The sequence below is a fragment of the Elephas maximus genome, chromosome 6 (assembly GCF_024166365.1).
Source record: "Elephas maximus indicus isolate mEleMax1 chromosome 6, mEleMax1 primary haplotype, whole genome shotgun sequence".
Lineage (NCBI taxonomy): Eukaryota > Metazoa > Chordata > Mammalia > Proboscidea > Elephantidae > Elephas > Elephas maximus.
This window is the reverse complement of record NC_064824.1, coordinates 123,352,568-123,496,746: the sequence shown is the minus strand read 5'-3', so window position 1 is coordinate 123,496,746 and position 144,179 is coordinate 123,352,568. Positions and strand designations below refer to the sequence as shown.

At 38.4% G+C, this 144,179-nt stretch overlaps 1 protein-coding gene, 1 non-coding gene and 1 pseudogene across 2 annotated transcripts; 2 read left to right on the top strand and 1 right to left on the bottom strand.

The window, feature by feature from the left end:
- Window positions 1-46,720: 46,720 nt before the first annotated feature.
- On the top strand, window positions 46,721-46,847 carry LOC126078596 (small nucleolar RNA SNORA11). The gene has a single exon (XR_007518086.1). It is a non-coding gene; the product is annotated as a small nucleolar RNA SNORA11 (small nucleolar RNA).
- Window positions 46,848-66,632: 19,785 nt separating this feature from the next.
- Window positions 66,633-122,107, top strand: LOC126078358 (putative serine protease K12H4.7). The gene is made up of 11 exons (XM_049888845.1): window positions 66,633-66,818; window positions 67,344-67,409; window positions 76,674-76,767; window positions 77,126-77,243; window positions 87,609-87,841; window positions 91,240-91,375; window positions 100,130-100,205; window positions 114,452-114,650; window positions 115,905-115,995; window positions 116,324-116,532; window positions 121,998-122,107. The coding sequence occupies exons 1-11, from the start codon at window positions 66,633-66,635 to the stop codon at window positions 122,105-122,107; spliced, it is 1,518 nt and encodes a 505-aa protein (XP_049744802.1).
- Window positions 122,108-124,246: 2,139 nt separating this feature from the next.
- LOC126078357 (geranylgeranyl transferase type-1 subunit beta-like) lies at window positions 124,247-130,061 on the bottom strand (annotated as a pseudogene).
- Between the last annotated feature and the right edge of the window lie 14,118 nt (window positions 130,062-144,179).

Below are 144,179 nucleotides of genomic sequence, written 5' to 3'. Positions count from 1 at the left end.
ATCAGGGTGAATTATTTTTTTTGATGTGTTGTTGGATTCTATTGGCTAGAATTTTGTTGAGGATTTTTGCATCTATGTTCATGAGGGATATAGGTCTATAATTTTCTTTTTTTGTATTGTCTTTACCTGGTTTTGGTATCAGGGATATGGTGGCTTCATAGAATGAGTTGGGTAGTATTCCGTCATTTTCTATGCTTTGAAATACCTTTAGTAGTAGTGGTGTTAACTCTTCTCTGAAAGTTTGGTAGAACTCTGCAGTGAAGCCGTCCGGGCCAGGGCTTTTTTTTTGTTGGGAGTTTTTTGATTACTGTTTCAATCTCTTTTTTTGTTATGGGTCTATTTAGTTGTTCTACTTCTGATTGTGTTAGTTTAGGTAGGTAGTGTTTTTCCAGGAATTCATCCATTTCTTCTAGGTTTGCAAATTTGGTAGACTACAATTTTTCATAATAATCTGAAATGATTCTTTTAATTTCATTTGGCTCTGTTGTGATGTGGTCCTTCTCATTTCTTATTCGGGTTATTTGTTTCCTTTCCTGTTTTTCTTTAGTCAGTCTAGCCAATGGTTTATCAATTTTGTTAATTTTTTCAAAGAACCAGCTTTTGGCTTTGTTAATTCTTTGAGTTGTTTATTTAGTTCAGCTCTAATTTTTATTATTTGTTTTCTTCTGGTGCCTGATGGGTTCTTTTGGTGCTCACTTTCTATTTGTTCAAGTTGTCGGGAGAGTTCTCTGATTTTGGCTCTTTCTTCTTTTTGTATGTGTGCATTTATCAATATAAATTGGCCTCTGAGCACTGCTTTTGCTGTGTCCCAGAGGTTTTGATAGGAAGTATTTTCATTCTCGTTGCTTTCTATGAATTTCCTTATTCCCTCCTTGATGTCTTCTATAACCCAGTCTTTTTTCAGGAGTGTATTGTTCATTTTCCAAGTATTTGAGTTCTTTTCCCTAGTTTTTCTGTTATTGATCTCTAGTTTTATTGCCTTGTGGTCTGAGAAGATGCTTTGTAATATTTCGATGTTTTGGACTCTGCAAAGGTTTGTTTTATGACCTAATATGTGGTCTATTCTAGAGAATGTTCCATGTGCGCTAGAAAAAAAAGTATATTTTGCAGCAGTTGGGTGGAGAGTTCTGTATAAGTCAATGAGGTCAAGTTGGTTGATTGTTGTAATTAGGTCTTCTGTGTCTCTATTGAGCTTCTTACTGGATGTCCTGTCCTTCTCCGAAAGTGGTGTGTTGAAGTCGCCTACTATAAATGTGGAGGTATCTATCTCACTTTTCAATTCTGTTAAAATTTGATTTATGTATCTTGCAGCCCTGTCATTGAGTGCATAAATATTTAATATGGTTATGTCTTCCTGATCAATTGTCCCTTTTATCATTATATAGTGTCCTTCTTTATCCTTTGTGGTGGATTTAAGTCTAAAGTCTATTTTGTCAGAAATTAATATTGCTACTCCTCTTCTTTTTTGCTTATTGTTTGCTTGATATATTTTTTTCCATCCTTTGAGTTTTAGTTTGTTTGTGTCTCTAAGTCTAAGGTGTGTCTCTTGTAGGCAGCATATAGATGGATCATGTTTCTTTTTCCAGTCTGTGACTCTCTGTCTCTTTATTGGTGCATTTAGTCCATTTACATTCAGGGTAATTATAGATAAATAAGTTTTTAGTGCTGTCATTTTGATGCCTTTTTATGTGTGTTGTTGACCATTTCATTTTTCCACATACTTTTTTGTGCTGAGGCGTTTTTCTTGGTAAATTGTGAGATCCTCATTTTCATAGTGTTTGACTTTATGTTAGTTGAGTCTTTATGTTTTTCTTGGCTTTTACCTTGAGTTATAGAGTTGTTATACCTTTTTGTGGTTACCTTATTATTTACCCCTATTTTTCTAAGTAAAAACCTAACTCGTATTGTTCTATATCGCCTTGTATCACTCTCCATATGGCAGTTCAATGCCTCCTGTATTTAGTCCCTCTTTTTGATTATTGTGATCTTTTACCTATTGACTTCCATGATTCCCTGTTATGTGTATTTTTTTTTTAATTAATCTTAATTTGTTTGTTTTTGTGATTTCCCTATTTGAGTTGATATCAGGACGTTCTGTTTTGTGACCTTGTATTGTGCTGATATCTGATATTATTGGTTCTCTGACCAAACAATATCCTTTAGTATTTCTTGTAGCTTTGGTTTGGTTTTTGCAAATTCTCTAAACTTGTGTTTATCTGTAAATATCTTAATTTTGCCTTCATATTTCAGAGAGAGTTTTGCTGGATATATGATCCTTGGCTGGCAGTTTTTCTCCTTCAGTGTTCTGTATATGTCGTCCCATTCCCTTCTTGCCTGCATGGTTTCTGCTGAGTAGTCTGAACTTATTCTTATTGATTCTCCCTTGAAGGAGACCTTTCTTTTCTCCCTGGCTGCTTTTAAAATTTTCTCTTTATCTTTGGTTTTGGCAAGCTTGATGATAATATGTCTTGGTGTTTTTCTTTTTGGATCCATCTTAAATGGGGTTCGATGAGCATCTTGGATAGATATCCTTTCGTCTTTCATGATGTCAGGGAAGTTTTCTGTCAGGAGTTCTTCAACTATTTTCTCTGTGTTTTCTGTCCCCCCTCCCTGTTCTGGGACTCCAATCACCTGCAGTTTATCCTTCTTGATAGAGTCCTACATGATTCTTAGGGTTTCTTCATTTTTTTTAATTCTTTTATCTGATTTTTTTTCAGCTATGTTGGTGTTGATTCCCTGGTCCTCCAGATGTCCCAGTCTGCATTCTAATTGCTCGAGTCTGCTCCTCTGACTTCCTAGTGCGTTGTCTAGTTCTGTAATTTTATTGTTAATCTTTTAGATTTCTGAATGCTGTCTCTCTATGGATTCTTGCAACTTATTAATTTTTCCACTATGTTCCTGAATAATCTTTTTGAGTTCTTCAACAGTTTTATCAGTGTGTTCCTTGGCTTTTTCTGCAGTTTGCCTTATTTCGTTTCTGATGTCTTGAAGCATTCTGCAAATTAGTTTTTATTTGATAATTCCAGGATTGTATCTTCATTTGGGAAAGATTTTGCTTCTTTTGTTTGGGGGGTTGTAGAAGCTGTCATGTTCTGCTTCTTTATGTGGTTTGATATCGACTGCTGTCTCTGAGCCATCACTAAGATATATAAAAAAAAAGATAAAAGATATATAGTAGTGGTTTAATCTATAATTGCTCACTGAGTCTTATCTTGTTTTGTTTTCTTTCAATATATGTGGATGGGCTACTAGATTGTGCTGTCTTGTTTGTTGTAGCCCTTGACTTACTTATGACCTATTACCAGCTGGTTAGGGCTGTTGCCAGATATATATGCCTGAGTCTATTCACTATTCTTGAGTAGAATCTGATTTTGGGTCATCAAGTGTGTGCTGCACCCTAAAATCTATCCACCTCGAGAAGTAGTGGTGATAGTTGTGTGCACCAGATTCTATTAGCAGCTGTGGTTCACCCTCCATGGGGGGCAGGATGCTGACAGGCTTCCGCCAAGTGTCAGTGAGGTATATGTGTCTCTATTCCTATAGCACCTTGGTGGGAGGGCACTGCAGCTGTACCTTAGGCCCCCAATGCAAGTACCTCTACTGATTGGTAGATGTCACCCTCCTTAGACCCCTAAGGCAAGAGGCTAGGTGGTCTGGGGGCAGGTTCAGCCCTCAGTTCCCTGTTGTGAGTCAGTTAGAGCTCTGTTGAATAAGCAGAGATATCAGACCTGGGAAACTTGTTTTTCCAGAAAATCTGCTAAAAAAAAAATGCAGTCAGATCCCTATCAGAACTGCCTTTGGATTATAACCGCCACCTTGTTCTCTGTAAGGATGAAAGTCCGTGATTTGGATCATATATGCTTGGCTGGAGCTGGTTCTGTGTTTTTAGTCCAATTAGGGATGGATTTTTGGTCCCTGGGTTTTTTGTGGTTCCTTCTTTCAGGCCAGGAGAATGGGTTAGGAAAAGACCAAAAAAAAAAAAAAAGGGGGGGGGGAAGCAAAGCCACCGCAGAGCCGGAGCCGTTCTTCCTCTGACTCAGGAAATTCCAATGTTAATGAAGCCGCCTGGTAAGGGTGGGGGAGGGTTCAGAGAAATAGGAGAGTAGCACCTCGGAATATAGCCAAAGTTGCTTGTCTTGCTTGGAATGACTATTTTATCTGAGATTCCCGAGAGGTATGTCGCCTATGTGTGCTGGCTGTGTGGAGATTGCCCCCGGGGGTCTGGCCCACTGAAGCCACAGTCAGATCCTCCGCTGCCAGTCCAAATCCCAGCGTCAAGGTTCCCCTGCTGGGACGGTGCACTCCCGGCTCCAAAATCAGTCGCTGCCTCCCGGAGACTTCTCGTCCCGCCGGCCGCGTCGCTGCGCGGCCCCGCGGACCAGCTGGGCCCCCTCCCGGGGTTAGTTCAGGGGAGTAGAGCTGCGCCCTGTGCTTACGCCGTGACAGCGCCCAGTCAGAAGCCTGGAGCCAAGGTTCCCCAGCTGGGACGCTGCACTCCCAGCTCCAAAACCAGTCACTGCCTCCCAGGGACTTCTTCCACCAGCCGCATCGCCACGCCGCCCATGCGGACCAGCTGGGCCCCCTCCTGGGGTCAGTTCAGGGGGGTAGGGCTGTGCCCCTTGTTTGCACCATCACAAGATTTTTGAGTTGAGTTCCCCTGGGCCCAGACCTAAGCCCGGCGCCAAGGTTACCTGACTGGGACGCTGGCTCCAGGCTCCAAAAACAGTCGCTGCTTCCCCGTATTTGTTCGTTCTCCGTCTCTAATTCTGTGTTTGTTGTTCAGGGTTCGTAGATTGTTATGTATGTGATCGATTCACTTGTTTTTCCGAGTCTTTGTTGCAAGAGGGATCTGAGGTAGCATCTACCTAGTCCGCCATCTTGGCCCCGCCTCTCCCCTGGTCTTTCTTTTTAAGTTAGAATTTTGTTCTACGTTTTCTCCAGCTCTGCCCAGGACCCTCTATTGTGACCTTTGTCAGAGCAGTGAGTGGTGGTAACCAGGCACCATCTAGTTGTCCTGGACTCCTCTGCTGGAGACTGTGGTAAATGTGGTCCATTAGTCCTTTGGACTAATCTTTCCCTTGTATCTTTAGTTTTCATCATTCTTCCTTGCTCCCAAGGGGTGAGACCAGTGCAGTATCCTAGATGGCCACTCACAGGTTTTTAAGACCCCAGACACTACTCACCAATGTAGAATGTAAAATATTTTCTTTATAAACTGTTTTGCCAATTGAGCTAGACTTTCCCCGAGACCATGGTCCCCATAGCCCTCAACCCAGCAACTCAGTACCTCAGGGAGTTTGGATGTGTCTATGGAGCTACCATGACCTTGCCTTGTACAGGTTGTACTCTCTTACCCTTCACCAAAGTTACCACTTCCCTTTTGGTTTTTTATCTCTAGGTCTTTGTACATGTCATTATAATACTTTGTCGTCTAGAGCCGCCCTTTGAAATCATCAGTTCAACTCTTTTATTTCATCATTTCTTTCTTTATGCAATGAATATATACTATGCAGTAGTGGTCTCACACAATATTTGTCCTTTTGTAATTGACTTATTTCACTCAGCATAATGCCCTCCAGATTCATCCATGTTATGAGATGCTTCACAGATTCATCATTGTTCTTTATTGTAGCATAATACTCCATTTTGTGTATGTATCACTGTTTGTTTATCCATTCATCTGTTGATGGGCATCTAGGTTGTTTCCATCTTTTTGTTATTGCGAACAATGCTGCAATGAACATATACTTTCTCTATATCTTTTACCCCCTTTCTTTCTTCATTATGCAGATGACACAGCCTTGCTTTAAATGATAAAGGAATGGCTATGTTGTCGGAGATTAATATTGTCACTCCTGCTCTTTTTTGGTTGTTGTTTGCTTGCTATATATTTTTCCATCCTTTGAATTTTAGTGTGTTTGTGTCTTTGAGTCTAGAGTGTGTCTCTTGTAGGCAGCATGTAGACAGATCATTTTTTTTATCCATTCTGTCATTTTCTGCCTCTTTATTGGTGTATTTAGTCCATTTACATTCAGTGTAATTATTGATAGATATGAGTTTACTGCTGTTTTTTTTTTAATTTATTTATTTTTGTGGTGTTGACAGTTTCTTTGTTCAACTTAATTTCTGTGCTGAGTCATTTTTCTTATGTATTTTCTTTTAATCTTTCTCATTATAGTTGATTTTGTGTTTGCTGAGTCTTTGTGTTTTTCTTCTTTTTTATTTTGATGGATAATTTTGTTAGCTTTCTTTGTAGTTACCCTAAAATTTACCTTTATTTTCCTAAGTTTAAACTGATCTTTCATTTCTTGATATTGCCTTAACTTCCTCTCCATAGGAAGTTCTATGACTATACTGTTCATTCCTTGTTTTTTGTTTTGATGTCATCATTTACATATTGACATCTCTGCTTCTCTAATTTCAGTCTTTTAGCTTTGACTTGTTTTTGCAACTTACCTATCTGGGTTGATAACTGGATTTTCTGTCCTGTGTCCTAGTCTTGGATTGTGGTCTGATATTGTTGGTTCTCTAACTGGAGAACTCCTTTTTGTATTTCTTGTAATTTTGGTTTGGGTTTTACAAATTCCCCTCTGTTTATCTGGAAATGCCCTAATTTGGCCATCGTATATGAGAGACAGTTTTGCTGGATATATAATTCTTGGCTGGCATGTTTTCTTTTTTTCTTCAAGGCTTTATATATGTTATCCCATTGCTTTCTTGCCTGCATTGGTTTCTGCTAAGTAGTAAGATCTTAGTCTTATTGGTTCTTCTTTGTAGGTGACTTTCCATTTAGCCTTAGCCACTCTCAAGTTTATATCTTTGTCTTTGGTTTTGGCAAGTTTGATTATGTCTTGGTGACTTTCTTTTGGGTTCTAACCTGTGTGGGGTTTGTTGCACTTCTTGAATAGAGATCTTCTTGTCTTTCATATCAGGGAAGTTTTCTATCAGGAAATCTTTAACAATTCTTTCTGTATTTTCTGTTATCCCCCTTGTTCTGGCACTGCTATCACTTGTAGGTTTTTCCTCTTGATAGTGTCCCACATAATTCTTAGCCTTTCTTCATTTTTTTAAAGTCTTTTTTTCTGATTTTTCCTCAAATAGTTTGGTGTTAAGGTATTTATCTTCAATCTCACTAATTCTGGCTTCTGTTGCCTCAATTGTGCTCCTATAACCTTCTATTGAGTTGTCTAATTCTGAAATTTTATTGTTGATCTTTTGGGTTTCTACTTGCTGTCTCTCTATTGTTTCTAGCAGCCTGTTAAATTTGTCATTCTGTTCTTGTATTGTTTCCCTGAATTCCTCTATTGCTTTGTCTATGTGTTTCTTGGCTTGATCTGAGTTTTTTCTGATCTCCTTCCTAATCTCTTGGAGAGCTCTGTATATTAATCTTTTGAACTCTGTCTCCAGTAATTCCATGACCTTTTCTTCCTTCAGAAGGTTTCTGATTCTTTATATTTGTGCCTTACTGGAGTCATATTGACCTCCTTTATGAGATTTATTGTTGACTGTTGTCTCTGAGCCTTCAATAATTTATTATATTTATTTATTGTGTGTTTGGCCACTGTGTCCTGTTGTTGTTATTGTCAGGTGCCATGAAGTTAGTTCCAACTCATTGCAACCCTATGCACAAAAGAATTAAACACTGCCCGGTTCTGCAACATCCTCACAATCATTGTTAGGCTTGACCTCATTGTTGCAGCCACTGTGTCAGTCCACCTCATTGAGGGTCTTCCTCTTTTCTGCTGACCCTGTACTTTGCCAAGCATGATGTCCTCCTCCAGGGACTGATCCCTCCTGACAACATGTCCAAAGTATATAAGATGCAATCTCACCATCCTTGCTTCTAAGGAGCATTCTGGTTATACTTCTTCCAAGACAAATTTGTTCATTCTTCTAGCAGTCCATGGTATATTCAATATTCTTTGCCAACACCACAATTCAAGGGTGTCAATTATTCTTCAGCCTTCCTTATTCAATATCCAGCTTTCACATGCATATGAACACAATTGAAAATATCATGGGTTGGGTCAGGCGCACCTTAGTCTTCAAGGTGACATCTTTGCCTTTCAACACTTTAAAGAGGTCCTTTGCAGCAGATTTGCCCAATGCAATGCGTTGTTTGATATATTGACTGCTGCTCCCATGGCTGTTGATTGTGGATCCAAGTGAAATGAAATCCTTGACAACTTCAATCTTTTCTCCGTTTATCATGATGTTGCTCCTTGGTCCAGTTGTAAGGATTTTTGTTTTCTTTTGTTTTGTTTCCCCCATGTGTCTGTCACTTTATCATACTGTGGGGACTTGTGTGTTGCTGTGATGGTGGAAGCTATGCCACCAGTATTCAGATACCAGCAGTGTCCCCGTGGAGGACAGGTTTCAGCTGAGCTTCCAGACTAAGACAGACTAGGAAGAAGGACCCGGCAGTCTACTTCTGAAAAGAATTAGCCAGTGAAAACCTTATGAATAGCAGTGGAACATACCATGTCCTAGCTTCTTGTTTTGTTTTGTTTTGATATGCCCAAGCACTGGGTCTGGGAAGCAGGCTGGATATGTGAGCTACTTTGGTTACTGTCTTCTTTGAAGCTCTCACGTCCTGTCTCCAGGTGGCTAGGGCAGCTACTAGGTGTGTCAGCCCAGGATTATTTTCACTTTTCTTGTGAAGGTGCAGCACAGGTGTCCAGGCTGTCAGTCATCTATGGTGCAGACTCTCACCTACAGTTCTACGCAGCCAGGGATGCATAGGTGTGTTCGAAGCAGGCACAGATATCTGGCTGCAGTAGGGGGCTATGTGTTGAGGAAGGCAGGGGGCTGACAGCCACCCCTGGGTGTCTGGGTTGAGAGCATATCCCTGTCCCCCAGAGCATGTAGGGGGGTGGGTATTGCAGCTGGTCCTTGGGCACCCAATGTTGTTGGCTGGAGGGCCTGGGAGGCACCACTTGTTTTCAGACATCTGTCATTGGTGGCTAGACAGAGTGGGTGGTACCAGCAGCCCTCAGGTCCCAGATGTGTGTGGGTGAGGTTTCTGCTTAATGGGCAGGGTGGTGTCAAATATCATGAATCTGCAATTCCCCCTTGGCTGTTGCAGTTGAAAATGGACTTCAGGTGTATACCCTGTTGTTTTATGCTAATGAGGGCATGTGGTGTTGACTCAGCTCACAGAGGTCTAGGCAGGGGTGAAGGGCACTGCAATTCTATGAACCCCTTATGCCAGTGCCTAGGCAAAGGGACAGGACCTCCTGACCTACCCTGAGTTCCTGGCTTAGGGGGCGTGGCATTTTTTAAAGCAGTGAGACTGGCTTTGTGGAGATAGCCCTGAGTTCAGCTTTAGGGGGCATAACCAAAAAAAAAAAACCAAAAAAAAAACAAAAAAAACCCCACTGCCGTCGAGTTGATTAGCAGTTGTTGAATGCTGCTAGATGGGTGTTGGGGCAGAGCAGGGTTGGGGGGTGGGTGAGGAGAAAGAGGCACTTCACTATGAAACTCATAGTAGATTAGACACTTGCACTTAACTTTCCCAGGGCCAACACCACTTCTACCTGGCTGTGGAGGCTTGTGCAGACTCGTCTGTGCCCTGCCTTACCCGACACGGTGAGATATGTCCCAAATACTACTGCTTGTCTCAGCCTGCGTGCACCAGATGACCCAGCAAGCAGGGTACTGGCAACCTGGTGACTGGCCCTCCTTTGCTGCCTTTGAATTGTCTCTCCTTCCCCTTGCCACTCAGTTCTATTCATCAGCTTTGTCTTTGATGACCAGGGCTCCTAGATGGTCATTTGTAATCAATTCACTTGTTTTTCAGGTCTTTGTTGTAAGAGGGACAACAGAAAGCTTCTGGCTATTCCACCACCTTAGCCCCACCTTCTAGAGTGGCTTTTTAAAAAATCATTAAGATCATTGATAAATTTGCATTAAGGAAAAGGCCAAGGATAGATGAACAACTATAGGTAGTGCAAGCACTTCTACATTTTCAGGGTATAAAAATTATGTGTGTTGTGAAGATTCCTTATAAGATGACTCAATTTAAAAATAACTAAATGAAAGACAAAGAAATAAAGCAAATAAGATTGTTAATTATTTTATTACTCACATTAATAACGAATCTTTCAAATTACCAATAGCTAGCATATATGATAATTTCATAATCAAATCAGGCATAATTAAGTTTATTCTTCAATAATACAGTTTTGATAGCCTTATTTGTGTTAGTCACTAAGTGGAAATAATATTACTCATTAAAACATTAAGAATATTGAAACAATTTGTAATTCCTTAAGTGGGGTCCATGTTGTGTAAAATGCAGATTACTACAATGTCTGCATAATGAAATCATTGGTGTGAGACTATCTTGGAGGAGGGACCCCATTGCCATTTTTGTTTTTATTCAAATTTGTATTATGGAGGGGCAGGATGTTGGAGAGTTTTACTCCATTATAACTGAATAGATAATGTTTGTTTGCTGGTTTTTACATGAATTTATTTTTGAGATCTTTGAAATTGTAGATACACACATCAATGAAATGTTTTAATATAATCCTTCACCTCACATCAAAATATGTGGCATTATTTACTTTAATTTGATGGTGTGAGGGGATATTAATAACAAACACACCCATGGAGCTGTATTCATCTGCATGTGTGTCCTTCAAATTCTGGCTTTGGCCTTTAGAAGCTGTGTGAGCTTGTGCAAGACATTTAATCTCTCTGAGCCTAAGTTCCACATCTCTACAAAAAAGAGTCATAACAGTACTTACCTGAACATCATATGTCATCGTTGTTGTTATGTGCCTTTGAGTGAGTTCCGACTCATGGCGATCCTATGCATAAAATAAAATGTTTCCAGGTCCTGTGCCATCTTCACAAATGGGTACTATGTTTGACCCCATTGTTGAAGCCACCGTGTCAATCCATCTCATTGAGGGTCTTCCTTTTTACTGCTGACCCTCTACTTTTCCAAACATGATGTCCTTCTCCAGGGATAACATATGCAAGTATGTGAGAGGTAGTCTTGTCAGGCTTGCTTCTAAGGAACATTCTGCTTGCACTTCTTCCAAGATAGGTTTGTTTGTTCTTCTGGCAGTCCATGGTATAGTCAATATTCTTCTCCAACACCACAATTCAAAGGCATCAATTCTTTTTCAGTCTTCTTTATTCATCATTCAGCTTTCACATGCATAAGAGGTGATTGAAAACGTCATGATTTGGGCCAGACACACCTTAGTCTTCAAGGTGACATCTTTGCTTTTCAAGACTTTAAAGAGGTCTTTTGCAGTGGATTTGCCCAGTGCAACGTGTCTTTTGATTTCTTGACTTCTGCTTCCATAGGTGGTGTTGTCGATTCAAGTAAAAGGAAATCCTTGGGTGACCTCAAGTCAGTTCCAATTCATAGCTACCCTATATACAACAGAATAAAATACTGCTCTGTCCTGTACCATCCTCAAAATTGTTGCTACATTTGAGCCCATTGTTGCAGTCACTGTGTCGATATATCTTGTTGAGAGTCTTCCTCTTTTTCACTGACCCTCTACATTACCCTGCATGATGTCCTTCTCCAAGGACTGATCTCTGCTGATAACACGTCCAAAGTACATGAGACTAAGTCTTGCCATCCTGGCATCTAAGGAGCATTCTTGCTGTACTTTTTCCGAGACAAATTTGTTCATTCTCCTGGCAGTCTATAGTATGTTCAATATTCTTTGCCAACACCATAATTCAAAGACATCAATTTTTCTTCAGCTTATTTATTGTCCAGCTTTCACAAGTATATGAGGTAATTGAAAATACCATGGCTTGGGTCAGTTGCACATTAGTTCTCAAAGTGAAATCTTTGTTTTTTAACCTGACCTTGACTAAGGCAGCCAAAGCACCATACCCCTGAGCTATGGTGATGGACTCATGGTGGACTCAAGCCAACCAATGAAAACTCTGGTTGGAGTATTTGCTGAAATAATCTCTTTCTAAGACTGAAGGTACCAAGGACCAGACAAGCCTAGAGAAATCAGTAACATTTTGGCCACCACATGAGCAGAACACATCTAAAAGTAAAAGCAACAGAAGGAGAAATCATCCTAAGGACATAGTTTGAGTCCAGAGGCCCAATATGGTGAAACCACTCATCTGTATCTCTGAACTTTCTAGTTTTATCAGTCAATTATTCCATTTTCTTACATATGGTGGGGTGAGGTGTATCTCTGTTGCTTCCAATCCAGAGTTCTGGCCATGTGCACACCGTGTATTAGAGAGATACTGGTGTCTAAGACAGATGGATTCCATACCCTCGTGGAGCACAGATTTATGGAAAAAAATTGGCATTAACAATCAATTACAAGTGTGTTAAGAGTAATAAGGGAGGGGCTTATGCTTCCACTGGCAAGATTTACCAATAGGTACATCTGTCCTGGTCTGAGAGATCTGGGAAGACTTCCCTAAGGAAGTGACACTTATTCTGAGACATAAAGAATGAAAAGGAGTTAATCCAAGTTAAACAGATGACACTGAAAAGAAAAATGCATGCACACATGTAAAATTCTTACACAAATTCCTTACTGCACATAGTATATAAGAGGCAACTTGCACTTGTCTTTTAGAACAGGTAATACCAGAAATGCAAAGTCAAGGATACTCATTACAAAGAATGGAATGATCCTATAGATTAAAGAGATCTGAGATCCATTCATTTCTATAAACAAAGAGGAATTATGTATAAGGAGATGGCTAATGTAAATGCAGAAGTAAATGAACACACAATGGAGAAAATATTCCAGTGATGGGTATTCTGAGTATACTGAGAGTATTGGGGCGATTTAGATGGAAAGACTATTCTGATGAAGGGTTGAGGCATGAGTTCTGAGGACTGCAAAGTACTTTGTGATATTAGAAAAACCACGTGAGCTTCTTGGTATCAATTTTTTAAATGTATAAAATGACAGAGTTATAATTAGATGATAACTAAGAGCCCTTCCATGAATTAAATTCTAGAGAAGTGTCTTCAGTCTAGTTTGTCAAAGTTTAATTTTGACATGTTAAAGTATCATTCACACACTTATCAAGTGCTACTTTGCCATGTTCGTATTTCACTAGGGCCTTTGTATTATTTTCTTGATTTTTTGTGTTGATATTTTCTTTTGCTGCTATGTATTCTGTAGTTAGACATGCAAACCATCTTGTGCATTTTTGCAATTATGTGTCTTCTCCATGTCTAATCAACTGACAAATAGTGGTTGAGTTTACTGTGTGAGCCTACAGGAAATGGTCCCTGCCTTTGCTAGGTTTGAGGACTGACTAGGAAAGTATATAAATAAAAGCTCATTGGGGATTTCAGACTGTATCTTCTGGGGGATTGAGAGAAGAGGAAAATGCTTAGAACTAGGCAATGAAGAACAAGGGTATACTGCATTGTTTAAAGTCAGAAAAGTTGTGCATCAGGGCTGTAACCTTTCACCATATCTATTCAATCTGCATGCTGAACAAATAATCTGAGAAGCTGGACTAGATGAAGAAGAATGGGGCATCAGGATTGGAGGAAGACTCATTAACAACCTGCTTTATGCAGATGACACAACCTTGCTTACTGAAAGTGAAAAGGAGTTGAAACATTCACTGATGAAGATCAAAGACCCTAGCCTTCAGTATGGGTTATACCTCAACATAAAGAAAACAAAAATCCTCGTGACTGGATCAATAAAGAAAACACAAATCCTCATGACTGGATCAATAAGCAACATCATGTTAAGTGAGAAAAAGTTGAAGTTGTCAAGGATTTCATTTTACTTGGATCGACAATCAATGCCTGTGGAAGCAACAGACAAGAAATGAAAAGATGCATTACATTGGGCAAATCTGCTGCAAAAGACCTTTTCGAAGTGTTGAAAACCAAAGATGTCACCATGAAGACAAAGGTGTGGCTGACCCAAGCCATGGTGCTTTCAATCACCTCTTATGCATGTGAAAGCTGGATGATTAATAAGGAAGACCAAAAAAAATTGATGCCTTTGAATTGTTGTGTTGGTGAAGAATATTGAATATACCATGGACTGCCAAAAAATGAACAAATCTGTCTTGGATGAAGTACAACCAGAATATTCCTTAGAAGCAAGGACCCCGAGACTACCTCTTACATACTTTGGACATGTTATCAAGAGTGATCAGTCCCTTGAGAAGTACATCATTCTCGGTAAAGCAGAAGGTTAGCAAAGAAGAGGAAGACCCTCAAGGAGATGGACTGGCACAGTGGCTACAACAATGGGCTCAAGCATAACAACGATTGTGAATATGTCATGGGACCAGGCAGTGTTTCATTCTGTTGTACATAGGGTCATTATGAGTGGGAACCAACTTGACAGCACCTAAAAACAACACCAAGACAGTACAGTGAGGAAGCCAGGTGGTCCATGCAGAACAAGACACAAATCCTTGGTCAGACAAAGTGTGTTCAGACCCCACATCTATCACTTACTTGCAAAATGGTGTTTAGGCTAGCTTACTCAGTCATTGAGAGACATCGCTGGTTCAACAGGCTCAAACTTAGCAAGGATTGTGAGGCTGACACAGGATCGGGTAATGTTCTGTTATATGTAGGCTTGCAATGAGATGGAACTGATTCAACCATACCTAAAAACAACAGAGAGATTCAGAAATCTTTATATTAAAAAAATCACATGCCTTTGGGTCTTGTGGGTATACTATGCAACTATTCATAGCACTCTAGCTATGAATAGCGTAGTAGTAGTGGTAGACTTCTTGCCTTCCATGCAGGAGACCTGGGTTCAATTCCTGGCCAGTACCCCTCATGTGCAGCCACCACCCATCTGTCAGTGGAGGCTTACATGTTGCTATGATGCTTAACAGGGTTCAGCATCATAGCAAGACAGACTAGGAAGAAAGTCCTCGTGACCTACTTCTGAAAATCAGTCAATAAATATCCTATGGATCACAATGGTACGATCAGCAAGCAACTGGGGGATGGCACAGGAGCAGGCAACATGTCATTCCGTTGTACGTGGAGTTCCCATGAGTCGGGGCCTACTAACAGCAGCTAACAACAACGACTTCATTTCTCTGAGTCTCTGTGTCCTTGGCTTTATAACAGGGATGATAGCAGTCTCTCCTTTGCAAAGGTATATTGAGAATTGCTTGTGGTGGTGCAATAGATCGCTCTTGTGTGGACTTCTTCACCATAGTCTTGTAAGTTCCACTCAAATGATTGAGCAGGACCATGCAAATATGTTCTATGGAACCCTAACAAAGGGATTGGCCAGTTTTGCCACCCCACTAGGCGTAAAATGAACCATCCCAGAAGAGAGGAGAAGATCTCATCATCACCAAGGAAGAAAATGCAAGAGTAGAGCACATCTTTGGACCTGGTATTCCTGCTGTGAGAAGCTCCTGGAACCAGGAGACTGAGAGAGAGGGCTGAAGCAGAGAAACAGTGTGGGAGAGACAATCAGAAAACAGCAGCAGGAAATGGCTTAGTGAGCTTCCTGGCCCTCAAAGGGAGAAAGCTAAGTGCTTTCAGGCAGGGTACTTGATGGCCCAGTAGGGTGCCTCCAGGTACTTGGTGGAGCTAGAGCTGAGTGCCTTAGGGCTGAGGCTTACTGGCAGAGTGGAGTGCCTAAGGGTACTTATTAGTAGAGGTAAAAGAGCATTGTGACACTAGCCCAAGCAAGACAGTGTCCAAAGGGCTAGAGGGAGGTGTGTCTGTGGGCAAGGCTGAGAAGAGGCTGTCCTGATGCAAGACTGGTATCCTGAGCTTTCCTGAACCTAAATTGTAACCTGTTACTTCTCTAGTAAACCCCATAATTGTGAGTATTGTCTGTGAGTTCTGTGTGGCCATTGCAATGAATTATCGAACCAAACAGAGAAGTAGAGAGTGCCGTGGAAGGGGCAGTTGGTATCAGAATTGGTAAAGACAGCAAAAGAAGGCGTATCTGATCTCTGCCTTATAGCAATCAGCCTTGAGCTGTTTGTTGATCATGGTTCGTCTTCCCCCTCGTGAAGTTAGGGGAGGCCAGACGGCATTCCTTCACCGTTTTTATACCTGCAGTGATGTTGGGCACATAGTTTTCAGCTATTACATGAGTTAGGTGGTAGAACTTGATCAAGGCTTTAACTGATGGGAAGGATTTGAGTAGGATGAAAGGAGAGAAGATTTCAGAATGTGGAGCTACATGTGAACAAATCCAGAAGCAGAAATGAGATGCAGTGTAGAGATAAGCTCTACTGAAATTTTCAAGCTTTATACCACCTTGCGCTAAGAAGACACACAAACTCATGTAGTAAATATTTTATGTATTTAACCAGAGGAAGAATATAAATCCCCAATCATGTTACCCTGGAGATTCTGATTCAGTAGGTCTAGGGAGAGAAATACAGCTAGAATTCTCCTTAAAAGCAAGGATGATAAGACTTCCTCTTGCTTGGTTTGGACATGTCATCAGAAGGGACCAAGCTCTGGAGAAAAACGCATTATTCTTGGTAAAATAGAACATCACAAAAAAAAAAAAAAAAAAAAGGAAGACCCTCAATGAGATGGACTGACACAGTGGCTGCAACAACACGCTCAAACTTAGCAAGGATTGTGAGGATGACACAGGATTGGGTAACATGTTGTTCTGTTAATTGTAGGCTCGCAATGAGAAGGAACTGATTCAACCACACCCAAAAACAACAGGGAGAGATTCAGAAATCTTTATATTAAAAAACACCACATGTCTTTGGGTCTTATGGTCCACTATGCAACTATTCATAGCACTCTAGCTATTCTATGAGTCTATCAAAACTATTTTAACATAATTTTTAGACGCTTTTTTTTAAACATAAATAACTAAGAAAGAACTTCCACTTCTACCATGGAACTCTTTAGTCCAGATCTTAAACAACAAAGACTTCCTTATTCAATACAAAAAGAATCTAAACAAACAAAAAAAAAAAAACTGACTTTTTCTCAGTTCCTGAAGCATTCCAATACCACACTGTGCTTTAGTAGTTCAAATCCTGTAGAAAACATCACCATTCTTTGGTTCATGGAAATGCCAAGGTTCGTCCTCCAGGCCACCCCTCATCTTTTGTTTCCCTGCTCTTCTACAGAGGAAGTGTTTCAAGGTGGCCCTTGATTGCCCAAGAATCAGAAGGCTGGCACCTACTCTTTCCTGCTCTCTGAACTTTACTCCCAACATACTTAAAACATCCCCTCATGTCTCAGCCACCCCTTTTATGTTCTAGAAATTGCTAATATAAACAGTATAAAAAAGGTACCTAACTGTTCAAAATCACCCTTTCTTCTTATAAAGGTTTAACCCAACCACAGGAGGCCATGAGTACAGAAGCCAACTCGTTTGTCAGGGTCTACAGAACTTCAAACAATAAAAGATAGCAACAGCATCAAAGGGCAGAAAAGAGTGCTCAAATGGTTCAACGGACTTGGATATGTGTACTGAAAACTAAATAACAATTTACCCCAGGAAGGGAGCTAAAGATCTACCCAAAACCACACATAGCTCACGTAACAACAACAACAACAAAATATCATCATACGACAGACCCAGGACCCCTGAACCAAGAGACCAAGTCTACGAAAAACACAAACAGTGTCTTTAAACAATCATAGCATGTAAATAACTTACAAATATGTGTTCCAATGATTGTAAAGGTCATGTTGAAAGATCCTTACTTACAATGAATTAGCACCTGTCAAAATTGTATGAAAAGAATCTGAATGTTGTACTTCTTTGGATTTTGGTCAGCTTATAACCTGAATGCGTGCAGCCAATTTCCCATTTTTTGTTTTCTCACGTGTCACAATAAAGACCTCTTTACTGCAGAAGACCTCGGTGAAAGTTGTTACCCTACAATAGATTGGCGCAGCTTGCAGCGTCTTCACCAGTAAATTGCTCATCAGATCTCCAGGAGACCTGTACTGCTTGTTGGTGCCACAGCAGATCCACTGCAGTCCTGCTTCTTTCACTTCGCATCTTTCAGAGATCTTCCAACTGAGATAAACTCTATCTAAGTATGAAGTTTGTTGCCTTTCTGCAAAATAGATATTACGGTGACATAGTCTACGGACTGTGCTTCATATATTGTTTGAAGCGTCATTTTGTGGTTTCTTGTTTTAGAGCTCCATCTGGAGGCCTTTTAGTAAAACTGCAATTCTTGATTTTATGGTTCTGTTTTTCTTTTTTTTTTCTCTCCTGCTCTTTTATGTATTAGCTAATGAAAGAAACTAGGAAACAATAATAAAAAGAGTGACAAAATTTCCCCACCTGGGACCCCTGCTGCCTACATGGTTCTAAACTTCGGTGCCACTGCTGGCCAGTAATTAGAAAAAAAAAAAAAAAAGACGGCACAATTGCACCAAGAACCATGAGGCTGAACAATGGCCCCAACGCGGAAGTTACTAGAAAGTCGAGGGTCTTGTGTAAAGCAACCACAGCTGGAAATTAATTATAATTGGTATTTTGAGGCATCTCATTGGCAACATTATGACAAATTTGTCTCCCTACTGGAAGTAGCGTCTAAGCAAGCCAAACAAATTCAAACATTGCAAAAAGAGTTGGTAGGCAATACAAATTGGATTTAGTCAAAGCGTCGCCTTCCAGTCCCTATCCAGACTTAGAGAATCTGACTTTTTCTGAAATGTCATTTGCTAGGTCAGAAGATACTGAGCCCACCATGCCCTTGGTAGTTAAATAAAGGGCTGATGGTGGAAACCCCGAGGTCTTCTTACACTTTGGTCTAAGACTGGACTTAGGGCCATTGTAAGAGTGTTCCCTGATCCAAGGGATAACTCCCAAAAACTTATCCATGAATTTAGGTATTAGCTGAAATACATGAGCCTGGTTCTGCTGATATCTATAATTTAATACACATGCTGTTAAGTCCTGGTGATGGCCATCAATGGGTAGAAGCAGCAAAATGGGTGACTACTGAAAACACTTTAAGTCCCTGTACTTGCCTAGGTGCAACTCTTAGGAAAAAAAAAAAACAAAACTAAGAAATTAATGGGAGACATTATAGACTTTCTTTGAAATTTTCCCACCACTTGGATAATGCAAAAGCTAAGAAGTTTCCTGAATACAACCAAACACTGCGAGGGACAGAGTGGCAGGGACGGGGGTCTAGGGGCCATGGTTTCAAGGGACATCTAGGTCAATTGGTATAACAAAATGTATTAAGAAAACATTCTGCATCCCACTTTGGTGAGTGGCGTCTGGGGTCTTAAAAGCTAGCAAGCGGCCATCTGGGATGCATCAATTGGTCTCAATTCACCTGGAGCAAAGGAGAATGAAGAACACCAAAGACATGAGGAAAATATGAGCCCAAAAGAAAGAAAGGGCCGCATAAACCAGAGACTCCATCAGCCTGAGACCGGAAGAACTAGATGGTGCTTTGTTACCACCAATGACTACCCTGACAGGGAACACAACAGAGAATGCCTGATGGATCAGGAGAAACGTGGGATGCAAAACTCGAATTTTAGTAAAAAGACCGGACTTAATGGTCTCACTGAGACTGCAGGGACGCCAGAGGTCATGGCCCCCGGACTCTCTTTAGCCCTAAACTGAAACTATTCCTGAAACCAACTCTTCAGACAAAGATTAGACTGGACTGTAAGACATAAAATGATACTGGTGAAGAGTGTGCTTCTTAGCTCAAGTAGACACATGAGACTATGTGGGGAGCTCCCGTCTGGAGGTGAGACAAGAAGGCAGAGGGGAACAGGAGCTAGTTGAATGGACATGGGAAATACAGGGTGGAGAGAAGGAGTGTGCTGTCACATTGTGGAAAGAGCAGCTAGGATCACATAACAACGTCTGTATGTTTTTGATGAGAAAGTGACCTGAATAGTAAACTTTCGCTTAAAGCACAACAAAAAGATTAAAAAAAAAAAATTTCCCTCCAAAAATCAATTGGGCAACAGTGCAACCTTGCAATCAAGGGAAGAATGAATCTATCTATAATCACACAGATTGGTTAAATAAAATGTTTTAGAATGTTTAAGATTAAAAATTACTGATGAAGGGGCTAAGGCCACTTTAATTCACTATTTGTAGGAGAATTGAATACTGTATTAGCCCAAACGGTAAAAAGGCATCAGTTAAATTGGGAAAGTATTGATACTTCTGAATTAGACACTTTAGTTTATACATTAAACCAAACTATGGAGCAGCAAAAGAAAGAGGCTGAGCAAAAAACAAAGAAAAGAAAAAAATTAATAGCTCTCCAAATGAGCAATGACAGACACCTGTGGGAGCAATAGGGCAGCTATGAGTTGGAATCGACTTGACGGCCCTGGGTTTGGTTTGGGTTTTGGGATGGGAGCAAAGCCAAAGTAAGGGAATTCTCCCACCAATAATACTGCTCCCAAAGTCTATAACTTGCAAGAAACCTGGTCACTTTAAAACGGATTGTTTGAAGCTTAAGAATAATAATAATAAAAAAAGGTGACTCCTTCAGCAGCGCTACCTTTAGAAAAATTAGTGTGACAATGCTCCAGGGAGCTTATAGAGGCTTTGACCTTCTCCCAGTGAGGAGAAACAACACTCCAAGTAAGTGGGGAGACTTATACCTTCCTTGTGGGCATGTGTTCCACACTGTCAACAGTCAGTCCTAAAAGTTTGCAAAGGCCTCTTCCCAGAGCACTCGGACTTTTTGTGTCATAGCAATTTTCAATGAGGAACAAATTTTAACCCCTTCGTTACCCATACCAGTTTCCTTAGGTCCAATAGAAAATGTCCATCCCTTTTTATTAAGTGATGGTATGCCCGTAAATTTGTAAGAATATGACTTTCTTTCCAAATGGAAATGTGATATTCAGCTTATAGATTAAAAAAAAAATGTATATATTACTCAATTTCCCTAATGTTGAAAATGAAGAAAAGACTCAGATGCCTGAGATAGAACAAACTCTTTATTACAAGGTCTTTTGATATCAGAGGATGAGGATATCCTGTCCTTGGAAAAAGAGACTTCAATTCTTAATCAAATACCATCACAATCAACAACTTCATCTACCAATGTCACCTGCATGCTGTCAGTTGAACCTATTAAATTCCAAATAGACCTCACTAACTCTTACCAAAAGTAGCTCAATATTCTTTAAAATGTGAAGCAAAGGAAGGACTGAAATGTGTCATCTAGTATTTTTTAGAAAAGGTATTAATCATTCCATGCACTTGCCGTTTTTGCTGTTAGGTGCCACCGAGTCTGTTCCAACACATAAGCGACCCTATGCACAATAGAACGAAACACTGCCCGGTCCTGTGCCATCCTCACAATTCTTGTTATGGTTGAATGTGTTCTTGCAGCCACTGTGTCAGTCCATCTCCTTGAGGGTCTTCCTCTTTTTTGCTAACCCTCTGCTTTACCAAGCATGATGTCCTTCTCCAGGGACTGATCCCTCCTGATAATATGTCCAAAGTATGTAAGATGCAGCCTCACCATCCTTGCTTTTCAGGAGGATTCTGGTTGTACTTCTTCCACGACAGATTTGTTTATTCTTTTGGCAGTCCATGGCACATTCAATATTCTTCACCAACACCACAACTCAAAGACATCAGTTCTTCGGTCTTCCTTACTTATTGTCCAGCTTTCGCATGTTTATGAGGCGATTGAAAACAACTTGGCTTAGATCACGTGCACCTTAGTCCTCAAGGTGACATCTTTGCTTTTCAACACTTTAAAGAGGTCTTTTACAGCTGATTTACCCAATGCAATGTGTCTTTGAGTTCTTGACTGCTGCTTCCATGAGCGTTGATTGTGGACCCTAGCAAAATAAAATCCTTGATAACCTCAGTCTCCCCTCTGTGTATCATAATATTGCTTATTGGCCCAGTTGTGAGGACTTTTGTTTTCTTTATGTTGAGCTGTAATCCATACTGAAGGCTGTGGTCTTTGATCTTCATGAGTAAGTGCTTCAAGGCCTCTTCACTTTCAGCAAGCAAAGTTGTGTCATCTGTATAACGCAGGTTGTTAATGAGTCTTCCTCCATACCTGATGCCCTGTTCTTCTTCATACAGTCCAGCTTCTTGAATTATTTGCTAAGCATACAGATTGAATAGGTATGGTGGAAGGATACAACCCTGATGCACGCCTTTCTTCACTTTAAACCATGCAGTATCCCATTGTTCTGTTCAAATGACTGCCTTTTATCCATGTACAGATTCCTCATGAGCACAGTTAAGTGTTCTGGAATTCCCATTCTCTGCAATGTTATCCATAATTTGGTGTGATCCACACAGTCAAGTGTCTTAGCATAGTCAATAAAATGCAGATGAAGGTCTTTCTGGTATTCTCTGCTTTGAGCCAGGATCCATCTGACACCAGCAATGATATCCTTGGTTCCACGCCCTCTTGTGAATCCAACATGAATTTCTGGCAGTTCTCTGTTGATGTACTTCTGCAAATGCTTTTGAATTATCTTCAGCAAGATTTTACTGGTGTGAGATATTAACGCTATTTTTCAATAATTTTTGCATTCTGCCAGATCACCATTCTTTGGAACGGCTACAAATATGAATGTCTTCTTTTCTTGGCTTAGACAAGTGAGCACATCCAGCTCTGCAACCATATGTTGAAACATCTTAATTCGTACTCCATCAATTCCTGGGTCCTTGCTTTTTTTGCCCAGGCCTTCAGTGTAGGTTGGACTTCTTATTTCAGCACCATCTGTTCCTGATCATATGCTACCCCCTGAAATGTTTGAATGTCAACCAGTTTTTTGGTACAGTGACTCCGTGTATTCCTCCCATCTTCTTTTGATGCTTCCTGTGTCATTCGATATTTCACCCAGCAAATTCTTCAATAGTGTAACTTGAGGCTTGAATTTTTTCTTCAGTTCTTTCAGCTTTAGAAATGCCACAAGTGTTCTTCATTTTGTTTTTCCTCTCTCCAGGTCTTGCACATGTCATTACAATACTTTACTGTGTTTTCTCAAGCTGCCCTTTGAAATCTTCTGTTCAGATCTTTTACTTCACCATTTCTTCCATTTACTTTAGCTACTGGACTTTCAAGTGCAAGCTTCTGAATCTCTTCTGACGTATTTTGGTCTTTTCTTTCTTTTTAATGACCTCTTGTTTTCTTCATGTATGATGTCCTTGATATCATTCTGCAACTCATCAGGTCTTCAGTCATTAGTGTTCCGTGCTTCAAATTTATTCTTGAGATGGTCTCTTAATTTGGGTGGAATGTACTGAAGGCCATACTTTGGCTTTCACGTACTTGTTCTAATTTTCTTCGGCTTCAGTTCCACAGTCGGCCCTCTGACCTTATTCTGACTGATGACATTGAGCTTTTCCATCATCTCTTTCCAAAGATGTAGTCCATTTGGTTCCTGTGTATTCCACCTGGTGAGGTCCGTATGTATAGTTGCTGCTTACATTGTTGAAAGAAGATATTTCTAATGAAGAAGTCATTGGTCTTGCAAAATTTTATAATTCGATCTCCAACGTCGTTTTTATCACCAAGACCATATTTTCCAACTACCAATCCTTCTTCTTTGGTTCCAACTTTTGCATTTCAGTTGCCAGCAATTATAAATGCATCTTGATTGTATGTTTGATCAACTCATACTGCAGAAATTGGTAAAAATCTCCAATTTCTTCATTTTTTCCTTATTGGTTTGTTCATAAATTTGAATAATAGTCACATTAACTGGTCTTCCTTGTAGGCCTATGGATATTATCACTGACAGCATTGTATTTCAGGATAGATTTTAAAATATTCCTTTTGATGATAAATGCAATGCCATCCTTCTTCAATTTGCCCATTAAGATTGTCTGATTCCAAATGGCCAATACCAGTCCATTTCAGCTCACTAATGCCTAGGATACCAATGTTTACATGTTCCATTTCATTTTTGACAACTTCCGGTATTTCTAGAGTCATACTTCGTACATTCCATGTTCCAATTATTAATTGATGTTTGCAGCTGTTTCTTCTCATTTAATATAATTGTCTAATATTTTACAGGAAATATTCTTTCCTAAGATGAATTTAGTAAGGCAGATACTGCATCATTCTTTTTTAAAAATTTGTATTGTTCTTTACATGAAAGTTTTTATTGTGAATTAGTTTCTCATTCAAAAATTTATACACAGATTGTTTTGTGACATGAGATGTCATTGCCACAATGTGTCAGCACTGCCTCCCTTTCCACCCTGTTTTCCCTGTGTCCATTTTTCCAAATTTCCTGTTCCTTCTTGCCTTCATGGCTTTGCTTTTCAGAAGGTGTTGCCCATTTGGTATCATGTACTTGATTGAACCAAGAAGCGCATTCCTCATATTTGTTATTTTTTTTTTTCACAGGCCCATCTAATCTTTGGCTGAAAGGTGGACTTCAGAAGTGGCCCCAGTTCTGAGTTAGCAAGGTGTCTGGGGGTCATAGTCTCGAGGTTTCTTCCAGTTTCTTTCAGACCAGTAAGTCTGGTCTTTTCTTGTGAATTTAAATTTTGTTCTACATTTTTTCCGCACTGTAGCCAAGACCCTCTGGTGATTATTGTCAGAGCAATCAGAGATGGTAGCTGGGGCACAATCTAGTTCTCCTGGGTTCATGCTCAGGCTGGTGGAGGCTGTGATTCACGTGGTCCATTAGTCCTTTGGATTAATATTTATTTGTGTCTTTAATTTTCTTCACTCTCATTTGCTTTGGATGGGATAGGAACAGTGGATGTATCTTAGATGGCTACTCAAAAGCTTTTAAGACCCTAGACACTACTCACCATGTTGTGAGAAGTTTCACTGGTTCGTCATTGTTCTTTATTGTTGCAAAGTATTCCATTTTCTGTGCATATCATAATTTGTTCATCTGTTCACTATTTACCTATTAATGGGCACTTAGGTTGTTTCCATCTCTTTGCTGTTGTCAATAATGCTGCAATGAACATGGGCGTGCGTATGTCTATTCCTGTGATGACTCGTATTTCTCTAGGCTATATTCTTAGGATTGGGATTGCTGTATCATATAGTATTTCTATTTCTAGCTTTTCAAAAATGGTATATCATTTTCCATAGTGACCAGAAGTGTGTAAGAGTTCCAACGTCTCCAACATTTGTTATTTTCTGTTTTTTTAATTAGTGCCAGTAATGTCAGGGTGAGAAATATCTCACTGCAGTTTTGATTTGCATATCTTTAATGGCTAATGATCATGAGAATTTCCTCATGTCTTTTAGCCACTTGGATGTCTTCTTTGGAGAAGTGTTCATTTCCTCTGTCCATTTTTTAATTGGATTTTTTTTTTTTTTATTGTTGAGGTGTTGACTTATTTTATAGATTTTAGAAATCGTGCCCCTGTTGGATATGTTGTACAGAAAAAAAAAAAAAATTCCCCCCAGTCTAAGTTCTCTTTTACTCTTCTGGTGAAGACTTTGATGAGCACAGATGTTTGGTTTTTATGAATTTCCAGTTATCTAGTTTATCTTCTGGTGTTTGCACATTTTTAGTTATGGTTTGTATTGTATTTCTGCCACATATTATGGCCCCTGGTGTTGTTCCTATTTTTTCTCCCATTATCTTCATGGCTTTAGGTTTTATATTTAGGTCTTGGATCCATTTTGAGTTAGTTTTATTGTCTGGTGTGAGGTACAGGTCTTGTTTCCTTTTTTTACACATGGACATCAGTTATGCCAGCACCATTTGTTAAAGAGTCTGTCTTTTTCCCACTTAATGGACTTTGACCCTCTGTAAAATATAAGCTGCCCTTAGGTGGGTAGATTTACATCTGGATTTTCAGTTCTTTTTCTTTGGTCTGTGTGTCTGTTGTACTATTACCAGGCTGTTTTGTATTGCTGTGGCTGTGAGGTAGGTTCCGAGGTCAGGTAGTGTAAGGCCTCCTATTTTGATCTTTTTCTTGGATAATGCTTTACTTCTCTGGGGCCTCTTTCCGTATAAAGGTGGTGATTAGTTTATCCATCACCTTAAAGAATGCTGCTGGAATTTGGATTTGCATTAAATCACATCTGTAAAACCCTTTGAGTAGTAATGCCATTTTCACAATATTGAGTCTTCCTATCTGTGAGCACATTATGTTTTTCCGTTTATGTAGGTCTTTTTTGGTTTCTTGCAGTAGTGTTTTGTAGTTTTCTTTGTATAGTTCTTTTGTGTCCATCGGAAACCCTGGTGGTGTAGTGGTTAGGTGCCTTGGCTGCTAACCAAAGGGTCAGTTCAAATCTACCGGGCGCTCCTTGGAAACTCTATGGGGTAGTTCTACTCTGTCCTATAGGGTCGCTATGAGTTGGAATCAACTCGACGGCACTGGGATTTTTTTTTTTGTGTGTGTGTGTGTGTCCATGGTTAGACTTATTCCTAAGTATATTATCTGTTGGGGGCCTATGGTAAATCTTACTAATTCCCTGATTTCTTTTTCGAAGTTCTCTTTATTGATGTATAGGAGTTCAAGTGATTTTTTTATGTTAGTCACATATCCCATTACTTTGCTGAGAACTTCTATTAGTTACAGTGCTTTTCTGTGGATTCTTTGGGGGGTTTCTAAGTATAAGATCATATCATCTGCAATTAGGGATAGTTTTACCCCTTCCTCACCAATTTGGATGCCCTTTATTTCTTTTTCTTTCCTTATTGCTCTAGCTAGTACTTCCAGCACAATGTTGAATACAATGTTGAATAAATATGATGAAAAAAGGCATCCTTGTCTGGTTCCCATTCTCAGAGGGAATGTTTTTAGTCTCTCTCTCTTTGAGTAATTTTGGCAGTCAGTTTTGTGTAAATCTCTTTTATTATGTCTAGGAATTTCCCTTCCTTTCCTATTTTGCTGAGAGTTTTACTCAGGAATGAGTGTTGGACTTTGTCAAATGTGTTTTCTGCATCAGTTGAGATGATCATATGATTCTTTTGTTTTACTTATGCAATGGATTATGTTGGTTGATTTTTCTAATATTGTGCTGTCCTTGCATTAATTGTATGAATCCCACATGGACTTTTTTTTTTTTTTTTAATACTGTTGAATTCTATTGGCTAAAATTTTGTTGAAAATTTTTGCATGTAAGCATTTGGTTGCTAACCAAAAGGCCAGCAGTATGAATCCACTAGCCAATGCTTGGAAACCCTATAGGGAAGTTCTACTGTGTCCTATAGGGTTGTTATGCATTGGAATCTACTTGACGGCTACGTGTTTTCTTTTTTTATTCATGCGAGGTATTGGTATGTAAATTTATTTATTTATTTTTTTGTAGCGTCTTTGCCTGGCTTGGTATCAGGATTACACTGGATTCATAGAATGAATTTGGGAGCATCACTTCCTTTTCTGTGTTCTGAAATAGTTTGGCTAGTATTGATGTGAGCTGTTCTCTTACTGATGTGAGCTGTTCTCTGAATATTTGGTGGAATTCTCCAGGGGGAAGCAACCTGGCACAGGGCTTTTTTTTTTTTTTTTTTTTAATTACCTCTTCAATCTCAAGTTACGGTACGTTTATTTATTTTTTCTACCTCAGTTTGTGTGTTTTTAGGTAGGTAGTGTGTTTCTAATAATTTGTCCATTTCCTCTAGGTTTTCAAATTTGTTGAAGTACAATTTTTCATAATAATATATCAAGATCCTTTTTAGTTCAGTTGATTCTGTTGTGACATCATCCATTTCATTTCTTATTGGTGTTATTTGCTTCTTCTCCTGCTTTCTTTTTTCAATTTGGCCGATTGTCAATTTTGTTGATCCTTTCAAAGAAACAGCTGCTGGTCTTGTTGATTCTTTCTATTGTTTTTCTGTTCTCTATTTCATTTCTTACTGCTCTAATCTTTATAATTTCCTTTCTTCTGGTGAGTATGGGCTTCTTTTGGTTCTATCTTCCTACTTGCTCAATTTTTAGGGTTAAAATTTTTATTTTGGCTCTTTATTCTTGCTGTTGTACTTGTTTATTGGCATGAATTGACCTCAAAGCACTTATTTTGCTGTGTCCCAAAGTTTTTTGAAAGATGTGTTTTCATTCTCATTTGATTCTATGTTTTTTTTTTTTTAATTCCATCATTTATTTCTTCTATTACCGAGTAGCTTTTAAGGAAGGTTTTGTTCAGCTTCCATGTGTTTGATTTTTTTTGCCTTGCTATTCCTGTTATTGATTTCTACTTTATGTTGTTGTGATTAGAGAAAATGCTTTGTATTACTTTGATGTTTCAGATTTTGTTGAGGCTTTCTTTGTGGGCTGAAATATGATCTATTCTGGAGAAGGTTTCCTGTGCTGCTATTGAGTAGAGTATTCTCTATATGTCTATTACATCAAGTTGGTTGATAGTGGCATTTAGGTTTTCTCTGTCTTTATTGAGTTTCTTTCTAAATAATCTGTCCTTCACTGAAAGTGATGTGTTGAAGCCTCTTACTATTGTTATGAAACTGTGTATTTCTCTTTTCAATGCTGTTAGAGTTTGTTTTATATATTTGGAGCCCTGTCTTTGGGTATGTATGTATTTAATATGGTTATGTCTTCCTGGGGTATTGGCCCTTTAATCATTATATAATGCTCTTCCTCATCTTTTATGGTGGATTTTGTTTAAAGTCTACTTTATCAGAGGCTAATATTGCCACTTTTGCTCTTTTTGGTTATTATTTGCTTTATATATATATATATATATGTATATCCTTTGAGATTTTGTTTTTGTATTTGTGTCTAAGGAGTGTCTTTTCTAGATGGCATAGAGATGGATAGTGTTTTTTTTTTTTTAATCCATTCTGCCACTCTATGTCTCTTTACAGGTGAATTTAAGCCATTTACATTCAGTGTAATTATCAATTGGTATGAGTTTACTGCTGTCATTTTGTTGTACTATTTTTGTAATGTTGACAGTCTCTTTGTTCTGCTTAATTTTCTGTGCCGAGTTCTTTTAGTTTATGGATTTTCTTTTCATTGCACTTGTTATTGTTAGCTTTGTATTTACTGTGTCTTTGTACTTTCTTCTTCTTTTTTTTGTTGGGTAGGTTTTGTTGGTTTCTTTTGTGGTTACCTTAAATTTATTTTTATTTTCCTAAGTTTAAACCAGTTTTTTATTTCTTGATATCCTTAACTTTCTTTCCATATGGAAGTTAATAATGTTGTGGATTGAATTGTGTCCCCCACAAAATAATGTGTGTCAACTTGGCTAGTCCATGGTTCCCAGTATTGTGTGATTGCCCACCATTTTCTCATCTGATGTGATTTTCCTATGTGTTGTAAATCTTGTCTCTATGATGTTAGCTAATTGGAATTAGCAGCAGTTTTGTTGATGAGGCAAGACTCAATCTACAAGATTAGGTTGTGTCTTAAGCCAATCTCTTTTAAGACATAAAAGAGAGAAGCAAGCAGAGACACAGGGGGACCTCTTACCACCAAGAAACAGCACCAGGAGCAGAGGGTGTCCTTTGGACCTGAGGTTCCTCCTCAGAGAAGCTCCTAGACCAGGAGAAGATTGATGACAAAAACATTTTTTTCAGAGCCAACAGAGAGAGAAAGCCTTCCCTTGGGGTTGATGCCCTGAGTTCAGATTTACAGCCTACTAGGCTGTGAGAGAATAAATTCCTCTTTGTTAAAGCCATCCACTCGTGGTATTTCTGTTAGAACAACACTAGATGACTAAGACATAACTACACCTATTATTCCAGTTGTTTTGATGTTGTTGTCATTGAAGTGCTTTTGTCTCTGGTTTTCTATTTTCAGTGTTTTAGCTTTATTTTATTTTTGATAATTCTTTATCTGGGTTACTGTCTGTTTGATCTGTCTTGTGACTTAATCTTGGATTGTTTTCTGATGCTTTTGGTTCTCCAACTGGTGACCCCTTTAATATTTCTTGTAACCTTGGTCTGGTTTTTACAAATTACCTTAACTTTTATTTATCTTGAAATATCATAATTTCCCCATTGTATCTGAGAGACAATTTTGCTGAACATATAGTTCTTGGATGGTGATTTTTTTTCTTTCAAGGCTTTATATATGTTATCCAACTGCCTTCTTGACTGCGCAGTTTCTGCTGAGTAATCAGAGCTTAGCCTTACTGGTTCTCCTTTGTAGGTGACTTTTCGTTTTCTCTAGCTACTCTCAGAATTTTTTCTTTGTCTTTGGTTTTGGTATGTTTGATTATAATACGTCTTGGTGACTTTCTTTTGGGCTGTATTCTGTATGAGGTCTGTTGAACTTCTTAATGGATAGCTTCTCGTCTTCCATGATATTAAGGAAATTTTCTGCCTGCAAATCTTCAACAATTCTCTCTGAGTTTTCCATTGACCTCTCTCCCCTGTTCCGGAACTCTACTCACACGTAAGTTTTTCCTTTAGATAGTTTCCCACATGATTCTTAGACTTTCTTAATTTTTCTTCTAATTTTTTCCTCTAAGAAATTGGTATGAAGGGATTTTTTTTTTTTCAATTTTATTAGTTCTGTCTCCCATTGTCTCAATTCTGCTCCTTTGTCCCTCTATTGAGTTGTCTATTTCTGAAATTTTATGGTTAATCTTTTGGATTTCTAGTTGCTGTTTTTGTATGATTTCTAATTGTCTATTTATTCTATCCTTTTGATTTTGTATTGTTTTCCTGAATTCTTCTATTGTTTTATCAGTGTTTTCCTTGTTTTGTCTGTGTTTTCCATGATCTCTTTCTTGATCTCTTGGAGAGCTCTGATATTAGTGTTTTGAATTATTTATCAGGTAGTTTCATTGCCTTATCTTCCTCCGGCAGGTTTCCTGGTTCTTCATTTTGATTGCTTGCTGGGGCCATCTTATCCTACTTCTTTATGTGATTTGATATTATCTGTTGCCTCCAAGGCATCAAGAAGTTATATTTATTTTTTATGTATTTGTTTTCTGTGTCCTGATTTTTGTTTTGTTTTGTTTTGATGTATGTGAGTAGCTGGGTATTTGTGCTACTCTGGTGGCTAACTTGGCCTCATTGAAACTCTTACCTACTGTCTCCATGTGGATGGAGTAACAACTGGGTGTATGGTAGTGGGTTCTTGTTCATTGGTCTTGCAGAGCTGCTCAGGATGTAGGTAGCATGTTAGGTGAGATGATGTATCTGTCCTGCTGGTTACCTGGCTGTGAGTACAGGAGATGTTCTGTGTTTGGTGTTCTCTGTGTGCTCTACTGCTTGCCTATTGGTAGGCAGGAGGGTACTCAGGTCATTGGTCACTGGGTTGGTGGTGTAGAGGCTATCACTGACACACCAGGTGGGTATGACTGTGTTGGGGTTTTTGGAACAGGCACAAGCCTCCGGTTGCTGGGGAGGGTGATGTGGGATGTGAGGCAAGGTGCATGTCACCTTCCCACAGGTGCTGATTGGATGGCATGCCTCTGTCAACTAAAACACATTGAGAGTGAGGTTGTACAGCCAGTCCTTGGGAGCCCAGTGTTGTTTGTTGGAGACAGTGGGTGGCACCACTGGTCCTCAGGTCCCTGGCAAGGTGGCTGGATAGTGTAGGTGGCACCACTGGCTCTCAAGATCCTTGGCATGGGTGGCTTAGGGGGTGGGATAGTGGTGTATGTCACTGGGCATGGTAAGTGGGGAGGCTGCAGTTAACATTTTCAGATCAAGAAGCCCTCCTACATGCCTCTGGCATGAGTGCATATTTGCTTCTGCTTAGCTGAACCTTGTGCAGTGGGTTTCAGCTGGGAATGCTGCTTGCTTTTTTTCAATATGGCCATGCTGTGCAGGCTCAGTCCACAGGCCCCTGGCATGGGTAACGGGATGTGGCAGAAGACACTGCAATACTGTTGATTCCCTACACCAATGGTGCGTAAAGGGGCAGATGCTCTGGCCCATGAGCTCCTAGCTTAGGGGGCGAGGCAGCATCAAATGCCACAGGACTACAGCTTTAAGCAGGTAGATGGGATGGGTGAGGAGGGAGGGAGCGTTCCCCAGGCCCATGGAACTTCCATGTGCAGTAGGTGGGATATGTTCACTTAACTTTTGCAAAATTGGAAGCACTCCTGACCGTCTCTGGATGTGTGTGCAAAGTCACTTTTACATAGCTGCACCAGGTGGAGTGAGTTTTGGCTGGGAATGCAGCTTGCTTTCTCTGAATAGGTCCATGCTGTACAGGTTCAGCTAGCAGAATGCCAGTGATCTATAATTCTCCATTTTCCCAGTTTTTAAGTTGTCTCTTCTTCCCCCCATTGCTCAGCCCAACTCTTTAGCCTTCTCTTTGATGCTTAAGTTTCCTAAATTGTCATATATATCCAACTCAGGTCTTTGTTTTTTCAGGTGTTTGTTGTAAGAGAAATGACATTAAGCATCTGACTACTCTCTCTTAGATGGCCTGAGTCATTATATTTTTAACAGTTAAAAAAACAAATAGGCCTCATTTAGATATTTTTAGCAGTATTGCAGATCACTAAGTATCCTAACATTGTTATTTATTTTTTAATATTATTATTAAAAAAAAAAAACTCTTCAGTTTATGAAAGGAAGAATTAGCTTATCAAATGATTGAAAAAGTGAGAACTTTCAGTTTGAGGCCTATCTTTACAAAGTTATTCAAACTTGAAGTTCTAGGGGGAAAGAATGAAAAAAATGGGAGATTCTTAACTTTACTGCTACTCTGGCAGAAGAGCTGTGGTAACACTTCATCTCTCCAGGAGGCCTGCAGGGTTTGGGCATTTCAGAACATGTTTGTGATGGTGGTGGCATTGATAAAGTGGTGATGATGGTGGTGGTGATGAAGATTAGGATGAGAGGGCAATAGCAGTACCAGTTCTATAATGAGAGAATCAGAGGGACTAGGAGAGTGAAACCATGATCAGAGGTTCAAACAATTGGGTTTCTGCACTGAGAAGTCACACCAATTGGAATCTAGGTATCCATTTTATTTTTCTGTCATTCTATGTGTGAGGTCTTGGAGTCCTACCAGAAGACCCCACAAGAGGTGAAGAAGTAAAGACAAGAAACTTATCTAATATAAGATGCATTTCTCAGGATATTTCACTCTTACCCAGGCTCCCACGTTTGGTAGTTACAACAGATCATGATTCCAGTGTTTCCACCTTAGACTGTCGATGGAAAGCCACTAACAGTCATCTTTTCCCCTCCCCCATTTCACCTTTTAGCATATCCCCAGTCTTAGGAGGTGGAGCAGATGGTAAAATCCACACGTCTAGGTAGAGATAGCATCTTGAGCCCCAGGGGCTGAGATCCAGTTCTGATACCTGTCAGTGTTGCATCAGGGTGGGGGACAATTGCAGTAGAAATAGCCCAAACTGTGGAACTGCTTCCCACAAGATGACCTTGACCCAAACTCTTGGGAGGCTGCTACTTTCACCGATGCTGCTGCTCTTCTGTTCCTATGCCCAGAATTTCCTCCAGAGACAAACTCGAGGTGTCTCATCAAGCAAAGCGAAGTACCCTATTGATGGCTGGAAGCACCCTATCGCAGTTTGGTTCAAGCAAAATCTCAACCATTTTAGCAAAAAGAAGTCACCATTCTGGCATCAGGTAAAAACTAATGACCTGGAAAGGTGATGACAGGTGGAGAATGGCATGAGTCTGAGGCCTTGAGGAGGGGACCACAGAGGTCTGCTATGTAGAGAAGAGATGAGGAATGTTTTCAGTTCCTAGGTGGTGTAATCAGGTACGTGCTGAAAACCAGCTGGCAGGCTGACGGTTCAAACCCTGTGAGAGGCCTCTGAAAAGAAAGACTTGGAGATCTGCTTCTGAAAGGTCACAGCCTGGAAAATCCCATGAAGCACAATTCTACTCTGACCCTCGTGAGCTTACCATGTGTCAGAAAGAATGGAAGGCAGCTGCTTTTTTTTTTTTTTTTTTTAACAATGTGCTAGGCATTGTGCTAGGTGTTTTACACACCTTGAGCTTCGTAATATGTATTTTTTACATTTCTGTTTTTATTATAAATTATTTTAAACGTATTGACATATAGAGAGAATTATATGTGTGTGTCTTGAGGTTAACAGCTAGAACAATTTTGTTATAGTTATTCCTATCTCTTGTATGATTTTTCTAGTATGTGGGCCTTGAAGGGGTTGCTTGTGTGCAGTTGGCCAAAGCCCAAATGCTAAGAGATGAACAAAGAAGCCAAAAACCAGAGACAGCTGCTGCAAAGGCCAATTCTGATGTGTTTCTTGTTTTATTTTATTTTACTTTTGGTTTTGAAAACATAAATTTATGTTCTCAGAGCTCCGTAGGCTAAAAGTCCGATGAGACTCTTGGCCGTGTTGACTTCCTTTCACGAGCCTTTCTCTTAGTTTCTAGTGTCTGCCAACAATTCTTGGCATTCTTTGTCATTCTTTCTAGTGTATCTTTCCCTTGTGTCTGTCTCTATGTCTACTCTGCTGTTTTTATAACTCAGAAGTGATTAGGTGTAGAGCCCACTCTGTTCTTGTATGATTTCATTAGCATAACAGAAAAAAATCCCTCTTTCCAAGCACGTTCATATTTACAGGTGTCTTTTTTAGTCATCTAGTGCTGCCATAACAGAAATACCACAAGTAGATGGTTTTAACGAAGAAAAAATTACTCTCTCACAGTCTACTAGGCTAAAAGTCTGAATTCAGGGTGCCAGCTCCAGGGGAAGGCTTTCTATCTCTGTCAGCTCTGAACAAAGGTCCTTGTCATCAATCTTCCCCTGGTCTAGGAGCTTCTCTGTGCAGAAACCCTGAGTCCAAAGGATGCACTCTGCCCCTGGCACTGCTTTCTTGGTGGTATGAGGCCCTCCTGTCTCTGTGCTTCCTTCTTTCTTTTATATCTCAAAAGATATTGGCTTAAATTGTAGATTAATCTTATAGATTGAGTCTATAGAACTGCCGTTAATCTCACATCTCATTAACATCCTAGAGTTAGGATTTATATCATATAGGAATATCACATCAGGTGACAAAATGGTGGACAATCACACAATATTGGGAATCATGATATAGCCAAGTTGACAGATGTTTTTGGGGAGATACGATTCAATCCATGACAATGGGTTACTGGGGATAGTATTTCAATGCATATTTTGGGTGGGCACAATTCAATCCATCATAATTCCTAAGACAACACCATATGTAGGAAGAAAGAGTATTGCTACACCTGAGAGAAAACTGAGATTACAGAGATGCTAAAATGTTTGTCCAAGGTCTGTCTACAAGAAATAAGTGGAAGAATTGGGTTTAGAATCCCCATTATTGGACTGTAAACTCAATGTTCTTTTCATTGTGTTCAAAGAGAACGTTTCTTAAATGTTTACTCTATTTGGATATCAGGAACTAAACAGCTTTGAGTTCCTTGTTAAGGAATTTTGACCTTATCCAGGGTACAATGTGGAGCAACTGGAAAGTTTTGTTCAAGGGAATGACATATTTAAGTCAAAGACTGAAGGACACAAATAAGCAGGTGGAAGATGTATTATTGGCACAGACACCTCAGGGGTAAGCCACTTACCGTGGCTTCAAACCTGGACAAGATATATATAGTCTTGGTTTATTTTTAATTCATATTACTTGTTATTGTTCATTCTCATATTAGCATTAATATTTGTTTTTAGTTTTGTCATTAAAAGCGATTTTATTCATAATCTCAAAGACATAAATAAAGGTCATGAGTTTCAAATTTTTCTGTTTTTGTGGATTTTTATCTTTTGTTTAACATTTTATCCAACTGAATCATAAGTTTTTTGCAATTTTGTATTCTGCCTCCCGGACTAGTTCTTCATATATTAATTTACAACTTTGAACATCTGCTTCATAAGCTTACTAGTAATCTATAGGGACTCGAGGACCTTTCGAGGGTCCTGGTTGGAACAACGGTTAAGCACTTGACTACTAGCCAAAAAGTTGGTGGTTTGAACCTGTCCAATGGCACCTTGAAATAAATAAAAGCCTTGCAATCTGCTTCAGAAAGTTCACAGCCTTGAAAACCTGATGAAATATAGTTTTGCTCTGCACACATGGGATCACAATGAATCAGAATCAATGTAATGGCAACGGTTTTTTTTTTTTGTTTTTTGAGGGTGTTTTACTGAGCTAATATGACATCTTTTGCTGAACCATTTAGTTTTGGAGGAATACTTTCAGTTATTTTTTGTTTCGTTTGATTTCACAGTTCCATAAATTTTCTATAAATTGGTTGCTGAAACTAGTGGATTGATCAAACTCAGTTTTGAGGTTTTTTTGGAGTAAAGGAGCAAGACTAATCATAGAACATGGCAAATTCTTTCATGTAGAGATATTTAATGCTTGAAATGTCTTTTAAAAATTTTTATTATTGTTGTAGAAGCTGTTGATTCCTAATGCCTACATCTATTAATTCATTGAGGAATTGTCAAGTGACCATACTCAGATTTTATCATTCTTCAATTATTAGCTGGGATAAATCTATAAAAGAGACTTCCCATCATCTATTATTTGGTTACGTGGTGACACAATTTGTGCTGGAAAGACAGTATACATTCTTGACTCGTTTCCTTTATTTACCAGATTTTAAAAGTACGTTAAGGATAATAGATTTAGAATATTACAAAATTACTAATTTTCTTTACCTCATATTATGCAACAGTCTCAGAATAATAATACCAACACTGCCACCAGAAATAAAATTACCAATAGATTTTTAGAAATTTTCTTTGTAGTCTATTTGTCCATGAGATTGACTCTGTAAAGATGTACAGTCAAATTACTGGGTTTCTGGTCACTTAAAATTGTCCCTCTCTGCAAGGTTATTTGACCAATCAAATACCATCTGTGTCTACTTGTTTCATTTTCATTTTGTTAATTTAAAAGTTGGTTTTTTTAAATTCAATTTTGTCTTATAATTACGTAAAATATCTACATGATTCTAAAGTCATACCGACAAAACAAGATATTGCAATAAAGTTGACTTTGACTGGCTATATTATTGCTCTTAGTGCTTCTCTTTTGACTTTATAAAAGATGATGTCCTTCATCTTTTTGCACTATAACTTTCCTGGCTTTCTCCTTTACTTTCTTATTATTGTAGATTATATTATAGCCTTATCTTTCTTTTATTTCGTTTATAATTTATTTTATTTTGTTGTTGAGAATTTACACAGCCAAACATATACCAATTCAATAATTTCTATATGTACAATTCACTGACATTGATTCCATTCCTCGAGTTCTGCAATCATTTTTATCCTCCTTTTTTGAGTTATTCCTCCCTCATTATCATAAACTCACTGCCCCCTAATGTTCTTATCTAATCGTTTGTGTTGCTGTTGTCAATTCAATCCCACATACATAAATTTTAGAAGAGTTTAATGGTCAAAACATTTTTTACTAGTAAAGCTAAACAATTGTTTGGCTTTCAGAACGCTTCAGGGGATAGTTTTGATTTAAGGATTATCTCAGAGCATAGTTTCAGGCATTCATCCAGCCTCCATGACTCCAGAAATCCTGGGTTCTATAAGAATTTGAAATTCTTTACTGCATTTTCCTCCTTTTGATCAGCACGTGATTCAAAGTTTCATATTTTTTGACATTTCATTCTATTCAATAACCACAACCTCAAAGTTGTTTTAGGCTTAGTCTTATATATAAACAGACACATTTTCACTCCCAGTCCATTTGTCACAATAGCTTCTTGAAGGATTTATAAGAATCATATTCTGTGAATTTAAGTACTTGTCTGTGTGGCTAAGTATATACTTCCTGGCTGTCAGTTTTCTTCCCTGAGTGCAGATGCATTGCTAAACTCTCATCTAGCATTGCATGTAGCTATGTAGCAACTTGATTGCTGCCAAATATATACCTGCTTTTGTGGATATTTTTGCCTCATTGCCTGAAGGAGTCTTTCTGAAGTAAATAAAATTTTCTTTTTCTGAAGTAAATAAAATTTCCTGGGACACATCTTGGGGTCAGTGATTTCGTATCAGTTTTTCCTGAGATACAGTCTATTTATTCTATAACTTTTTTTGAGTTATATATTTTTCCTATCTATGTATTTATTTTTTCTTTAAAGTTGCCAATTACATATGCTTTGAATGTCTTTTGTCTATTTCACACAGTTGTAATTTTCTCTTTAATTCATTTGAAACGTTTTTTTCATTCATTTCTGCTAATTCTTCTCCAGTTTGTCCTCTAACATCTTCATTTCTGTACTAAGTTAATTTTTTTCTTCTACTTATCTTCTAAGCTTAGCCACTTTAGTTTTCATCTCCTTACATTATTTTATTTTTCATCAAGTTTTCTGATCTCTTGTTTATAGATGAAGCCCTGTTGGTGCAGTGGTTAAGAGGTATGGCTGCTAAGCAAAGGGTTAACAGTTTGAATCCACCAGCCTCTCCTTGGAAACCTTATGGGACAGTTGTACTCTGTCCTATAGTGTTGCTATGAGTGGGAATTGACTCGAAGGCAACTGGGTTTTGATTTGTTTATAGAAGTGATTTTTCATTAAGTTCTTGAATTCTTAGGAAAAACTTTTGGTTACAGTTATGAACTGCTTCCCAATATAATTTTTCTGTCTTGATAACTCTGCTGGCTAGACTATTGGTTAATAGGCATTCTCATGCATAGCAGGTAGAAATGAAAAAAAAAAAGTTCAGCCTTTTCAGAGGGGAATTTAGCAAAATTTAGTAAAATTATATCCACTTTCACTAATCTATCTCAAGGATATGCTACCAAAAATATGAAAAGATATATGCACAAGCTATATATTGTAGCCCCATCTAGAACAGAACCAGATGGAAAATTAGTCAAACTTTCATCAATAGGATACTGATTTAAATATTATGTTATATCCACACTAGAAAATATCAAGTAGTGAAGGAGAAAGAAAATTCAACATCTTTATATACTGCTATGTAATGATCCTCAAGATATGATGCTATTGTTATATGCTGTCAAGTCAGTTCCAACTCATAGCAGACCCTGCATACAACAGAAGAAAACACTGCCCAACCTATGCTACCCTCACAATTCTTGTAACGTTTGACCCCATTGTTGCAACCACTGCGTCAATCCATCTGTGACAACACACTCACCCTTTCCACCCTGAGTTTCCCATGTCTATCTAATCAGCTCCTGTCCCTTCCTAACTTCTCATCCTGCTTCAGAACAGGAGTTGCCCATTTGGTCTTGTGTATCTACTTGAACTAAGAAGCACATTCTTTACAAGTATTATTTTGTGTTTTATAGTCCAGTGTAATCTTTGTTTGAAGAGTGGGCTTCGGGAATGATTTTAGTTCTGGGTTAACCGAGCTTCCGTAGGCCATGGGTTTGGGGGTTCTTGCAGTTTCAGTCAGACCATTAACTCAGGCCTTTTTACATGAATTTGAGTTCTGCTCCACACTTTTCTCCTGCTCCATCAGGAACTCTCTGCTGTGTTCCCTGTTGGCGGTCATTGGTGGTAGCTGGACTCCATCTAGTTCTGCTGGTCTCAGCTTGATGAGTTTCTGGTTTATGTGGCTCTTTTGTCTCTTGGGCTAATATTTTCCTTGTGTCTTTTGTGTTCTTCATTCTCATTTGCTCCAAGTAGGTTGAGTTCAGTTGATGCATCTTAAGTGGCCACTCACCAAAGTGGGATGCAGAAAGTTTTCCTAATAAACTTTTTTATGCCAATTGACCTATATGCCTAGGTCAACGGTCTCTAGATCCCAGCCCCAGCTACTCTGACTTCAAAGTGTTTGGTTGGTTCAGGAAACTTCTTAGCTTTTGGTTTAGTCCAGTTGTGCTGACTTCCCCTGTATTGTGTGTTCTCCTTCTCTTCACTGAAGATGATACTTGTCTACTATCTCACCATGTGTCTGTCAGTTTGTTGTATGGTGGGAGCTTTCATGGTGCTGTGATGCTAGAAGCTATGTCACCAGTTTTCAGATACCAGCAGGGTCACCCATGGAGTATAGGTTTCAGCTGAGCTTCCAGACTAAGACAGATTAGGAAGAAGGACCTGACAGTCTACTTCAGAAAATAATTAGCCAGAGAAAACCTCATGAATAGTAGCAGAACATTGTCAGATATGGTGCCAGAAGATGAGCCCCCCAGATTGGAAGGCACTCAAAAGACAACTGCGGAAGAGCTGCCTCCTCAAAGCAGAGTTGACCTTAATGACATGGATGGAGTAAAGCTTTGAGGACCTTCATTTACTGATGTGGCATGACTCAAAATGTGAAGAAATAGCTGCAAACATCTATTAATAATTGGAACCTGGAATGTATGAAGATAAATCTAGGAAAATTAGATATCACCAAAAATGAAATGGAATGCACAAACATCAATATCCTAGGCACTAGTGAGCTGAAAGGGACTGGTATTGGCCATTTTGAATCAGAAAATCATATAGCCTACTATGGCAGGAATGACAACTTAAAGAGGAATGGTGTTTCATTCATTGTCAAAAAAGAACATTTCAAGATCTATCCTGAAGTACAAAGCTGTCAATGATAGTACTACGCATATGCCTACAAGGAAGACTAGTTAATACGAATATTATTCAAGTTTACCCACCAACCATTAAGGCCAGAGATGAAGAAACTGAAGATATTTATCAACTTCTGCAGTCTGAAACTGATCAAACATGCGATCAGGATGCATTCATAATTACTAGTGATTGGAATTCGAAAGTTGGAAACAAAGAAGAAGGGTCGGTAGTTGGAAAATACGGCCTTGGTGATAGAAACAATGCCAGAAATCAAATGATAGAATTTTGCTAGACCAATGACTTCTTCGTCGCGAATACCTTTTTACACCAACATAAACAATGACTATACACACGGACCTCGCCAGATGGAAAACACGGGAATCAAATCAACTACATCTGTGGAAAGAGACCATAGAAAAGCTCAATATCATTGGTCAGAACAAGGCCAGGGGCCGACTGTGGAACAGACCATCAATTGCTCATATGCAAGTTCAAGCTGAAACTGAAAAAAAATCAGAGCAAGTCCACAGAGCCAAAGTACAACCTTGAGTATATCCCATCTGAATTTAGAGACCATCTTAAGAATAGATTTGATGCGTTGAACACTAATGACCGAAGACCAGACGAGTTGTGGAATGACATCAAGGACATCATACACTAAGAAAGCAAGAGGTCATTGAAAAGATAGAAAAGAAAGAAAAGGCCAAGATGGATGTCAGAGGAGAATCTGAAATTTGCTTTTGAACATCCAGCAGCTAAAGCAAAAGGAAGAAATGATGAAGTAAAAGTACCGAACAGAAGATTTCAAAGAGTGGCTCGAGAAAATAAAGTATTACAATGACATGTGCAAAGAGCTGGAGATAGAAAATCAAGAGAGAAGAACACACTTGAATTTTCTCGAGCTGAAAGAACTGAAAAAAAAATTCAAGCCTCGAGTTGCAATAGTGAGGGATTCTATGGAGAAAATATTAAAGGATGTAGGAAGCATCAAAAGAAGATGGAAGGAATGCACAGAGTTATTATACCAAAAAGAGTTAATTGATGTTCAACCATTTCAAGAGGTAGTATACAATCAGGAGCTGGTGGTACTGAAGGAAGAAGTCCAAGTTGCACTGAAGGCAACTTGGTGAAAAACAAGGCTCCAGGAATTGACGGAATATCAATTGAGATGTTTCAACAAAGTGGTGTAGTTCAGGAAGTGCTCACTCGTCTACGCCAAGAAATTTGGAAGACAGCTGCCTGGCCAACCGGCTGGAAGAGATCCATATTTATGCCTATCCCCAAGAAAGGTGATCCAACCGAATGTGGAAATTACAGAACAATATCATTAATATTGCATGCAAGCAAAATTTTTCTGACAATGATTAAAAAATGACTGCAGCAGTATATTGACAGGGACCTGCCAGAAATTCAGGCCAGATTCAGAAGAGAATGTGGAACCAGGGATATCACTGGTAATGTCAGATGAACCCTAGCTGAAAACAGAAAATACCAGAAGGATGTTTACCTGTGTTTTATTGACTATGCAAAGGCATTCAACTCTGTGGATCATAACAAATTATGGATAACATTTGGAAGAATGGAAATTCCAGAACAGTTAATTGTGCTCAAGAGGAACTTGTACATAGATCAAGAGGCAGTTGTTCAGACAGAATAAGGGGATACTGAGTGGTTTAAAGTCAGGAAAGGTGTGCATCAGAGTTGTATCCTTTTCCCATACCTATTCAATCTGGATCCTGAGCAAATAATCTGAGAAGCCAGGCTATATGAACAGGGCATCAGGATAGGAGGAAGACTGATTAATAACCTGTGTTGTGCAGATGACACAACCTTGATTGCTGAAAGTGAAGAGTACTGGAAGTGCTTACTGATGAAGATCAAAGACTGCAGCCTTCAGTATGGATTATACCTCAACATAAAGAAAACAAAAATCCTCACAACTGGACCAATACACCACATCATCATAAACAGAGACAAGATTGAATTTGTCAAGGATTTCGTTTTACTTGGATCCACGATCAACACCCGTGGAAGCAGCAGGCAAAAAATCAAAAGACACATTGCACTGGGCAAATCTGCAAAAGACTAAAGTGTTGAAAAGCAGAGATGTCACCTTGAGGACTAAGGTGCCCCTGACTAAAGCTATGGTGTTTTCAGTTGCCTCATATGCATGTGAAAGTGGACATTGGATAAGGAAGACTGAAGAAGAATTGATGCCTTTGAACTGTGATGTCAGTGAGGAATACAGAGTATACCATGGACTGCCAAAAGAATGAATAAATCTGTCTTGGAAGAAGTGCAATCATAATGTTCCCTAGAAGCAAGGATGTTGAGACTATGTCTTACACACTTTGGACATGTTGGAGAAGGACATCATGCTTGGTAAAGTAGAAGGTCAATGAAAAAGAGGAAGACCCTCAAGGAGATGGTTTGACGCAGTGGCTGCAACAATGGGCTCAAGCATAGCAACAATTGTGAGGATGATGCAGGACTGGGAAGTATTTTGTTCTGTTGTGCATGGGGTTGCAATATGTCGGAACCAAGTAGAAGGCACTTAACAACAACATTCATCAGTTCTAGTAATTCTCTTTTATGTTTCCAGTTTATTGTATTTCTCATTGTGTTCTTCAGTTTGTTTCCTAATCTCTCTTAGTTTTCTGTGTGCTTTTTTTTTTTTAACATGTTTAGCTCCATTGCCTGAAAGTGTTCTATTTTTCCCATTATCCTGATCTCCATAGGACAAATTTTCTCTTCTTCATGTTTTTCTGTGTTTTACTGTTATTTGTTGAACTTGGGCCAATTTGGTATCTTTTTAAAAAATATTTTAAATTCTAAGTTTCTGGTGTGTTGTAGGTGAAAAAAAATTACAAGGTTTAGTAAAGCAAAAGGCAAGTTTTATTTGACACATATTCAAATGGGCAAAAGTGGGAAGTGGACAGGCACGTTGGCAGAGCCATAGCTGCCCGAGTCTAAGGACATTACAGAATAGACAGAAGTTGGAAAATGGACATGTCTACCTGAGTCCAAGTAAACTACAGAATAAGTAGGAATGGAAAAACATACAAGCAGGCTGACACAACCATGTCTGTCTGAGTCCAAGTAATATTACAGAATAAGCAAGAATAGGAAATTGGACAAGCACTCTGCCACAGTCGTGTCTGTCCGAGTCCAAGGGAGCTACAGAACAAGTAAGGCTGGGAAACGGACATGCATGCTGCCACAGCCATGTCTGCCTGAGTCCAAGGAATATTACAGAATAAACAAGAATGGGAAAATGGACAAGCATGCTGCCACAGCCGTGTCTTCCTAAGTCTGAGGAACGTTACAGAATCATCAGTATAAATTTACATTACAAAATGGGCAAAGCCACCGAAAGTTTCACCTTTTCACAGATTTGCTAGAAACTGCAATCCTACATTTTGAATCATCTTTCTTAACAATCATTGGTACAGGTTTCAGTGAGGGCAGTCAGGGAGGTCTTCATCGGTCCAACAAATTTCTATTCACTAAATGCTAATAGAAAAAGATAAGAGTAGAAAGTCTTTTGTGTTCTGTTTGATTGGTTTTATGTGAAAAGTTCCCTAAAAGATATTTTTCTTTCCTAAAAAATAATTTCCAAGACTTTCCCATCTATTGTCTTTCTCTCAGGGCCCAGTTGATGTGTCCTTGTGAGTCTTGTGGGCCCAGCTCCAGCTGGGTCACATTCTCTATGCTCAAGGACAGGAAATAATGATCCCAATATTATTTTCTAAAGCAGGTGTTCATAAGAACTGAGAGAGGGCACCCTTGTCTTTATGTTTTTTCAATTTGAGTGAGTTTTCCTGTGAGTGTTTCAAATTCTGTATTTATTCTGGCTGGTTCTGGTTTAGTGGCTGACATTGATGGTGTGACAGATCTCTCTATCTTCTGAGGTTTTGGCTGTGGCCCTTGGTGTACCTGTGAGGTTGATTACGTTTTCCAACCTGAGTTTGGAATGTGTATAACTCTACAGCTAAAAGTTCACGACCAGGGAATTTTCCACTTTCCTTTTTTTCAGAGGCTGAGTTAAGTGATTGGGCTAGGCTCTCTAGAGGCAAAGGTGGAAGACCCTTATGTCTTCCTTTCATGGTGCCCTAGTGGGGGCTTTCCCATGGCGTCCCTCTGCACGCAGGGAATCAGTTGTTTCTCTCTGTGTTGCCTGTCTGATATATTTTTATCACCTTGGCTAAAAGCCTGGTTGTGCATACCCCCAGTATTCTAGATCCTAGAGCCCATACAATTTGGGACTTGGTGACGTTCAACAGCACTCACTCACAGTGTCTCAGTCTCCCTTCACCCTTTGTCCGATTGCACAGGCCGTGAACACCTACAGCAATTTTGTACCACCTTAAAAATTGGTCTACAGCTTTGTAAGTTTAACTTCTGTCCTGTATTCTTTGTTCAAGGAGGTGCCCATCCCATGCCCAAATGGCCTCTGTAAGCCGCGTCTTCCAAGACCCAGAAGCTAATATCTTATAGCTTCTGTGCTTCCCTCATTTTCCCCCTCCCCAGTTTCTGGACTCATCTTGACTCTCCAGTACCCCAGCTGCTAATCAGAGTTCTGAGATCTCTGTCGGTGTTCGTATTTAGTTGTTGCTCAGTGGGTAGGCTGCTGGGGAATTTAAGTTACCTGTTGTTACTCAACCGTCCTGCCCTGACCTCCAGCCTTGTGTAACTGAAGGTTACAATCCTCCTTTCTTTCAAAAGTAGTCTTCATATTTTCTCCCAGGGTGTTTCTTGGATGGACTTAGTGCATATTGTATACTTTACATATTCTTCACATAATTTGCATGCTTTGCCTGTCTACCACTTTAAATAATGGAGGTGACTGAATATGCATTCTTATTTCTTTAGATATACATAAAATATTTTACCAGTAATGTCTTTCCCTGTAAATTATGCAGGTAAGGGCTCTTGGCTTCTTTTATGCATATATCACTAGCAGCAAAGCACTTAACCCTTGAGACACCATGCATTATTATTTGAGGGCTCCCTGGATAGCACAATGATTAAGAGCTATGACTGGTAATCAAAAAAAAGGTCAGCAGTTTGAATCCACCAGCTGCTCCTTGGAAACCCTATGGGACAGTTCTATTCTGTCCAATAGGGTTACTATGAGTCAGAATTGACCGGACAGCAGCAATGGATTTGGTTTTTGGTTTGGGCGGAGGAGAAAGTTAGGATCTCCAGTATCAGCTGAAAGTTTGGTGATTTGAACCCACCCAGAGGCACCTCAAAGCCTTGGTGTTGTATGATTATGAGCTATGGCTACTAACCAAAAGGTGGGAAGTTCAAATCTACCAGACGTACCTTGGAAACTCTGTGGGGGCAGTTCTAGTCTGTCCTATAGGGTCAGTTGGAACCTACCAGCCACTTCTTAGAAACCCTATGGGGAGGTTCTACTCTGTCCTACAGAGTCACTATGAGACAGAATCAACTCGATGGCAAAGGCTTTAGGGATACTTCAGGAGGCAGGCCTAGTGATCTGCTTTTGAAATATCATAGCCTTGAAAATCCTGTGGGGCGATTTTACTCTGCACACATGGGGTTGCTATGAGTCAAAATCGATGGATGGCAACAATAACATTTGTTATTTTATGTCCTGTTTTTCAACTAGACTGGCTTTCCCAGGGCCAGGCACATTGAATCTAATATAGCCCTGAGAATATAGTAAATATATAGCCCTGAGAATATAGTAGGTGTGCAAAATTTTATAACTTTAAAAACTCTTCAAAGTAGATTATTTACTCAAACACCAAAATGTCCAGAAATTCCGTGCCACTGTTTAAGCAAACTAGCAGTTGTGAGAACTGTGTTTCACAAAAGAGAATTTAAAAAAAAAATTTTTTTTTTAAATATACCCAGAAACTTACAAGATGAGTTGAGACTTTTTTGCTTTTCATCTTTTATGAAGAAAGTACCAGATGAGCAACAGCATTGTACAATCATCTTCAGGGAACGACTGTAGGAATGTGTGTGTTTTTTTAATCAAAATTTATTTTATTTCTATTTTACTTGAATAAAAGCAATCACTTGATGTTTACCATAAGTTTTAAATTTAAATTTAGACTTGAAATGCAGTTCCATGTATATATATATCTAAATTTCTTAAAATTGAGGTATAAGTTATGCACAGTAAATTTCACTCTTTTTAGTGTGTAGCTCTGAAGAACAGTGACAGTTCAGAACCACCACCACAATCAACTACAGACCACTTTAGTCACTCCCCTTTCCTGGAAATTAGCCCATCCCTGATAGTTAATCACTTCCCTTACCCCTAGCCAAAAACTGATCGTTTTTCTTTCCCTATAGTTTTGCCTTTTTTAGAAAGTTCTAATCTTGAGTCGGTGTTCTATAACTTTGCATAATGCATTTGAGATACATCCAAATTGTTGCATATATCAATAGTTTATTTCTTTTAAAAATAACTGGAAGTGGGTGTACTCAGAGCAGGGGGCCTCAAGAGTGGCTTCTCTGTTTATAACACACCCAAGAGGAATCTGGGCTCATTGTGACAAGGGGCACACAGCTCATGGCCTTCCTATGAACAACACCCACACAGGTCTTCCTGCACCTCCAGGTTGCTGCTGGGTAGGGCCAGTAGGAGACGACTCACTATTGGAGGAAAAACTGCAGCATTTAGTTGGAGAGGTTGCCAGTCCATGCATGAGCCATGGATGAACCTCTCTTTTCAAGGGAAAAAAAATGATTGAAATGAGGAAACAACCAGACAAAGCCAGAGTATGGGACGTTCTAAACATCACTGGCCTGGATGCTTCAAAAAAGTCAGTGTCAGGAACTGAAAAAGCGGAGGTGGTTTTAAGAGACTAAGGACACAACAACCAGAAGTACTGCGTGTACCTCGAGTTTATCCTGGATCTAAAAAAAATTTCCCAAAAACCATTTCTGGAGTAACTGGGGAAATTTGAATATTGATCATATACTAGATGATACAGAATCATCAACAGTTTTCTTCTGTGACAATGGTATTGTGGCTAGGTAGGAAAACGCTTACTGAAACACTGAGGAGTGATGTTATTTTCAAACATTTCGGCAAGAAGTGTGCACGTATGTATACATGGAGGCGGAGATAGAAAATAACGAACTGTTAATAATTGTAAAACAATTTGGCAGTTCCTCAAAAAGTTAAACAGAATTACTATATGACCCAGCAATTCCACTCCTAGGTATATGCCCAAAAGGCTTGAAAGCAGGGACGCCGGCAGACACTTGGGCACCAATGTTCACAGCAGCTTTATTCACAACAGCCCAAAGGTGGGAACACCCCAAGTGCCCATCAATAGCCGAGAGTGGATAAAGAAAATGTATATACATCCCATGGAATACCACTCAGTCATAAATAGACATGAAGTTCTCATACGTGCTATGACATGGACAAACCATGAAAATATGCTGAGTGAGATAAGCCAGACCCAAGAGGACAAGTATTGTGTGATCCCACTTATATGAAACGTCTAAAACAGCAGATACATAGACTAAAGTGTATTAGTGGTTTCCAGGGTCGGCGAGACTGGGAAATGGGGAAGTACTTGTTTCTGCTAAGGATGATGGGAAAATTTGGAAATGGATCGTGTTGACGGTTGTACAGCACAGTGAAGTAACAGATGCCACTGAAGTGGACACATAAAAATGACGGAAATGGCAGATGCTTTGCTATATGTATCCTATCACAATAAAATAAAAAATTTAAAAATACTGACTGATGAAACTACATGAAGGATATACAGATATTCATTCTGTGTTCACTATCTTATTCTTTCAATTTTTCTGTATTTGAAAATTTTAAAAATAGTAAGTTTGAGGCAGAAAAGCCACTAGTGGTCCATGGCCCTGGGGCTGATGGCTCACTTTCGCCATGTTACTCCTCAGCCCACTGCTTGGGCTGTTGAACCTGTTAACAAGAGGCTTCCCGGCTTTCTGGGAGCTGATTCCAGAATACCAGTGGTTGTGTGTTATTTCAGTATCCACTCCCGCTTAGTTCTTTTTTTCTTTCAAATTATTTTAGAATTAAAATAACTTCAGATTTATTTTCCCGTTCAATTACAAGAAGTTTGTACCGTACATACAAAAGGAATATGTTTTAGCTTTGAAATTGTACCACGTAACTCTTAAATAAAGCCAGGTTATGTATCTTCAAAAAAAAAAAAAAAATAACTGAAATCTTCTTTTATAGGGAATGGCAGTAACTGAGTCAACTACTATTGAAACCTATGTACCACGATGAATGATGGTTCCCTTGGTTCGTCCTGTGATAAATCTGCAGCCATTGTGCATCAAATATTTGAAATGTGTTGTGTTTCTTGCCGGGATCTGAGTTACAAGAAATATGTGGAGGGACTGACTGGCCTTTCTTGGGAAGGGCAAGGTGCAGGAGGATGTCCATTTTTGTCTGATGACATTTGAAATTTTTGCCTGATGACATTTGAAATTTTTGCTTGGAGGTTGAGAAATGTGAGCATAGACCATCAATACTGTGCATTAAAAACATTCCTTGTGCTCAAATTATGAGAACTGAATTAAGTGAGGTGAGGAATTACCAAAGAATCAGAAGCTAAGTGCCATGAACAGAAGGTAAGAGAGAAAGGGAGTGCAGGACATCAGAGTCACTCAAATGCCCAGTGTTTAAAGAAGCAGAGTCAAGAAAGATATCTCCTTAGTGCATTTCAGAAGTATGCTGTCATGTGTTAACCCCCTGAAACAAGAGCTATCTTGTTTTTCCATCTGATGCTCCTTGCAGAGATGCCCAGTCTTAGCTACTACACCACAGAATTGCCTGGGGAGCTTTTGAAAATTATATCATTGCCTGGGCTTTACCTCTATCAGAATTTAGAATCATCCTTGGAGAGTTAATTTATATTCTCTTCTGTGCTAACTTTTGCCCAGTGCCCCCAGGGTAGATTAAGGCCCAAGCTGACTAGAAGAGTCCCAAAACTTTCCTGAGAATGAAGGAACCACTGTAGCCAAAAACTTCTTGAGGGAAGATTTTGTATTTTTTAATTCACTTCTGGTGACTGTGTAGGACCATACTTCAGACTTTACAGCTTAGAGTAAGTTTGGATGTTATACTGTTTCCAATCAGCAGAACAACTTGACTTAAATGAAAGAAGTCTTCTTAGAGAGGGTGAAGGTTCAACTTTGAAGTCAGTTTTTTTTTGTCTTGTTAAACTGTTGGGATATGTGGCCAAACATTGGGGCTGGTTCATTTTTGTATCACCCAGTGCTTGGAAAAATGCATGGAACAAATAAGCCCTCAAAATGTTGGTGGAGTTATTGCAAGATGACCTTGAGGAAAGCAGATTTTCATATTGAAAATAAGGTTCAGTAGCCCTGGTGGCGTAGTGGTTAAGTGCTGTGGCTGCTAACCAAAAGACTGGCAGTTCAAATCCACCAGCCACTCTTTGAAAACCCTGTGGGGCAGTTCTATTCTGTCCTATAGGGCCGCTAAGAGTAAAGATCGACTAGACAGAAATGGGTTTAGTTTTTTAGAGTTTATCCGATTACTGAGACTTTGGTTTGTAGAGTTAGTTTTAGCTCTAGTCTCTCATAACCAGTTGCAGTTGAATTGATTTCAACTCATGGAAACCCATGTGTGTCAAAGTAGAACTGTTCTCCACTGGGCTCTTAACCACTGATTATTCAAAAGCAGATCTCTAGCCCTTTCTTCAGAGGCGCCTCTTGGTGGACTTGAACCTCCAACCTTTTGGTTAGTAGCCAATTGTGTTAACTGTTTGCACCACCAAGGGACTCCCTAATTTCTTATAACCAAAAAGGAAAAAAAAAAAAAAAAGAAAAACAGCTGCCATTGAGTTGATTCCAATTCACGGATCTTCATGCAATTTTCAAGGTTGTAATCTTCCAGAAGCAGATCACCAGGCCTCAGGGTAGGTTTGAACTGCTAACTTTTTGATTAGTAACCAGCACTTAACTGTGCCACCCAAGGAGTTAAGTTTCTCATAGTGAAGGGCAATTTGACAATTCAAATACTAGGAACTGTTAGCACACAACTCATTTAGATATACCTGCAGGTATATAATTATGTGTAGTAAATGCATGGTATATATATATATATGTATATCACAGACTGTTGGATGGGCAACAGTTTTAATGTGCATTATTATAAAGTAGTTTGATTGCACATACCTATGAAATGTTCTTCTTTCTTCCCTATCTTTTCAATGACCTCTTCCTTTCTTCATGTATGATGTCCTTGATGTCATTCCACAACTCATCTGGTCTTTGGTCACTAGTATTCAATGTGTCAAACCTATTCTTCAGGTGGTCTCTATATTCAGTTGGGATATACTCAAGGTCATATTTTGGCTCTTGTGGGCTTGCTCTGATTTTCTTCAGTTTCAGCTTGAACTTGCATATGAGCAACTGATGATCTGTTCCACAGTTGGCCCCTGGCCTTGTTCTGACTGATATTGAGCTTTTCCGTCGTCTCTTTCCACAGATGTATTCAATTTGATTTCTGTGTGTTCCATCTGGCAAGGTCCATGTGTATAGTCGCCGTATATGTTGGTGAAAGAAGGTATTTGCAATGAAGAAGTCATTGGTCTTACAAAATTCTATCATTCGATCTCTGGCATTGTTTCTATCACCAAGGCCATATTTTCCAACTACTGATCCTTCTTCTCTGTTTCCAACTTTACATTAAAGTCACCAGTAATTATCAATGCATCTTCATTGCATGTTTGATCAATTTCAGACTGTAGCAGCTGATAAAAATCTTCTATTTTTTCATCTTTGGCCCTAGTGGTTGGTGCATATATTTGAATAATAGTCGTATTAACTCGTCTTCCTTGTAGGCGTATGGATATTATCCTATCACTGACAGTGCTCTACTTCAGGATAGATCTTGAAACATCCTTTTTGACGATGAATGCAACACTATTCCTCTTCAAGTTGTCATTCCCAGCATAGTAGACTGTATGATTGTCTGATTCAAAATGGCCAATACCAGTCCATTTCAGCTCACTAATACCTAGGATATCAATGTTTATGCATTCCATTTCATCTTTGACGATTACCACATTCCAGGTTCCAATTATTAATGGATATTTGCAGCTATTTCTTCTTATTTTGAGTTGCACCACATCAGCAAATGAAGGTCCCGAAAGCTTTACTCCATCCACGTCATTAAGGTCGACTCTACTTCGAGGAGGCAGCTCTTCCCCAGCCATCTTTTGAGTGCCTTCCAACCTGGGGGGCTTATCTTCCAGGACTATATCAGACAATGTTCCACTGCTATTCATAAGGTTTTCACTGGCTAACACTTTCCAGAAGTAGACTGTCAGGTCCTTCTTCCTGGATGTCAGAGGAGACTCTGAAACTTGCTCTCAAGCGAGGAGCAGCTAAAGCAAAAGGAAGAATTGAGGAAGTAGAAGAACTGAACAGAGGATTTCAAAGGGCATCTTGAGAAGACAAAGTAAAGTCTTATAATGACATGTGCAAAGAGCTGGAGATGGAAAACCAAAAGGGAAGAACATGCTTGGCGTTTCTGAAGCTGAAACAACTGAAGAAAAAATTCAAGCCTCGAGTTGCAATAGTGAAGTACTCTATGGGGAAAATATTAAACGATGCAGGAAGCATCAAAAGAAGATGGAAGGAATACACAGAGACATTATACCAAAAAGAATTAGTCAATGTTCAACCTTTTCAAAAGGTGGCATATGATCAGGAACTGATGGTACTGAAGGAAGAAGTTCAAGCTGCTCTGAAGGCATTGGTGAAAAACAAGGCTCCAGGAATTGATGGAATATCAATTGAGATGTTTCAACAAACAGATGCAACGCTGGAGGTGCTCACTGGTCTATGCCAAGAAATATGGAAGACAGCTTTCTGGCCAACTGACTGAAAGAGATCCATATTTATGTGTATTCCGAAGAAAGGTGATCCAATCGAATGTGGAAATTATAGTACAATATCATTAAATCACACCCAAGCAAAATTCTGCTGAAGATCATTCAAAAAAGGCTGCAGCAGTATATTGACAGGGAACTGCCAGAAATTCAGGCTGTTTTCAGAAGAGAACATGGAACTAGAGATATCATTGCTTATGTCAGATGGATCCTGGCTGAAAACAGAGAATACCAGAAGGATGTTTACCTGTGTTTTATTGACTATGCAAAGGCATTCGACTCTGTGGATCATAGCAAATTATGGATAACGTTGAGAAGAATGGGAATTCCAGAACACTTAATCGTGCTCATGAGAAACCTTTACATGGATCAAAAGGCAGTTGTTTGGACAGAACAAGGGGATACTGATTGTTTTAAAGTCAGGAAAGGTGTGCGTCAGGGTTGTATTCTTTCACCACACCTATTCAATCTGTATGCTGTGCAAATAATCCAAGAAGCTGGTCTATATGAAGAAGAACTCAGCATCAAGGACTGGAGGAAGACTTATTAACAACCTGCGTTATGCAGATGACACAACCTTGCTTGCTGAAAGTGAAGAGGACTTGAAGCACTTACTAATGAAGATCAAAGACCATAGCCTTCAGTATGGATTGCACCACAACATAAAGAAAACAAAAATCCTCACAACTGGACAAATGAGCAACATCATGATAAATGGAGAAAAGACTGAAGTTGTCAAGGATTTCATTTTACTTGGATCCACAATCAACAGCCATGGAAGCAGAAGTCAAGAAATCCAAAGATGCATTGCATTGGGTAAATCTGGTGCAAAGGACCTCTTTAAAGTGTTGAAAAGCAAAGATGTCACCTTGAAGACTAAGGTGCACCTGACCCAAGTCATGGTATTTCAACCGCATCATATGAGTGTGAAAGGTGGACAATGAATAAGAAAGACCGACGAAGAACTGATGCCTTTGAGTTGTGGTGTTGGCGAAGAATATTGAATATACCAAAAGGCCGAACAAATTTGTCTTAGAAGAAGTACAGCCAGAATGCTCCTTAGAGGCAAGGATGGCGAGACTGTGTCTTACATACTTTGGACATGTTGTCAGCAGGGATCAGTCCCTGGAGAAGGACATCATGCTTGGCAGAGTACAGGGTCAGCAGAAAAGAGGAAGACCCTCAATGAGGTGGTTTGACACAGTGGCTGCAACAATGAGCTCAAGCATAACAATGATTGTAAGGATGGCTCAGGACCGGGCAGTGTTTCGTTCTGTTGTGCTTAGGGTTGGTATAAGTCGGAACCAACTCGATGGCACCTAACAACGACAACAACAACATGAAATATTCAATTGTAAATGTAAAAGAATTATTATGGAGAAAGAAGTTAAGACCTTTACTGGAAAACAAGAGATAATTTATTCTGAATATACTTGGCAATCATCAAAATTCTAAATATTTTATCTAGGTAATAGTCAGCAATTTTCTTAAGACCATGTCCCAAGAATGTGTGTACTTGAAAAATCCCAAATTTATTTCCAAGACTGTTGTCCTAAATTACATAAAAAAAAAACACAAATAACCACATGTACATGGCTTTGAAGAGTAGAAATTTATTTTTTCAGCTTTGGAAGCTAAAAATCTAAATCAGGGTCTCAGCCATGTCAGTTCCATTTTCAGTAGGCCTGTGAACTGCTTGGTTCCTTGGCATTCCCTGGCTTGTAGTTGATCCTCACTTAGCATCTGCCTTGTCCTTCTATGTCTCTCTATTTTTTTCTTTTTATAACTCAGAAGTAATTAGGTTTAGAATCCACGCTATATTGGTATGACCTCATTAACATAAACATAGAAAGACAGTTTTTCCAAGTAGGATCTCATCCACAAGTAAGAGGATTAGGATGTTAATACATATTTTGTGGCTCATAATTCAATCTGTAACAACTGTGTTTAATATTCCATAGTCATAATTTCCAGAATTCAACCTGTTTCCTTTTCCTTCCCTACAGAGAGAATGGAGTGTGTTCCCAGATATAGCTGGAAATAGAAGACAGATGGTGGGACAGACCCGAGGTGCTCATAGAGATGGTCCTCGGGGGAATAAGGGAGGGTTACTTCAAGAGCGCATGAGGTCCTTGAAAGCATCTCTTGCTCTTAGTACAGTGTTTCATTATCTCAGTGTTGTAATTTTGGACGTGCCAATGTTATATCTATGAAAAGAGACTAAATTGTGCCTCTAAAGATAAGAATCTTGTAAAACAGAATTTTTTTTGTATTCTTTTTCATATTACTAGCAAAAATACTGTTGTTCTTAAGGTAATTATGTTTTGCTTTATACATAGGCAATGATTTTATCTGATGTGGCCTGAATTTGGCTTCTTCCAGAACACAAATTCAAAAAACCAGCCTTTCTCTGGATTCTCTGTGAGGCAAAGGATGTCTTGAGTTCTGTTTGTGACTACTTACTGTGATTGCAAATTATTTCCATGTTTAAAAGTAGTGTTATATTGACCAGATAAGCTGTTTATAAACTGGTGAAAAATTAAAAGTCAAATCTCCAGATGGAAGTTTTTGAAGTCACACACACACAAAAAAGTTGCTGTTGTGTCAGTTATGACTCACAGTGACCCTATGGGACAGAGTAGAACTGCCCATAGAGTTTCCAAGAAGCACCTGGTGGATTTGAACTGCCGATCTTTTGGTTAGCAGCCGTAGCTCTTAACCACTATGCCACCAGGGTTTTCTGAAGTCACAGTAAGGTATATAAAATTAAAACAATTTCTTACGTGCTCTCTGTTTTAATATCAAACCTCCAAATGGTCAGATACATCAGTGGTCCTATATTATATATGTGCTAGTGTATACATCAACCTGCTCAGACTTAACCATTGGGATAACTGAGATACTTCAGTTGATACTTGTTTACTAAATATTTGGAAAACTCACACAAGAGACTGAGTCTTTCAGTTTTTGTAATAATTTTTTGAGGCTGATATTAAATTATTTTTCTTGGACATGCACCAATTCTCATCTCAGCTTAGATATTCTTACCTTATGAAACCTCAGCTAAAAGAATACTCCCTAGAAGTGAAGACGGAGAGATTTCAGCTTGCTTAATTTCAGCACATCTTCAGGAAATAGGAATCCCCAGGAAAGGGTCAGCCAAAATGAGGTAAACCCTCAATGAGATGGATTGACAAAATAACCACGACAATGGACTCAGACATCAACAATTGTGAAGATGGTGCAGGACCAGACAATGTTTCCTTCTGTTACTCATAAGGTCACCAGGAGTTGAAGATGGCTGGACGGTCACTAATAACAACCTCAGCTTCACTCCCAGGGCACAGATTTTGTCCCTCTGGTGACATTCATCACTTTCTTGACTGCAAGAACCTTTTCCCACTCCTAGATTAGAAAGAACCTGGAGACTTTATTCCGCAGCGTTTCTCAGATGCAGCCTTACAACACAAGAAGTGCTTAATCTTAAGCAGGATTTGTTGAATGACACACTTATTCTAAACGGTATTTCAGGGAAAGCTGTAGGTAACTTAGAGGCACTTTGTATCAACCCCTGGTACTAAGTGCAGGTCACGGCTGATGTTCAAAAGCCCATCAGTGATCTCCAACGGACAGGGTAAATGATAATATCCATTAGGGGCTGGTCAAGCCTGTGATTTGGTGGATTAAACAGTTCCCACTTTAAGGCCAGAAGAGAAGACAAATTTCTTCTCTTAAATAACAGAAGTCATGGTCATTAGTTTGTAAAATGATTTCTGTGCACAAATCACCATTAAAACACTGCTAGTCAAGCTTTTTTCCTTTTGAAGCTTTATCCTTTTTGTCCAGAACATTGCTCCCCTCCAGTTCGTTCATGCTGGCTTTTCTCATCATTTTGGTTCGGGTCAAACGTCACTTTTTAAGAGACACTGACACTCACCACTATGTTTAAAGCAACTTCTCAATCCAGGTCAGTGTGTGGCACTTTATAGTTTTAGCTTTGAAATATTTTGTTCTATTAATGCACAGTTATGAGCAAGACAAAGCAAAAGCTCACACATTCTGGATGCTCAAGGCAAACCTTGAACCTTTCTACTGCTGTCTGTGTTCTGGAGGGCGATCTGCTCTCTGGGGCCGCTCTTCTACCTGCTCCTTCTCTGTCCACCAGTTTTACTTTTCCTTTCTTTCCTACTAGCTCTATACAGGCTACATAATTTTCAAAGCTTAGTGCAAAATGAAAATATGGGGATCCTTGTTCAAAAAGAAGGGGAAAAGCTTCCTATTTTCTTCTATAGTCTCACTTTCCTACTGTCTATTTTATTAACTTAAAATTTAATTTTGTGCTCCCTTGCCATGGGGATACTTACAGGCGAGCACAGACCGGCACAGGAGCCCAGGGCATGTGCTTTGAGTGGTGTGAGGGAGAGGTATGGAAAACCTGTCCTGCTGTGGCAAGAAATAGTGGGAGTGGGGGATATGCCTAATTTGAGCCTCTGAGCACCTGCTGCATGCTCCCATCGGATTCCACACAAATTCAAAGAGAGATTTATTAAGAATTTGAACACAGTAACTGCAGAACATTAAACCCCAAGCATGAGGGCCCCCCTTCTGAGCTCAGTACCTTGAGCAGCTACAGTGTTTGCTTGCCCACAAAGCTGGGTCTGACTCTGGACTTAACACAGCTATCAGTGTTCCCCTCTATTCTTTTCTCTTCTGGAGCATAAACTTACATTTTATTCAATGTTAACAGTGACTTAGCATATTTGAAAATTACCTTTGAAGGTTTTTGGTTTCTCATTCATATAAGTCACATTCTTGACCCCAAGAAGCTTGCAGTCTGACAGAGAAAGCCTTTAGGCTTCAAGGTCTTCAGAAGGTGATGCTCGCAGAGAAGGCTGCCTGGGACAGCGGGCTGAGGATGGCCAGGTTTCCTTCAGCCAGGTGAAGAAGCCATATGCTATTGTCTCAAAAAGTGACTCTGTTTCTGTGCTGAAAGCAGCTGTTTGAATTCCTGTGTACATGTACTATGTTTGGTCCAAGTTTGCAGACCAATTGTAATTGTCCATTTTGTATTCCTATCCCAGATAATTTACATTTTATTTTCTCTTGCTTTATAAAAAAAAATGCAGTCGTCTAAATCCTCAAATCCCAAAAAATAAAAAACAAGATTCTCTCCAATAAGAATCTTTATTGTTTGTATAAATATCTGCATTAATTTCTCTTTATCATAAATCTATCACTAATGGTCACCTTGGCAGGTAGAGACAAGACAGCTTTTCCCCCAGGGCCCTCAACTAAAGAGGGTAAATAGGCGTCATTTACTCTGTTTTTCTGGATCTTGTGTTTTCTCCTTTCTCGAGCTCAGGAAATTTCTCCTACACAAGGGTGGCAGCTGATACAGAGCTTCCTTCCCATGGTAAAAGCTGAAAATGTGAGATGGCTGCTTCCCCTCCTCCTGTGGCATCTAAGGCTGGGGGGAACATAACCACAACTTGGCCAAACTGATCCTTCCTTTTGGAATTGTGAATCTGGAACTAATAATGAAAGACTCAGAGTCAGGGGCTGTTTCTGAAACTGGGAGTAGTGGTTTGGGCAACAATGCTCAGATGCCAGGGCAGCAGATATAGCACAAGGCCATGGGCAAGGTCCCGTGTGCACGTGCTGTGAGCACAGCAGTGAAGCCTCTCAGGGCTGGCTTTTTGCTTCTGGATTTCATCATTATGGTTTCTCTATCTTTTCCAAACCTCGTTTTCCAGCCTAATCAGTCATTCTGTGAGCTCCTCAATACATTTTTTGAATAATTAAAAGACATAATTTTTAGAGCAGTTTTAGGTTTACCAAAAAATTGAGCAGAAAAGACAGAGTTCCCATATATCTCCGCTCTCTCATGCACAAGTTTCCCCTATACTTAACATCCTGAGTTCCTGTGTACTACATATCTCACAGCTGATGAACCCATATCAATACATTATTTATAATTAAAATACATAATTAGCATTAGGGCTCATTCTTTGTGTTGTGCATCCTATGGGTTTTGACAAATGCATAATATCATGTATCTACTGTTATACACTCATATGGAATCTTTTTGGTGCCCTAAAATTCACCTGTGTGCCACTTATTCATCTCTCCCTCCCTCCCTTGATCCCCTAGCAACCACTGGTCTTTTTAATGACTCTGTAGTTTTTCCTTCCCCAGAATGCCATAAAATTGCAATCATAAATTATATAGTTTTTCAGACTCTTTTCTTTCACTTAGCCATACGTATCTAAGCTTCCTGCATGTCCTTTTATAGGTTGATAGCTCATTGATTTTTATTAATGAATAATAATTATATGGATATATCACATTTCTTAAAAATAGATTCACCTATTGAAGGACATCTTGGCTGATTGCAGTTGTTGACAATTATGAATAAAACAGTTGTAAACATTCATGTAAAGGTTTTTATGTAGGCATTAAATTTCCATTTATTTTTCTTTTTTTTAAACATTCGTCTAAAGGTTTTTATGTAGGCATTAAATTTCCACTTATTTGGGTGAATACTTAGGAGTGTGGTTGCTGGATCACATGGTGAAAGTCTATTTAGCTTTGTAAGAAACTGCCAGTTTGTCTTTCAAAATGGCGAGAGCATTTTTGCATTCCCACCAACAGTGAATGTGAGTTTCAGTTGCCTCACATCTCTGTCAGCAAATTTGTGTTGTTAGTGTATTAGATTTTTGCCATTCTAATAGGTGTGTGCACCACATGTCTGTCAGTTTGTCATACTGTGGTGGCTTGCATGTTGCTGTGATACTGGAAGCTTTGCCACCTGTATTTCAAATACTAGTAGGGTCACCCTTGGTGGAAAGATTTCAGCAGAGCTTCCAAACCAAGACAGCCTAGGATGAAGGACCTGGAAGTCTACCAACAACAGCAACAACAACTTGGTGTACTGTGGTATCTCATTGTTTTAATTTGCAATACCCTAGAGTCACTTTGAGGACTAAGGTTTGCCTCATGGAAGCCATGGTATAGCTAATTGCCTCATAAGTGTGTGAAAGCTGGACAATGAAGAAGGAAACCTGAAGAAGGATTGATGTATTTGAATTATGATGTCAACAAAGAATATTGAATATATCATGGACTGCCAGAAGAACAAACAAATGTGTCTTACAGGAACTACAGCCAGAATGCTCCTTAGAAACAAGGGCAGTAAGACTTTGTGTTGCTTACTTTGGACATATTTTCAGGAGGGACCAGTTCCTGGAAAAGGACATCATGCTTAGTAAAGGAGAGGGCCAGCAAAAAAGAGGAAGACACTCAACAAGGTGGATTGCACAGTGACTAAAACAAAGAGCTCAAACATACCAATGATGGAGAAGATGGTGCAGACCTGGCAACTTTTCATGCTCTTACACACAGGGTCGCTATGAGTTGGAGCCTAATCAAGGGCACTTAAAACAACAATGAGATATGATGTTGACTAAGTACTATTATGACTTCCTTTTTAGAAATGCCGAACTTAGGCCCAGAAAGATTAAATAGCTTGAACAAGATCACACAGCTGCAAAATGTCAAAGCCAGGATTTGAATGTAGGACACAGATGGCAGATGATATTGACATGAAGAACACAGATCCATTTGTATATTGGTTATTGATATCCCCCCACACCTCCAAATTAAATAGTGCCACATTTTTTGGAACAAGGTGAAGGAATACATCGAAACACTTCATTAGTGTGTGTATCCACAATTTCAGAGATCCCTCCGAAGTAAATTCATGTAAAAAAGAAATAAGCATTACCCATTCAATTAAAGTGGAGTAAAATCCGAAACATCCTGCCCCTCCATGGTGTAAATCTGATAAAAACAAAATTGGCAATGAACTTCCCTTCTCCAAGACAGGCTCACATCAGTGATTTCGTTATGCAGACATTACAATAACCTGCGTTTTATACAACAGTGACTCTGCTTATGTCATTACAGATTGCTTTAATATTCTTGGTATTTTAATGAGCAATTTTACCTCCTCTCAAAGGCAAATATTAATAAGCCTAAAACAACTGTATTATTGAAGAATAAACATAATATGCCTTATTTGATTATGAAATCATCATATATAGTATTGATAATTTAAAAGATATATTATTAATATGAATAACAAAATTATTAACAATCTTATTTACCATATATCTTTGCCTTTCATTTAGCTATTTTTAATTTGAGTCGTCTTATAAGGAATTTTCACAGCATACCTAGTTTTTGTACGATGAAAATGTAGACGTACATATACCATCTGTTGTTTGTTCATCTATCCTTGGCCTTATCCCTTAATGCCAATTTAAAAATGAATAGAATGAATTTTTAAAAAGCCGATATAACTGCAAAATCACATCTGGGCACACAAAGACTAGCATCTCCCTTTAAACATAATGACATTGTATTAAAGTGATGTCATAGGATGACTTTGAATCTGACTTAATAGGAACTATGAATTTTTCATGGGATTCTTTCCAGCGTTTTTAATTACAAACACATTATTTCTACAACTTATTTTTGTAATGACATTGTAAATCAAATCCTTTCAAAATTGTGTGTTGCAGGAATATGGAATACAATTGATATTTGTAAACTGATTTTTGTATCCAGCCAATCATTTCATGCTCTTATCAATAGCTTTGCATTTTTTATGCACGGAGTCATGTCATTTGTAAGTTATGACAGGATTCCTGTTTTGCAATTCATATACCCTACGAGCAGAAATAAAGTATCCCAGGTTCTTCCTCTGTTTCTGGAGATGCAGCAGGGGATAAGGCACTCAATGTCCCTGCATGTGTGGGAGGTTACATTTCAATAGGTGCTTACATCTGAGAAAACGTCAGGAGGGTGCTGTGATGCAGAGTGTTTACTTTAGATCGGGGCAGGAAAGGCCTCTCTTAGGAGTTGATCTTTAAGTTGCAATCTGACTATCAAAAAATAAAAATAAAAAAGGCCTTGCCAAGGTGAGCAGGAAGGGCATTCACAGCAGAGGGCACAGCCAGTGCAAAGGATCTGAACGGGAAATAAATTCTGAGATTTCCACAGACAGAAAGACAGAGTATAATTCAAGTGGAAAGTGGGTTGCGATGACATCAGATAAGCTGACAGAGGCCTCATAACTTCATGATTTGTACATCAGGGTGAGGAAATGATTTTTATTCATAGAATCTATGAGGGACTAATTGGATGGGTATTCTGCAAAGGAGTGGCACAGTCAGATTTGCAATAAACAATTGAACCAGTTAATAAAAACAAGATACTTTCAAACCATCACGAGTTCTTTAGTAAATAAACCATATAAGTGAGATACTTTCAAAGTATTATCCAAAGTCAGCCTGTTAATACAATATTCCCATACCATCTTGTGTTTCTGTTTCTCCCTTATTTTTACACTTCCACACTTAGCTTTCTTTCTCAGATCTCTGCTTTGTTTACAGATGTAAAGCTTCCATACACAGAGTTCCATCCTTCCTCTCTTTCTCTTCAATGACATTTTGCCTAAAGGTATACATTTTTAAATAAGTGTTCTAGCCATGGGTGTCACTGATCAAGTTTTTGTGACATCTATCAGATTTTAAATTGATTATTATATTGTGGGAAAAAAATTAATTCCCTTACACTATTAGTTACATTGTGTTCAGCTAATATAAGTAGATGTAGAAGGAAGGAAGATGGGCTGATTCATGGGGGGCTAAGGTAGATAATTGCAAGACAACAATAAGCATAGTTCAGAGACTTTTCTTCACGCATTTGGAGAAGAAGAAGCATTTGGAGAAGAAGAAATGCCAGGAGTATAATGGGCAAGGAAAGTGGCTTAAAAAGAGTTTGGATAGACAAGCCAGTTACAGAGTGTGGAGGACTGAGCAAGTCATGGAAAGGGTTTCAATTTCATTCCAGCATAAAATGGGTTTTTTGGAAGGATAGGTGTAGAAAAGTAGACATTATTTTTTTGTGAAGAAGAATATTAAACAGCCTAGTTAATTAAGGTAAAAATGTTTTTAGCTGTCACTGAGGTAGCCCCCTACTCATGGGTATCTCATGCATAACAGAAGGAAACTCTGCCTGGTCCACCACTATCCCATAATAGGTTGTGGCTCTGACTGTTGTGCTCCACAGTGGTTTCATTGGCTGATTTTTGGAAACAGATTTTTAGGCCTTTCTTTTTAGTCTCTCAGTCTGGAAGCTACGCTGAAACCTATTCAGTGTTACAGTAATGCCACAAGTCTTCACTGACAGACAGGTGAGGGCTATACATGAGGTGCACTGGCTGAGACTCAAACCTATGTCTCTTGTTTGGAAGACAAGAATTCTACCATTGAGTCATCGTGGCTCCCAAAGGAAAAATACATAGCACCAAACTTTCATCTAGACTAAAAAAAATGAAAAGAAAATAGATACTTTTTTCTATTCCGGTATTTATTCAACTAGACTTTAATTGATTAATTCACTTTAAATCCATTTTTAAAAGCGAAGAGTGTTAAGGCTTGGGCTCAGTGGAGGTTTACTACCTCAGCTATCCCAGTCAAAAGCATGCTGGGAGAAAGCAGTGAGCAAGCTCAGGAAGAAACTGCAGTATGCTAAGACACCTACATATGGAGCTGCAACCCAGAGCATTGGGGTGGGTGGAAAGGAGCTGGCAATCCCAAACCAAATCCCTAAAGGCACAGTCAACATAACCCAGATACAACCTCTTAAGTCCGAGGGGAGAGCCTTGGCCAAGTTTAGGTAGACAAGGCCAGCCTCTTAGGACAGCACTGTCCAATAGAAGTATAATGGAAGATACCTATGTAATATTAAGATATCCAATAGTCAAATGATAAAATAAAAAGAAACAGGTAAAGTGAATTTTAATACATTTCAATTAACTCACTATATCCAACATAGCATCATTTCATCACATAATCAATATAATATCTATTTATTTTTTATTAAGGCTTTGAAATTCAGTGTATATATTGCATATTTTAATTCAGCAAAATCACAGTTCAAGTGCTTAATAACCACATGTAGATAGTGACTGTCATATTGGACATCTCATCCTTGTAAATTAGGGGCATGGTATTGCTAGCTGGCTGTGGTGTGAGTCCAGACTTCTCCCAGGAGAATGTCATAGCACAGATTTTCCTTGCCACAGTGTGTTTTTCAATATGGGTAGGTATACAGGAGGAAGAAAAAATGATCACTTTAAAAAAAAAAAAAAATTTTTTTTTTTTTTTTTAGACCAGATTAATTAGAAAAACATATCAGGCCTATTATGGTGCTTCAAACCACTTTAGCTGGAAACCACTCCATGTGCTTTCTGCAGATTTGATCTTGTTCCAGAAGTCACAGTCCTGTGTTTGTCAGGTCGAGGGCAGGCCTAGAAGGACTGAAGCAAACCAAACATCACTGAGCCTCTGTTGTACTGCTAATCGATATTTATTCTAACAATCTGATTACATTGAAAAAAAAAAACTTCAATGAGAAAAAGATGTCATATATTTACGATATTCTATACCCACTCCCAAAAACCAAACCCAGTGCCGTCGAGTCTATTCCGACTCATAGAGACCCTATAGGACAAAGTAGAACTGCCCCACAGAGTTTCCAAAGAGCACCTGGTGGATTCGAACTGCCGACCCTTTAGTTAGTAGCTGTAGCACTTAACCACTATGCCACCAGGGTTTCCCTATACCAACCAGAATATTGTTATTGTTAGACTGTCTTGTTGGTTCTGACTCTTGCCAACTTTAGGTATAAAAGGATGAAAATGTGTGTAGTCCTGAGTCATCTTCATGATTGCTGACATGTTTGAGTCTATTATTGTGGCCATTGTGTAGTGCCTCCCAACCTAAGAGGTTCATCATCCAGCACATATTGGACAATATTCTCTTGTGATCCAAAAGGTTTTCATTGGCTAGTTTTTGGAAGTAGATTACTAAGCCTTTCTTTCTAGGCTGTCTTATTATGGAAGTTCTACTGAAATCTGCCCAGTATGGGTGACCCTCCTGGTGTTTGAAATACTGGTGGCATAGCTTCTAGCATCAAGGCAACACGGGAGCCAACACAGTACAACAAGCTGGCAGACAGGTTGTGGTCCATTGTAATAATAAAAAAAAAGTACTCTTAATTCAATTCTGCAGTATTTAACCTCCACAAATTATATGTCTTTATGCCATTGGCCTTTCACAGTAATGTACAACATTCTGTTTAAAGAACCGATTCAGATTTTTTGTTATGGATTATGCATATTGATATCCATTATTCGGATCCCATATGTCCCAGTGTATGACAGAATTTAGTAAATCCTACTGATATCAGCCAATGAATGCATGATATAAACAACTTACAGGTGTTTAAGTCTCTTGAGAAGTACCACTGTAATACATTATCCCTTATTGGAAGGGCATATTTATTTTTCAAAAGCTAGAGAAGAAGTAAGCCAGTAACACTTTGAAACAATGATTGGCATAAAGGAGAAAATGACCACTATGGCTGAATGAAGACTAACAATAGCTTATTCTCATGATAAGCATATTTTCATGAGAACATAACTGGGAAACATAGTGAGGAGGTTTATCTTACAGAAATAAAGGCAAATCTGTCAAAAATTTAGAAAATTGATATATCTGGGAAGGACCACCTAAGATAATGCTCATTTTACACAAAAAGTGAGGTTCCCACTCAGGGTTTTTGAGTTTCATGCATTTCCAAATACTCCCAACTTGAGGCTAAACACATTAAAATTGGATTATTTCCTTCCCAAAGAATTCCAGAGTCATACGAAGTGGTTGGGATACCATCTGTCCCACAAGTCTTCACAGGGTTGACCAAGCCCAAACTTTATTGCTGTCAAATAGATTCTGACTCATAGTAACCCTTAGGACAGAGAAGAACTAAAAAAAAAAAAAAAAATAGTGCTGCCTCGTAGGATTTCCAAGCCTGTGATCTTTATGGAACCAGACTGCTATATCTTTCTCCTGTGGAGCAGCTAGTGTTTGGACTACTGACTTTTCAATTTGCAACCAGGCACTTAACCACTGTGCCAGCAGGGGTTTCTACATAGTTGAGAGAGTGTTTATTACTCTTTTAATGTATACATTTCTCTGCAGGGGGGCCTGATGTCCAGTTAAATATTTTAGGAGATCAAGATTCAGAGCAGGTCTGAAACTTCTAATACAAGCACAACTCTTCCATATAATTAAAATAGCAGCCCAAAAACCAAAACCGTTGTCGTCAAATCAATTCCAAATCATAGAGTAAGACACAGCTAGAACTTTCCTTAAAAGTGAGGGAGGATGAAGAGTGTTTGTCATGTTTACTTGGAACAAGTGATTAACAAAGATCCACCACTAGAGGACACCATGTTTGGTAAAGTAGAAGGTCAGCAAAAATGAGAGGAACGGTCCATGAGATGGCGTGCCATGTGGCTGTAACAATGGAGTCAAATATACTAAAGATTGTGAGGATGGCACAGGGCCAGGCAATGTTTCATTCTGTAATACATAAGGTCACTATGAGTTAGAGTTTCAAGCCCAGGCAGTTTGGCACCCAGGCAAGTGGAGTTAATTACTCTTTTGGGTCTAGACATGAAAAAATGTCATTGAGCATTCAAGACACCACCCCAAAACTCCACCTCCATGGGAATTCTTGCACCATTTAACATACTCCAGTTCCACACTGACATAGACACATGTTGAGTTAAAGACCTCCCAGACTATTCCACCTATACCTTTCTCTTTCCTGTGTAGATGTTACATTCTTAACTTTACTGCAAGACATTCCAAGGCAGAAAATCTACTGCAGCTCTTTAACTCTCCATAAGACCAGCAGGGTTTGGGCATTTTAGAACACGTTTGTGGCAGTGGTAGCATTGATAAAGGGGTGATGACGATGGTGGTGATGAAGATCAGGATGAGAAAGCAATAGCAGAGCCAGGTCTACGCTGAGAGAATTAGGAAGACCAGGAAGGTAAAACTGCAATCAGAGTTTCAAAGGTTTGGATTTCTGCACAAAGACGTCACACGAACTGGAATGTGTGTATTCATTTTTTTCTGTCATTCTATGTGTGAGGCCTTGGAATCCTACCAGAAGACCCCACAAGAGGTGAGGAAGCAAAGACAAGGAAATCATTTAATAGAGGATGAGTTTCTCAGCACCTCCCACCCTTACCCTTGGCTCCTGCCTTTGGTGATTGCTGAAGCCCGGGGGACCACGAGCCCAGGGTTTCCACCCTATCAGATGGAATGGAAAGCCACTGGCAGCCATCTTTTCCCCTCCTCCATTTGACCTTTTCTACTAGAATGTTTCCATAGTCTCAGAAGGTGAGGCAGGTAGTGGCATGTAGGCTTCTAGGTAGAGATACCATCATGTAACCCCAGGGACCGAGATCAGTTACCAATGCCTGGTTGAGGACTACTGAAGTAGAAATCGCCCAAACTGTGGAAACTGCGTCCCTTTAGACAACTATGGCCCAAGTTGTTAGGTTGCTGCTGTTGTCGCTGCTGCTGCTGCTTTTCTGTTCCTGTGCTCAGAGTTTCACCCAGAGACGGAACCGGGGTGACTCATGGAGCACAGAAAAGCACCCTACCGATCGATGGTTCCAGCAAATGCTCAACCATTTTAGCAAAAATGGTTCGTCGTTCTGGTCACAGGTAAAAATGACCAGGTTAGGTGATGACAGGTGGGGGATGGCATGAGCTTGAGGCCTTGAGGAGGGTGTCTTGGAGGTTGGAGGTAAAGAGATGAGGAGTATTTCCAGTCCCTGAGTGGTGCAAATGTTTAAGCTCTGAACTACTAACTGGAAGCTTGTTTTTTCTAACTCAGCCAGAGTTACCTCTGAAAAAAGGCCTCACAGTCTGCTTCTGAAAGGCCACAGCCTCGAAAATCCTATAAAGCACCTTTCTATGCTGACAATCATGGATTTACTATGAGCCAGAATCTACGGGATGGCAACTGGTTTGGATTTTTTTTAAAACAGTGTGCTAGGCATTGAACTAGCTATTTTATACCGTCTTGAGCTTTGAGCTTTGTAATTTTTTTGTTTTTACATTTTTTGTTTTCATTATCAGTATTTTAATTATGTGAGACATATAGACATAACCATATGTGTGCTTCTTGAGGTTAACAGCTGGTATCATTTGTCATAGTTATTCCCTCCTCTTGTATGATTTTTCTAGGCAGTGGCCATTGAAGCAGTTACTTGGGGACAGCTGGCCAAAGACCAAATAGCATCAGAAGAGCAAGCAAGTCAAAACCCAAAGAGGGTTGTTAAGAAGACCAGTTTTGATATGTTTCTTGGTTTATTTTATTTAATTTTCTTTTTGCTTTAAAAAACAGAAGTTTATTATCTCAGAGTTCCGGAGGTTAACAGTTCAAATCAGTGTCTCAGTCATGTAGATTTCCTTCTGTGAGCCTCTCTTATTTTCTGGTGTCTGTTGGCAATCTTTGATATTTTTTTGGAGTTCTTTGTCATTCCTTGTCAGCTGTCTGTCCCCTGTGTGTGTGTCTTTGTGTCTATTCTGGCCCTTTTTATAACTCAAAAGTAATTAGGTGTAGGGCCCACGCCACTTTGGTAGGGCATAATTAGCATAAAAAAAGGTAATACCTATTTCCAAACAGGACTGAGGTTAGGATTTCAATGAATACTTTTTGGGGGGACACAATTCAATACATTTCATTTCCCAAGACAACTCTGTAATGTAGGAAGGGCAAGTATTGCTATGCCTCCAAGCAAACTGAGATTACAAGCATGCTAAAAGGCTTGTCTAAGTTCTGTCTATAGCAAATAAATGGAAGAACCGAATTTAGAATCCCTTATTTGACTCTAAACACGATGATCTTCTCATTGTGTCCAAGCAGAAAATTTCTTAAATATTTGTTATATTTGGATAACAAATAATGAAGAGTTTTGAGTTCTCCCTTAAGGAATTTTGACCTTGTCCAGGGAACGATGTGGAACAACTGGAAGGTCTTGTGCAAGAGAATGGCATGTTTAAGTCAATATCCTAAAGATGGACAGTCAAATGACTGGCTTTCAAGTTACTGAAAATGTTCTATTTTTTATCTATTTGCTTCATTTTCATTGTGGTTTTTTTTTTTTTAATTTGGTTTTATTCAATTTAATTTTGTCTTCCAGCTACCTAAAATATTTACATGGTTTTAAAGTCAAATCATGAAAACACAATATTACAATAAACTCTATTTTGACTGGTTATATTATTATTCTTTTTGCACCTCTTTGTGACATTATAAAAATGAAGAAGCCCTTTGTCACTTTGCGCTATAACTTTCCACCTTTTCTCCTTTACTTTCCTATTTTTGTTAGTAATATTATAGCCTTATGCTTCTTTTTGTTGTTGTTGTTTGTAATTTATTTTATGTATTTATTATTGTTCAAAATGTGTGCAGCCAACATACCAATTCAACAGTTTCTACAGGTACAGTTCAGTGACATTAATTCCATTCTTTGAGTTGTACAACCATTCTCACCTCCTTTTCTGAGTTGTTTCTCCCACATTAACATAAACTCACTGCCCTCTAAGGTTCCTGTCTAATCTTTTGAGTTGCTGATGTTAATTTGATCCCCTGTAACCCAAAACCCATTGCCATCCAGTCAATTCCAACTCATAGCAACCATATAGGTCAGAGTAGAACTGCCTCATAGGGTTTTCAAGGAGTGGTTGGTAGATTTGAACAGCTCACCTTTTGGTTAGCAGCCATAGCTCACTCACTGCACCACCAAAGCTCCATGATATGGTATAGATAGATTTTAAAGAGCTCAATGCTCAAAGCACTCGTTTTTTTACTAGTTAAGCTAAACTGTTTGGTTTTATGTAGAGTACAGGGGGATATTTTTGGTTTAAGGCTCAAGGATTATCTCGGGGCAATAGTTTCAGGGTTTAATCCAGCCTCCATGAATCCAGAATGTATGGACAGTATGAGAAGTTGAAATTCTTTTCTGCATTTTCCCTCTTTTGATCAACATGTGTTTCTAATTCTCATATTTTGTAACATTCCTTTCTATGCAATACCCACAACCTCAATGTTGTTTTAGGATCAGTGTTATGCATAAACATATACATTTTCACTCCCAGTCCCTTTGTCAAAATAGATTCTTAAAGAAAGATTTATAAGAATTATGTTCTGTGACTTGTAACACTTATCTGTTGTCTCTGCGGCTGGGTATATAATTCTTGGCTGTCAGTTTTCTTTCCTGAATTCATATGCATTGTTGAACTCTCATCTAACTTTGCATATTGCTGCATAGCAGGTTGAGTCCTGCCAAATATATACATCCTTATGTGGGACTTTTTGCCTCAGTGCCTGAAGGATCCTTTATTTATTTGTTTATTTGAAGTAAATAAAATTTCCTGGGGCATGTCCTGGTGTTGATGATTTGATAACATTTCTGAGACACAGATTATTTATTCTATAACATTTTTTGAATTATGTATTTTTGGTATTCTATGTTCATTTTTTTTCTTTAAAATCACCAATTACACATGTGTTGAATGGACTTCGTCTATTTCACACAGTTATAATTTTCTCTCTAATTCAATTAAACATCTTTGCATTCACTTCTGCTAATTCTTCCCCCAAAATGTCCTCTAGCTTCTTCATTTCTGTGAGGAAATTTTATTTCTATAGTGTTTATTTTTCTTTCTATTGATCTTTTCAGCGTGGCTGCTTGAGTTTTCATTTCTTTATTTCATTAAGGTTTCTTACCTCTTGTTTATAGAGGTGATTTTCATTAAGTTCTTGAATTTTTAAGAAAAACTTTTGGCCACAATTATGAACTGCTTTTCAATACCATTTTTCTAGCTTGATAACATACTGTTATCTGCTAGGGTATTAGTTAACAGGTATTCTAATACATAGCAAGTGGAAAAGAAAACAATAGTATAGCATATACAGAAAGGAATTTAGCAATACTTAGTAAAACTACATCCACTTTCATGCATCTATCAAGGATACTTTAGCAAAAATATGAAAAGACATTTACATAAACTATTCATTGCTACTCAATACAGAAGAGGAGGAGCTTTAAATGTAGTCAAATATTCAACAATAGAATACTAGGTTAATTATTATGGCATATACACACTGGAAAATTCCTTTAAACTTTTAGCTGTAAATGAGAGTGAGGAAAATTTCAGCATATTACTCTACTACTATGTAATGGAGGTCAAGTTGTGGCTTTATGTGAAAATTGCAGAATGGCACTTTATTTAAAAAAAAAAGGCAGACAAATAAAAAAAGCATAATTATATATACATATGATGTTTTTACAGATAAATGAAAGAATAAATTAAAATATAGTAAAAATCATTATATATAAAGAGAAAGAGGTAGATGGTTTTATTGATGTTAGATGCTTGTTCTCTCTGTAAAATTAAATGTTTTCCCCAGTCTGGACTGTTATAGATCCTACAATAAATCTTCTCGCTTTTCTTTAACAGAGTAAGAATTAATTGCTCCTATACAATTTGTCTATTCTAGATATCTCATATTAATGAAATCATACAGATACACTCAGGTTGTTGTTGTTAGGTGCCTTTGAGTCAGTTCTGACTCACAGCCATCATATATACAACAGAACAAAACACTGCCTGGTCCTGTGACATCCTCACAATTGTTGTCATCCCAGTCATGGTGGCAATCCACCTCGTTAAAAAGCTTCTTTTTTGCTGAGCCTCTATTTTACCAAGCAAAATGTCCTCCAGAGACTGGTCCCTCCTGACAACATGTCCAAAGTACATAAGACAAAGTCTTGCCATCCTTGCTTCTAAGGGTCATCCTGACTGTACTTCTTCTAATACAGACTTGTTTGTTCTTCTGACATCTATGGTATATTCAACATTATTCACTGCTGCCTTAACTCAAAGGCATACATCCTTCTTTGGTATTCTTTATTCATTGCATACCTTTAACATGCATATGAAAAGGTTGAAAACACTATGGTTTGGGTCAGACAAATCTTATTACGTAAAATGACATCTTTGCTTCTTAGCCCTTTAAAGAGGTCTTTTGCAGATTTCTGCAATTCAGTGTGTCATTTGATTTCTTGACTGCTGCTTCCATGGGTGTTGATTTTGGATTCAAGTAAGATGAAATCCTTCAATCTTTTCTCCCTTTATTATGATGTTGCTTACTGGTTCAGATGTGAGGATTTTTGTTTTTGTTTTTTTCTTTACTTTGATGTGTAATCCATACTGAAAGATGTAGACTTTAATATTCATCAGTAAGTGCTTCATGTTGTCTTCACTTCCAGCAAGAAGCAGGGTTGTGTCATGTGCATAATGTAGCTTGTTAATGAGCCTTTCTTCAATCCCGATGTCCTATTCCTCTTCATATAATCCAGTTTCTCGGATTATTTGCTCAGTTTACAGATTGAATATGTATGGTGAAAGAATATAACACTGAAGCACACCTTTCATGACTTTAAATCATGCAGGATCCTCTTGTTCTCTTCAAAAGACTGCCCCTTGGTCTATGGTGGAACGATTGCCTGTTGTTCTAACTCCAGGTTCCTCATAAGCACAATTAAGTGTTTTGGAATTCCCATTCTTCCCAAGATATCCATAATTTGTTATTATCCACACAGTTGAGTGCCTTTAAATAGCCAATAACACAAGTAAATATCTTTCTGGTAGTCTCTGCTTTCAGCTAGGATCATTGACATCAGCAATAATATTCCTTCTTCCATGTCCTCTTCTGAATGAGACTTGAATTTCTGGCAGTTCCCTGTCAGTGTAGTGTTGCTATCACTTTTGAAATATCTTCAGCAAAATTTTACTTATGTATGATATTATTTCGATAATTTCTGCATTTGGCTGGATCACCTTTCTTTGGAATAGGCATAAATATTGATCTCTTCCAGTCAGTTTGGCCAGGTAGCTGTTTTCCAAATTTCTTACATAAATGAGTGAGCACTTCCAGCACTACACCTTTTTGTAGAAACATCTCTGTTGGTCTTCACTTAATTCCTGGAACCTTGTTTTTCACCGACATCTTCAGTGCAGCTTGGGCTCATTCCTTCAATACCATCGGTTCTTGATTGTATGTTACCTCCTGAAATGATTGAATGTTGACCAATTATTTTTGGTATAATGACTCTGTGTCTTCCTTCCAACTTTTTTTTGTACTTTAGATGAAGTTTTGCAAAATAAACTAGATTCTCTTCAAACAGTTAGTACACATATTGTTTTACAACATGGGTTAACAACCTCACACATGTCAACACTCTCTCTTCTCGACCTTGGGGTCCCTATTACCAGTTTTCCTGTCCTCTCTTGCCTTCTAGTCCTTGCCCCTGGGCTGGTGTGCCCCTTTGTTCTCATTTTGTTTTCTGGGCCTGTCTAATCTTTGAGCAGGTGGTCTGTGCATTCTTTGTTGTTTGTTCTTCCGTGGGCATGATACTTTTCACCTCCTTGTCCAATGGGCAGGGCCATTCACTCTGCTATGGTGCAGTAGGTTCAGCTGAAGGATAAGGACTGGGATGGGTTGTTTGTATCAAATACTGGGGTCAACAGGGTGGCCAAGGGTCAGTGCAGGGTGGGTTCCTTTAGGCTGTGCCTGTGCCTGTGCTGTTTGGAGGTGTGATGATCAGTTCGCTGTGCAGGTAGGAAGGAAGAAGGAAGGAAGGAAGGGAGGGAGAAAGGGAGGGAGGGAGGGAGGAAGGAAAGAAGGGAGGAGGGGGGAAGTTGCAGTGTAGACCTCAGGTGGGTATGGGAAAGAAGACAGAGAGGAGAGAGAAACAGGAATAAAACAAACAAACTAAGTGCTGAGGGAGCTTGTTATTGAAGTGGAGAGATGAGAAATTGAGAAATGGAGACAAAGGTCAATCCTGGAACCCTAAGTGTGAAACAAGGAAGCAGTGTCCCAGCCTACTGGTGCTTCACAGCCTGTCAGGAAGAAGCAAAATGGCACATGGAGCCAGGTTTTTGAGAGAAAGGAGGAGGTGAAAGGCAGGGAAAAAAACAAAAGAAGCTGAAAAAAACAACAGCAGCAATAACCAAATGGCACTGAAGGAGCCAACAGGTGTGGGAGAGCAAATCCAAGCAGCACAGAGCTGGTGCTTCTCGGCTGATTGACTGGGGCCAGCTGGTAAGCAATAGAGGCAGAGCAAGGGGAAGAAGGCTGGGGGGTGTGGGAAAGAGTATATAGCTGGTTACGGGGTGCTCTGTCTCCTGCTGGGAGCTCCGTGAAGTTGCTTTCCCATACTCTCAGTCTCCCAATCTCCTACATAAATCCAAGATGGCAAATCCATGGTGAGTTAGCAGATAGGAGACCTCTGCTCCTATCTCTCCTTGCTCTCCATTCTCTGTCGTTTCTTATTCCATTTGGTGTTTGATAGAGCTTTTTAATCTCTTCACTTGACACTTAAGGTTACAGGATTGATGTTTGTCTCCGTTTTACTTAGTTTTTCTGGTCCTTGCTCGGGAGGGATGGTGTGGTGCCGTATTGGCTCCACCTCCCTTCAATCTTCTTTTGATGCCTCCTCTGTAACTCAATGTTTTGCCCATAGAATCCTTCAAAATTCCAACTCAAGGCTTGAATTTTTTCTTCAGTTTTTTCAGCTTGAGAAATGCTGAGCATGTCCTTCCCTTTTGTTTCTTACCTCAGGTCTTCGCACATTTCATTATAATACTTTGTCTTCTGGAGCTACCCTTTGAAATCTGCTCAGCTGTTTTACTTCATCATTTCTTCCATTTGCTTTAGCTACTTAACACTCAAGAGCAAGTTTCAGAGTCTCTTCTGACAACCGTTTTGGTCTTTTCTTTCTTTTCTATCTTTTTAATGACCTCTTGCTCTCTTCATATATGATGTCCTTGATGTCTTTCCATAACTTGTCTGGTCTTTGGTCATTAGTGCTCAGTGCAACAAACGTATTCTCGAGATGGCCTTCAATTTCAGATGGGATACAAAGTAGTGCTTTTGTTCTCATGTAATCGTTCTAAGTTTCTTCAGCTTCAGCTTGAACTTGCATATGAATAATTGTTGGTCTCTTCTGCAGAAACCCTGGTCTTGTGTCACTAAGCATGTTGAGATTTTCCATCATCTCTTCCCACAGATGTTGTTGATTAGATTCCTGTGTATTTCAACAGGCAAAGTCCACATGTATAGTACCATTTATGTTGTTGAAAAAAGATATTTGCAATGAAGAAGTCATTGGTCTTGCAAAATTTTGTCATGTGATCTCCATCATTGTTTCATTACCAAGGCTATATTTTCCATCTACCCACCGCTCTTTGTTTCCATTTTTCACATCCCAATCAACAGTAATTATCAATGCATCTTAATTGGATGTTAGATCAATTTCAGACTGCAGATCTTGGTAAAAATCTTCAATTTCTTTATCTTTGGTCTTAGTGGTTTTCTTAGTAATCTAGTGCTGCTATGACAGAAATACCACAAGTGGATGGCTTTAACAAAGAGAAGTTTATTTTCTCACAATAAAGTAGGCTAAAAGTCCAAATTCAGAGTGTCAGCTCCAGGGGAATGCTTTCTCTCTCTGTTAGCCTTCTCATCAATCTTCCACCAGACTAGGAGCTTCTCCACACAGGGACCCCAAAGGGTCCAATGGATGCACTCTGCTCTCAGCACTGCTTTCTCAGTGGTATGAGGTTCCCCTATCTCTCTGCTCACTTCTTTCTATTATATCTCAAGAGATTGCCTCAAGACACAAGCCAGTCTTGTATATTGAGTCCTGCAGCACTAAAACAACTAACTGCTGCCCATCCTCCTTCATTAACATCATAGAGACAGGATATACAACATATGGGAAAATCACACAATACCAGGAATCATGGCCAGCCAAATTGATACACACATTTTTAGGGGGACATAATTCAATTCATGACAGTGGTTGATGAATAAATTTGAATAATATTCATGTTAACTCATCATTGTTGACATATGGATATTTTCCTGTCACTGACAGCATTGTACTTCAGGACAGATCTTGAAATGTTCTTTTTGATGACGAATGCAATGCCATTCCTCTTCAATTGGTTATTCCTGGTATGGTAAACCATATGATTAACCAATTCAAAATGGCTAGTACCAGGCCATTTCAGCTCACTAATGTGTGGGACATCGATGTTTTTGTGTTTTGTTTCATTTTTCACAATTTCCAATTTTTCTGGATTCATACTTCAGACATTTTATGTTCTTATTATTAATGAATATTTGCATCTTTTTTTCCCTCATTTTGAGTCATGCCACATCAATAAATGAAGGTCCTGAAAGCTTGGCTAAACCCAAGTCATTAAGGTTGATTCTACTTTGAGGAGGCAGCTCTTCCCACTCATATTTTGACTGGCTTCCAACCTGAGGGGCACTATCTCAGACAATGCTCCACAGTTACTCATAAAGTTTTCACTGGGTAATTTTTTTGGAAGTACACCCCAGGTCCTTCTTCCTAATTTGTCTTAGTCTAGAAGAGCTGCTGAAACCTGTCCATCACAGGTGCCTTGCTGGTATTTGAATACTGGTGGCATAGCTTCCAGCACCGCAGCAACACGCAAGCCACCACAGTACAACAAACTGTCAGATGCTTGGGGAAATGGTTTAGGGAATAGAAATAATCTCAGTTTTCTTTGAATGTACATTGTTTTAATAAGTGTTTTTAATAATACAGTTAAAATTTGGTAATAAAATGAAACAAATGAAGCTAATTATCTATTAAGTGTGTGGCTTAACCAGAGAAAATTATTTCAAGTGAATACAAAGCTCAGTACTTTGACTTTACATGTCTTATAGAGTAAATTCTAAGAACACAGACACATACAATTGTAAAAAAATAAAAAGATTTCAATAATCTTACTATCAGTCTTAATATTTTGTATTTGTGTGTCATAGAGTCAATTCCAACTCGTAATAACCCTACAGAACAGAGTAGAACTGCCCCCACAGAGTTTCCTAGGCTGTTAATCTTTATGCGAGCAGGTCGCCAGGTCTTTTCTCCAGAGGAGCTGCTGGTTGGTTCAAACCACCAACTTCTCAGTTAGCATCTGAGTGCCTTAACCATTGTGCAACCATGGCTGTTTTTAAAATAGGAATTGTTATTCTAATGTGTGTGTATTACTATATATTATTTGTATAAAACAAATAATAATCTAAATGTTGTTAGAACCCAAACTTTCAGAGTAAAAGAAAATAGCTCCGAATATAAAATCAAACAAGAATCTCACATTCTAAATTTGAATAAGAAATGGTAACGTGAAATGTAAACAAATAGTAGTGATAGGTACTCAATACTGTGAGTGTGATTTATGCCACCGGTTTGTACACTTGAAAATGTTTAAATCATCCAATTTGCTGTTGTGTCTATTTTACTTACAAAAGCAAAATAAATTTGTCCAGTGCACCAGCACAGTGGCTTGAACTATGTTTTATTTAAATGGGACAAACCAATATATGCTGCCACGCAGTTATCAGAAGCCACAAATAAATTGCAAGATCTGATGTGTTAGTGACCTACAAGAATATTTCTACTTTCACAGAGATATTTCATTAATGATATTTTCTACAAACCTGGAGGCCCAGTATTTCTGTTCATCAAAGGGGAAAATGCTGCCAGTAGACAAATGGTAACAGGTAATAACACCTGGACTACATATGCTGAGAGATTGGGTGCCCTTTGCTTACTTCTGGAACACAGATTTTACGGACATAGTCAACCAACTGGGTAAGTTTGGGGTTTTCTTTTTGTGGCTTTTCTCCTCGCTGTTGCTATTCTCTCTCTCTTTTTAATTTAGGCAACGTTCACTGTAAATATGTCCCTCTTTTAGGATGCTGAATATTTGAAAATACAAATGATAAGAAAAAAAAAAACTATAGATGGAGGTTGGAGTTAGGGACATTCTTGATAAAAAGATTCATATGAAATTTCCATATAATAAGTATTCCACACGTACTACATTTTCATGTTGAACCTTTGGATTTTCTTAAACAGGTTTAAGCAAAATGGTATACCTGTTAACTTTTTTCTATACCAACGGAATTTTAAACGATGACAATTACTCTCTCCATGGACATAGGCGTGACACTTTTATTAAAACAACTTGTCAAAGGTAACTGGGTGTTGTATTAAACTTCAGCCTGCATCTATGAGACTGAGTCCAGAACAACTAGATGTTGCCTGAATACCACCACTGACTGCTCTGACAGGGATCACAATAGAGAGTCCTGGACACTGCAAAGAAAAATGTAGAACAAAATTCAAGCTAACAATAACAAAAAAGATCTGACCTACTGTCTGACAGAGACTAGTGAAATCCTGAGAATATGGCCCAAGCCACCTTTTAACTCAGGACTGAAGTTCACTGTTCAGCCAAAGGGTAACCCATTGCTGTCAAGTTGATTCCAACTCCTAGAGACCCTACAGGATAGGGTAGCACTGCCCCATAGGTTTTCCAAAGAGCAGCTGGTGGATTTGAACTGCTGACCTTTTGCTTAGTGGCCAAGCTCTTAACCACTGTGCCACCAGGGCCCCAGCAAAGATTAGACAAGCTTATAAAAGAAACAATAGCATACGTAGTTCAGTCATGTATACAAGACTAAATGGGCACATGAGCACAAAAGCAAATTGAGAAGAAGGGGACTGGAAAACTGGACAAATGGAGAACCTGAGGTCAAGAAGGGGAGACTGTTGTCACATTATGGGGTTGTCAAACAATGTCAAAAACCAATTTGTGTATTAATTGTTTTAATGAGAAACTAGTCTGCTCTCTAAATTTTCACTGAAAGCACAATTAAAAAAAAGGAAAAATCAGCCTATAGTGGCAGGGCAAGAAGCAAGAACTTCAGAACTGTTTTGGCCTCATTAGTTTATTCCTTTTTTTTTTTAATTTTTATTGTGCTTTAAGTGAAAATTTACAAACCAAGTCCATCTCTCACACAAATACTTCTTTACACCTTGCTACATACTCCCAATTGCTCTCCCCCTAATGAGACAGCCCGCTCTCTCCCTCCACTCTCTCTTTTCATGTCCATTTTGCCAGCTTCTAACCCCCTCTACTCTCTCGTCTCCCCTCCAGGCAGGAGATGCCAAAATAGTCTCAAGTGTCCCCCTGATCCAAGAAGCTCACTCCTCACCAGCATCCCTCTCCAACCCATTGTCCAGTCCAATCCCTGTCTGAAGAGTTGGCTTTGGAAATGGTTCCTGTCCTGAGCCAACAGAAGGCCTGGGGGCCATGACCACTGGGGTACTTCTGGTCTCAGTCACACCACTAAGTCTGGTCATCGTATGAGAATTTGGGGTTTGCCTTGCACTGCTCTCCTGCTCCCTTAGGGATTCTCTGTTGTGTTCCCTGTCAGGGCAGTCATCGGTTGTAGCCAGGCACCGTCTAGTTCTTCTGGGCTCAGGCTGATGTAGTCTCTGGTTAATGTGGCCTTTTCTGTCTCTTGGGCTTGTAATTACCTTGTGTCCTTGGTGTTCTTCATTCTCCTTTTATCCAGGTGGGTTGAGACCAATTGATGCATCTTAGATGGCCACTTGCTAGTGTTTAAGACCCCAGATGCCACTCTCCAAAGTGGGATGCAGAATGTTTTCTTAAAGGATTTTATTATCCCAATTGACTTAGATGTCCCCTGAAACCATGGTCCCCAAACCCCTGCCCCTGCTACACTGGCCTTCAAAGTATTCAGTTTATTCAGGAAACTTCTTTGCTTTTGGTTTAGGCCAGCTGTGCTGACCTCGCCTGTATTGTGTGCTGTCTTTCCCCTCACCTAAAGTAGTTCTTATCTATATCTAATTAGTGAATATCCCTCTCCCACCCTGCCTCCTTCCCCCCTTTTGCATAACCACCAAAGAATATTTTCTTCTCTGTTTAAACTATTTCTTGAGTTCTTATGATAGTGGTCTTATACAATATTTGTCCTTTTTCAACTAATTTCACTCAGCATAATACCTTCCAGGTTCCTCCATGTTATGAAATGTTTCACAGATTCATCACTGTTCTTTATCGATGCATAGTATTCCATGGTGTGAATATACCATTATTTATCCATTCATCTGTTGATGGGCACTTTGGTTGTTTCCATCTTTTTGCTATTGTAAACAGTGCTGCAATAAACATGGGTGTGCTTATATCTGTTCATGTAAAAGCTCTTATTTCTCTAGGTTATATTCTAAGGAATGGGTTGCTGGATTGTATGATAGTTCTATTTCTAGCTTTTTAAGGAAGCGCCACATCAATCCTCAAAGTGTTTGTACCATTTTACATTCCCACCAGAAGTGTGTAAGTGTTCCAATCTCTCCACAGCCTCTCCAACATTTATTATTTTGTGTTTTTTGGATTAATGCCAGCCTTTTTGGAGTGAGGTGAAATCTCCTTGTAGTTGTGATTTGCATTTATCTAATGGCTAATGATCATTACCTGCCTGAATGTCTACTTTAGTGAAGTGTCTGTTCATATCTTTTCCCCATTTTTTAACTGGGTTATTTGTCTTTTTGTGGTATCATATAGATTTTAGAGATCTGATGGTGGTCGGAAATGTCATAGCTAAAAACTTTTTTCTAGTGTGCAGGTAATCTTTTTACTCTTTTGGTAAAGTCTTTGGATGAGCATAGGTGTTTGATTTTTAGGAGCTCCCAGTTATCTAGTTTGTCTTCTGCATTGTTAGTAATGTTTTGGATGCTGTTTATGCCATATATTAGGGCTCCTAGTGTTGTCCCTGTTTTTTCTTTCATGATCTTTGTCAATTTAGATTTTATATTTAGGTTTTTGATCCATTTTGAGCTCATTTTTGTGCATGGAGTGAGGTATGGGTCTTGTTTCACTTTTTTGCAGATGGTTACCCAGTTATGCCAGCACTATTTGCTAAAAAGATTCTTTTCCCCATTTAGCTGTTTGGGGCCTTTGTTGAATATCAACTGCTCATATGTGGATGGATTTATGGCTGGATTTTCAATTCTGTTCCATTAGCCTATGTATCTGTTGCTGTACCAGTACCAGGCTGTTTTGAATACTGTGGAGGTATAATAAGTTCTAAAATCAGGTCGCTATGAGTTGGAATCGACTCAATGGCACTGGGTGTTGGTTTTTTTAAATCAGGTAGAGTAAGGCCTCCCAATTTGTTCTTCCAGTAATGCTTTACTTTTCTGGGGCCTCTTGCCCTTCCATATGAAGTTGGTGATTTGTTACTCCATCTCATTAAAAAATGTCATTGGAATTTGGATCGGAATTGCATTAAATGTATAGATCACTTTTGATAGAATAGACATTTTTATAATGTTAAGTCTTCCTATTCATGAGCAAGGTATGTTTTTCCACTTATCTAGGTCTCTTTTGGTTTCTTGTAGAAGTGTTTTGTAGTTTTCTTTGTATAAGTCTTTTACATCTCTGGTAAGATTTATTCCTAAGTATTTTATCTTCTTGGGAGCTTCTGTAAATGCTATTGATTTGATGATTTCCTCTTCGATGTTCTTTGTGTAGAGGAATCCAACTGATTTTTGTATGTCTATTGTGTATCCCAATATTCTGCTGAACTCTTCTATTAGTTTCAGTAGTTTTCTTAGGATTCCTTAGGGTTTTGTGCCTATAAGACCATGTCATCTGCAAATAAAGATACTTTTACTGCTTCCTTGCCGATCTGGATGCCCTTTATTTCTTTATCTAGCCTAATTGCTCTGGCTAGGACTTCCACCACAATGTTGAAGAAGAGCAGTGATAAAGGGCATAGTTGTCTGGTTCCTGATCTCAAGGGGAATGCTTTCAGGCTCTGTGTAGGATGATGCTGGCTATTGGCTTTGTATGAATGCCCTTTATTATGTTGAGGAATTTTCCTTCTATTCTTATTTTGCTGGGAATTTTTATCATGAATGGGTGTTGAACTTCTTCAAATGCCTTTTCTGCATCAATTGATAAAATCGTGTGATTTTTGTCTTGTATTTATATGAGGGATTACATTAATTGTTTTTCTAATGTTGAACCATCCCTGAATACTGATATGAATCCCACTTGGTCATGGTGAATTATTTTTTGATATGTTGTTGAATTGTATTGGCTAGAATTTTGTTGAGGATTTTTGCATCTAAGTTCATGAGGGATATAGGTCTGTAATTTTCTTTCTTTTTTTTTTTTTTGTGCCTTTAGCTGTTTTTGGCATCAGGGCTATGCTGGCTTCATAGATGAGTTTGGTAGTATTCTGTCCTTTTCTATGCTCTGAAATACCTTTAGTAGTATTGGTGTTAACGCTTCTCTGAAAGTTTGGTAGAACTCTGCAGTGAAGCTGTCCAGACCAGAGCTTTTTTGGGGGGGGGGGGGGGCAGTTTTTTGATTACCTTTTCAATCTGTTCTTTTGTTATGGGTCTATTTAGTTGTTCTACCTCTGACTGTGTTAGTTTAGGTAGGTAGTGTGTTTCTAGGAAATCATCCATTTCTTCTAGCTTTTCAAATTTGTTAGAGTACAATTTTTCATAGTAGTCTCATATGATTCTTTTAATTTCAGTTGGGTCTGTTATAATATCACCCATCTCATTTCTTATTTGGGTTGTTTGCTTCCTCTCCCGTTTTTCTTTTGTCAGTTTGGCCAATGGTTTATCAATTTTGTTGATGTTTTCAAAGAACCAGCTTTTGGTCTTGTTAATTCTTTCAATTGTTTTTCTGTTTTCTATTTCATTTAGTTCAGCTCTAATTTTTATGATTTGTTTTCTTCTGGTGCCTGTGGGTTTCTTTTGTTGCTCTCTTTCTATTTGTTCAAGTTGTAGGGATAATTCTTTGATTTTGGCCCTTTCTTCTTTTTGGATGTGTGCATGTATTGGTATAAACTGACCTCTGAACACTCCTTTTACTGTGTCCCAAAGGTTCTGATAGGAAGTGTTTTCATTCTCATTGGATTCTCTGAATTTCTTTATTTCCTCCTTAATGTCTTCTATAATCCAGTCTTTGTTGAGTAGGGTATTGTTCAGTTTCCAAGTGTTTGATTTCTTTTCCCTGCTGTTTCTGTTATTGATTTCCACTTATATGGCTTTGTAATATTTCCATGTTTTGGATTCTGCTAAGGCTTGCTTTATGACCTAATATGTGGTCTATTTTAGAGAATGTTCCATGTGCACCAGAAAAGAAACTATACTTGGTTGTTGTTGGGTGGATTGCTCTGTATATATCTGTGAGGTCAAGTTGGTTGATTGTGGCCTTTAGATCTTCCATGTCTTTATTGAGCTTCTTTCTGAATGTCCTGTCCTTCACCGAAAGTGGTGTGTTGAAGTCTCCTACTGTTATAGTGGAGCTGTCTATCTCACTTTACAATGCCGATAGAGTTCTTTTTATGTATCTTGCTGCCCTGTCATTGGGTGCATAAATATTTAATATGGTTATATCTTCTTGGTATATTGTCCCTTTCATCATTATATCGTGTCCTTCCTTACTCTTTATGATGGATTTAACTTTAAACTCTATTTTGTGAGAAATTAATATTGCAACTCCTGCTCTTTTTTGCTTATTGTTTGCTTGATATATTTTTTTCCCATCCTTTGTGTTTTAGTTTGTTTGTGTCTCTAAGTCTAAGGTGTGTCTCTAGTAGGCAGCATATAGACGGACCATGTTTTTTAATCCATCCTACCACTCTGTCTCTTTATTGGTGCATTTATTCCTTTTACATTCAGTGTAATTATAGATAGGTATGAATTCAGTGCTATCATCTTGACGTCTTTTTTTTGCGTGTTGCTGACAGTTTCTTTTTTCCCACTTAATTTTATGTGCTGAGTAGATCATCTTTATATATCGCCCTTTCCTCATATTCGTTGTTGATTTTGTTTCTGCTGCTGAGTATTTTTTTCTTGTATTTTATTTTGATCTTGTATTTTAGTTTTTCTCCTTTGTGGTTACCTTATTATTTACCTGTATTTTTCTAAATTTAAACCTAACTTTTATTTCTTTGTATCACCTTATCTTTCTCTCCATATGGAAGGTCTATGACTACATTTCTTAGTGCCTCTTTGTTGTTTTAACGTTGTCTTTTTTTTATATAATAACATCAGAGTTACCCTGTTTTCAGGTTTTTTTTTTCTATATTGATTTTTTTTTTTTTTTTGATTTCTCTGTCTGGGTTGACTTCTGATTGCTCTGCCCAGTGTTCTAGTCTTGTGTTGATACATGATATTATTGATTTTCTAGCCAAAGAACTCCCTTTAGTATTTCTTGTAGTTTTGGTTTGGTTTTTACGAATTCCCTACACTTCTGTTTATCTGGATATGTCCTCATTTCGCTTTCATATTTAAGAGACAGTTTTGCTGGCTATATTGATTCTTGGCTGGCCATTTTTTTCCTTCAATTTTTTATATAAGTCATCCTGTTGCCTTCTTCCCTGCATAGTTCCTACCGGGTAGTCCGAAATTATTCTTATTGGCTCTCCTTTGTAGGTGACTTTTCATTTATCCTTAGCTGCTCTTAAAATTCTCTCTTTATCTTTGGTTTTGGCAAGTTTGATTATAATATGTCTTGGTGACTTCCTTTTAACATCTACCTTATGTGGAGTTCAATGAGCATCTTGGATTGATATCTTCTCATCTTTCACTATATCAGGGAAGTTTTCTGCCAACAAATCTTCAACAATTCTCTTTGTATTTTCTGTTATCCCTCCCTGTTCTGGTACTCCAATCACTCATAGGTTATTTCTTTTGATAGAGTCCTACATGATTCTTAAGGTTTCTTCATTTTCAAAAAATTCTTTTATCTGATTTTTCTTTGAATATATTAGTGCCAAGTGCTTTATCTTCAAGTTCAGAAATTCTGCCTTCCACTTGCTCAAATCTGCTCTCTGACTTTCTGTTGTCTACTTCTGTAATTTTATTGTTAATCTTCTGAATTTCTGATTGCTCTCTGTCTATGGATTTTTCCAGCTTATTAAATTTTTCATTATGTTCCTGAATAATCTTTTTCATTCTTTAATTGCTCTGTCTGTGTGTTCCTTGACTTGTTCTGTGTATTCCTTCATTTCCTCCCTGTTGTTTTGAAGGGTTCTGTATATTAATCTTTTGTATTCTACCTCTGGTAATTCCAGGAAGGTCCTTTCATCTAGAAGGTGCCTGGATTCTTTTTGTTTGTTTGTTTTGAGAGCTTGTTGAGGCGATCATGGTCTGTTTCTTTATGTGACTTGGTATTGGCTGTTGTCTCTGAGCCATCTAGAAGTTATTGTATTAGTTTGTTTTATGTTTGCTTACTGTGCCATAGCTTCTTGCTTTATTTTGTTCTGATATGCCCAAATGGGCTGCTTGAGTGAGCCAGCTTGATTATTTTTGCCTTTGGAGCTCTGACGTCCTGTCTCCAGATGGCTAGAGCTGTTATCAGATACATCAGCCTAGGAGTCCATTCACATTTCTTGTATGAATTCAGCTCAGGTGTCCAGGTAGCTGGTCATCACATGTGTGGTACAGGCTCTGTTCTACAGTCTTAAAGGGGCATGGGTGATTGGTGTAGGTACCAGCATCTGGTTGCAGCAGGGGGTCACAGTCTGAAAAAGGTCTGGGGCTGAGAATTGTCCCCCACGTGTCTCTGAGGAAAGCATGTCCCTGTTGTGTAGAACGTACAGGTGGGTGGGTTCTGCACATGGACCATGGGTACCCAATGTTTTTGGATGTAAGGACTGGGAGGTACCAGTTATCCTTGGACCCCTGCCATGGGTGGCTGGGTGACCTGAGTGGAGCTACCAGTCTTTAGGCCCCCGATGTGGGTAGGTAAGGACCTTGTTTAACAGGCAAAGTAATGTCAAACATCAAACACCCACCTCTCTGCCACACAGCTGAAACGGTTGGAGTTTGCCAACAAGGGCCTATTCTCCTGAAATAGGCCCACACAGTTCCATGCAAAGGGGAATGTTACTCAAAGTCCAGAGATCGTTTATGCCTGGACAGGAGCCATTTCTGTCCTGAACTCCCCCTATTAGCGAGCTGGCAAATTATCTTTTCCCCCAATTGCAAATTTATTCCTTCTCCAAGACTGGGAGGATGGCTCTAGGTGCTCAACAGGGCCTATCTCAGGCCCAGGGAAGTCAGCCGCTTATGCCAGCTTGGGAGCGTGGTGGGGGGTGGGCGCTGTAAAATATACTCAAGTACTTAGCTTTTACATAGAGTGCCGTTCTTCTCTGGTTCTGGAGGTGTCAGCAGGCTGTGTGGCTGGCTGCTTCTCCCTGAGGAAGCAACAGTGGAACACTAGTAGCAGCCCGCTGCTGCCACTCCCGGGTATGGTGCCTGAGGTTCCCCGGCATTCAGGTCTGGTAACTCCTCTCCACTTCTGAACTGTCTCTTCCTCTCCCTGCCCCTCAGTTTATTTTCTAAGCTTGCCTTTGATGTTCAGGGCTCCTAGCTTGTCATAAATATACTCATTTCACTTTTTTTTCTGGTCTTTGTTGTAAAGAGGGCTCACTGGAAGTGTCTGTCTATTCTGCCATCTTGGCTCTGCCTCCTCTCATTAGTTTATTCTTGTCATCTGCTTTTTTTTTTTTTTTTCCTTTCTCCCAGTGGAAAGACTTGTTTTTAGCTTAAAAGCCCGTTGTTGTTGAGTCAGTTCTGATTCACAGTGACCTTACAGGGTAAAGTAGAACTGCCTCATAGGGTTTCCAAGGAGCAGCTCCTGGATATTTTGGTTAGCAGCCGAACATTTAACCACTGCACCACCAGGACTTCATTTTGGTTTACAATTATAGTGTTCATTATACGAAGTCAAACAAACGGAATGAACTTTTAAAAGTGCCTCTGAAAGTTGTGATAAATTTAATTTAATGTCAAAGTCTTTAATTTTCAGTAAAGAAGTAAGGATTGCTTTTTACAATACTGATAATGTGATTAATGTCAGTGAAGTGATACCTTTATTGTATGAGTCATAATTCTTGGTATCGTTTATTGTGACAAACTAATAATTGCTGGAGGTTTCACCTGCTTCTTTCCAGCCATGACTTTGTAAGTGTGATTTCTAAATTCCAAGCCACTTAACTTCTGGTAGTTAGGTAACACTCCAGTAATGCCATCAGTTCTACATTTTCTTCATTAGAAGCTTTGATTTGTGTGTTTGTGTTAATTATGCTATGATAACCAATAAGCAATTTTAAGTCTGGCCCTTCTTAATCTCTCTAAGGAAACAAATTGCTGTTCAAAATGGAATAACTTGTATTATAGGAAATAACTTGTTTGCTATCCAAATTAACTTCATTTGGCACACCTCAGTAAGAGGGTGTTAGAACCTACAATAGAATTCGGGCTTTGAGTAGTTTGGTGGGGAGTTTAAGGATATGAGAATTTGCTTCAGAATTTGCTGTTAAATGTAAGAGGAATTCTGTGATTGGGTATTTCAAAAAATCTTATCTACAGTTTTCCAATTACGTCTCATTGGTTTGAACTTAATGTTTAAATCCACATCTGGCCAGAAGGGTGGCTGGGATATGTAGTGTTTATTCCAGGTAGCCATATGCCCAGCTAAGGGACTTAATTACCTCAAGATGGAAAAGAGAGTAGATGTTAGTGAGAAATTAGCAGGTTTTGCTGTAGTTTCTCAGTAGTAGAATCGCTGAACCAAGTAGATGTTTTGCCTCTAGTATCCCTTATTATACGAGGACAAATCGCTTCCAGGCAAATTCAACAATGTGATCATTCCACAAGTGGACCAACAGAGATTCTGCCTCATCATATCCATGCCAACACTGCATACTAAAATAAATCTTCACCAGTTTAATAGAAAAGGAAGAATACCAATATTTGTCTTACTTTGATAATAGAAAGGGCTAATATTTTCATACATTTGCTGGCCATTTGTGTTTCTTCTTTGTGAGTAGCCTATGTCCTTTGTCTACTTTTAAATTCATAATCAGCAAGTTATACACTCATGCAGTCAGAGGGAGATCTTTTTTTTTTTTAAATAAGAAGGATTATAAACAACCTAAGTTTATACGAAGACTTACTATGAAAGAAACATCATTGAAAAGTAAATAACAAATTTTTACACACTATTTTATGACTGAGTAACTTAAGTTCAAATCAGGTTTTGTCTGGAAGGAGCAGCAAACCAGAAGGAATGGAAAATGGCATCAGTACAATTAACTATGGGTTTTCCTAATGCCTTGAAAACAATTAAATAACTTATATTTTAGCTTTTTCAACAATAGGAACTTGCGTGAGTCAACGTAATAACAGTTGTGGTTCAGTTCAGTGTATGGAAAAGGTCATCATATGGGTGGTGACAGGTTTTGAAGCTCTTTCATAGTGGTGACAAGAGAGAATGACAAATAAAATGAGACAAATGCTAGCAATTATTGACAGTTCCTGCATTTATGTGTCACTATCACCTGGATTATGCTAATTAAATTTTCAAGTTGGACTTGGTATAAACACTTCACAAGCTTTCAAAATATACGTTTTTACTTAATTGTCTAGCTGATGTTCAGTGCATATTTCCTGCTTTAATTATTGTCACAAACACTGTGTGTTTTTGGTTTAATTGCAGGGATCTGAGTACTGCCAGCCTCCGCTACCTCAACAGCAGGCAAGCCTTGGCTGACATTGTCAACTTCCGAACTCAAATAGCAAAAACAATGGGGCTCATCAAAAATAAATGGGTTATATTTGGTGGCTCTTATGGAGGCTCCCTGGCAGTGTGGTCAAGGATAAAACGCCCTGACCTGTTTTTTGCAGCAGTGGGCAGCAGTGCACCAATGCTAGCTAAAGTTAATTTTTATGGTGAGTCTACCTGTATATGAAAATACCTGGGTGTTGCAAAAATCAGCCTTTTTTTTTTCAGAAAAATCATTTACTAAGAACCCTATGGATTAAAATTCTACTCAAACACACATGGGCTTACCGTGGGTTGGAATCAATTTGTTGGCAACTGTTTTTATTCTCATTGTATTTATATATATACATAGATATAGTTATATGTGGTATATGTATAAAATAACAAAAGTGTGGATCAGTGATTGTGTTAACAAGAATGAACCAGTAACATAGGGTCACCTAACTTGACTTGAGTCTTTCTCTCTCCCTATATGGTAGGGTTCCATGAGAGATTCCTATGATATCCACAGTTGACAGTTGGTATACATATTCACAACTCTATGATTGGCGATAGCTTACTAATGGGTGGAAATGATGTGCTAAATCAACTGTTGATTTCACAGTGAAAAATTCGTGATTTAACTATTTCTTAAAAAGCCAATGGAAAGCTCTTATTTTTGAAGGACAAAAATTTCCTATTTTGAAGCTGCCTTTCAATTTTCCTTCCTACCAAATGACTTTATGTTAAAGTATTTATAATTAGTTCAAGTTGAAGCTGAAGAAAATTAGAGCAAGTCCATGAGAGCCAAAGTATGACAATGAATATATCCCACCTGGATCTAAAAAGCATCTCATGAATAGATTTGAAGTATTGAACACTAATACGAAAGACCAGATGAGTTACAGAATGACGTCAATGATAACATACATGAAGAATGCAAGAGGTCATTAAAAAGCCAGGCAAGAAAGGAACGGCCAAAACGGGTGTCAGAAGAGACTCTGAAACTTGCTCTTAAACAGTGAGTAGCTAAAGCGAATGGAAGAAATGAGGATGTAAAAGAGCTGAACAGAAGATTTCAAAGGGTGGCTTTAGAAGACTAAAGGATTATAATGGCATGTGCAGAGACCTGGAGGCAGAAAACCAAAAGGGAAGAACACACTTGACATTTCTCAAGCTGAAAGAACTGTAGAAAAAAAATCAAGTCTTGAGTTGCAATACTGAAGGATTCTATAGGGAAAACACTGTACAATGCAGGAAGCATCAAAAGAAGATGGAAGGAATACTTAGAGTCATTGTACCAAAAAGAATTGGTCAAAGTTTAGTCATTTCAGGAGTTAGCATATGATCAAGAACTGACAGTACTGAAGGAAGAAGTCCAAGCTGCACTGAAGGCATTGGCAAAAACAAGGCTCTAGGAATTGACAGAATAGCACTTGAGAGGTTTCAACAAACAGACGTAACACTGAAGGTGCTCACTTATCTATGCCAAGAAATTTGGAAGTCAGCTACCTGGCCAGGTGACTGGAAGAGACCCATATTTGTACCCATTCCAAAGAAAGGTAATCTAACAGAATGCATAAGTTATCAAACAAATGTCATTAATATCCTATTAAAGTAAAATTTTGCTGAATTAAAAAATGTTGCAGCATTACATCCACATGGGATGATCAGAAAATCAACCTGGATTCAGTAGAGGACATGGGAAGAAGGATATCACTGCCGATGTCAGGTGGATCCTGGCTGAAAGCAGAGAATACCGGAAAGATGTTTACCTGTGTTTCATTGACTATGCAAAGCATTCAACTGTGTGGATAATAACAAATTATGGGCAACATTGTGAAGAATGGGAATATCAGAACACTCAATTGTGCTTATGAAGAATCTGTACATAGACCAAGAGGCATTTGTTCCAAAGGAAAAGGGGATACTGTGTGGGTTAAGTCAGGAACGGTATGCATCATTGTTTTATCCTTTCATTGTACTAATTCAATAAGTATGCTGATCAAATAATTTGAGAAGTTGCGCTTGATAAAGAAGAACATGGCATCAGGATTGGAGGAAGACTCACTGACGACCTGCATTATACAGATAACACAAGCTTCCTTGCTGAAAGTGAGGAGGACTTGAAGCACTTACTGAAGAATAGCGAACATACTATGGACTGCCAAAAGAATGAACAAATCTGTCTTGGAAGATGTACGGCCAAAATATACCTTAGAGGCAAGGATGGTGAGACTTTGCCTCACATACTTTGGGCATGTTATCAGGAGAGACCAGTCCCTGGAGAAGGACATCATGCTAGGTAAAGCAGAGGGTCAGTGAAAGAGAGGAAGATCCTTAACAAGATAGATTGACACAGTGGCTGCAACAATGAGCTCAAGCATAACAACCATCATGAGGATGGCACAGGATCAGACAGTGTTTCATACTGCTGTGCAAAGTTAGCTGTAGAGTCAGAACTGACTCAGCGACACCTAAATACAACACAACAATTAATGGTCTTAGGATTTTCACAGGTGGATAAATACTCTTGTTTGGCAATTTGGACCTCTGCATACACATTGACTTTAAAATGACTGAAGTATAAAATTTCTTCTTAATTAAGTTTTTTCTTGCTAAAGCAAAAACAACACCCCCTCCACCTCCCAAGGAAATACATTCTGAGTGAAAATTCTTTTACTATATGAATTTTCAAAGGTAAACAACTATTCAGTTATCATTTCAGTTCAGTTTTCTGTGGCTTTTACAGAATTTTAGCAGGTTCAATGAATCTGAAAGCTGTAAAATTGAGGCATTTTTCTCCCTATATATTTAAAGAGTTTCATGAATTAAATAGTGTCCCCCAAAATGTACATTGTCGTGGTTATTCCATGATTCTTAGCATTGTGTGGTTGTCCACCATTTTGTCATCTGACGTGATTATACTACATGCTGTAAATCCTAACCTCTACGACATTAATGGGGCAGCATGAGAGGTCATTATATTAAAGAGACAGGACTCAATCTACAGGATTAAATTTTGTCTTGAGTCAATCTCTTTTGAGATACAAAAGAGAGAATTGAGCAGAGAGGAGAGGGAGCTCATGCCACCAAGAAAGAATCACTGGCATCAGAGCTCATCTTTTGGGGTCCCTGACCGGAGCAGCTCCTACAGCAGGGGAAGATTGATGACAACGATTCACCCCAGAAACAACAAAGACAGAAGGCCTTCTCTAGGAGCTGCTGCCCTAAATTCAAGCTTCTAGTGTCCTAGACTGTGAAGACATATGTTTCTCTTTGTTAAAAAAAAAAAGGCACCCATTTTTGGTATTTCTGTTATAGCAGCATTAGATAACTAAGACAAAGAGCAAAATCATGTTCCCATTCAATAACAGGTCCAAATTTGCAAAGCATGGTTATAGGTCTCAGTTTACTAGGACATTTTCTTGCCGTTCATGCAAAATCCTTTAATTTTGTAATTCCTTAACTTTGTCGTGTCATAAAACAGAGGTAATTATAAACTTGAAAGAATTCTATTTTATAAATGCTACAGTTAAAGCATGCTAAGTGCACTGACTTTTCTTTTTCTTTTTCGTATTCTTAGAGTACCTTGAAATATTTTACAGAACCCTGACCACTTATAACATAGAATGTGCAAGAGCAGTGGAAAAGGCTTTCACTCTCATTGTGGCCTTGGTGAAAATTCCGGAATATTACAGTATGCTTGCAGACGATTTCATGTAAGTGATATGGTTTTGTGTGAGAGTATATGTGCCTAAATATAGTTTAGTAGATACTAGAATTTATACCATTAATGTAGTTTTTTTTTTTTTTTAATGTTTAGGCTACTTGCATGGAAAGAAAGGGAGATTTTGAACAGCTTGATTCCTTTCTGGACATTATTCATATTACCAATTTCTAGATCAAATAAGAGGGGAGGCTGGGAGCTCTCTGGATGTTTTTAAATCTGGTGGTAGTGCAGATGAAAGGGCAGAAGGAGTGGGTGCCACCACTGGGGTCTTTGGACATTCAATGAGCAGCCTAAAACACTTGACCCTGGAGCAGAGGGGATAACCAAAAGTGATGGATGGCCTTGAGGACAAATCTTTCCATATTTAAAAACCAAAGAATGGTGAAGTTTTCCATGAGTTTAATGTATTAAAAAATACTGTGGAATTGAAGAATTTCAGGAACTGAACAGTTATTTAAGATCTAGACAAGAAATTTCAATGGTCATGTTGAAAGCTCTTTTTTTGAAAGTGGAAGAGTCCCTGGGAAAAGACAATTTGGGAAAAGAAGATAAGTTATAAATGTAGGACAAGAAATGATGGCATTTGCCTTTACCTTGAAGAATGGAACCAGGTCTCCATTAAAACAGGAGGCTGAGGATTGCAGGCAGAGCGACAAACCCTGACACTCCATAGCCATTAACGCACCAGGATGGCAGCACAGAGGAGCTTTTCAGGGGCATGGCATCTTTTCTCAGGGCCCTGGGCACTATTGCTAAGTAAGAAAAGTTCTTCTCATGAACCTAACTCCTTCCTACTTTCTAAACTCCTTTGCCTCTTAAATATCTGCACTTGTCAAAGTTCGCTTCCTCCAAAGTTCTGCCTTCCTTACTGTAATTCCCCCCCCCCCGCAAAATGTACTTATTAAGACCTAGTTACTGCTAAGAATTTTTTTTTTAAATAAATAATACTGCTAAGAATAAAATCTTGCTTTAACAGTTTGTAATTACTTTTGTCATCTATGTGGCAATATGTATGATTAGTGTTAATATGTAAAAATATCCCCCAAATTTAAAATTCTACAAGAAGTAGATCACTTAAACTATTTTAAAAGCTTGGTTATATGTTTAATATTGGCTACAGCGATAAATGTATATATATATGCACACACATTTGTCAATAAATTTTGTAAAGCTGAATATTTCTAAGAGGATTTCCACAGTAATCAGTAAATTCATAGGTTCACATAAGCTACTCAGAGAGCCCCCATGCTACACCCCTACTTTAAGGTGATTCCAGAAAACAGAAATGTTAGGGGATTTTGCTCAAAATCACAGGAAAAGCATTAGGACTAGAATACAACGGAGGTGTCTGGCTTTCAACCTGGCAGCATTTCTAATCAAAATCATCTTATCTCACACACTGAAATGTTAAGAGTTAATTCTCATTTAATTTGGGATTTTGTGGAAATTGACTATATAAGTGTATACTTAATGTACTATTGTATTGTGCCTTTTAGCACAACTACTTGTTATAAAAGCTATGTGGAGATGCTTTTTTATGCATCAATTTTTTCTGCTATAATGTCTCTCTGTATTGTTTCCATCTTCTTTTGATGCTTCCTGTGTCATTCAATATTTTCCCCCCAAAATCCTTCAATATTGCAACTCGAGTCTTAATTTTTTCTTCAGTTGTTTCAGGTTGAGAAATGCTGAGCGTGTTATTCTCTTTTGGTTTTCTGTTTCCAGGTCTTTGCACATGTCATTTTAATAATTTACTTTGTCTTCTCAAGCCGCCCTTTGAAATCTTCCGTTCAACTCTTTTACTTCACCAGTTTGCCCTTTTGCAGTACCTACTCGATGTTCAAGAGCAAGTTTCAGAGTCTCTTCTGACATCCATTTATGTCTTTTCTTTATTTTCTGCCTTTTTAATGACATCTTACTTTCTTTATGTATGATGCCCTAGATGTCATTCCACAATTCATCTGGTCTTCACTCAATAGTGTTCAGCGTGTCAAATCTATTCTTGAAATGGACTCTAAATTCAGGTGGGATGTACTCAAGGTCATACTTTGACTTTCATGGACTTGTCCTACTTTTCTTCAGTTTCAACTTCAACTTGCATATGAGCAATTGATGGCCTGTCCCTGTAGTCAGCCCCTGGCCTTGTTCTGACTGATGATATTGAGTTTTCCATCGTCTTTTTCCACAGATGTAGTGCATTTGATTCCTGTGTATTCTATCTGGCAAGTTCCACCTGTATAATTGTCATCTATGTTGTTGAAAAAATGTATTTGCAGTGAAGAATTTGTTGGTCTTGCAAAATTCTATCATGTGAACTCCGGTATCATTTCTATCACCAAGGCCATATTTTCCACCTACAGATCCTTCTTTGTTTCCAAGTTTCACATTCCAATCATCAGTAATTATCAATGAATCCTGATTGCATGTTTGATCAATTTCAGGCTGAAGAATTTCATAAAATTTTTCAATTTCTTCCTCTTTGGTCTTAGTGGTTGGTGTGTAAATTTAGATAAGAGTCATATCCATATGCCTACAAGGAAAACCATATTTAGTTAGCTGTCATGAATTTTACAAAATTTTGTTCAAGAATTAAGTTTTACTTCCAGAAAGTGCAATCTATCTAGTATTTTCAAACATTGTCATCATCTTTTGCCAAATGTTCTCTTTTCAGGGCCCCGTAATAGGAATTTAAGCTGAAGTATTGGTTCCAGTCATCATTTGTTGCAGCCCTGCTTTATTATTCGCAATTACCACTATTCTTTGTGTGCCTATCATATACAGAGCAAAATTCGCTCAGGATGTTTGTTGTTGTTAGTTGCTATCAAGTCAGTTCCAACTCACAGCATTCCCATGTGTGCAGACTAGAATAAGCCACTGAGTTTTCAAGCCTGTGACCTTTATGAAGCAGAACACCAGGTCTGTCTTCTATGGTGCTTTGTGCTTTCGAACTGCCAACCTTTTGGCCAGTACTGGAATGTGTAACTATTTGTGTCACCTAGGGACTCTTCTGCTCAGGAGAGAAGCTCCAACATATTTTGGAATGATGAATTCACAGTTATAAGAAGGATCCTGATTTTAATTCTACATATACTCAATTCAGTATATTAGATGAGTAAAAAATTACCTTTGTGTCAATTGTCCCACTGTGAGTAGGTAACCTAACAAGTGACATTCTTGCTCTTATGATTTCTCCTTACTTTAAAAATTTTTTTTTTTAAGATGTTCTTTAGAATCGCCCTAGAGTCAGTTTGAGCACAGGGCAGTAAAACTCACTGCTTCGTGTTTTTGATCAAATTGAAACTCTGCACTTTTTTCACCTGACTTGGTGCTAAGTGATTTTCACTGTTTTAAAAACTCATTGAAAGGGAAAATTCTATTTCCATTGTTTTTGTTAGCTGTCATATTAGCTATTCTAATGTATAGTGACACTCTAGGACAGGGTAGAACTGTCCCATATGAATTTTTAGACTGCAACCTTTAGTGGAGACACTGGGTGGGTTCAAACTGCCAATCTTTCCATTAGCAGCCAAGGGCTTAACCATCGCTCCACCAGGGCTCCTTTTATCATCATTTTTGTGTGCTGTCCGTTCAATTCCAACTTATAAAAAGTCTATAGGACAGAATAGAATTGTTCCATAGGGATTCCTAGGTTGTAATCTTTGCCCATATCATGACCAAATTAAATTTATCTTCAAATTTTTTGTTCATTAACAAAATACACTCTGAATCATTGAGTATGTCTGAAATGAGTGTGTCCCTCCGGACTCTGGTGATAGGATTGGTGGGACATGTATGTCCCTCTGCACTCTGAGATGTCGATGTCCTTCAGGGCTGCAGGGGATAGAATTGGTGGGATGCATATGTCCCATTGAACACTGGGACACAGATGTCCCAGTGGAGTTATGTGCTGGTTTGTGGGGTACATATGCCTCTAAATGATGCACTGGAGTGCATGAAATTATACAATAACCTATAATAACAGTAATTTGTGGTAAACATTCATTTCTTCTACTTCAAACGGTTACGTAGATCCTCTCCTGATAGCTGCTCGTAGTGTCAGTGAGAAAGTAGCTTCCCCCAAAAACCAAGAGGTGGAAAATATAGATGGAACCTGTTTGTACCACTGGTCCCACAAGCATTAAGGGCAGATCGCCAGGTCTTTTGTCACCAAAAGTGGTGGTTCGAACCACCAAACTTTGGTTAGCAGTAGAGTACCACTTTGTGCCATCAGGGCTCCTTTTATCACCATTAAGGGTAGTCAAAACGGTGTGTCAATATTTCTAAAGGAACTTTAAAAAAATAGGTTCCAATATTACTTCGTGTATGACCAGGCAGCTTCACTGGGATTAGGGTATCCTAGGCACTTCCCAAGGGTACTTCTTTGAAGGATGCCATGCCCACTTGGCATGTTTATTTTGAAACCAGACACATTATTTTTGGTCATACCTCATGTATTTAATTTAATTTTGCATTATTTCCCAATACAGATGCATTTCTATGAATAGCTCTGGGAGTGCTTTTGTTTTTTAAAAGCAAGACACTGTGCCAATGTTCTATGTTCTTCAGTTTTAAACATAGACTAGTTTCTGTATTTCTTTCAACATCAAGTTCTCTAGAGAGTCATAATCCTACAAGTGAAGAGTAATCAACACAAAGGCCTTAGTGAAATGCAAATGTGGAGAAGTACCACTTGGTAAGTGATATTTTAACATGTCAAAATTAAACTTTGTCCAACTAGACTAAAGATACTTCTCCAGATTTTAGTGAGTTGAAGGGCTCTTAGAGATCATCTAGTTATAACTCTGTCATTTTATAGATTTAAAAAATTGATACCTAGAAGCTTACATGACTTTTTTAAGATCACAATGTACTTTGCAGTCCTCAGAACTCCTTACTCCTCAACCCTTCAGCAGCATAGTCCTTCTGTCTGAACTGTCCCAATACTGTCCTTTCCCCAGAATATACATTGGTGGAAATTTTTTGACATTGTGCATTCATGGTGACTTCTACACTTACTTTAGCCATCTCCTTATATATGATTCCACTTTGTTTACAGAAATTAACACATATCTCACTGATCTTTTTAATCTATAGGATCATTCATTTCTCTATAGTGTGTATTATTGACTTTCCATTTCTGGGTTTCCTGTTCTAATAGTCAAGCCAAAGTCACTTTTTATACAATACATGCAGTAAGAACTTTATGTAAGTATTTTGTATGCATGAAGGTGGTTTTTTCAGTGTTCAACATAGATATAGAATCAAGTGTCACTTCCTTCAGGACGTCTTCCCTGATCTCTCAGACCAGATTAGATGTACCTGTTGGTAAATCTTGGCATTGGAAACCTGCCCTCCTTCCTTATAACCCTCAATACACTTGCAATTATTTAATGCCAGTCTTCTTCTGTAGACTGTGCTCCATGAGAGCAGAAACTCCCTCTGTCTTCCAGTATTTCTCTAGCAAATTTTGTGAACATGGCAGCCACTTCTTCTGGTCAGGACTTTGGGTTACATGCAACAAAAATACAACTCACACCGCCTTATTCATTAAAAAGAAATCAGTGACTCATGTAACTAAAAAGTTCAGAAAGAGTGATGAGTGGTTAGATTGCAGTTGGGCCCCTGGATTCAAACTATGTCCTTAAGATGATTTCTACTTTTGTTGCTTTTATTTAGATATGTTCTGCTCATGTGGTGGCCAAGATGGTACTTATTGCTACAGGCTTATCTGAACCTTGGTACCTCTAGTTTTAGAAAGAGATTATTTCAGCAAATATCCAGATCAGATTTTTCATTGGTTGGTTAGAGTCATGGGCTCACCCATGAGTACACCCCCATAGCGTAGGAGTATGACATCCTGACTGCCTTAGTTAGGGTCAGGAGACCTTCCAGAAACTAAAAGTAGAGACCAGCCCCTCCTGACCCACATAGGTTAAGAGTACAATGAGTGTGGTTTCCAAAGGTAAAAAAGGGGTTCTTTTACCAGATGCTGGGTATCTGATAACAATCAGAATATTAAAAACAAAAAAAACTCATTGCCTTCAAGTCAATTCCAACTTATAGGTTAAAGTAGAACTGCCTCATAGGGTTTCCAAGGACTGCCTGGTAGAATTTGAACTGCCAGCCTTTTAGTTAGCAGCTGTAGCTCTTAATCACTATGCCACCAGGGTTTCCAGGATATTATTAGCTAATATTTATTGAGTGCTTTATGCTTTTACTAACTTAAGATGTCCATTAAAACGTTCAGTTAATGTTGAAGGAATGAATGATACAAAGTTTGATGCTTAGGCCATAGAACCCCATGGGTTATAATGAAATATTGGTAACATTATGAATATTGCTATTATGATCACGATTGTTATCACTGACTACTAAGAACTTTGTAATTTAGATCTTCATTCAATTATAAGTTCTTAAGGTATTTTTATCACTATTTCTTAAAAAGCAATATGAAAGACCAACATCTCTGAAGTAGTCTCTCATCCCTTTTATGTACTTAAATAATTTAATGCATGGCTTCTTTTGTCTTACAATTTGCATCTCATTCCTGGATTTATTTTTCTAATTTTATCACAATTACCTGCTTTCTCCCTGGGCTCTCTTGGGTAAACTAAGTTTCATATTTCAATTTTAATTTGTGTTTTGGCTGTTTTCATAGTCAGCTCAGCTTCTTCCCACTCCTTGGATATTTACTTTATAAAAGGTAGATTTCCACTCCCCCACAACTCTTTGAGTCTTTCTATTGTTCCTTTGGGTACCATTCAGCCTGAATAGATAACTTTTCCATTTAAAGTTGGATCCAAAGAGGTTTTTTTTTTTTTAAATATATTTTTTAATTTTGCTTGGCTTTATTTATGTTATTAATTTTTTCCTATTTTAATTTTCCATTACCCCAATTTTTTTTAGTATTCTAAATTCCATTCTAAGAACTTCCTGTTTTGCTACTGAATATGAACCTTTTTCAAGGAAATTTAGTTATCCAAAATTTCTTAAACTGTGTTCCTAAAATCCTGAAACTACATCGAATTCTGTGTGAGTGTGCACAGACACATTTTATAGGGGAAGGGATGATAGATCTCTTCAGAGTTTAAGTGTATGACCCAGGGAGTATTCAGGACTGTGGTCTCCTCACCGTAATACTTTCTGAAAATTTCAGTAATGGTCTTTTAATTGTCTAACAGGGAGTGAGTGTTAGGGTTCTTTTTATTTTTCATCATTTTATATTGACTTTTAGCTCAATTCTATATTTACACTGGTGAGGGTTTCAGAAGAAGGGAGCCCAGATGGTCAACAAACTAGTCATGTATCCTGGGTCAGCAGCCCACAAAGGTAAGATTTCTCAGCATGACACGGTCTTTGAGGACTTCCTGCTATTTGAGGAGATATCATCTCAAGATGCATCACTCGCCTCCTTTCCACATGCTGTATCTACACTTCTTTTTCAGGTTTCCCCTGTTTGGGAGAATGGTGTTCTTGTTGTGTCTTTTCTCCCTTAAAGCTATGGTGAATTGAACTGCCTACCTTTCGGAAAGCAGCCTGGCAGTGCTCAACAACTGTGCCACCAAGGCTTCTTTTGTGAGATTAGTGACACACTGTGAATGTTGTCTTCCCCTTTACCTTTGCTCATGGAGAACTCTAAGCTTCCCTTTAATTCTTGGACTTAAATTAATTTGTATTGAATCTGGATGTACAAAAATCACAACAGACAGTGACCTGCTTTTGTCCTTTATTCTTTGAGCCCTAAATTTCTTTGAGTTGATTGATGTCATTGTGCTGTGTTTCATCCTCTTTCCTCATGGCAAGTTGACTTGGTTTCTGACACTTAGGTCTTTCTTCTTCTTTCATAATTTACCCACACTGCTTGACACTGTGTCCCTAGCTGTCACCAACATAACATATGGCCTCAGAGAATGGCCTACTTTTCCAAGGCTGGAGGTGGGACAAGAATTTCCACAGAACTCCGTGCCATGCTAAAGCCAATGGGGAGAAGCCAAGGTTCAAACACAATAGACTATTTATAAACAGTAAATTTTGGGGGTTAGAGATGAAACAGAGGTCACTGCTATAAAGCTAAGGGTTCCAAGACATGCAAAGAAGAGTCCAAAGGACTAGGGCCAGGAATTTGGCTAGCACATTGAAGTGTATGACTTGGTTAAGCTGAATTAAGCTGTCAGTTACAGAATGGATAATCCTCGTGATTCTTCCCTATAATCTAAGCCTTGTTCTGCATCTTTATATCACAGTTCATGACATCAATATATAGTGTGTGTGTGTGTGTGTGTGTGTGTGTGTGTGCAGTGGTGTAGAATGGGATCAATACATGTACATCGTTGGCAAAAATGATTGGGAAGAACATCAGACATCATTTTAATCCCTACTAGTTATATATTATAGAAACATATCCCTTAAAAAATGACTCTCCTGCAAGCTTATTTTTTCAGAGATGAGCAAAAATCTGAATGGTCTCAGGACTTTTGTGGTCCAATGGGTTGATTTAAATGAAAGTATTTTTTTTTTTTAACAGTAGTGTTACACAAATGCTGGATGGAATAATTTTTATAGATACATATTTTTTTTTATTTTGAAAACTTAAAAGTAGTGACCATAACTTATTTTTCCAACCACAGTATAAACCTTCTAAAGAAATCTAGTGTTCATTCATTTTAGACTGTTCTGTACATTTGGGTTTGGAGTTCAAGTGAAATGGAACTTCACTTATGTTTTTCTGTTTACTTTCCCACAGGTTATGTGAGCCTCTTAAAATTAACTCAGAAATGGACGCAGCCTTTTTCCTACACAAGATGATATATTTTATCAGGGTAAGAAAATGGATAAAAAAAAGGCAGGGGGAGGGGTGGTGGAAAGGGAGAAAGATACAGAGAAAGAAAGAAAAGCTCCAGTAGTCATTCACTAGTTGGCTAGATGTCATAAATTAGTTGTAGAGAAAGATACACATGGTGTGGGTGTTTCTTTAAATATTAAAATCATACATACAAGCCTTCAGTCTGAGTACCAAAGTAAATGATGAAATGTGTCTGCTACTGAATTATCTTAAAATCTCACAAATTTCTCTTCTTATTCATCTTTTATTTTAAATATATTTAGAAGCTCTTTCAAAATAATAGAATAAGGGATTTACTATAGGTCAGAATTCAGCTATTTCATTGTAATCTTTTATTTAAAAAATTTTAGAAAGCTGTCCCATTAAGTATGAGTACTTAAAACTTGACCTATTTCATAATAACAAATATAAGCAAATAGAAAAGAATTGAATTATGTCTTGGGTGGACGAAAGAATTAAATGTGATGAATTTTAATGATTTGAATATGAGATGTAGGAAATTTAAAAGAAAATTTGAATATAAAGGTGATGATTTATTACAGTTCTTTTGATGTATTGCACATGGAATAAGACATTTTGAAATAGAAAACCTTGATATATCTAGAAAAAATAACATGTTGGGGACATTAGAAAATAAAGTTTATTTGAGAAGTGTCAGAGATTAAGGGACAAGTCCCTGAGATTTGTGTACCTAACCAAGGCAGCCTCATCCCACAGGTCACCCAGAGCTCATACAGTCTGGCAAGCTGCCAAAGAGAGTAAGTATAAGGACAGACATTTGATAGAATAAGGGAATAACAGTGTTTTGCAACTTGCATTCTTATTTTTTTTTAAACTTTTCATTTTGAAATAATTATGGACTCACAAGAAGTTACACAAAGTATACTAAGAAGTCACATGTTCATTTTATCCAGTTTATTCATCATTAGCATCTCAAATAACTAACCTAACAACAACAGCAAATTACGGTTGTTTTTGTTTTAGTTGTTAGGTGCTGTTGAGTTGGTTCTAACTCATAAGGACCCTATCTACAATAGAACAAAACACTACCCAGTTCTGTGTCATCCTCATAATTGTTGCTATGTTTGAGCCCATTGTTGCAGCCACTGTGTCTTCCTCTTTTTCACTGACCCTTTACCTTCCCAAGCATGATGTCCTTCTTTACGGACTGGTCCCTCCAGAAAACATGTCGTATGTACATGAGACAAAGTCTCCACATCTTCACTTCTAAGAAGCACACTGTCTGTACTTCTTCCAAGACAAGAGTTATTTGTTCTTCTGGCAGCCCGTGGTATATTAAATATTCCTCACCAACACCATTTACATAGTATGGCTCATAACAAATTATGGATAACATTGTGAAGAATGGAAATTCCAGAACACTTAATTGTGCTCATGAGGAACCTGTACGTAGATCAGTCTTTCGAACAGAACGAGGGGATGCTGTGTGGCTTAAAGTCAGAAAGGGTGTGCGTCAGGGCTGTATCCTTTCACCACCATACCTATTCAATCTGTATGCTGGGCAAATAATCCAAGAAACTGGGCTATATGAAGAAGAATGGGGCATCAAGATTGGAGGAAGATGCATTAATAACCTGCATATGCAGATGACACAACCTTGTCTGCAGAAAGTCAAGAACACTTGAAGCACTTACTGATGAAGATCAAAGACCACAGTCTTCAGTATGGATTATACATCAACATAAAGAAAATCTTCACAACTGGACCAATAAGCAACATCATGATAAATGGTGAAAAGATTGAAGTTGTCAAGGATTTCATTTTCCTTGAATTCACAATCAACATTTATCAAAGCAGGTGTCAAGAAATCAAAAGATTCATTGCATTGGGCAAATCTGCTGCAAAAGACCTCCTTAAAGTATTGAAAAGGAAAGCTGTCACCTTGAAGATTAAGGTGGGCCTGACCCAAATTATGGTGTTTTCAATTGCGGCATACGCATGTTAAAGCTGGACAATGAATAAAGACCAAAGAAGAACTGATGCCTTTGAATTGTGCTGTTGGCAAAGAACATTAAATATACCATTGACTACTGAAAGAATGAACAAATCTGTCTTGGAAGAAGTACAACCAGAATGCTCCTTAGAAGCAAGATGGCACGACTACATCGCACATACTTTGGACATGTTATTAGGAAGGATCAGTCTCTGGAGAAGGGTGCTTTGCCTGGTAAAGGAAACGGTCATCGAAAAAGAGAAGATCCATAACAAGTTGAATTGACACAGTGGCTGCAACAATGGGGTCAGCTGTGACAGTGATTGTGAGGATGGAGTAGGACTGGGCAGTGTTTTGTTCTGTTGTACATAAGGCAGCTATGAATTGGAATTAACTCGAAGGCACATTACAGCAACAACAACAAATATCTTTCTGATATTCTCTGCTTTCAGCCAAGATCCATCTGATATCAGCAATGATATCCCTCTTTCCAAGTCTTCTGAATTGGTTTGAATTTCTGGAAATTCTCTGTGAACGTATTGCTACAACAGTTTTCAATTATCTTCAGCAAAATTTTACTTGTGTATGATGTTAACGACATTGTTTAATAACTTATGTGTTTTGTTGGATTACCATTCTTTGGAATGGGCACAGATACGTATCTCTTCCAGTCAGTTGGCCAGGTAGCTGTCTTCCAATTCCTTGACATAGATGAGCAATCACCTCCAGTGTTGCAACCATATGTTGAAACATCTCAAATGGTGTTCTATCAAATCCTAGAGCCTTGCTTTTGCCAATGTCTTCAGTGCAGCTTGGACTTCTTCCCTCAATACCGTAGGTATTTGATCATATGCTACCTCCTGAAATGGTTGAATGTCGACCAATTCCATTTATTATAGTACGTTATCAAAACAAAATGTCATTGGCTCAATACAATTAACTTGACTACATATCTTTCTTGGACCTCACAAGTTTTTACATCCACTTTTGTCGTTGTTTTTGTTTTTGTTGTTGTTGTTGGGGAGTGTCATGGATTGAATTGTCCCCCCAAAAACGTGTGCATTAATTTGGCTGGGCCAAGATTCCCTGTCTTGTGTGATCTTCTATATGTTGTAAAACCTGCCTCTATGATGTTAATGAGGGAGGATGGGCTGCAGTTGTGTTAGTGAGGCAGGACTCAATCTACAAGATTGGATTGTGTCTTGAGGCAATTTTTTGAGGTATAAAAGAAAGAAGCAAGCAGAGAGACAGGGGGACCTCATACCACCAACAAAGCAGAGCCAGGAGCAGAGCATGCTCTTTGGACCTGGGGTCCGTGTGCCTGAGAAGCTCCCCCACCATGGGAAGATTAAGGACAAGGACCTTCCTCCAGGGCTGACAGAGAGAAAAAGCCTGCCCTTGGAGCCGATGCCCTGATTTTGGACTTTTAGCCTACTTTACTATGAGAGAATAAATTTCTTTTTGTTAAAGTCATCCACTTGTGGTATTTCTGTTATAGCAGTACTAGATGACTAAGACAGGAAGGCTTGACAGTTGTGAATTAAGACTATTCCACACAAGTTCCCAAAGTCCTAATGGGCAACATCTCTGATATTTTCCTCCTTCCTTCCGTCTCTCTCTCCCCCTCATTCTCAAACCTTGTTGCTATCTTCCTCCCTTGCTTCCATCTACCCACACTGAGTACCAATTTAGTGCCAAGTACTGTGTTATGTGCTGGGGAAAGATTGGTAAAGAAAGACAGTTTTTGCCATGCCCTTGTTCATTGTCGTCCCTCTTCTATTCTCATTCAGATCTTATTAAGCTTTCTGATCTGTTTTCCAGCCTTCTGTCTCTCTTCAACCCATTCCTTCCTATATAAACCTTTATTCTTCCTAAAGCACTGTTCTTATCTCATTGCTTCCCTTGCAAAAGAACCCTTGGAAAATTCTTTATCAACAGACTGAACTACTAAAACATGTGTTCATTCTGCCATTATAGGATGTCCCATTTTTCCAATGTTTGTAACATATTCTAGCCAAATTTTACAGCTTACTGTTCTGACACTCACCTGCACATTTTCCCTCATGTAAACCTAGCCTTCTGGAATGCCCTCCATGCTTGTTCTCATCAAAATACATTAAGTGCATTTCGATAGACAACTCCCACCCCCACGAAATCTCTGCTGATTTCTCCAAGCAAAAGCACCCTCTTTTTTGTTAACCACTGACCTTACTCCTAGCATTTTATTCATAATTTTATTGTATACATTTTTCTCCACCGCATTTGGTACCCTATAGGTATGCTATTGCTACTAGATCATGTTCTTCTTTAGAACAGAGACTGCCGGGCTCCCGTTAAGTTTTTTGTTACTTTCTGGAGAAGGAACATTGATTTGGGTCAAGATAGATCTCCACACCACATCCCCAGTTTCTGCCACTTTTTACCTATGTGAATCATACCAGGATACCCCATGAGATAGGTATTAATACCTTCAAGGCCCTTGGGACTAATGTATCTACATCATGGGGCATTGTAGAAGATTCTTGGTACTGCTATAACAAAGTGTCAAAAGGGATGGGTTTTAACAAGAGAATCTCAGTGTCTCACAGTATAGGCTAGAAGTCCTAACCAGGATGTTAGCAAGGACATGTTCCCTCCAAAGGCTCTAGGGAAAGTCCTTTCATGTCTCTCTCAGCTTCTGGTAGCACTAGGCATTTCTTAGTTTGCAGCTGATTCATATCACTCTCATTACATGGCTGTTTTCTCTTTGTCTGTCTGTGTCTCTTCTCCTCTTGTAAACAATGCCACTAATAATGGGTTAGGACTGGCCCTACTGCGGTATGACCTCACGCTAACTTATAGGAGAACATCTTCAAAGACTCTATTTTCAAACAAGGTCACATTCACAGGTACCAGGGTTTAGGACTTCAACATAAATTTTGGGGGGACACTATTAAATCTGTAATAGGCGTTCATGAATAGAGTCATACATGCAGAATGCCTAGCAAAGGAAATATTTGTAAAATTAAGTCTTAAAGTCTTGACAAAAAAATCAACTTCCCAAGAAAGAAAAGTGGACTTTGTACATAGGGATGACTCTCAACTAATTAGAGGTAAAAGGTCGGCAGTTTGATTTCACAAGTCACTCATTGGAAACCCTGTGGGGCAATTCTATTCTGTCCTATAGGGTTGCTATGAGTCGGAATTGACCCAACAGCAATGGGTTTGGGTTTGGGGTTTGGTATTTGTGACTACTTCAAGAAACCTAAGTCCAGTGTTGGGTTCAGAATCCACTGAAAAACAGTCTTTATAAGAAAGGAGCCACCCCTAACTTGTGACAACACATGCTGGGAATAACAAAGTCAGGCTGGGGAGCACAAACTCCCAATGTCTGCTCTCTCCCCAGTGAACATTTCTAAGGGTCTGAAATATCAGAACCATCCACATCCACTTTGCTGTCCCCATCCTCCACTGAACCTAGATATTGTATTTACATGGAACAGATAAGGGCCACGTGTTCCTCCCTATCCTCTTTAAAAGTAGTTTGTGGAATCAATTCTTGATTGCTTTCTAAAGACTTATTCAAGGACAAACTTAGATCGTAATGTGTGATTTGCCTGTTATCTAATTTGAATGTCATACATAAGTCTTTAATGACCCTAAGTAATTGAGTTGAGTCTACACACACATATATACATATATATTTTAATCATTTTAAGAGTATCAAAGACCCACATTTCCCCAGAATTAAGCTACTCTTGTGGGTGCAGACCTTTCCCTGTGATTTAATATATGAGTTAATATGATGCCCACCTTCTTACTGAAAGGACTCTTGGGGTTGCTACTTTGTAGCTGGTGTGCCTGGTCTCCTATTTGGCTGGCAGAAACTCTCAGCAAAAATGACAATCATTCCAGGATTTAGAAGCTAAATGTTATAAGGCTAGCCTCCAGTGGTCTGGAATACAGTTTAGAGGTTACTTTTGAAGCTGATGTTGTTCCAGAGGACCAAGATTGTGCAATTTACTCTTTTTCAAATATAAGGGACTTGTGTCCAAAAACATTTGCCTAGAAATGAGTATTCAAAGGCCTTGATCTATACCATATTGTCAATGAATAATAATGATAATAATAAGATAATGATATAAATAACAACTACCACAGACCAAGTGTTTATCCTGCCCCAGAACTTATGCTAAGTAGGTTACGTTTCTCCTAGAAATTCTCACAGTACATCTATGCTTGTCCTATTTTATAAATGAGGAGCCCAGGCTTCAAGGTTTTAAATCACTTGTCTAAAATCACAAGGCTATTAAGGATCTGATTCAGAATTTCAATGTGAGTTTCTCTGACTGAAACCCATGTATTAATACTGTGATAATATATTACATTTTCTCAATTTTTTTTTTCTAAAAAAGACTCCAAAATAAGCAAACTGTTTCATCCTCACTTTCTTTTCTCTTTCTCTTCTTTCCTATTTCCCTCCCAACCTCCTTTCTTTTCTTGCTTCCTTCCTTGCTTCCTATCTCCCTCCTTCCCTCCTTCCCCCTCTTCCTTCCTCCTTGGCTCCCTCCTCCATTACTTCCTTCTTCCCTTCCATCCTTCCTTCCTTTCTAATTAAATGTTAATGTTATCATGGAAAAATATTAGATTTATTGAGTACTGACCATGATTCAGCACTCAGTAGGACAGGTTCACTCACTTTATCTCATTTACTCTAATAATCGCTCTCATAGGTGGGCATCGTTATCTCCATTTTTAAAGATACTTAAACTAAGACAGGCCAAGTAACTGGCTGTAGTCACATAGTCAAAAAGAGGCAGTGCTAAGTTTTGAGATTATTTTGTGTTGACAGCACAATAGTGTCTTCCTGAAAGAACCTTTCAAGGAACCCCATGTGCTCATTAAAATTCAAATCTTAATCTACACAAGCCATCTTCTTTTCCTCAGAATCCGTTGGCTTGGTGATCTTAATGAATCATGCCCAATTATTTCTTGAGATGTGCTTTGGAGTTAGGAAGTGGTTGGAAGGGGCTTGATGAAGAATAAATGTTTCTCTCTTTTTTTTTTTTGGGACATTTATAAGTAACAATAAGATTATTGTTATTTACAAGAGGTTTTATTCTACCTTTTCCTTTATGACTGAAATCTTAGAGTATTCTTGGAAACATGTGGATTAAAATAACTACAAATTCAAAATATTTACAGCATGGAATTCTATTATGTACAAATACAGCTTTTACTCTGAGAATAGACCAAAGTTAGATTTGTAGGATTTTATATGCTGTACAGGAAGGTGTGTGATTGGAAATTCATGTGGTTTTCTTTTTACTGAACTAATGTACAACTCTAGTATTAAAATTTATGTTTGTCCTTTGAAAAGTCTGGTAGAAATGAGGAATATATGTTACTTCCTTGATACTTAATGTGAGGCCCCGTACACAGGTGATGCTCAACAAATCATGGAATTTTGAAGGCTTTTTTTCCCTCGGTCAAGCAAGCATTGCAAATCTATGTCTTATAATAACACTGCTTCAGCTATGCCAAATCAAACCAAATCCCCTGAAATGCCACAAAATAAGCCTCCTGGTGAGAGGTGGTTTTACCTTTCGATATTAGTATCTAAGAGGGTTCAGTTCTATTTCTGAAATTGTGAAGTGAAACCAATCTATAGCACAGTTACGTAAAATGCATGTTAAAAATGCAGATTTCTTGGCCTCATCTCCAGACCTCTAGAGTAAAAACCAGGAGCCAGTTCCTGAGGTGATTTTTATGGAATTTATTTTAAGTGAAATTTAAGACTATCTTCTATGCTAACTACTCAGGTCGATACTTACACCTCCTCCTAATCTCACAATAAGAAAGTCCTATTGCATGGGAAAACAAGTTAATAAAGGATAATTACATTTTCTTTCATCACATATAGTTTTCCTAGAATCCTTTCTGTATTAGTAGTCAACTTCAGATTTTCTGAGCAAATGTAGCATTCAACCAACAAGTTGCCGTCAAGTCAACTCCCACTCATGGCAACTCCAGGTGTGTCATGGTAGACATGTGCTCCATAGAGCTTTCAATAGATGATTTTTTGAAAGTAGATTGCTAGGCCTTCCTTCCAAGGCAGTCTGGGTGGTCTTGAACCTTCAATCTTTTGGTTAGCAGCCCAGTACATTGATCATTTGCACCACTCGGGGACTTCAAATGTGGTATTAGAATTCCTATGTTCTATTTTGTAATTCAAAAAGTACAGTTCAGCCAACAGATTTGGCCTTCATTCACACTAAAACTTTTATAGTTTTTAATAGGTAGCAAATTTGAAATACTAAGTTTTATTTTTCCTTTAAAAACTTTCTACGCATACCCTTCATCTTCTGATATTGATAATCAACAAAAGTGTAAAAAATAAGCATTCAGATGAGAAAGAAAAAAATGAAGACTATATTGTATGTGTGTGTGCATCTGTCTGTGTGTGGGTGTGTGCACCTTGCCTGAAGGCATCAGTTGAAAATATTGTGTTGATGTAATTAGGCAAGATCCCAAACTGCATTCCTATGTCCAGGGTAATTTTTTTTTTTTTTCCTATACAAAAGTACAGGAAATGGGTTTAGGGCACTTTGTAATTTCTGAGATTCTTTCCCTGGGAGATATTTGGTGTTAACACGTGTGCATTTCTGCTGAATTAATCAAAATGATGTGTATAGAGAGAATGATTAAGCCTGAAAGTAACACAGAGCCTTTTGCTGCCTTTATAGGGTTGATCTCTATTTTTCTCTGCAGTTGCTGGTGAAGTATGGTGGATGGAATGTGATTGGAAAGTCAAGTCATAATCTGCAGTTAAGTCTGCAGTCAATGTGAGGACAAGTTGGTGGTTTCTTCCAAAATTAGGGAAGCTGAGCCCCATTGTCAGCTTCTGCCAGTCCCAGTAAATCCCTGATGTACTGCTTATCTGAATATACACTTAACACTGCTTCCTAATTTTCTGTCAAGAGAGAGTATGTTACTGAAGGATCATTTCCTTTCTCTTTCCCCAGTCCAAAGCCAAGGCAAAACTAATTCTCCAAACTCACACCCCAAACTCCAGAAATAGATATGTCAGTATGCCATAATGATATAATATTTTTGCTAAAAGAGAATATAAAACCAAAAGGGAAGAACACACTTGGCATTTCTCAAGCTGCAAGAATTGAAGAAAAAATTCAAGCCTTGAGTTGCAATAGTGAAGGATTCTATCAGAAAAATATTAAATGATGCAGGGAGCATCAAAAGAAGATGAAAGAAACACACATAGTCATTATACCAAAAAGAGCTGGTTGACATTCAACAATTTCAACAGGTCACATATGATCAAGAACCAATAGTTCTGAAGTAAGAAGTCCAAGCTGCACTGAAGGCATTGGTGAAAAACAAGGCTCCAGGAATTTCTGGAACATCAATGGAGATGTTTCAACAAAAGGATGCAGAGCTGCAAGCGCTTGCTTGTCTATGCCAAGAAATTTGGAAGAGAGCTACCTGGCCAACTGACTGGAAGAGATCCATATTTATGTCTATTCCCAAGAAAGGTGATCCAACCAAATGTGGAAATTATTAAACAATATCTTTAATATTACATGTAAGTAACATTTTGGTGAAAATCATTCAAAAGCAGCTGCAGCAGTATATTGACAGAGAACTGCCAAAATTCACACCGGATTCAGAAGACTGTGTGGTACCAAGAATATCATTGCTGATGTCAGATGGATCCTGGCTGAAAGCAGAGAGGACCAGAAAGATGTTTACCTGTGTTTTATTGACTATGCAGAGGCATTCTAATGTGTGGATCATAAGAAATTATGAATAATATTGCGAAGAATGGAAATTCTGGACTACTTAGTTGTGCTTATGAGGAACCTGTACATAGATCAAGAAGCAGTTGTTTGGCCAGAACAAGAGGACACTGCGTGGTTTAAAGTCAGGAAAGATATGTGTCAAGGTTATATCCTTTCATAATGCCTATTCAAACTGTATGCCGAGCAACTAATTGGACAAGCTGGACTATATGAAGAAGAATGGGGCATCAGGATTAAAGTGTGCCATCCTCACAATTGTTGTTATGCTTGAGCCCACTGTTGCAGTTACAGTGTCAATATACATAATACGACCTTGCTTGCTGAAAGTCAAGAGGTGTTGAAGCACTTACTGATGAGGATCAAAAACCACAGCCTTCAGTATGGATTATACCTCAACATAAAGAAAATAAAAATCCTCACTACTGGGTCAATAAGCAACATCATGATAAACAAAGAAAAGATTGAAGTTGTCAAGGATTTCATTTTACTTGGATCCACAATCAACAGCCATGGAAGCAGCAGTCAAGAAATCAAAAGACGCATTGCATTGGGCAAATCTGCTGCAAAAGTTCTCTTTAAAGTGCTGAAAAGCAAAGATGTCACCTTGAAGACTAAGGTGTGCCTGACCCAAGTCATGATGTTTTTAATTGCATCATATATGCCAAAGCTGGACAATGAACAAGGAAGACTGAAGAATTTATGCCTTTGAATTGTGGTATTGGCGAACAATATTGAATATACCATGGACTACCAAAAGAAGGAACATATCTGTCTTGGAAAAAGTACAACCAGAATGCTCCTTAGAATCAATGATGGCTAGACTATGTGTTACATATTTTGGACTTGTTATCAGGAGGGAACAGTCCCTGGAGAAGGGCATCATGCTTAGTAAAGCAGAGGGTCAGCAAAAAAGAGGAAGACCCTCAATGAGACAAATTTACACAGTGCTGCAACAACGGGCTCAAGCATAACAATGATTGTGAGCATGGTGCAGGATCAGGCAGTGTTTCCTTCTGTAGTACATAGGGTCTCTATGAGTCAGAACCAACTGGATGGCACCCAACAACAAAAGAAAAAAGAGGTTTGTAGAAGAGATACCCCCCAATTCCCTAATTAGTATGGAATTAGGAAGACAATTGGTATCTACGAATAACTGAGACTCAACTTTTAGGACTTTTAACAAGTGAGGTGAGAAAAATCTTGCATTTCTGTCCAAATCCCTTTCCTGGTGGACTATGGCATTTCAGTTGGTTTTTCCTACATGAAAGGAAGTCTTGAAGTCAGTAACTTGATAGTAACAGAAAGCTAGGACGTATCTTAACCTCCCATAAATACAACCCGGCCCCTTCTCCTGGGCTGATCATCCTTGAGTATCTTTTGTCAGTAACTTACTTACCTATTCAAAACTTGGAATCATTCCTTATTATTCCATCTCTTCAAAGTTAAAGAGTTCTAACCACATTCTAAGGTCAACGATTACTTCCACTTTTTTCTTTTTGGATACTTCTTTTGACTAAATAAGAATAATAATGTAATGATGGATGAACAATGTCTGGATTGTAATTAATGTCACTGAACTGTACATGCGAAGGTTGTAGAAATGAAAAATGATCTGTGACATATATTCTTACTGTAATTTTTTAAAAAAGGAAGAAAAAATTTAATACTTAGTATAACAATAATGTTACTTTTTATTGAATGACCTTTCTTCTAGGCACTGTCCTAGGGTCTGCTTTCATTAAAACCCCACAGCAACCTTATGAATTATTTCCTTTAGCTTATTCTTATTATCCTCATTTAGCACGTGATCAAAATGAGGCTCAGATGGTTAAATAACTAATTCAAGATCACACACCCAGGACTATTTGAATACCCTCTTTAACATTGAACATCCTTGCAACTACTTTGTCAGGCATGTTACTCCCCATGCATAAAATGCATTCTTATTATTTATTTTTAATTATTATTTTTGTAAAAATATAAAGAACACATTTGCCAGTTCAACACTTTTCACTTGTAAAATTCAACAAAATCAATTACATCAATCATGTTGTGTAACCATCACAAATACCCTTTGCCAAATTTTCCATCCCCATAAACACAAACTCTATGTTATCTAAACAACTATTCTGTCTTTTCTCCATTCCTCTTGCCCCTTGTAACCCCTACTAAAATATATATATATAAATCTCTATACTGAGTAAGAGGAAATAAACTGAATACTTGACTAAAGTAAAATTGCTGCCTCAGAGTTTGGGGCCCTATTCCATCTTGCCTTTCTTTTAATATATGAACACCTGTCTTGTTCTTTAAAGCCCATGACTGAGTGTACACTAGAGAAAGTTTTGTCCTTTTCTCTGTAGTTAAACTGAGAGAATAACAGGTGCAATCAGGACCCTTACTGAAACAATGTCTCAAGAAGGAGACCTTGATGCTGACTCTGATCTAGGTCTCCTAGACAAATGCCGACAAGGAAAAGATCACTTGGGCAAGGCGTTTCTAAGAGAAAAATGTCCTGTAACCTTCACACTCTTAGCCCCATTTCCAGTAACCTGCCTAGTATTATGTCAGTTTGTAATGTCCAATGAAAATAGTACAGCTCATGTCCTTTGTTCTTATCCTTGAAAAGGTCTCCATAACTTTGCCATCTTGGAAGTGTTTTTTCTCTCTGTAAAATTAGATGTTTTCCTCAGTCTGGACTGTTATTGAACTTACAGTAAATCTCCTTGCTTTATTTTAACAAAGTAAGAATTAATTGCTCTTATACCATAACTTTGTCTATTCCAGGAATTTCATGTTAGTGAAATAATACAAATGCACCCTTATTGGTGTTTTTGTTAGGTGCTGCAGAGTCAGTTCCCATTCATACCGACCCTATGTACAACCGTATGAAACACCACCGGGTCCTGTGCCATCCTCACAATTGTTGTTATTCTTGAGCCCACTGTTGCAGTTACAGTGTCAAGTCATCTCTTTGAGGATCTTCCTCTTTTTTCACTGACCCTCTACTTTACCAAGCATGATGTCCTTCTCCAGGGATTGATTCCTCCTGATAACATGTCCAAAGTCTTGTCATCCTTTCATCTAAGGAGCGTTCTGGCATTCAATATTTTTTGTCAACACCATAATTCAAAGGTATAAATTCGTCTTTCTCTTCTTTATTATTGTCCAGCTTTCACATGCAGATGAGGCAACTGAAAACACCATGGCTTGGATCAGGTGCCCCTTCTTACTTAAAGTAACTCTTTTGCTTTTTAACACTTTAAAGAGGTCTTTTGCAGAAAATTTGCCCAATGCAACGAGTCATTTGATTTATTGATTGCTACTTCCATGGACATTAATTTTGTATACAAGTAAAATGAAATCATTGAAAATGTCAGTCTTTTCTCTGTTTATCATGATGTTGCTTATTGGTCCAGTTGTGAGAACTTTTCTTTTCTTTATGTTGAGGTGTAATTCATACTTAAGACTGAAGTCTTTGATCTTCATCAGTTAGTGCTTCAAGTTCTCTTCACTTTCAGCCAGCAAGGTTGTGTCATCTGCATATCGCGTATTGTTAAGGAATCTTCCTGATGTTTCCTTCTTCTTCATATAGTCCAGCTTCCCAAAAACTATTTCCTCAGCATACAGATTGAATAACTATGGTGAAAAGATACAATCTTGAAGCAAAACTTTCCTGATTTTAAACCAGGAATCCCCTTGTGCCGTTGGAATGACTGTCCCTTGATTTACATACAGGTTCCACATGAACAAATTTGAGTGTTCTGGAATTCCCATTATTTTGTCACATTATTCATAACTTGTTGTGATCCACACAGTCAAATGTCTTTGCGTAGTCACCAGGAATTGTAATTGACTCAATGGCAATTAGCTTTGGACAAATGCACTCTACTTATCTCTATTTGTTTCAATCTTATATAATCTTTAAAGTCCAACTCAATCCCTACCTCCTCAAGAAGCATTATCACATGATTTTAGTCCTCACTGACCTCTCTTTGAATCCCCACAATAGTGCGATAGTGTTTTCATATTGTATGTATATTGCCTTCTTCAACTGGATCCTTCCAAAATGTTGGTTCTCATATTTTCCACCTCCCAAAGCTTCTAGCACTGCTCTGACAAGACAGTGGATACTCAATCAAAACTTCCTTATTTGTAAACTCTTCAAAACCAAATGCCGACCTGAATGCCAAAAAAGCCCTTGTTAAAGCGATTGCTTTTATTAGCTATGTGTCTTCCACAAGAATTCAACCTCCTCCTCAGGGGCTCTGAAACCCACTCAGGTTAGTTGATGATTTCCAGGGGTTGGTCTCCTGGCCAAGTCATCAAAGAAGATTTGCACATTATTTGAATTAATAAAAGTAATCTCTTAAAGCATTTAAAATAATTTTTGGAGCTGAGTTCCATTTGAAACTGAAAGCTACCTCATGTAAATTCACTTATGGATAATTGGAATCTCAATTTTTGCAGATAGAATTGAATAAGATCACCATTGATGACTTTTGTGACCTGATGACTGACACCTCACTTGGCTCACCATATAATAGATTTGCAACAATTGCAAATATGAAGATCATAAATAAAAAGTGGTCTTGCCTTTATGCAAATTACAGTGCTTTCCTGGAATATTTCTCTCTCTCTTCCTTGGACATGCAAAGTATTAGAAGAGGTAAAGTGTTATCTTGAGAAAATGGAAATTTTCCTTTTGGAGTTGGGAAATGCGAGCTTGAAAAGTTTTGTTAAATACTCTCAAACTGTGGGGCTGCATTAAGCTTGGAGAGGAATTCGAAAATAACCAGGTCTAAGGTTTTACTCAAGGATGAGAAGAGACAGTGAATGAGTCAAGAAGCTGGGTATAAACAGATTAAATCACTTTAATAAGAGAGGCAGAAATATCCAATTCTCAATATTGCAAGAAGCAGAATAAAGAAAGCTGCCCCTTAGTACTTTTTCACATAATTGAGCATTACTGACACCAAAGGAAAAAAACTCACCCTACTTCAAATTCTATATAGAGCAGTTTTCAAAGTAGTTGCTCTCTAGAATGACCTAACCTGTTGCCTTGGAGTTGCTTTTCACTCATGGAGACCCTATATGTTACAAAGAGGAACTGCACCATAGGGTCTTCTTGACTGTACTCTTTACAGTGGCTGATCGCCAAGGCTTTTTTCTTCTTCACTGCTGGCTGGGTTCAAATCACCAACCATTAGGTTAATAGTCAAGAACGAACTATTTGTATCACCCAGGGACTTTTCCCTTCCGGTAACCTGTTTCAAAGACAATGTATCTACAACATCAAGATCTTTATAGTATGAACAGTTCTTAAAGTTGTTAACCAAATTGCTCAAAAAGTGTGAGTCCTTTATATAGCTGCTACAATGTGTATGAACAGAGCTTCTAAGTTATTATCCACAATTTGATGCTTTGATTTACTCATCCTGCTGACACTGGTGACCTCTGAGGGAGATATTGTAGTCACAGCATATTTGAGTGACAGGGGCATCAAGTGTGCATTGCTCCTTTGAGAGATTTCACAAAGAAGGTCCTGAGACATCCTGAAGGGGAAATTTATTAGAGAGGATGCTGAGGGAATGGAGCGTGTTCCCACCAGAGGCTGGAAATAGAGGATTGACAGTGGGACAGATCTGAGGAGCTCATAGAGATGGTCCTTTGGGAAAGGAGAGAGAGTTACACCAGGCGCATGAGGGTCCTCATCAGCAACCCCCGCTCATTGGACACAGATGCAGTTCTTGGTGCGGTAATGATGGACATGACAAAAAATAACACCAATAATGATGAGATCAATTTTTTTTTAGAAGATCATGAGCAGCATGTAAGGGTACTTAAATCTATTTAAGATATTCATGTTGTCATCAACAAAAATATCTTTACTGATTAAGTTGATTTATATTTTTTATTCTAGGCAGGCAATGGTTTTATCAGTGTTGCACTGAATTTGGCTTCTTTCAGACCACGGATTCAAACAATCACCCATTTTCTGGATTGCCTCTCAGGTAAAGGTTCTCCTTGACTCTAGTATAGTCTTTTTTTGTGTGCGTTAGAATTTTGTTTTACATTTTTCTCCAGCTCTGCCCAGCAACCTCTGTTGTGATCCCTGTCAGAACAGTCCGTGGAGGTAGCCGGGCACCATCTAGATATACTGGACTCAGTCTGGTGGAGGTTGTGGTCCATTAGTCCTTTGGACTAATCTTTCCCTTGTGTCTTTGGTTTTCTTCACTCTCCCTTGCTCCTGAAGGGGTAAGACTAATGGAGTATCTTAGATGGCCACTCACAGACTTTTAAGACTCCAGACACTACAATTTTCTCTCATTTTCTTTGCAGGTATTATGTTAAGAGATGTTCTGATGTCTTTGGCACTGGATTCAATTATGATTCATTGACTTGGCGTGTAAAAGCCAATAACATATACTATGGTGGCTTCAATGTGAATGGAAGCAAAATCATCTTTTCCAATGGTTCCAATGATCCTTGGCACTTTCTGGGAATCACAAAGGATATCAGTAGAGATTTGCCTGCTGTCTTCATGAAAGGTAACACAATTGTGAATATGCAAAGACCCACAAATAGAATGAAATGTATCAGCATGTGATAATGAATTCAGTAGGCAAAATAGTGGTTCAGTTGTTGAATTTTCACATTGGATGCAGGACAACCAGGTTGTATTCCCAGCTAATGCACCTCATGTAGCCACCACTTGCCTGTCATTGGAAGCTGTGTGTCTATGATGCTGAGCGTGTTTCAAGTGGGCTTCAAGACTACGATGAACTAGGAAGAAAGGTTCTAGTGATCTATTTTCAGAAATAAGCAGATGGAAACCCTATGGATCATAATGGTTGATCTTTAACCAATCACGAGGAGGGCACAGGACTAGCATCTTGTTGTGCATCTTGTTGTGTTGTGCATGGGGTCACCATGAGTTGTGGACTGACTTGGCAGCATCTAACAACAACAGCTTTAATAAAATGCTTTTGATATTGTTAGCCACAAGAAACATGAAGTATTTCTAAGCAGGTTCCAGGTAGAACATTTTTAGTATTTCAGTATTTCAGAGTATTTGCATTCTGTCCTATAGGGTCAAGATGAGTTGGAATCGACTCAACAGCAACAATTTTTTTTTTTTTTTTGTATTTCATCATCATGCTTTCATCTAAAATAGAGAATGTTAATTTGTGACTCAATTATTTTTTTCTTTTAATTTTTTGCTGATGCTATGTGTTTTCAGTGATGGGGAAATGCTGAATCACTGAGTGTGCCTGAACTGTTGATAGGTAATATGGTTTTTATTTTAATACTATATTCCACAGTTATGTCCTTGGAGTTCAGACGTACATATATGTACCAGATGAAAGTTTTCAAATTCATGTTTTCTCTACCAAAATTTCACTGATTCAGCACTGCCTCATACAATACCCTGCAAAAGCAGTAATTTGTGGCACAAGCTTTCTTTTTTCATTTTAAATGGCTATATAGGGCTCTGACTGCTAAAAACAGTAATTTCCCAATGCATCCCAGTGGTACAAAGAGTAAGTGGTACCTGTATATATTGCCTGACCTGAAAGTGTTAAAAAAGTACTTATCAGCACAGATAACAAAGGTGGATATAAAATGAACTATTTGGGTGCTTTTGTCCTTATTCCCTACCTCCTATCCCAGAAATTTATGTGGTTTCAGGCAATCAAGTGAGATGAGTTCATTTTCTATTCCAAATGTAATTACTCATTTAAAAAAGTTATTTTGTCTCAGATTTCTGAATAGTAGGTAAATGCTTGATTTCACCATTGGCTTTCAACTTACAGAGTTCATCTTCAAGCGCTGTATCAGACAATATTCTGGTGTAATCTATAAATTTTTCATTAGCTGTTTTTCAGAGGTAGATCCCCAGGTCTTTCTTTTTATGCTTGGTCTGGAGGCGCTGTTGAAAGCTGTCCACCATTGGTAGCCCTGCTGGTATTTGAAATATCAGTGTCAAAGCTTCCATTATCATAATAACATACAAGCCACCACAGTATGGCAAACTGACAGACAGGTGATGGATTCACAAACTCTGGGGCTGTATTATTCAGCAAGAAGATAAATGCAGAATACTTACTATACAGCGTGACACATAGCAATTGTTTACTGAATGGTAACTCAGGAAGAAGAGTCAAGTGGCTTTTGATATGCATCCATAGTGGACCAAAAACTCTGCTCAATATTTCCTGTGCACAGAATTATTTTACTACCCAAACACCAATCTTTTTTATCCATCTTTCTGAATGAATTTCTGACAATAACTTTCACAATGATTCTACCTTAAATGGATGTAATTTTATTTGTGCGTAAGCACAATTATTCCTGTACTATCTGTTAAAATTATAATGTGAGGTATGTATTTGTAATGCTTATGTAATTTTCAGTTTTTCTAGTACACACACATATACACACAAATAAGTTAACTTTAAGAATAGATTTTGATTCAATATTTTAAAAATGTTCTCGTTTTAACATGTAATTAATATGAGGATTGTCGATATGATGTTTATGTTCATCATTTTCCATACTAAGTATTCAAGATGAGCATATGTTTTAGTTAAAGCTTATTTCAGATTTGACCAGCTATGTTTCAAGTGTTCAATATCCATATGTGGCTCATAGTGGCTACCACATGGCATATTGTAGGTTCATACTTTAGGTGTTTCCCCTGATTAAATCTAACTAACAGTCAAGGGTAGTTGCTATCACATTTCACATTTCACAAATGAGGAAACTCACCGTAAAACCAGTAAACCAGTTGACATAGATTTGACCATGGTTTGTGGTGACCTCATGTGTGTCAGAGCAGAGCTATACTCCGTAGGATTTTCAGTGGCTTTTTTTTTTTTTCCTGAAGTAATTACTAGGCCTTTCTTCTGAGGCACCTCAGGGTGGACTTGAACCTCCAACATTCCATATGGCAGCCAAGTGTGTTAACCATTTACCCCACCCATAGAGATATTAATTCAACATGTCTAAGACTTACAGTATAATAAGAAACAGGACCAGAACTCAAAGCTAAGGAGCCTCACTGGAAGCTGTGCTCCTTATGCATTGTGCCACATGCCTTCCAAGTTGTTCGGAGATATAAGCTCTTATGCTTTTAAAAATACCTTCAGAACCTGAGAAAGCCAGTGCAAAACTGTCTATTTTATAGGCATTTGAAAGAAAGAAAATCAAATTCATTCATTTAAAAAAATATTTATAGAGGGTCTACTTGTGTCATGTGCTATGCTGGGCACTAGGGGTGGGAGGGTGCACATAGCCCCTGCCCCCAAGGAGTAACTAGTCGTACATGAGAGACAGATGTTGATCAAATAACTGCCTAGAGAGTTTTCTTGGAAAAACCCATGTGTTTCAGGGTAGAGCTGGGCTCCATAGGATTTTCAATGACTGTGATCTTCCGGAAGTAGATCAACACGCCTTTCTTCTGAGAGGTCCCTGGGAGAATTTGAGCCACCACCTTTTCAGCTAGTAGCCAAGCGCTTAGTGATTTGCACCAGCAAGAGACTCCTTGTGGTTGCAGATTGTCCTTGTTTTTGTCTATGTTCAGACATGACATATTTGTGGCTGGACTCATCATACTTATAGGGTTCAGGATAGGCAACTTATGCATAGTTCATGAGGTTTCTAGGAATAGACAGATAATTCCAGGTACTAATGGCTGCAGTGGCAGGTTGTAATATAGCAACTGGGTCATGTATTTTTTTTTGAGGTATGAGGAATGAATTTTATCTGAAGACAGTTTTGCAGCTTATTGCTCATGTCCAAATGGAGGGGCTGGTAGTTGTTCAGTAGTGAAGTTACTTTGAGCAGAGAAGCAGTAAGATAATTTTGGGCTGTAACACAGGAATGCCTTATCAGCAACTCAAGGTCTAGGGGGTTGCGGGGGAGTGTGATTAGAGGAGGGGGAACAGTTCAACCCTATAGGTTACATTCCCTCTTCTAGTTTTTAGGGTCTTCAATATAGATCTTTATGTAGGTAGTGGCCCAGACCTGTGGAACTTTTGAGTTTGCTGACTGGAGAAAGCATGTGCATTGTATGATCAGAGGTTTGTTGAGTTAAGAGGAACGCAGTTGGACGTCTGAAGCATCATGATGTTCACAGCTGTTGGGTGCTTTTGAATGAAGATGGTAAGGCAGTTTAAGAGGCAGGGCAAAAACAGGTAGATTAGTAAAGGAATTATCAGCGGAGCAAAAAGGAGCCAGAGCCAGTGGACCCTGGGAAATAGGGAAATTATCTATGACTTTCAATCAGACAGAGTTTTTAGCTGTTATAAAAAGAGAAGAAAGAACACAATGATTGCCAAGACAGTAAAGACAATGTAAACATTAAGAGCACAATCATGATGGAGGGTTTTTGGGTTGGAGGGGCACAGGTTAGGCATTAGCTTTGCTTTTTGTTTTAAACAGATGTTTTAAGTCCTGCACAGGCTCACGAATCCCGTTGTTTTGCTGAGGTTGCTCTTGTTGCAGAGGATCCTCTGGGGGCAGCACAGGTTTAAGTCAGTGTCGTGCAGCCAAACTTTGATGTTTTCGAGTTTAGGTGCCAAGTGGATGGTTAAAAGGACAGTGTAGGGTCCAGTCCACCAGAGTTCAAGGGATCCTTCTTCCTAGGTTTTCAGCAGAAGTTGGTCACCTGGCTGGCATGGGTGAAGCAGGGCATCAACAGGATATTTTAGTTGGCTGAGACCATACCTGTGATTAGAAGGTAGGGCACCAGACAGACAACAAATATTTTCGGAGAATGAGCTTCTTGGTGACAAAAACCTAAGCATTGGTTGAAGGCAAGTCATTTTCAAGAAATGGTTTTCCCTATGTAATTTTTAAAGGGCTCAATTTGAGCTCACTTCTAGGAGTAACCCGTACCCACAAGTGGCCTAAGAGCAATCCTTGGGGCCATCTTATCTTTGTTTCTTGACAGATTTTGGCAATTTGGTTTTTTAGTGTGTGATTTATATTTTTGAACTTTACTGCTTAACTGTGGTCTCCAGTCTGAGTGTAAGTTCTAGTTGATTTTTAAAAGTCTAGAGAATTTTTGAGTAATTTGTGAGGTGAAATGAGATCCATTGTGCCTTTTGATTGTCGAAGGCAGGCTGAACCTGGAATGATTTCATTAAGGAGCTGTTTTGTAACTTCTGATATTTTCTCTGTTTTACAAGGGAACGTTTTTATCCAACCAGAAAAGGTGTTGATGAACACCAGCATAAATCTATAATTGCCAGGGACTCTTGGCACGTGAATGAAGTCTACTTGCCAGCTGTCTCCTGAAATCTGTTCTTAATATTGCATGCCAGTGGTTGGAGGCCTGGTTGTTTTGGGGATGTTTTGGTTACATACGTGGCAGGAACGGGTTGCCCGCTGGATGGGTGGATTAAGGTCCTCTTTGATAACATGTTTAGATACCAGGTTGTAAAGAGCTTCAAGCCCATAATGAGTTGAACTGTGTGTTTCTCAGAGAAAGGAGTTCATCAAGTGTCCTGGAATCATGAACCTTTTTTTCATAGGTACATTTTTATCCATGAAAATCTATTGCTGCTCCCCATTCAGCTGATTGTTTGAGATCTCTAATAGTTTAATTTGGTGCTGTTTCTGGCTTTCTGTGCTGAAGTTCCAGGCGGAATTGGATAGGCTTCGAGGACATCAGTTTGGGGTTACTACTGCATAGCTTGTTTTTCCAGTTCCATTCTTTATAAAGCTGCTTCCGTCTATGTAGAGGCTTAAGTCTGGATTTTAAATGGGCTGATCGAACAAGTCTGGCCTACTGGGCTTGACTTCTTCAATATTTCAGAGGCAGTCGTGAATTACTGATATCCATCCCCATCCCGGACTAATGAAATTGACATCTCTGAAGGATGGGGTTCAGATATTGGTTTGTTTGAACAGAGTTCCTGGTGATTCTAACCTGCAGCCTGGAATCGAGGACTTCTGTCTTTGGATATTTGCTAGGTAGATATTCTGATATTCCTTTTTCTCTTTTCAGGTGAAATACACTGTGCAGATATGTATAAACAAATGGATACTGATTCACATGAACTAATTCAAGCTCGAGAAAAAATCTTCCAGATCCTACAAAAATGGCTAAAGCAATAGATCTCTCTGAAAGATAAGTGCAACACAACTCAAAATCTGTTCTTTTATTTTCTTGCTCAAATGTAAAATGTCCCACAAGGGTGAAATTAAAGCAGACCCAAAAGTCTTATTCTTTTATGTAACTGTTAAGTTTGTTTTGTTGTAATAGGAAGTCATTTTTTAAAATATAACTGTACCATTCAGTTTACTTGAGAGATACTATTTTTGTGCTTACATTTTTACTTATTTAGATTGAAGTCATTATAAAAATTATTAGCTTGAAATTAGAGCTAACTCAGTTAAACTGGAGGCAAAAAACTAAAACAAATCAAGTGGGTAAAAATAACTCAGGTATAAAAGTACAAATGTAATTTACAATATCACATATATCTAAAGAATAAACAAAACACATTATCTTTTCTTTAGTATGCTGTTGTTATTACATGCCGCTGAGTTGGTTCCAACTCATAGCGACCGTATGCACAACAGAACGAAATGCTTCCTGGTCCTTTGCCACCCTTACAATCATTATTATGCTTGACTTCATTGTTGCAGCCATTGTGTCAATACACCTCATTGAGGGTCTTCTTTTCCACTGACCCTGTCCTTTTCCAAGCATGATGTCCTTCTCCAGGGACTGATCCCTCCTGACAACACGTCCAAAGTATGTAAGGCATAGTCTCGTCATCCTTGCTTCTAAGGAGCATTCTGGTTTTACTTCTTCTAAGATAGATTTGTTCATTCTTTTGCAGTCCATAGTATATTCAATATTCTTCGCCAACACCACAATTCAAAGGCGTCAATTCTTCTTTGGTCTTCCTTATTCATTGTCCAGCTTTCACATGCATATGATGTGATTGAAAACACCATGGCTTGGGTAAGGCGCACCTTAGTCTTCAAGGTGATAGCTTTGCTCTTCAACACTTTAAAGAGGTCCTCTGCAGCAGATTTACCTGATGAAATGAGTCTTTTGATTTGTTGACTGCTCTTTCCATGGCTGTTGATTGTGGATCCAAGTAAAATGAAATCCTTGGCAACTTCAATCTTTTCTCTGTTTGTCATGATGTTGCTCTTTGATCCAGTTGTGAGGATTTTTTTTTCTTTATGTTGAGGTGCAATCCATTCTGAAGCTGTGGTCTTTGATCTTCATTACTAAGTGCTTCAAGTCCTTTTCACTTTCAGCAAGCAAGTTTGTGTCATCTGCATAACACAGATTGTTGCGTCTTCCTCCAACCCTGATGCCCCATTCTTCTTCGTATAGTCCATCTTCTCATATTATTTGCTCAGCATACAGTTTGAATAGGTATGGTGAAAGAATACAAACTGGATGCACACCTTTCCTGACTTTAAACCAATCAGTAATCCCTTGTTCTGTACCAACAACTGCCTCTTGATCTATGTAAAGTTTCCTCATGAGCACAATTAAGTGTTCTGGAATTCCCATTCTTCACAATGTTTCTTTAGTATAGGAAAGATTATTTTGTCCCCTGAAAGAAAAACGAAGCAACAAATTCTTTGAGATTAAAATCAAATATACTTTGTATTCAGCCTAGCACAGCCTAGAATTTTCCCTTTACGATCACATATAGTTAAATTACTTTTCTCTCAGTTACAGTGATTTTAATACTTAACAGAATCTTATTTCAACAATGTCACTTTAGAAAATGATTTTACTAGTTAAGCCTATTTATTCTATGAAGTCATTAGTTTGATTTATATAGGTCACATAGGGTTAATTGGCACACTTAAGAATAACAAAAGAAATCAGTATAATGATTATGGGACTATCTGTTTTCAAAGAATGATCCCAGGCACTTAACTCTTCAAGCAATTTTCTGCCATCAACAATCATAAAAATTTAAAAATATTCACTAATTTTTCACTGGAAGATTAATTTTATATGAAGTATAAACTGTTTTGAAGATTTGTGGCCATTTTATAATACAATTTGCACTAAAGGGTTTCTTTTTTTAATTTCATTTTATTTTTAAACTAGTCATGTACAAAGGCTACTGGCCCAAGACCATACCCCAAAGTGACATCATCATGGGGTTTGGTTGTATGACCCCACCTCTAAAAAAAAAGGCACACTTGGTTATATATGGTTTTAAAGTTTGGCAGATGCTACAAATCCCCCACATTGCCCCAATCTAATGTCAATCATGTGGAGATATGCACATTCTCTGAACATTGTTTAGAAATATTGGTTTTCCAATATGCTTGAGATCTCCAAGGCATTTAGAAGTCCATGTCCTTACATTCAGGGCAGGGTGTATTTTTCAAATTCTACTTTCCTCCATTTTTTTTTTCCATTATTGACAGGCCACAAATCCCATAGGTTTGCATGCAAAACATCTGGATGACTATATAACCACTTGCCAAGTCCTTCTACAGGGCAATCTTGGGATGGTAAGATGTAATTTTTATTTTTTCGAAGTTAGCGTATTGGAAAATTTTCAGAAGCTTTACAGTTGTTTCAACCATAAAGAATAACAGGTTATATAGGTTAATGAGGTCTTTCATGGTAATAATTTTGTTGCCTCTTTATCCTGTTCAATTCCTTTTCAGAAAAAAACTTTTTCTGCTTTACCCATCAGACACAGTGAGGTAATACCACAAAATGTCACTCCTCCATGAGATTCATGTCCTGCCCCCTGTGCAAGTCCATCGTCATAGGATATACTTCTTCTAATGTAGTCAATAGCTGTTCTCATATCCATGCCTGACCAGTTGTTGAGCATATAACAATCACAGAAAGCATAGCACACAAATTGCATATAATTTTCACTTCCTCCAGAGAGAGCACAAAAACTCCCATCTTCTAGCAAAAGGGCTCTAAAGCCTTATAAACAAGCTTCTTTATTTATTCTGTTTAAGTTGTGTCTGAGAATAACTAAGCGTGACAGGCCAGTGAGGTTGTTGCTATGTAGCCATTGTCATAAGGATGAGACATCCCAGGATTCTTTGATGGATTGACTGGGTTACTGAGATATCAACAGCTTGGGAAACCACAGCAAGTTACATTTAATCCTGCTGGTCTTCAACAACGAATACATGCCTGAAAGATTAGGGACTTCCTGAAAGAACCACACACACAGGGCCCGCCAGGAAATCCAGTCACTCTCCCTAACTCCTCCCCTCCGACTGCTTGTCCCAGCTGACCACCATCCTTTGGAGGTCATCTTTTTCCTCCTTTCTTGCTGGCCTTGAGAAGCAGCAGTCCATCTCAACACACTAGAAATTACTACCCTAGAAGACCAGGTGGAATGAGTTAATTTGTTGCCATGGGGATGGAAGCTGTACATACAGGCTTTCCAGAACAGATTTTATTTTATGAACTCTTTTTATTTTCAATAAGGATCATTCCTAACATGCAAATATAAATGTGTTTTGATCAACTTTAGGTATACATTAATAGAGAAACAGTGAAAAACATGCTCTGACAAATAATAAACCATTGTCTTTTTTAAAGAAAATTTAGGGATAGAAACAAATAAAGTGAATTAGTAAAAAAAAAAAAAAAAAAAAAAAAAATTAAAGTATATTAAAATTCCACTGGAAAAACTGGCTCCATCTAATAACCTTTCTTAGCATCTTGTAGAACTTAAAAAATGGTGCTGCTGTACCTAATATAAAGTTAAACTCAAAGTGAAAGGTAAGACAGCTCAAATTTAAGATTGCTTTATGAATTCTGTCAAAATTAGCTTGTTTTCAGTTCATTTGAAGGAGTCCAGTGTAGTGCTTCATGTCTGAAAGTTAAATTCAAAAGTATTATTTGGTCAAAATTTTTTTCTTCTTAAAAAAGGGTATGCATTAATCTCCTTATTCGAATAACTTTAGTTACTCTATAGTATTGAAGTTTCATTATTAATAATAATAATGTACTATATTTTTTAATGTTGGTTTCTTAGTTTTGACAAGTGTATCATCAGTAGCTTACATTAGGGAACTATGTGAGGAATACATTGGAACTCTGTATTATCTTTATAATTTGTATGTGAACCTAAAGTTATTTTAAAATGAAGACTTTATTAACAAATAATTTGTGGTCTTTAGTTGAAATGGATTAATTAATTAATTGTAGTGGATACTGAGGTGTGTTATTCTGATTGTGTTATATACGCAATTAAAATAATTTGGTAAACTTTTTGACATCTGCTTTTGTTCTGGGGCTTCATACTGAATTTTAAGCACATTCTGATGAATAATCCAAACTGACACATTTTGGACCGTTTTTACCCTGTCTTTACATCACCTGTAACACCTAGATAACCATTTTGTTTGCTCATTTTTCACCACCACTTTGTCCAGTTCACTTCCTTTTCTGAAAAAAATTCATCCTGTTTTACCCATCAGAAACAGTGAGGCAATGCCATAAAAAGTCACTCCTCCATCAGATTCATGGCCAGCTCCCTGTAACACCTAGAAATGTCATAACTTTCATTTTGAAGAATCAACTGTGAAGGTTTAAATGGCAGCATTAGCTGTCATTGAAGAATTGAATTTCATAACTTCAAAAGTCTGATACACTAATATTGCACGTGACTTACTAGAGGCCAAATGTATTTTTTTCTTTTTCTTTTTTTTTTTAACCAAGCCAATCCCACTGATATTTGGATGACACATTTGTAACAAACTCTTATTTGTCCTCATTTGAAACACAACCACTTTTTCTTTTGCTTCATCTTCTTAGGGAAAAGAGTAATAAAACTAAATCCGTGCTTGAAAGCCATAAAATATATCTTGGTACTTGTCTTAAGCTGGGTTCTGTAGAGAACTAAAACCTCTGAAGTGTGTATATATATATATAGAGAGAGAGAGCCTATACATACATATATATATATATATACACACACAACATATATGAAATCATTCTTGGCGTGTATTCATCATTGGTGACCAGCAGGATCAAATTTAAATTGCTGTGGTTTCTGAGGCTGTTGGTACCTGAGTATCCCATTCAGTCCATCAAAGAAACCTGAGGCAGCTCATCCTTAAGTTAGTGGTCACACAGCAATGACCTACACTGGCCTTTTAAGCTTAGTTATTTTCGGAGACAACTTAAACAGAGTAAATAAAGAAGCTTGTTCATGAGGCTTGGGAGCCCTTTTGCTATATATAAATACACAGAGAGAGATAGATTTATCTCAAGGAAATGGGTCATGTGATTGTAGAGGCCCGCAAGTCCAAGGTCCATGGGTCAGACATCGTGTTGGAGGCTTCTCCTGACTCACCTAATTGCAGGGGCTGATGAATCTCAGATAGGCAGGAGTTATGGAATGAACTACATCCCCCAAAATATGTGTCAACTTGGGTAGTACATGATTCCCAGTATTGCGTAATGGTCTACAATTTTTGTCACCTGATGTGATTTTCCAAGTGTTGTACATTCTACCTCTATGATATTAATGAGGTGGGAATAGTGGCAGTTATGTTAATGATAGGGCTCAAACTTCAATATTAGGTTATGTCTTACGTAAATCTCTTTTAAGACACAGAAGACAGAATCAAGCAGTGAGACATGGGGACCTCATGCTACCAAGAAAGTAGTGCCAGCAGAAGGGCAAGTTCTTTGGACCTGTAGTACCTGCACTGAGACATTCCTACTCCAGGGGAATATTGATGATAAGGAGCTTCCTCCAGAGCTGACAAAGAGAGAAAATCTTCCCCTGGATCTGACACCCTGAATTTAGACTTCTAGCCTACTAGACTGTGAGAGAAGAAACTTCTGTTTGTTGAAACCATCCACTTCTGGTATTTTTTTGTTATAGCAGCACTAGATGACTTAGACATCAGGTCAGTTGGCAGAATCTTGGCTCATGGGCTTTGGAGGTTGACAAATCCAAGATCATCAGGCAAGATGGCAGGCTGCTGCCTCACAGGCTGCCAAGGTGGACAAATTTGAATCCTGCTAGACAGTAGAGCAGGTTGCTGGCTCAAGTCCTAAGAACTGGAGATCAGATGATAATGAGCCAGATACAGTATCCAGAGGGAGCAAAAACCAGCAAGATTTGCAAGGATATCCACATACTTGCTCAGGCCACACCCCTGAGGAAACTCACTTTACAGTTGGTTGGCTGATCACATCACAGACATCATTACATTATGTTACAAAATAGAGGATAGGTACATCCTTACATAACTGCCAAACTGCATTGTTACATAAATGCCAGCCAACATCATTACATAACTGCCAAACTACATCATTATAAAAATGTCAAACTGCTGAGAACTATGGACCAGCCAAGTTGACACACAATCTTAACCACCACAGTCCACTCCTTGTCAACTTTGTGCCTTTACACATCTCCTTTTATTATACACAATCTCTAAATAAAGTCAATCACAAAGTCACACTTGCACCTAATGTGATGCAACTAACATGCATACAACTGAATATACACTAGCCCTGGTTACATTTTATATTTTATAAATGATGAAAACTAAAATATTTGATGCATACATACAAGCAAGTAATAAAAACAGTCCTAATTTCTGCTAGTGGTCACATGATCATAAATGGTATTTAGAACAACCTCCATCAACCACCCATTCCATATTCCCTTTGCTCTCAGCAAGCACCTCAGCTGGTTATAGTTTCTTGCCTGGTGGGGTGACCTAAACTTTCATTCCTGAGAATACGGACCATTAGTAGTCATGTTGGAATTTGGTTGCTGCAGTTTTCCATTTATTTTAATCACAGGGCATTTTAGTACTAAGAGATGCCCTGAGGGATCACCTATATTCCAGACACGCTCTTCTTTATCTCCATTATGTAATATCAGTCTGATTTCTGCTTTATAAGTATGATCAATCACACCAGCCAATATGGTAACTGCTTTCTTTTCCTCATCCAGAGCCATAAGAAGCCCAAAGTGGGAAGATGGCATTCCTAATTTGCAGTTCGATGGAATTAATGTTGCACCTTCTGGTGGGAACGTTACTCCCTTTGAAACTAAGATCTCTATACATGAAAAGCATAGAGTTGTGGGAACAGGAAGCAAAAATTTTGAGAGTGGGTCACTAAGGTTAATAATGAATGGCGACACTCCCATTCCCACCCCTTGATTCCTGGACCCAAGAATCCTGGCTATAGAAGAAAAAGTAACATATATTGGAGGCTGTTTTAGAGCATATACAGCCTCCTGAAGAATATTTCCACAACTGTGAAAGGAATTGCCACATAGCTGGTACCATAATTGTGTCCTTAGAAGGCCATTCCATGTTCTATCAAGCCAGCTGCTTCAGGATGGTGGGGAACATGGTAAAACCTGTGGACTCCATGAACATGTCCTCGTTGCTGCAATGCATTTGCTGTAAAGTGAGTCCCTTGAATCTAGGTGATGCTGTGTGGAATATTATGATAGTGAATAAATCATTCTGTAAATCCATTGGGTGGTAGTTCTGGCAGAAGCATTGCATACTGGGGAGGAAAACCCATATCCAGAGAAAATGTCTATTCCAATAAGAAAAAAATGCTGTCCTTTCCATGATGAAACCAATAAAATGTAGTCAATCTACCATCAGGTTGCTGGCTCATCACCTTGATGAATGGTGCTGGGTAGAGGACTTAGTTTTGGTCTCTTCCACAAGCAGATTGGACTCTCAGCAGTGGCTGTAGCCAAATCAGCCTTGGTATATGGAAATCCATGTTGCTGAGCCCATGCATAATGTCCATCATTGTCACCATGGCCTCTTTGATCATGAGGCCGTTGGAAATGATAGGAATGGTTGGGGAAATAAAATGACTTGTTTCAACAGAATGTGCCATCCTATCCACTTGATTGTTAAAATCCTAATCTGCAGAGCTACCCCTTTGGTGAGCATTCACATAAGACACAAATATCATCACTTTTTTGGCCCATTCACAGAGGCTTATACACATACCTCTTTCCATTCCCTCCTTGTCTGCAATTTCCAATCCTGTTCCTTCCAAGTCCCTGACAATCCAGCCAAATGGTTTGCCACAGGCCATGAATCATCATATAATCCCACATCTGGTCATTTACCCTTCCATGCAAAGTGAACAATCAGTTTCACTGGTTACAGTTCTACCCAATGGGAAGATTTTCCTTCACTGCTATCCTTTGGGGTGGTCCCAGAAAGGGGCTGTAGTGTTGCCACTACACATTCCAGTGGTGCTAGAACCATCTGTAAACAAGGCATGAGTTTTCTGTTCCTCAGTCAACTGATCATAAGGAGCTCCACATGAGGACATAGGTGCAGACTGAGAGAGGGCTGGTAACGTTACAGGAGGGAGACCATGGGCATCTGACCAAGTGGCTCATACCACTTCCATTTAATGACAGAATATAGCATGCACATACTAATTTATAGTTCTGTGGATCAGAAAACACCCAGTTCATGATGGGCAGCTCAGGCTGTATGGTGACTTGGTAGAATAAGGTTAAGCATTCTGTTTCTAGTAAGGTCTACTAACAAGCCAAAAGCTGCTTCTCAAAAGGGTTAGTGTTTATCTGTAAAGGATGGCTGCTCTGTGTTCCAAAATCCTAAGGGTCTAATGTGTCATTCACCAATAGGAGCCTGCTAAGACTCAAAAAAGCATCCCTATCTGTCACTGCCACTTCAAAGACCATCGGATCAACCAGATCATATGTTCCAAGTGGCAGAGCACCCTGCATGGCAGCCTGAACATGTTGAAGAGGCTTTTCTTTTTCTAGGACCCACTCAAACCTACTAGTTTTCTGAGTCACTTGATAAATGTAGCACACCCAAATGAGGGATATTTAGCCTCCAAAATCTAGAGGCCCACCAGACACTGTGCCTCCTTTTTAGTTGATGGATTGGCCAGATGCAATAACACATCCCCCATTTTTGAAGGAATATATAGACATGTCCCATATCACTGGACTCTTGGAAATTTTGGTGAAGTGGAAGGCACCTGAATTTTTGTCAGATTAATTTCCTATCCTCTAGCACACAAATATCTTACCGTTAATTTCAGAGTCATTGACACTTCTTCCTTGCTAGGACTAATCATCCTAGAAAAATATGAAGAAAAAATTGAAGCCTCGAGTTGCAATATTGAATGATTCTACAAGAAAAAATATTAAATGACAAAGGAAGCATCAAAAGAATATGGAAGGAATACACAGAGTAGGTACACCAAAAAGAACTGGTTGACTTTCAACCATTTCAGGAAGTAGCATATGATCAGGAACCAATGGCACTGAAGGAATAAGTCCAAGCTGCACTGAAGGTTTTGAAGGAAAATAAGGCTGCAGGAATTGACAGAGTACCAACTGAGTTGTTCCAACAAATGGATGCAGCGCTGGAAATGCTCACTCCTCTATGCCAAGAAATCTTGAAGACAGTTACCTGGCCAACCAACTGGAAGAGATCCATATTTATGTCTATTCCCAAGAAAGGTGATCCAATTGAATGCGTAAATTATCAAAACATGTAATTAATGTCTTACATAAGTAAAATTTTCCTGAAGGTCTTTCAAAAGTGGCTGCAGCAGTATATCCACAGGGAACAGTCAGAAATTAAAGCCAGATTCAAAAGAGGACTTGAAACAAGGGATATCATTGCCGATGTCATGGTGATACTAGCTGAAAGCATGCTGGGAGAAAGCAGTGAAAAACTCAGGAAGAAACTGCAGGATTCTAAGACGCCTGCACATGGAGATGCGACCCAGAGCACTGAGGTGAGTGGGAAGGGGCTGGCAACACCAAAGCAAATCCCTAAGGAGGCACAGCCAACATAACCCAGACACAACCTTGTAAGTCTGAGGAGAGCTTTGGCCAAGATGAGGTGCACAAGGCCAGCCCCTTAGGACAGTATCGTCCAATAGAAGTAGAATGCAAGACACCTAAGCAATATTAAGAGTTCCAATAGTCAAATTATAAAATAAACAGGTGAAATTAATTTTAACAAATTTCAATTAACTCACTATATCTTCACCATATCTAAAATAGGATCATTTCAACACAAAAACAATATAATAAGATATTTATTTATTTGTTTTACTAAGGCTTGAAATTCAGTGTATATATTTCCTATTTTGATTCAGAGAAGTCACATTTCAAGTGCTCAGTAACAACACATACATAGTGACTATCACATTGGACCACTCATCCTTGGAAATTAGGAGCAGGGTTTAACCAGCAGGCTGTGGTGTGAGGCCAGGTTTCCCCCAGTAGAATGTCACAGCACAGATTTTCCTAGCCACAGTGTGTTTTGCAATATAGGTAGGTAGCTATTGAGGGGATTAAATAAATAATAAATAAAAGATCAATTTTAGACATCAGAAGATCATATCAGGCCTATTATAGTGCTCCAAACCACTTCAACTGAGAACAACCCCAGGTGCTTTCTGAAGATTTGACCTTGTTCCAGAAGCCCCAGTCCTGTGTTAGTCAGGTTGAGGGTAGGTCTGAAAGAACTACATCAAACCAAGTGTCACTGAGCCTCCATTGGACTGATAATCAACATTTATTCCATGACTTTGATTACATGGAAAAACTAAACTTCAATGGGAAGATGTCTTATATTTATGATATTCTTTTACCACCAAAGGAAACCCTGGTGGCGTAGTGGTTAAGTGCTACAGCCTCTAACCCAAAGCTTGGCAGTTCAAATCTGCCAGGTGCTCCTTGGAGACTCTACGGGGCAGTTCTACTCTGTCCTATAGGGTTGCTATGAGTTGGAATCAACTCGACGGCACTGGGTTTGGTGTTGGTTTTGGTTTACCACCAAAACATTATTGTTGTTAGATTGTCGTGTTGGCTCCCACTCAAGGCAACGTTATGTATAAAAGAATGAAAACTTCGGTCTCGAGCCATCTTTATGATTGCTGCCATGTTTGAGTCCATTATTTTGGCCATTGTGTAGTGCCTCCCAACCTAAGAGGCTCATCTTCCAGCATGTGTCTTAAGAGATTCTGTTTTGATCTGTAAGGTTTAAATTGGCTAGTTTTTGGAAGTAGATCACTAAGTCTTTCTTCCTAGTCTTATTTTGGAAGCTCCACTGAAACCTGTCCACTTTGAGTGACCCTGCTGGTATTTGAAATACCCATGGCATAACTTCTAGCATCATAGCAACATGGGAGCCAAGGCAGCACAACCAACTTTCAGATAGGTTGTGGTCCATTGTAATAAACACTCTTAACTCAATTTGGTGGTATTCAAACTTCACAAATTATATATCTTTATACCATTGGCCTCTTCCATAAGGTACACTAAATTCTTTTCATCTGTTGCTGACATTACCTTTATATTATGAACCATCGTCAGCCCTTGGAGACAATTCCTATCTAGTGCTCAGTATTTTTGTGGGACAGGTACTGACCCTATAATATTTTTTCTGCTCTTTCTCTTTTTCCCAGGTAGATATTTTCATTCCCCCTCTTTAATACTCTAAGCTCTAAAATCTATAATTTTTTTTTTTGCTAGGTGATGATTATTTTTTATTAGCATTATTGAGTTATTTTTATATAATGCCCACATTTAAAGTCCATTGTACCATGAATTCCTTAAGTTATCAGCTTTATTTTGGAATTAGTTACATTCAATAAAATTTAACAATTTTTAATGTATAATTCAATGAGTTTTGACAAATGGCTAGTTATATATCTACCACCATAATCATAACCTAGAATATTTTCATCATCCCTAAAATTTACCTTATAAAATTCTTAACATTTGATAGTATTTTCTAATATTGAATAGGAAATATTCTTTGCTAAACATGAAACCAATAAAAGGGAAGCTGCATTATTCTACTTGTAACAGTTAAAAAAAAAAAATGATAGACTTCTTTCAGATGTTCTTAAAAGTCAGGTAAATCACCACAGGTCCTCACATTGTTTTATGTATTTTTGAATACTAGTATTAAAAAAAAAAATCTATGTCATTTGGAAGGAAGAATTATGTGATCAAATATGATTAAAAAAATGTCAGTAATTTTAGTTTGAAGTCTATCTTCAAATAGCTATATAAATTTGTTGTACTGGGGGAAAGAATTAAGAGACTGGGACAAGAAACGTTCCTGGAATCAGTTTTCAATGGTTACTTCCACCTTCTGTGAGTCTCTGAGCCTGTGTAGAAAAGGCCCAGAAAAATGCAAAGCATGTCAGTGTTCCATGATACAAATCAAATAACAGAAGAGTCTGGGATCCTTACTTTGGTGACCCAATTATTCTTTGAATTTTTTGTTTATACCATGTGTTCTCAGTAACGCACCACATGCTGATTAAAGGACCAATTCAGTTTTTTTTTGTTGAATTGTGTATTTTGATACCCATTATTGGGTTCCCATAGATTTCAGTGTATGCCAGGACATAGAAAATCCTGCTGATACCAGTCAATGAATGTGTGGTAAGAATAATAGGAGTTCAAGTCTCTTGATAAGTACCACTGTAATACATTATCATTATCCTTTACTGGAAAGGCATTATTTACTGTTCAGAAGCTAGAAAAGAAGGGAGCCAGTAATACCTGGAAACAATGAAAGGCATAAAGGAGAAAATGACCACTATGACTGAATGAAGACTGACAATAGCTTATTCTCACGATAAGTACATTCTCACAAGAACATAACTGGGAAACATATTGAGGAGGCTTATCTCACAGAAATAAAGGCAAACGTGTCAAAATTCAGAAAATTCACACATTTGGGAAGTAGCACCTAAGACAGACAATACACAATCTACGCAAAAATGAGACTCCAACGCAGGATTTTAGAGTTTCATGTATTTCCAAATGCTCCCACCTTGAGGCTGGCTAAACGTGTTACAATTGGGTTACTTCCTTCTTAAAGAACTCCAGAGTCATAAAAATTTTGGGGATACCATATGTCCCAGGAGTTCCCACAGGGTAACAAAATAAAACCCATTTTTGTCAAATAGATTCTGACTCACGGTAACCCTTAAGACAGAGTGGGACTGCCCCATAAGATTCCCAAGGCTGTGATCTTTACGGTACCACACTGTCACATTTTTCTCCTCCAGAACAGCTAATGGTTAGGACCACTCACCTTTCCATTAGCAGCCAAGCTTTAACCACTGTGCCACCAGGGCTCCTGAAAGGGTTGAGGAAAGAGCATTTATGGCTGCTTTTAAATTATACATTTCTCTGCAGTTGGGCTTGGTGTCCAGTTAAATATTTTAGGATATCTAGATTTCTTTTTAGATTCAGAGCAGGTCTGAAATTTCTAGTATAAGCACTATTCTTCCACATAATTAATAGCCCAAAAACCAAACCCATTGCCCTTAAGTCAATTCTGACTCATAGCATAAGGCACAGCTGGAACACTCCTTAAAAGCGAGGAAGGTTGAAGAGAGTTTGTCATGCTTAGTTAGAACACATCGTCAACAACGACCCATACCTACAAAAGCACACCATGGTTGGTAAAGTAGAGGTTCAGCAACAATGAGAAACACTCCATGAGATGGAATGACATGTGTCTGTAACAATGGAGTCAAACAAACTGAAGGTTATGAGGCTAGCAAAGGACCAGGCAATGCTTCATTCAGTTATACATAAGATCACCATGAGCTAGTGTTTCAAACCCAGAGCTTCTGGCACCCAGGCAAGTGGCATTAATTACTCTCTGGGCTCCAGGAAAAAAAAAAAAATACCACTGGGGCTTCAAGACACCACCCTAAATCTTTGCCTCCATGGGAATTCTTAAACCATTTAAAATACTCCAGTTCCATACTAACAAAAGCATATGATGAGTTAAAGAACTTCCAGACTATTCTCTGTTCTGGGCAGGTGTTACATTCTTAACTTTACTACAAGGTGTTCCAAGGCAGGAAAGCTATTGAAGTGCTTTATCTCTCTAGAGGACCAGCAGGGTTTGGGCTTCTTAGAAAATGTTTGTAGTGATGGTGACATTGATAAAGCGGATAAGATGATGATGGTGATAAAGATCAGGATGAGAGAGTAATAGCAGGGCCAGATCTACACTGAGAGAATTAGAAGGACCAGGAGGGTGAAACTGCAGGCAGAGTTTCAAGTGCTTGGGTTTCTGCACAGAGATGTCGCACCAAAGGAATCTGTGCATTCATTTTTTTTTCCCCCTCATTCTGTATGTTGAAGTCCTGTCGGAAGATCCCACAAGTGGTGAGGTAGCAAATTCAAGGAAATCATTTAATAGAGGGTGAGTTTCTCAGCGCCTCCCACTCTTACCTTGTGCTCCCGCCTTTGTTGGTTGCTGCAGCCCTAGGGACCTTGAGTCCAGGGTTTCCACCCTATCAGATGGGGTGGAAAGCCACTAGTAAGCCTCTTTTCCCCTTCACCATTTGACCTTTTCTACTAGAATGTCCCCATAGTCTCAGAAGGTGTGGAATATGGTTGCATGTGGGTTTCTAGGGAGAGATACTATCATGTAGCCCCAGGGACCAAGATCCAGTACCAATGCCTGTCAGTCTTGCAGCAGGATTGGGTACAACTGCAGTAGAAATAGCCCAAACTGTGGAAACCTCTTCCCACAAAACAACTATGGCCCAAGCTCTTCGGTGGCTACTGTTGTCCCTGCTGCTGCTGTTCTTCTGTTCCTGTGCCCAGAGTTTCATCTGGAGATGGACTTGGGCTGACCCATGGAGCACAGAGACACACCCTACTAATCAATGGTTCTAGCAGATTTTCAACCATTTTAGCAGAAATGGTTCATCCCTGGATAGTGCAAAATTTTAATTGCTGAACTACTAACTGGAAGCTTGTTGGTTCCGACTCAGCCAGAGGTACCTCTGAAGAAAACCTTGACGGTCTGTGTCTGAAAGGTCACAGCTTTAGAAATCCTATAAAACACAGCTCTATGCTGACAATCATGAACTCACCATGAGCCCAAATCTACTGGATGGCAACTGGTTTGGCTTTTTTTTTGTTCTTCCCATTGTACTAGGCTTTAGGAAACCCTGGTGGTGTAGTGGTTAAGAGTTATATCTGTTAACCATAAAGGTTGGCAGTTTAAATCCACCAGACACTCCTTGGACACCCTAGGGGGCAGTTCTACTCTGTCCTATAGGGTGGCTATGAGTCAGAATCAACTTGACGGCGATGGGTTTTTTAATGGGTACTCGGCATTGAGCTAAGTATTTGGCATCACCTTGAGCTTTGTAAGTTTTTTTTTTTTTTACTTTTTTTCATTATCAATATTTTAAATATATAGACATAAAGAGAGAACCATGTGTGTGCTTCCTGAGGTTAACAGCTGAGATGATTTATCAAAGTTATTCCCATGTTTTGCATGATTTTTCTAGTATGTGGGCATTGAAGGTGTTGCTTGGGGACTGTTGTCCAAAGGTCAAATACTATCAGATAAACAAGCAAGTCAAAATGCAGAGAGGTTGCTACAAAGACCGTTCTGATATATTTTATTTTTGACTTCAAAAAACAGAAATTAACTTTCTCAGAGTTTTGGAGGCTAACAGTCCCAATCAGGGTCTCAGCCATGTTGATTTCCCTCTGTGAGCCTCTCTTATATTCTGATGTCGGCTGGCAATCCTTGGTATTTCTTGGTATTCTTTGGCATTCCTTGTCATCCATCTCTCCCCTGAGTGTGTGCCTCCATGTTTCTTCTTCCTTTTTATAACTCAAAAGTGATTAGGTGTAGGGTCCACACTACTTTGGTATGACATTATTAGCATAACAAAAGAAAGTACCAATTTCCAATAGGACCATATTTGAAAATCACTGTGGCGAGGATTTCAGTGAATATTTCCGAGGCAATTCGCTAATGGAAGAAGGGCAAGTACTGATATGCCCACAAGCAAACTGAGATTACAGACATGCTAAAAGGCTTGCCCAAGTTCTGTCTATAGCAAATAAGTGAGAGAATTGAGTTTAGAATCCCAGTTATTTGACTCTAAACACAATGTTCTTTTTACTGCATCCAAGCAGGGAATTTCCTAAATGTTTGCTCTATTTGTATAACAGACAATGACTAGCTTTGAGTTTCTGGTTAAGGAATTTTGACTTTAACCAGGGAACAATGTGGAGCAACTGGAAGGTTTTGTGCAAGGGAATGCCATGTTTAAGTCAATGTCCTAAAGATGTACAGTAAAATGACTGGAGTTCAAAGCACTCGAAAGTGTTCAATTTTTATCTATTTGCCTCATTTTTATTGTGCTATTTTAAAAAATTGGTTTTATAAAATTTAATTTTGTCTTTGACTACATAAAATGGTTTTGAAGTCAAATCAACAAGACACAATATTGCAATAAACTATTTTGACTGGTTTTATTATTATTCTTTGTGCTTCTCTCTGTGACATAAAAGATGAAGAAGCCCTTTGTCTCTGTGCACTATAACTTTCCGCCTTTTCTCCTTTTGTTAATGTTTTTTTTTGTCTATAATTTCTTTTGTTATTGTTGAGAATATACATAAACATAAAAATTCAACAGTTTCTATAGGTACAATTCAGTGATATTGATCCCATTCTTCTAGTTGTGCAACCATTCCCATCCTCCTTTTCTAAGTTGTTTTTCCCATATTAATATAAACTCACTGCCCTCTAAGGCTCCCATCTAAAATTTTGAGTAGCTCACGTCTGTTTGATCCAGTGTAACCCAAACCCATTGCCTTCTAGTCAATTTTGACTCACAGCAATTCCATAGGACAGAGTAGAACAGCCCCATAGGGTTTCCAAGAAGTGCTCAGTGGATTTGAACTGCCAACCTTTTGGTTAGCACCCATAGTTCACTGTGTCTATTAACCACTGTGCCACCAGAACACCATGATCCCACATAGATGGACATTAAAAGAGTATAATGCTCAAAGTATTCATTTTTTTTAGTAGTTAACATAAACTGTTGTTTGGTTTTACACAGATTACAGGAGATTTTTTGGTTTAAGGCTCAAGGATTATCTCAGGGCAAGAGTTTCAGGGGTTCATCCAGCCTCCATGAATCCAGAATGTATAGACACTATGAGAATTTGAAATTCCGTTCTGTATTTTCACCATTTTGATGAACATGTGTTTCTAGTTCTTGTATTTTGTAACATCTGTTTCTATTCAATACCCATAACCTCAATATTGTTTTAAAATTAGTGTTGTATATAAACATATGCATTTTCACTCCCAGTCCCTTTGTCACAAGAGCTTCTTAAAGAAGAATTTATAAGAATTATATTCTGTGAATTTTAATACTTCTCTGTTGTCTCTGTGGCTGAGTACATAATTCTTGACTGTCAGTTTTCTTTTCTGAGTTGGTAAACATTGTTAGGTCTCATTTAGTACTGCATGTTGCTACGTAGCAAGTTGAGTCCTGCCAAAAACTTACCTCCCTATATGGGATTTTTGCCTTAATGCTTGAGGGATCCTTTTCTTTTTCTTTGAAGTGAATAAAATTTCCTGGGACCCATCTTGGTGTTGATGATTTGATATCAGTATTTCCTGAGACACAGGTTATTTATTCTATAACATTTTTTGAATTAAGAACTTTTTCTATTCACTTTTTTCTTTAAAATCTCCATAAACGATGTGTTGAATGTCCTTTGTCCATTTCACAGTTTCAGTTTTCTCTCTAATTCAATTAAACAACTTTTCATTCATTTCTGCTAATTCTTCTCCAAGTTGTCCTCTAGCTTCTTCATTTCTGTGAGTAGCTTTCGTTTCTCTAATAAACTTATCTTTCCTTCTATTGGTCTTCTAAGCATGGACATTTTAGTTTTTATCTCTTTATGTTAATTTTTCAGTAAGCTTTCTGATCTCTTGTTTATAGAGGTGGTTTTTCATTAAGTTCTTGAATTTTTAAGGAAAACTTTTGGTGTAATTATGAACTGCTTTCCAAAAACTTTTTTCTAGCTTGGTAACATACTGTCCTCAGCTAGGGTATGGTTAATAGATATTCTCATCCATAGCAAGGGGAAAAGAAAAAAGGTACAGCCTATACAGAGGGAAAGTTAGTAGAATTTAGTAAAATTACATCCAGTTTCATGAATCTATCAATGATACATTAGCAAAAATATGAAAAGGCATTTGCAGAAATTACTAATTGCAGCCCGATATAGAATAGGAACTGCTTTAAAAGTAGTCAAATGTTCAACAATAGAATACTGGTTTAATTATTATGGTATACATACACCAGAAATTCTTTCCAGCTGTAAATGAGAGTGAGGAAAAATTCAGCATATTTCTATACTGCTGTGTAATGAAATCCAAGGTATGGTATTATGTGAAATTGCAGAGTGGCATCTTATGTAAGAAGAGGCAGAAAACTTGATATATATATATATGAAATATAAATGAAAGAATAAATAAACCAAACAGTAAAACTCATTACATATAATGAGAGAGGTAAATGCTTTTGTTGTTAGGTGCTTGTTCTCTCAGTAAAATTAGATGTTTTTCCTAGTCTAGACTGTTATAGAACCTATGGTAAATCTCCTTGCTTCACCTTTTTTTTTTTTTAATTTTAATTTTTTAATTAATTTTTATTGTGCTTTAAGTGAAAGTTTACAAATCAGGTCAGTCTCTCATATAAAAATTTACATACACTTCGCTATATACTCATAACTGCTCTCTCCCTAATGAGATAGCACGGTCCTTTCCGCCACTCCCTCTCCTCGTGTCCATTCTGGCAGCTTCTGGCCCCCTCTGGCCTCTCATCTCCCCTCCAGACAGGAGATGCCAACATAGTTTCATGTGTCTGCTTGATTCAAGAAGCTCGGTCTTCATCAGTATCATTTTCCATCCCATATTCCAGTCCAGTCCCTGTCTGAAGAGCTGGCTTTGGGAATGGTTCCTGACTTGGGCTAACAAAAGGTCTGAGGACCATGGCTTCTGGGGTCCTTTTAGTCCCAGTCTGACCATTAAGTCTTGTCTTTTTATGAGAATTTGGGGTCTGCATCCTACTGTTCTCCTGCTCCCTCAGGGATTCTCTGTTATGTTCCCTGTCAGGGCAGTCATCGGTTCTGGCCTCAGGCTGATGTAGTCTCTGGTTTATGTGGTCCTTTCTGTCTCTTAGGCTTATAATTACCTTGTGTCTTTTGTGTTCTTCATTCTTCCTTGCTCCAGGTGGGCTGAGACCAATTGATGCATCTTAGATGGCCGCTTCCTAGCACTTAAGACCCCAGACGCCACTCTCCAAAGTGGTAAGCAGAACGTTTTCTTAATAGATTTTGTTATGCCAGTTGACTTAGATATCCCCTGAAACCATGGTCCACTAATCCTCACCCCTGCTACACTGGCCTTCGAAGCCTTCACTTTATTCAGGAAACTTCTTTGCTTTGGTTTAGTCCAGTTGTGTTGACCCCTCCTGTATTGTGTGTTGTCTTTCCCGTCACCTAAAATAAAACTTATCAACTATCTAATTAGTGAAAACTGCTCTCCCTCCCTCCTTCCCTACCCCCTCTCATAACCATCAAAAAATATTTTCTTCTCTGTTTAAACTATTTCTCCAGTTCTTATAATAGTGCTCTTATATAATATTTGTCCTTTGCAACTAATTTCACTTACCATAATGTCTTCCAGATTTCTCCATGTAATGAAATGTTTCATGGAGTCATCATTGTTCTTTATTGATGTGTAGTATTCCATTGTGTGAATATAACATAATTTATTTATCCATTCATTTGTTGATGGGCACCTAGGTTGCTTACATCTTTTTGCTATTATAAACAGTGTTGCAATGAACATGGATGTGCATACATCCGTTTGTGTAAAGGCTCTTATTTCTCTAGGATGTATTCCAAGGAGTGGGGTTGCTGGATTGTATGGTAATTCTATTTCTAGTTTTTTAAGGAAGCGCCGAATCAATTTCCAAAGTGATTGTACCATTTTATATTCCCACCAACAGTGTATAAGTGTTCCAGTCTCAGCACTATCTCTCCAACATTTATTATTATGCGTTTTTTTGATTAATGTCAGCCTTGTTGGAGTGAGATGGAATCTCATTGTAGTTTTGATTTGCATTTCTCTAACGGCGAATGATCGTGAGCATTTCCTCATGTATCTGTTAGTAGCCTGAATGTGTTCTTTAGTGAAGTCCCTGTTCATATCCTTTGCCCATTTTTAAATTGGGTTGTCTTTTTGTAGTTGAGTTTTTGCAGAATCATGTAGAATTTAGAGATCAGGTGCTGATCAGAAACGTCATAACTAAAAACTTTTTCCCAGTCTGCAGGTAATCTTTTTACTCTTTTGGTGAAGTCATTGGATGTGCATAGGTGTTTGATTTTTAGGAGCTCCCACTTATCTGGTTTCTCTTCTGCATTTTTAGTAATGCTTTGTGTACTATTTATGCCATGTATTAAGGGTCCTAACAATGTCCCTATTTTTTCTTCCACGATGATTATCGTTTTAGATTTTATGTATAGGTCTTTGAGTTAGTTTTTGTGCACATTGTGAGGTATGGGTCTTGTTTCATTTTTTTGCAGATAGATATCCAGTTATGCCAGCATCATTTGTTAAAAAGACTTTGCTTTCCCCAATTGACTGACTTGGGGCCTTTGTCAAATATCAGCTGTTCATGTGTGGATGGATTTATGTCTGGATTCTCAATTCTGTTCCATTGGTCTGTATATCTGTTGTTGTACCAGTACCAGGCTGTTTTGACTACTGCGGCGGTATAATAGGTTCTAAAATCAGGTAGAGTGAGGCCTCCCACTTTGTTGTTCTTTTTCAGTGATGCTTTACTTATCCAGGGCCTCTTTTCCTTCCATATGATGTTGGTGATTTGTTTCTCCATCTCATTAAAAAATGTTGGAATTTGGATCAGAATTGCATTGTATGTATAGATGGCTTTTTGTAGAATATATATTTTTACAATCTTAAGTCGTCCTATCCATGAGCAAGGTATGTTTTTTCACTTACGTAAGTCTCTTTTGGTTTCTTGCAGTAGTGCCTTGTAGTTTTCTTTCTATAGGTCTTTTACATCTCTGGTTAGATTTATTCCTAAGTATTTTATCTTCTTGGGGGCTACTGTAAATAGTATTGATTTGGCAATTTCCTCTTCAATGTTCTTTTTGTTGGTGTAGAGGAATCCTACCGATTTTATATGTTTATCTTGTATCCTGATACTCTGCTGCACTCTTCAATTAGTTTCAGTAGTTTTCTTGAAGATTCTTTAGGGTTCTGTGTATAAGATCATGTCGTTTGCAAATAGAGATAATTTCACTTCTTCCTTACCAATCTGGGTGTCCTTTATATCTTTATCTAGCCTAATTGTTCTGGCTAGGACCTCCAGCAGGATGTTGAATAAGGGTGGTGATAAGGGGCATCCTTGTCTGGTTCCTGTTCTCAAGGGGAATACTTTCAGACTCTCTCCATTCAGGATAATGTTGACCATTGGCTTTGTATAAATGCCCTTTATTATGTTGAGGAATTTTCCTTTTATTCCTGTTTTGCTGACAGCTTTTATCATGAATGTGTGTTGGACTTTGTCAAATGCCTTTTCTGCATCAATTGATAAAATCATGTGTTTCTTGTCTTTTTTTTTTTTATATGGTGGATTACATTAATTGTTTTTCTAATGTTGAACCACCCCTGCATACCTGGTATGAATCTCACTTGGTCATGGTGCATTATTATTTTTTTGATATGTTGTTGAATTCTATTGGCTAGAATTTTGTTGAGGATTTTTGCATCTAAGTTCATGAGGGATACAAGTTTGTAATTTTCCTTTTTTGTGGTGTCTTTACATGGTTTTTGTATCAGGGATATGCTGGCTTCATAGAATGAGTTTGGGAGTATTCCATCATTTTCTATGCTCTGAAATAGCTTTAATAGTAGTGACGTTACCTCTTTTCTGAAAGTCTGGTAGAACTCTGCAGTGAAGTTGTCAGAGGCATGCCTTTTTTCTGTTAGGAATTTTTTAATTACCTTTTCAATCTTTTCTTTTGTTATGGGTCTATTTAGTTATTCTACCTCTGTGTTGGTTTAGGCAGGCAGTCTGTTTCTGGAAATTCATCCTTTTCTTCTAGGTTTTGAAATTTGTTAGAGTACAATTTTTCATAGTAATCTGATATGATTCTTTTAATTTCAGTTGGGTCTGTTGTGATATTGTGCATCTCGTTTCTTATCCAGGTTATTTGTTTCCTTTCCTGTTTTTCTCTTGCCAGTTTGGCCAATAGTTTATCAATTTTGTTAGGTTTTTCAGTGAACCAGGTTTTGGTCTTTTTAAGTC

Bases quoted from the DNA above. Each gene is read 5' to 3' on its own strand.
- LOC126078358 (XM_049888845.1), top strand. From the start codon at position 66,633: ATGGCCCAAGTTGTTAGGTTGCTGCTGTTGTCGCTGCTGCTGCTGCTT. The intron at 66,819-67,343 runs GTAAAAATGACC...TGATTTTTCTAG, and splicing joins GTTCGTCGTTCTGGTCACAG to GCAGTGGCCATTGAAGCAGT. The intron at 91,376-100,129 runs GTAAGTGATATG...ACTTTCCCACAG, and splicing joins ATGCTTGCAGACGATTTCAT to GTTATGTGAGCCTCTTAAAA.